This window comes from Ciconia boyciana, chromosome 10 (genome assembly GCF_034638445.1).
Source record: "Ciconia boyciana chromosome 10, ASM3463844v1, whole genome shotgun sequence".
In the NCBI taxonomy this organism is placed as follows: domain Eukaryota; kingdom Metazoa; phylum Chordata; class Aves; order Ciconiiformes; family Ciconiidae; genus Ciconia; species Ciconia boyciana.
The window spans coordinates 21867659-21983072 of NC_132943.1; the positions used below are offsets into that span (position 1 = coordinate 21867659).

The following is a 115414-nucleotide window of genomic DNA, read 5'->3' on the forward strand; positions in this document are numbered from 1 at the left end:
GGAATACAATTACCCATAAAACCTAAAAGACTTCACCTTGTCTCTACTTTATTTTTCTAAATAACGATGTCTTCTTTCTTCATTCTTTCACATTTATTCTAATTGCTGCTGAAGTCTATTTGCTAATAAGGTTACCTACCACCATTTGCTGGTGCTGTCATATGTGAAATAACTGCTACAGCTCATCCAATTACTCTTCAGCTCCACTGTTTGAACGATCCGCTGCAATAAATTGATTTGTGGTCTTCCTGCTTGAAAGGCAACTCTTCTCTCTTCCAGACTGGGAATAGAGCAGGAAGGAGAAGGGAAAGAGTTGGAGACTGCATTATACTCTACTAGAGCTGCCTTAAAGTCAGAAGGGAAAATAACCTATATCTGGAGGAACAGGTGTAGGCTTTTACATGTGGCATTAAAGGTAAATGTATTGACCCCATCGTATGAAATGGGTGCTACATGAATTTTGAAACTGTTAAAATTTTTTTCAACTGTTAGACATGCATCTCAAAAATTCAGTAATTCTTTACCTGTGGAGTAGTATCAGAATTGAGGAAGATAGAGAACTTATATTAAATAATTTAACCCATTTTTTGGTTCAATTACAGTTGGTCTTCTAATATAACTTTTCACTGGACTAGATATCCTAACACCAAAACTTAGGGACTAAGAAAGAATTTGGGCATCAGAAACAGGATTTGAGATGCAGCACACTATGGTGTACCAACTCCCACTTTCTCCAAAAACAGACTACTCATTGAGCATTTGAACAAAAAGTGCTATACCTTGTTTGAATTCCTTGTTCAACCAAAGGGACATGCATTTCAAATGCATCTCACCTACACAAATAGAAACTTAGAGCAGAAGTCTTTGCGAAAATTCATACTGAGAATGACACATTTCAGATTAAATTATTACACAGCACCCTGATGACTGTTTTTGATTTCTGGTTTTGGGTGTTAAAATACTTTTAAAAATATTTCCTTTATTAGTCTTTTGAACCTTACACCACCTATGCACATCTGCTACTCTTGCCTTTATAGATAAAGCACTTCCATAAGAGTGAGTAGGAATTTCTGAACCCTTAACTTTTAAACTTTGTTATATGAGTAGACCTGAGCCTCATGAGAAGTTCTAATATTCACTTGTGTTCAAGCATCTCCATTTCTCCTGGGCTTTAATCCTCTGAAAAATTCTACTACTCTGAGATAAGGGAGAGAAATAAGAAGTCAACAGGTTGTATTTTAACATTTTTCCAGTTTTTACTTTTCTTCCTTTTTAGCAAAAAACCAAGTTTTTACATATTCTTTCTCTAGATTTGTTATGAATGCACAGACATCAGGTCCTCAAAAATATCTCAATATAGTTGCTCTTTTTGAGCTCCCTAACTAATCATATCTCAAACCTGGCTTCCCAGGCTTCAGGGGAATCTTTTTTAAACATTCAGACATTTGCAGTACATATGAAGTCACCATCAACGATAAAAGGTAAAAGTCAGGAAACTGGGCAAGACAGTAGAACCAGGCTTTATGCATAATCCGGTATCTAACTAACGTGATGACAACACACAAATTGTCTTAGTCTTGACCATCATGGATAGCACAGTGTCAAAATCAATTGTTGGTGCAAGCCAATATACTTTAATATTAAAGAAACATTATAAAATAAATATTAGCAAAATCAGAATAATATCTAAAAGCAATTAACACCTCTTTCCAGTATGCGGCACATAATTCTATCCTCTGAAAAGTTACAGGCAAAGATTTTGAAAAGTGCCATTGATAAAAAAATGAAATCCCTTATCTAAGAAATCTTACTTTTGAAAGAGTCCTAATCATCGGTTGTTGACAGAATAACAGTGACAACTGCAGATATTAGAAAAAGCACAGTACAGCTTCTGTACACCTTAACTGTCTATTTATTTTAGTAAGAGGCAGTTCTAAAATATTGCCTTGGAAAGATGGGTCTCATGTACTTGAAGTAATCGCTTTCATTTCTCCTCTTATATTGTCAGAGAACTGACAATAAATCAAGAGAGTACATTGAAATCAAGCTATTAGAGATGCTATATTTTATGCAGCAAACCTATGGATTTTAATGATTTAATTAAATCATTAATGAAATCATATTTAATCATAAATCATTAATGAAATCCACATTTTATATACAAGAACAGGAAGTCTGAATACAAGAAAAGCTTTAAAGGGGTTTTTTGTTGTTGTTTTACAATAATGTTGGTAAGGTAAAAACAAATTCTCCCAATATTTGGCAGTTATCAATGAAATTTGTTTTTAAATTTCTATATAGTTACTCACAGAATAAGCATAGTATTATTGTTAATTAAACTGAGTTATCATACCAATAACATGGTGATCTAACCTTGGTAGTCCAGGTGGAGGCTAATTTTTTCTTGACTAATTGCCAATGGACTTGATAGCAGTTAGAAGGGCTTATTTATATTCTTTTCATACAGAAAGATCCACTAAATATCATTAATGCTTGTCCTATTTAACTAAAATTATGCCATTTCCAATAGCTGGCTTTTCCAATATGCCAATCGTTGTCTTCCAACAATTACAGCTATGAACAGAAAAAGCAATATCTTGATATGCTATAAACATTAATCATCACACATAATACTAAACAAATTAATTACGGTGACTTATGTTTAACCTTAGGTGCAGAAAAGAATGCCACAAAAAGGTTTGAGATTAACATTTTGTAACTAGAGAAACATTTATATTCATTATTGGACTCGGAAATCCTTCCTGTCCATTCCTCTACATGCATGGCTTCCTTCCAGTGCCTTGAACCCCAGGGGTTATACAATACGATATTATCATTCTTGTTACACTTTTATATATAAATAACATTTCAGAGACTTGGCTTTTGGATACACATCTAATGTAAAATTCTTCTTAAATTAATTTTTTAAAGTCTTCTCCCTGCATGGTTTACCTTGAGATTATAAATCTTACTTATCTTTAGTGAAATAATAATGCTAAATGTGTAACCTCTTTCACATGTTTTACATCAGCAGTAATGGCATATGTTGCCAGTCTTTGTTTGGCAAAGTCATCTTGAGAAAAATTAATGTCCTTCCCAATATTGTACTTTTGAAGGCATGTCTTGTACTCTTCCTTAGACAAGGCAGTAAGAAAGCAACCCTTTTACCATAAGGTAAAGACTAACAGTAATTTTAAATTTTATTTAGACTACAGAACTAGAAAAGAAAGTAGAAATATTTCTCTTTTAGGAAATCCGTAACTGGAAAACAGTTAAGTCAGTATGGATTTGATTTAAATTCTATGGAAAGCTGTTGTACAAGACCTATTATTTTCAGTAGTTTTCAATCTGGATCTAATGTTTGAAGTGGATATACTGAGCAATTAGTTTTCTTTTTTAGGTATAATTGAAAACATATGGCCACTGCTGCCGACATGGCATACTATGGACACTACTGACCTGTTCTTCCTTGAGACTTCCACAAATATACTTCCATAAGAACAATGGCAAAAATTAAGTCACAGCCTGTAGACTTAATGCAGCTCTGAAGAACATATATATATATTTTTTTTTACACTGTCTGTATGGGGGAATACTGAGGAAACCTTTCAGATTCAGTTCCTTTGACTTAACAACCCAGATATTTTTAAAAGCTAAGAAATTTCACAAGAGAGTGTTTTTTGGACAGTATCTTATTGACTAGGTTAGGAAGGCCTGCAAACTCAACCTTTCCCTGTCCTTCAAAGGGGAAAAAATATTTTATTTTACTTCAAAATATATTTTTAAAAGGAGCTCGTTCACACCACTTCAGTCTGAACTGTCATGTGAAATCTTCATGTCATGCAAAGGAATTGATAGTGGAACAGGGAAAGAGAAGCTGGAGTGTGAGTAGGTACCAAGTAATACGGAAAAGTTGAGCCTGCATGCCCTCCGGTTACACTTTTTCCCCCTTTTCTTTTTCTTAAGAAAATTGAGGAGATTTTTACACTTAAAATTATTAAAGAAGTTTATATAATAATAGACATGAATAAATAGGGTACATACACATAGATACGTTTTGGATATTAACAGATACGTAAAGCATTTTTTGATCCTAGGTTTTAGTATGAGGTTTGTCTGTGTCTTCTGTGTCTTGTGCCAAGAAAGCCATTTCTAATCGTACTCTGCTGCAGACTTTTCTCGCTACCATGTTCTTTGGTACAATCTTTTAGTTTTAGAGTTCACCAACTTCCAATTAACTTCTGCAAAAGATTTTATATTAATAACCTTTCAGTAATATCTACACTGTAATTTCCTTTCCTGTCATCAGTTCTTCTATGTACCTTTTGAAATTTCCTGTGGTTGAAGCTCTCCTTATATGGGGTAGAATTCAATCGTGAAATAAAAGTTTTAATCCTAAAATACAAGTAGAAAAATCATGTTAACATTTTATTATGTTTTCTCCATATCTGCCATTGGTTACTATCCTTTCAACACAAACATTCTCACTTCCTTGTTCTTTTAATTGTCATATGAAAGTAACAAAATTCTAAAAGATTGTTGCAACATGGCAGATAAATGAAATTTCAAGTAAATGCATTTCAAATAAATGAGAAAGCAAGAGCAGTAAAGCTGGTGAGTTCACAGTGCTCTTGAGCATCACTCCCAAAATATTTCTTGGATGTACATGCAGCTCCAGATAGAGGCTATCAGGAGCCTGCATTTATCTGCCCATCTATTCATCACCACATCAATCACATCCAATTTCCAATCTTACACAGTTAGAGCATGAGCAGCTGCTTTCCATCTATATAAATAAATATACTAGTATTTGCAGCAATCCTGCATGAACATTTATACATCACATCTGACAGCCATCAAGGCCATCAAGAAGTTAAGACAAGAGAAAGTTTACAGGGATTCACAATGCCTTTTACTGGAGAGAGTATTTTAACTTTTTGTCTGCCTGAGACCGTGAACATGATCATCACTGCCATAGTCCAATTTGCCTTATGGGGTGGATGCAGATGCAGTATTTACTAAACATTATAACAGATATTAATGCAAGTATTGATGCAGAATATGGGCATAAAGCTACTGTATAGTTTGGCAATCAAAAAGTACCACATGACAGGGGTTACTATGGTATCTGCAAGCATGACATTTTTACAACACAATACTGCAAATAGGAATACAGCATGTAATTCTCTGACCATTTTTGAAGATGAATGTTACAGATACTTACTACTTTGAAAATGAAAACAGCTTATTACATTCTGTTTCAGATATACATTTTCTGAAAAACGTACTGTGGGTTTTTTTAATCAGCTGTCAGATTCTACAAAGATTATTATCAAGATTGCTGTAGAAAATGCAAGTGCAGAGCATGTCTGGCACTGCTGGTTTTGATTGTTATAAAGTGTTTATGAAGTGTCATTCCTTATTTTCATCAAAAGCTTTTCTTGCAGCAGAGATCATGTGTGCTTCAGCATGCAATTTTCCCTCTCCAGAGGGATGAGAATGTGCCGCAGTTTAGTTTGCTTGGGTTACACTGCGGTATGATTTTTTTTTTTTTTTTTTTTAAGGCAAGCACTAGGTTATGTCTCTTTCACTGTGCAACAGCTCCCACTGATCAGCAAGAAAAAATAAAATACGTTAAGTAACAGAGACTGCATTCTGTATCACATCAACAAAACCTAGCTGTGCTCGGAGAATAAGAGAGATAGGTACCATCCCCCACTGAAAATGATGTTGCTAATGCAGTGGTTTGTGAGCCATTAAATATTCCTACACTGCAGATATTTCAGATTATTTCTTCTAATGTATTATAAAGCTAGATAAGCCTTTCTGAATATATACTATAGAATGAGTATCGTAGGAATTTTCTACATCCAAAAAAAATTGTATTTTTAACAATACTTCATGTTATTTATGACTGTTTGCCATGAAAAGGAGACAGATACTTTCCTACGTGATTCTTTCAGAAGGTTGGGGCTGTTTCACAGGTGCATTGTGGAATTAAATTCATAATGCCTATTAATAAAAGTAAAGCTAAAGCTAAATCTACCTGTGGAATTCCCCAGTGCATCAACACCCTTCAGCTATATTTTAGTAAACTCAGATAAGTGTGGCAGTTCTTAACCAATGTGGTGTCAGCTCTGGATATAGGGCCACATGCCCTACTGGGTACAGAACCTAAATCCAAAAATGGCTGGTCCAGTCACAAAAGTATTACCAACCAAGCTATCTTTACACAACCGGAATTATCATGTTGTAGCTTCATTAGTTCAGTAGAACAAAAGAAGTATAAAATCTATACATTCTCTAGAAAGCTATAAGCTACCCCCTGTGCCTCTGATCGCAATTTGTATTTCTTGATGCTTTGTGGCTGAAGACACCAGGCCCAGTACCATGATCATCTGGTAGGTGTTTGTGCCCTCTACTGGATGCAGTCAGGCTTAACTATTTATTAGAAATCCTATGCTGCTAACAGCTAGAGCAAAGATGCTCTTTTACTGAATCTGATGTACTTCTGGTACTCAGCAACATACATTTCTGCTTAAAAATAATACGAACAACCCCCCGAACATATTTCAGCCCTCTTTACAAAGAAAGCGAATGAGCAATATTCTATCTCTTCCCCCTGCCATCTTTCCCTTCTATATTTTTACAATACAAGTAATTTTGTATGCTGAATGCAGGAGAAGTCTTGTCCTTAGAAGTGAAACAGAGTTTTTTTTATGGAGTTGAGCAAGGCCACGATTTTTAAAAAACAGAACTTTTCTCCTTTTATGTCCTAATATAGGTTGAGGGGGGTTGGGGGGGGTGGGGAGGGGTGTTGATGGCACTTTCACAAAATAAAATACACTTACATTCCTGGATGGGTAAGAGAGAGTAAAGAAAGCTCATTTCTGAGAAAATTTTAAGTGAGCCTTTCTTATTAATTTTTCATTCTCTGTGAACTAGGACAGTCAGAGAGTGCAGTGTCCTCCTGTTCTAGGAATTTTGCTTAATGCTTTGCATACCGATATATGACTGACTCATTATGCTGAAACATCTGTCTTATGTCAACATTAAAACATGAATATATTTTATACCTGCAGGTTAAGGAGGAAGACTGCAAGTCAACTGTGTCTTCCATAAAGACAAATAACTTCCAGGTATACTGGAATAATTTCAAATAAATATAAAAGGATACAAGTTTATTCAAATATATACACTTGAAATCTGCAAATATATTACTCTTTTTGCAAAGGACCAGAAAGTTTAGAATTTGAGTCAACAAAAATGGAGAGTGACTTCAGTGGGATTATGGTTTCCATAAACATATATTTTACAATGATAGAAATTTTATAGGGTAAAATGATTTTATAAATTACCTCATATACTTGCACACACTACCAAATTTGTAGAAAAATTATTACAAACACATTTCATGCTTATTCCACATAGAATTTTAAAGTTAACTACGGACCTATCCAGCACTGACGTAAAACAATTTTGTTCTTTAAACAGCAATTCAAGAGTATGACCAAGATTTTTTAAAGCATTTACATTATTGCTTTGTGTAATTATTGTTAACAACTAAGATATTAAAAAAATAACTATTCTGGATTAAAAAAAAAAAAGAAGTTTTAATTCAAATTAGATACAGTTACCAAACCCATACACATTGTCCTTCAAAGCACAGCATACTTGAGGTTTTTTGTCCTGTTAGCTATATTGGCCCAAGTATACAGCAGCTACTCTTCACAACAGAAATGAGAATGAAAAAAATGCATTAATTACTCCATGCACAGGTCCACCTGCCTACACGCTGCTCCATATCCTGCCACCTGTATGCAGTAACCTCTTGCCAGGGACCATGCCTGTTAGACTCTGTAAAGCCATCAGTCACCTGAAGACAGCTGTGGGGTGGCCATTAACACCTCTAACAGGTCTTTTTCCTTTCTCTTGGCAAGCATGGGTTTCTTGAGCAGGAATGGGATTAAAGTGACTCTGTTATCCTCCTGTAAGGCTATTTTGGTGACAGATCCCAGAACACCCATGCCAGGGTGAGCAGTGTCTGCTGGATCTGCTGCTCAGCAAAGAATCTGGAGACAGCCTCCAGACTGTGGCTGGAGAATTGTGGCTGGAGAATCTGGAGACTTGGCCACCAGAGGACACTACTGGAGCTCTTCCTGTGCAACTCGTAAAAATCTGACAGAAAACCACATAGTTGGAATGCGATTCTTTTCTGAATTCTAGAAAATCTTCTCTGGTCAGGACAACATAAGCATTTCATTTCATCTGGATGGTGACAAGTTGATATTGATCTAAGTCATAAAGCAACATGTGATCTAGATGTCTAAAACACATTGCCTCATTGCTAAAGTGGTTCCCCCTTAATTTTACCAACCATTACTTGTTAATCTGTAGAAACTTCATACAATAAAAACACAAAGACTAAAACAAGTACATAAAAAGGTTACCTTTATTCTTTTGGGTTGTTAGCAATGTAGTTATTTTCGGTAAAACAACCTCCTGCATGCAGTTCACCAGTACACTATGAGCCAATAGTTTCTATAAAAGCAGGAGCCCATCTATATTCCAGTTCTTTTGTAAGAAATGCAAGGTATTCCACTGTCCATTGCACAAGTTCACTATCTATTCTCATGAAGAAAGATTTTGAATAATAAATTATATTTAAAGCGCTTCTACTGCAGTATGAAACAACAAGAAAAGCAGACATTGTGAGATTAACACCGGGGAAAAGCAATGTTTGTATTACTAAGATTACCCTGAAAACTGACAGACAGGATTATAATTTTAAAAGAAACCCTCCTATCTTGTTTCACATACAAAGACCTACCTACTGATCAGACAAATAACTGTACTGTCCATTTCTTTTAAAATTATTCCTTATTAAAATATGTTTAATATAATTAGCAGAAACTTGCAATTACAAATTCTCACTGTATCTTAGGTTTCCCAACAGTAAAGTGTCACAGATAGACAGCAATAAAAATTACTAACAACATGAAGATATGTGTAGTTTCTTATAATAAGTATAAAATGTTCTAAAATAAAACTATTTTCAAAATAACAAGAATAGATCAATAGATATATACTATAAAAGTTTTTTTCTAGCCCCACATTTTAAGCAATATATTTGTCCTGTGTAGTCTGGTTATTTCCTGCATATTTGCTGATTACAAAACTCAAACAAAATAAAATCTATATTAGCAGCAAACTATTGCTTACTGGTATGAGGACTGATGGTCTCGTCGAACAGTTTTTTTCTTTTTACTACTCACATGTCTTCCCATCTTAGACTTTAATAGCTGTAGGATAATAGCAGCAAGCATGCATCAGTTAAAGCTTCCCAATTATTTGGAGTATTACAGAATCTATCATATTATCTATTGAAATGTTATAAGCTACACTTACTAGGGTACATATTTGATACAATAAATACAGTACTTAGGTCATTGTCTCTTTGTTCAAACAGGTACCACTGTGTAAAACAAGTGATTAAATAACAGAGGATATTTTACTTACATATATAGTGTCAGCCTTGATGATACAAAAGTCATCTAAACCACAATGCAGGACAAAGCTGATTTAAGTAGATCTTTTTGGTCATCTCACCTTTCTACAGAAGATTGCATTACATACAGTGGAAACCTGACTAAAGTGCCATGGGGGGTCAAAACCACCTCTGATGTACATATTTTGTGTCTCTGGCATGACCCATCCTTCCAAAGTATGGAAATTTAAGCCTGAGGTATACATTAAAGTAGTATTTGTCCCAAAAGGTACTTTGTTATCAATTTATACACATAGCTTTGATTATTGTCCTAAGTGGGATATATTCATGTGAAATAAGGAGTGTAGAAACAGACTTTGCAATGAAATATGGAAGCTACTCATGAAATTACAGGGTCTACAGTTAAAAAAAGAAAAGAGACTACCACTTTTTTTATTTCAGTAATTATCTGTAGGCACAATTTGGCATTCATAGGTTTTCTGTGAAAAGAACTGTTTAAATCTCTCAGAAATTATGAGATAACTTAGACTCTGAAAGTAACCATGTTTTTTTCATAGTTTCACATTTTTCAAAACAGGAGTTGTGTGTGTAACACCATTTATTTAAATCACTGTACCTGAAATTGACTGTATCATAAATTAAGAATTACTAAAAAGTATTAAACGTAAGTATATTAAAACCAAGAGACTAAACTACCAACCTCTTTTCTGTGAAAATTATTCCCTTGTTTTGTTTTCTGATAAATTTTCTATCTATATTCTGTTCTTTTTTAACATTTGCTGTTGATTTGATCTAGATCTTGAGGCTCATAATCTGGAATCTTGTTTTCCTGCTTTTAGAATTGGCTTGAAGAGAACTATCTTCACACTATGATGCCATAATTATGTATTCCTGACATTTGTGTTCCTCTGCAAGAGTATTTAGTTTTTTTCTCAGCACAACAGAATTACAAATAGCAGTATGTGAATTAAAGCAAATGAGATCACGAAAAAATTGACACACATAGAAGATACACAGGAGATTAAATGTACAGAGTGGATACACTTATTCCACAAAAATACAGACTTATTAGGACTGGTAATTTTGCATTCCATTAAGGGTTCCTACAGTCCAAGTAGAACTTTTGTGTCTCCTCTCCATTAGTGCCAGCTGATAATAAAAACTATTCTTCTGGCAAAGCTGTTTCCCTGTTACACACTGAGAGTTTGCTAGTGAAGGGTCATTGTCGTGGTACAGGCACCGACTGTAGCAGTGGGTAAATATGTAAAAACTTGTAATTTTGGCATAATCCTCCAATAAGAGTGCTATTGATAAAAATGTCATCTTCTCGGGCTTGTGAACATTTGTCATGGACAACCTCTTTATGTCTTTTACTTTTTATTTCCTTTTCTGTCTTTCCCCTTGTCTTCTTTTTCTGATTTGTCATCTTCATATTTTTCTTCTTCTGCTTTTGTTACACTATCATAAGAAGGTGGAGATGTGGTGGATGCAGACATATCCATTTTCTCTGGAGGTGAGTTTTCACTTAGCTTACCAATAATTGTATCTTTTTTGATAAGCAGATCAACTCCATCTTTCTGATACATAAATGAAAGTTTCTTTACTGACTGTCTTAAAAGATAACGTCTGTAAGCACGCTGAATGATAGTAGCAGACACCTCCTCCTGTTTTCGTTTTAATGTAGTTGTAATTGGTTCATAGGAGACTTTTGAAGGATTGGCTGCCATAAACCGATCTTCCATCTGTATTCTGAGGGCATCCACCTCATCACTTTCTCCCAAAACACGCTTTGTGAAAGCAAACAAGATGTCAAGGCAGTGAATTCTGTCACCACTTACCATGGGCAGATCCATTGCAATAAGTTGCATGGTGTTTGGTTTTGGTATAAGAAGAGGAGGATCCAGAGAAGCTACAAAATCAGACAATTTGCTATATTCTATGAATTGTGTTGCATCTGGATCATATTTTTCCCAAACCTCATAGAACATCTCAAAGTCATCCTCACTCAAGGGTTCAGCGCTTTCTTCAGTAGCAACACCAAAGTTCTCCAAAATCACAGCGATGTACATGTTCACCACTACCAGAAATGATATGATAATGTAGCTGACAAAGAAGAAAATCCCAACGGAAGGGTTGCCACAGTCACCTTTCACGGAGCTCCCCGGATGAGCTTTGTTAGGGTCACAGTCAGGCTCCCCACTGTTAAGAACTGGGGCTAGCAAACCATTCCAGCCAGCAGATGTGGTAATTTGGAATAGGCAGATCATGCTGTTGCCAAACGTTTCAAAGTTGAACATGTCATCTATACCAGCTTCCCTCTTAACATAGGCAAAGTTGGACATGCCAAATATCGCATAGATAAACATGACCAGGAACAGCAGCAGACCAATGTTGAACAAAGCAGGGAGAGACATCATCAAAGCAAAAAGCAGAGTGCGGATTCCCTTAGCGCCTTTAATGAGACGCAGGATTCGACCGATTCTGGCAAGTCGTACAACTCTGAACAAAGTGGGGGACACAAAGTACTTCTCAATCACGTCAGCTAGAAACATACCTGTGAAACATAAAAATAAAATTAAAAGGGTAACATTTTATCACAGATTACATTTTCCACAACAAAGTATGAATAAAGAACAACTCTATGTGTGGAATTAGTGGAAATTATAATTGGAAATAAATTTTATCTGCTATGGGTAATTTTAGCTTTTTTCCCAGCACTCTGAGGAAAAAAAAAAAAGGGAGTATTAAAATTGATATAGAATTATTAAGAAAGTTACTACTCTGAAGTATGCTTTTCTTTTCCTAAATAATCAGGGGAAATTAAAATTAAGTATTTCCTCTAATCTGCCAAACTTGATGGATATGAAGCATTTAATACATGTCTTACTATATTTCATTTTGAATATAAGAATTTCTTACCTACTATTGAAAGAATAACAACTACAAAATCAAAAATATTCCAGCCAATGGTGAAGTAATAATAACGGAGTGAGAACAGTTTGAAGACACATTCACCAGTGAAAAGGACAACAAAGACCAAGTTAATCCAGTATAAAATTTTTTGCATCAGTTCACTCTGGTCATCTGTTTCTATCATCATGGTGACCATGTTAAGACAGATGAGAACCATAATGGTGATGTCAAATGCTTGCTTTGTTACAATATCAAACACCAGACCTTGCAATTTGTTCTGAGGGGAGAAAAAAGAAAAGGTGATAGTATCTTGTATGTAATGAACATCCTTTTCCTCCCTCCCATTTCCTTTTTCCTCCCCCAAAATATACAACCAAGCAAAAGGCTGAAAAATCTAAGAAAAGCACTGTCCAGTAACTTCTTTATTTTCCAGCTCTAAATTTTCCCCTCAAAACCCAACTGGTTTCTATTTCTTCAGATTCTTTGATTCTCTACTTCCTCAGGCATAACAAATATGAGAGAATTTTCCTGCAGAACAGAAATACATACATGTTTCCATTCCGAATGAAGGGCTAACTTGAATTAGGCCTAAACCATTTTAGAGTTAAGGGAGAAATTTTTTGATAGTTAATGCACTGCTGCAATTTCTTCCCAAATGTAGATGATACAAGAACAGCACACATTCTTACCGCTGGTCTAGGTATAGGTTTTTGTGGTTTCTTGGAGCCTAGCTTCTTCATTGCATTGTAGTATTTCTTTTGTTCTTCTGTCATGAAAATGTCTTGACCTCCAAGGTAAAATAATAAAAGTAGAACTGATTACAGCCAAGCCTTTAACTCCATTAATTCACGGTGTTGCAGAACATGGTTTTTATGAACCATGTATCCATTCTTATATATTGTTACCCCACCCAAAATATAGTAATTATATCAAAGATTGTTAAAATATCTGACAAGTCTTGATGGAAAAATAAAACAAATTAAGGAACAGAGAAAAACCCCAGAACTTCTGTCTATTTGTTATTAAAAAAAATTACATACCCGATTAATTTAATACGTACAAAAAAACCTTGTAAAAATATACATTCCATACTTACTTATAAATCTAACTGTAAGTCAATCAACCAGAAACAAAAAAAGCTTCAAAGGTAGAAAGATTCACTGAGAGCTGATATGCCTTCAGGGAAACCATATGAGGAAAAAGAAACTACTGATGTTACTTTTCAGGATGCACGTTTTATCATGAGTACAGGTATCTCAGTTCAGATAGGGTTTTGCCACAATAATACTTCCACAGTGTATATGAGCCTTGACCATGCCCCTACATTGTACAGAGATCATCAGAAACATGGGCTTACTCTGGGGTTTCTTGCCTGAATAAGAGGACAGGAGTCTGAGTAAAAGGGTATCTAGACTGGTATGTGTAATACACATATGAAAACACTTGGAAGAAATACAATTTATGTTGACAGGTAACTTCTTTTTTTCTTTCATGCATTTGTTTGTAAGTACATTCCAGGTATGCATGATGCCAAAGCAGTGGCATTTGGAAATGAATTTCAGAGTCACAGGTGATTCTGTGACTTTGTCACACTGCCTTTGTCAAATACAGTGTCAATCTTATTGAGAAAGTAATGATGAATCTGGATGAAGATGTGTTTGAGTCTTTCAGCTGTGGCTACATATAGGCATGAAGATTTAGAAGTCAAAAGGGATCTTGTTTAGCGTGCTCTCCTCATAAGCTAAATATTCAAGTAAAATTCAGTTCTTGGAGAGTAAGGGTCTTCGAAGAAAAACAAGAAATTAATTTGCTGATTATGGTGGAAATGTGATGTGACTCTGTCAGGAGATTTTACCCCATGGGAAATAAAAAAAAAAAAAAGCTATAAAAGAACTGGCATTGAACCGGGCATTTTTTCTGCTGCCTCACTGATGTAATGGCTACCAAGAGTGAACAAATCATCACCATCTCAGTGTGCTGTCCATAGGGAGAATAGCAGTCTCAGGATGAGATACACTTTATATGCCTTTGAGGACTGTAATGGTTAGGAATTTGACAGTTAGTGGAACATTTTTTTCCCCATGGGAACTAATGTAATAAAAGAAGGATGCACACAGGGACCAAAGAAATGCACACAGTTTAACTACACAGGGACAGTATATTGCAACATGAGGTCTTTCCCATTCATATCCCAACAATATTACCCAAAATGGAGAGATCTCAGTGATGCGAAGGCAGAACTAAGACAAAAAAAATACTGCTTCATAGCCATGCACCATGTGATCTGCACATTTCTATGATCATGGATGCATCTATAAATTCAAAAGACAGGCAACTAATGTTTGCTAATTTTCTACATGATACTGAAGAATAGCATGTAGATAGAATTTTCCCCAGCCTAATTGTTGTCCTTTGTGATATCTGCAGTATTTGGCTTTCTTGGTGACAGTTACAACAGCTACAAATGTACAAGGGGTGTATACCACACTGCCAGAAAAAGCCCTTTAGCAGGAACCGTTCTCTGCCTTCCGAGTCATAATGACTACAGTAGACAGTGTCTGCCAAGTGAACTTATAGAATTTATAATCACCTCGTTACTGAGTAAGGTCGCCTTGTTACATACAGACTGCCAAAAATGTCAATAGCATGGATATAACCTTAGTTTTCCTCTCCAAGGATAAGAAAGTGAACCACCTTCCTCTCAAGTACTGTAAGCCCCTGATGTTTATTCCAAGGGATGTGCAAACATCTTGGAGGATGAAGATGTCATCAGGTTTGGAACCACAAACTCATCCTTTCTATTATGTGGGTCTGCAGATAAGAGACTAAAAGGATCTGAAGAAGCCACATATGAAGCTGCATACTCCAATCTCTAGTGGAAAGATTTACTGGAAGTTTCCACTGCAGTAAGTCTAGCAATATCTTTTTTCAGTACAATGACTCAAACTTGACAAACCATCTAGAATCACAAATGAAGAAGTTATGTACTGCCTTGCTATTGCTTAGCTCACTTTTTTAAAAAAATCAATATTCCAGTATGATTCTGTTCCAAATGTGTACAGAAAAATAAGACTATTGTAGACCTTAGACAGCATTTATAGTTTAAATAGCAAGTAGAATTTAATTCACCATCATAGTCTGCATTTTAATCTATTTATATGCTCCTGGAGTTCTTGACACAATCCTATGTTCATTTGAATACTAGAAACAATTTCAGTTGAAAAGAAAAACTACACATTTTCAAACGTCAACAGTTTTCTTTCTCTTGCAAATTCACTACTAACTCATGAGACAGTTTCCCAACCCTCTCTAATCTTACAATACAGAGCAGTACTTCCAGCATTCAGCTTGTCTGTATTAATCTCCTTGTAATTGAGAAGGCCTTCACAACACTGCTATACATTATCTGTTTATCAATTTTGATATTTGTAGTTTTGCATATTCTCTTCTTCCCTGTCATCTATTTGCTTGAATTAAGTCATCTACATTTTCACATAGCTTTGTCACAGCACTGTAAGGGTAAGCGAAAAACAATACATAACTTTCTGATGTACAACGTATCATTGGGCTGTACAGGGATGTGGAGAACACTCAGACACTCGGTGTAAGTTTAAATTACTTCAAATGCCTAAAAAAGCAAATATTATTATTGCATTATTTTGAATAGAATAAAAGGAAACCTTAATAGCTGATTTCTTTTTATTCTTTCTATTACTATGAGACGTTTCAGACACTCATATTTATCCTTGCATACATTTGCTGAATGCTCAATAACAATGAAGTGTTGTGAAAATGAAACATATGATACTTATCTTCTTTTTTTGTTGGTTGAAGTTATCTATGATGACACCAATGAATAAGTTTAGGGTGAAAAACGATCCAAAGATGATAAAGGCAACAAAGTAAATATACATGTACAGGTTGTCCTCATACTTGGGCTGTTTCCCTATCTATGTAACACAGAAAAACAGCAATACATTACAAATAACAGTTAAGACAAGTTACAGAATACCGAGTAGAAACAGAAGTTGCATCCAGCTGGACAGCAACTCCTTGACAAGGGGGGAAAAACAGCTGTTTTGGACCATAACCTACACTTGCCTTATCTTTGAACTCGAAAATCTATTCAGTACAGGTGTCTGTAATTGCACACACAGACCTGCCATTCCTTCCCTTTCTGTCTGCCAGTTCCTCTCTAATGACATATGATGTTTCATGTAATTTCTAATAAATTTGACAGAAGTGTGCAAATTTCAAAAGCAATTCAGTTCTTATTGACTTTATGTAAATCAGGAGCTGGATAGAGGAGAGATGCAAACAAATACCAGCATTAACAGAAAAATAGGCAAAATGCAGCCATTTCATTTTTTGAGATCACCAGGGTCTGCAGCTCTGGATTAGCTATTGCAGGTGATGCCACTTGATTATTTGGGTCATTTTTGGAGACACGTGAAAAACTTGTTTCCTAATCTGTACGACCTCAGTGACATAAATTAATAGGAAACTAGATTTCATTATTTTTTTATTTACAAATTACTTGTTAAATTAGGAATACTTTATGTAGTTCTACTGCTATAATTTTTTTTACCTATTAAAAGTATAGGCACTTAACTACTTTATAGTGCATAGATTTATATAGAAAATTTATCAAGGTTTTACATTTTTATTCTTTATATTTTACTTGATTTCAACTTCCATTCAAGAAGCATTACATCAATCTTATATTTAACTCAGTAAATTTTATATTGCACTCACTTCTCTAGAATCAACCGCAGCATACATGATCTCCATCCATCCTTTAAATGTTGCCTAAAAACAAAGCTTGTTAATATTTTCTATCAAAGCTCAATTTTTGTAAATATTCTAAATAAGACACTGTCTTCCGCAATGTATTTGCACCCACAAAAATAAAGAGGAATATTAAAAGTCCGGTAAGACACAAGCAAAGTATTCACAGGAAGTAATTTACTTATACTTCTCCCTGATACTTAAACACTGAATAAAATCTAATCTTCATGCAAATTCATATAAATTCTATATGGGATGAGTTGCAATCAATATCTGAGCATAACAGAAAGACTGCAATTTATAACAAGGCTCTCAGTTCTAACTTTCTGACTATCAAAAAACTGGAGGAGGACTGCAAAAATCAGCCACCATGGGTTGGCATTTTTCAGACAGAATATGCACATAGTCCTAGAAGAAACTCCAGAAGGTAAGTAGTCCCAAGAAATCTTAAGAAAATAATAGAATCATAGAATGGTTTGGCTTGAAAGGGACCTTTAGAGATTATCTAGTCCAACCCCTCTGCCATGGGCAGGGACATCTTTCACTACATCACTTCCAGTGATGGGGCATCCACAACTTCTTTGGGCAACCTGTTCCAGTGTCTCACCACCTTATCATTAAAAAAAAAAAAAAAATCTACCTTATATCCAATGTAAATCTACCCTCTTTCAGTTTAAAACTGTTGCTCCTTGTCCTGTCACTACAGGCCTTGGGAAAAATTTTCTCTCCATCTTTATTATAAGCCCCCTTTATATATTGAAAGGCCACAATAAGGTCCCCCTGGAGCCTTCTCTTGTCCAGGCTCAACAACCCCAACTCTCTCAGCCTTTCTTCATAGGAGAGGTGTTCCAGCCCTCTGATCTTTTTCTTGGCCCTCCTCTGGACCCGCTCTAAGACATCCATGTCTGTCCTGTACTGGTGGGGTCTCATGAGAGTGGAGGGGATGGGGAGAATCACCTCCCTCGATCTGTTGGCCACACTTCTTGTTATTGCAGCCCAGGGTATGATTGGCTTTCTGGGCTGCAAGTGGACATTGCCGGCTCATGTCCAAATTTTTGTCCACCAGTATCCTCAAGTCCTTCTCTGCAGGGCTGTTCTCAATCCATTCATCCTCCAGTCTGTACTGATAACTGGGGATTGCTCTGACCCAGGTGCAGGACCTTGCACGTGGCCTTGTTGAACTTCATGAGGTTCACATGGGCCAACTCCTCAAGCCTGCCAAGGTCCCTCAGGATGGCATCCCATCCCTCTAAGAGCATCAATTGCACCGCTCAGCTTGGCATCATCCGCAGACTGCTGAGGGTGCACTCAATCCCACTATCTATGTCATTGATTAAGCTATTAAATAGTATTAGTGCCAGTGCAGATCCTTGGGAGACATCACTTGTTGCTGGTTTCCACTTGGACATTAAGCCACTGACTATAAGTCTTTGAACACAGCCATCCAGCCAATTCCTAATCCATCTAGTGGGCCTTCCATCAAACCTACTCCTGTGGACTATGATATTAAGTAAAAACAAGGTAGGAATGGTATGTTTACTGGAAACATTAGATAGCTGAACCATTCTATGGAAGACATGTTACAAAAGCTAAAAGCACTGCTGTCCTCTACGCTGGTAATTTATGCAATTGCCTAGTGCTATTTAGCAATAGCTACTGTTACTTCCTGGAGCAGCCAGATGGTAGCCTGCTAGCACAATACTAACTACTAAATACTACCAGTTAGAGATTTTTAAAGACAGAATAATTACCAAATGCTTATGAGCACAAATATTTTCCCAGAAGCAGTTTGTCAAGCGAGCCCAATTAGGAATATATGTTTCTGTCCTATTGTCTCCAATTTACAGATGCTGCCTCAAAAAAAGGCTTGTGCTTAGAAACCTAGCACTAGTAAGTTCTGCAACTGCTCATCTAGAGTTTAAAAACAAGCTAAAAACTATCTCCAAAAAACCCACTTGACAATAATAAATAATGACTGGAGTGGGACTAGTAGGAATAATAAAAAGGGAAAGAAAAGAAAGGAAAAAGTGAATTTAAAAACTTTTTCTGAATCAATAGTTGGCGCTCTTGTTTGAAGATCAGATGAGCCCTAGAATGTATCTATTTGACTACCATGGTAAAAATCTAAGTCAACATGCCCTATAAGATCAAGTAAATAAAAGAAAATTAATCCTAGCTGCATTTTTTTTTTTACTAGATACTGTATTTCCGTAGAACTTGAAAAGATACTAGCGATTGGGTGCAGAGCAAAAGGAACTTTATATCCATCTGGTAGATATTAGATATTCCTCCTCTTGCAAAATGGCCATAGAACGTATCAGACTTTTTCCATAAGCAATATTAATTAGCTTCATAGAACATAATTATAAAATTGAATCCCATATCCATTCATATATTGTGAAATAACACTGAAAATTATGGAATTAAATGTTACTGCTAAAAATTAAAGCTGGAAAATTAATTTATCAAAATTTATACACTTACTACTTGAAGCAGAGAAAGATAACCAGCTCCAACATTATCGAAGTTTACTTTCACATTTTTCCACCGAACATCCGCAGCAGTGCGTGTGAGATTTTTACACGCAGATACATCACTGACTTCATCTGGTGAGAATGGCTCACCAGTTGTGGTGTTAACACAGTGATAGAACTTGCCAGCAAACAAATTTACTCCCATGATACTGAAAATTAGCCAGAATGTAAGACAAACCAGAAGTACATTCATAATGGATGGGATTGCTCCAGTAAGAGCATTCACAACCACCTAGTAAATAAACACAGAAAAAAAACTTTTAAAAAATAGTATGTAGAGCAGTAAAAAGATTACTTTTTTTTCAAATACAGCAAAAGATTTAATGTAAAACATTAAAATACACTGAAGTTATGCCAACAGAAAAGGAATAACACATGTAATACAATCAAACACACTACTGTTGGCCTTGAAAAGAGACATGCAGTTTAGTGTTCCTCCATTATTTTATAATTAGGCATATTTTTATGGATTTGCTTTACAGACTTTCTTTTTTTCTTACCCTCATGCCTTCAAAGCGTGACAAAGCTCTTAGAGGTCTCAAAGCTCTTAATGTTCGGAGGGACTTAACTGCACTCAGGTGTGAGAAACCAAGGGCATTAGCTACTAAGCTAACCAAGGAGACCTAGAGGAAACAAAACAAAACAAAACAACTTTTTTTTTTTTCTTTTATAATAGCCTCACAATACAAATGTAATCCCTAGAAGAAGAAAACTTTGATCTGGATATCACAAAAAAGTTCATAAGGACCCTAAGCTTCTAGCAAGAACAAATAAAAAAGAAGAAAAAAATTAAAAAATGAATAGAATGTTGCATGTAAATTTCAGAACAGTTTAAACAAAAAGAGACCTTCATTCTCTGGAATTTTCATCACAGAGTGCTAGTTAGAAGAATACACATCATATCTGTGCAAAATGAAGGGCAATTTGGATGAAAAGAATTTGAATAAAAGCTCATCTTCCCAATAAACTTAGCCAAAGCCTGAAATGTACTCAAAACCTAATCCCATTCTACATGACATTTTACAATACTAAACAGCTCTACGACAGACACTTTATTATAGTCATGACAAAATGTGAGCCAGCAGCATTTGCTTCTGCTAATTTGCACTTAGAATAATTCACATAATAGCAGATATATGAATAACTAGTAATTCATATTGCCTGCAGATGATGACACACTTGGAAATGGTATATACTCAGTCAGACAGGACTCAGATGCGCGACTCCTAACTGTAGTACGACAGACACAAAGAAATACCAATGTCAATACAATTACCTAAAAGCAATGCACTTAAATGCATAGAACAGTAGACAGCACTTTCCCAGGAAGTGGAGTTATGACAGAGTTAATAATTTAATTGTGAGATATGGCTTGTTGTCTCTTCAGACTACTGCAATATGGATATTTAAAAATTGTAATATCGAGTACCAGAAGAAAATTTATGTTTACCTCCATTTAGCAAAGAGTACTGTTTCCGGTGTTTGAAGTTCAAAACTGAAGTTAAAAATTCTAAGTCCAAGAATGATCAAGAAGCTGGCAGATATGTTTTAGAGTTATCTGCCTTAGAGTATTGAAATGGGTTAAACAATGGCACATTGTAAAATACAGAGACAATGAGGAAAAACTGGTTAATTTTTTATGTCTTTTAAATGTAGCATACAATGTTTTAATAAAATCAGGGGTGATTTTAAAAAATCAAGATGCAATGTTTTTTGTAAATAACACAAACTAGATAAAAACAAATTAACTCGGGGAACGCAACATCTGTGCAACAGATGAAATACAAGTCAGTGATCACTACAATGCCTTATCATGGATGACTATATACCTGTATTTATGAAATAACTCACCTAAAACTTTAGATAATTCAGCTGCTGAAGTAACTATAATTAGGCCACATAGTTCAAGAGAAGAAAATTTCATTAAAAAATGGAAAAAAGAAAACTAGGAGAAGATCCAGAAAAATAACACTTTCACTGAGCGGAATGACCTTCGTTTATGCCACCAATCTGATTTCCTATGCAAACTCAACTATAATACTCAGTTTCAGAAGACTGTTCTTTCTTTAAATTCAAATGCTAGACAAACATTTAGCACAGAAAGCATTAATCCATATGAATCCATCAAGACCTTAAGATCATTACGCCTCTAATTCTAGAGAAGATATAGAGAAAATCTGTTTCAAGTATTCCTGTCAGATAACCATATTTTCTTAGATAGTGCAGTTATTATATTTGCATATTTGCATTGCAAGAAATCCTCTTCCTGCAAGATTAGCACATCTCTACTTAATGATGCTGTAATTCTATCTTTCTTTGGAAACTAAAATGCAATTTAACAGATTGCTTTTTTCTGCTTTATTTTTTGGAGGGGAGAAAGGAGAGGGAGGATAGTTCATCTCACCACATAGTGCTGATGGCAATTAAAGCTTAATTTTTTGGGTACCTTTTGTGGATGTGTGTGCATGTGTATGCAAGCACTTTTTTTTTTTTTTTTTTTTAAATAATTTCCTCCTCTTCCTTATGTATGATCATGGTTTGGACAACTCCTGATACCAGCTCTGAACTTTCTTCCACATATAAATGTGCTAACTGTAACATTTCTGTGATGTAAAATTAGAAAATAATATTATATACTTTCACCAATACAGTAAATTAAAAAGGTGTATTGTAACAAAAAGAAGGGGAAACATAAAAAACACACTGTAATGATAGATGTAAGACAGAATCCATCCTCAGCTTCATTTCAACTTTCTGTTCTTGTAACTACCAAATAGGGCATTTGCAGAAAAGCACATTGTTAACGTAAGGTGGAAACACCTTACTTTGGATTTGTTAAACTGCTTGTGTTTTGGACAATTAATGTGCCTTGAGATTTATTTCCTCTTTTAACATTATTACTCTTGTGGAAGTCAGGGTCTAATCCACAAGAATTTTTGAAACCTTCAGTACAGCTGGATTAACAGTTCAAAAGCTGATTGTCCTACTGTTTTCTGGTGACAGTCAATGAGTTGTGTCCTCACCGAGTCTTTCACTCCAGATGGCTGTCCTCCTGTTGCATTTACACATGAGGAAGCCTTATGCAATTTCTTACTTCTAAGGGTAGTTCAAGCAAGCTGTTAAACACTACACGATCCCATGTTTGTTCTTTTTCATTCTACCCTTTGAACTTGCACGTGGAAGGCTGAGCAAAACCAGCATTTGTACTTGTTTTGGGGCTAATTATCCTTTTCTGGAAACACTGTGAACATCACAATGGGTAAGAATTTCTGTTTGTATGCTGTGAGTTCTTACCCAAAAGGGGACAGCTGGAGCCTTTAGATCAATAGGTATAGAACAGTTTGCCTAAAAAGATCCTCTAAAATGTTGCCTCACTGTGAAACACTTAATTAGACTGGTACTGGTATGACAAATTTGTTCAATGTTTAGGTGGATAGAGGCATTGGACAGGAAGATAAAGCAAAAATAGATTCAAACTATCAGCAGCACACTGCCTGTTACCTAAACCAACAGGTAAAATGCCAGCAGTAAGACAAAGAGTTAAAGTGGCTTGCTACTAGCTGAAAACAATAACAAGTAAATCTGGCAATAAAGTCAGAAAAAGCTAAGCAGACCACCACTGACTTTTTCAGGGGGATGGGCAGGGGAGGGAGGAGCAGGTTTACAACACAGGTGGTCAAACACTGGAAACAGATTGCCAAGTAAGGTGACAGAATCTCCGTTCAAAACTGGGTATCACCCTGAGCAACGTAATCTAATCTTGACGTTAGAGCTAATTTCTAAGATGGCCCTGCTTTCAGCAAGGAGCTAGAACAGAAAACCTCCAAAGGTGCCTTCCAACCTAAATTATTCTATGATCTACTGCTACAGGGTCCTAAGATGTAGGCATTCTAAGCAAGAGATGAAGATGGCTACATACAAGCACTGAAATCACTGAAAAAAAGGAATAGCCCATACCTATCCACATGGAAATACAGTATGCTTTACTAAGAATTTATCTTAAACACAATTCAAGATCAACCTTTCACAATACAGGCTCGTACAAAAATACTAATTCTGAGTACTTCTTAAATGGTAATACATTTATTTATTTATTTGTAATTTTATTTCATTTTCACAAATGACAGCTCTAATTGACAAATTGAAATGCAAATTTAAGTATCACAAGGCTCTGGAAACATACTGTCTTGGAATCCTAACAGGAAATGAGACTAAAGCATGACATCAACAATTCTATGCAAAGACAAAATCCTTCTGGATGATTGCTGCTCATTTCCCTTTAATTATAAAATTGTCACACTTTTTCATTTAACATTTGAGTTACAATTAAAAAAACCACCAGAAGTCTATGGCATCCATAAAGAAAGTGAATATATAAAAAAAAAATAATATATTCAGCCTCACTCAAAGACAGTCTTAACTTTTTTTCCCTTGCCTTGTTGAGGGTATCTGGTTTTGCAGAATTTAATCTTAAGGAAAGGGAAGAACTTCTTACACTAAGTTTCTTAGAGATCCATACATCTGTTCTGGGCATACATGTTGACTTTATATTTTGTATAAGTATATATTGGGTGTTCACAACAGAAGGAATGGCAAGGACATGAAAGGAGAAAGCTAAATATTGCATTTCCCAGAGAAAACGTATGTTCTATCTCATTTCATTCAGTTAGCCCGTCTGCTCAGAATGGGGATTCTGTGCCCCTGACCCATAACTGATGCTAAAAAAAGACTACTTGTGCCTTTCCCTCCAAAAAAGTATTTTAAAAAGAGCATTACACAGGTTTCAATTCTATTGGTAGGGGACAAAATTTCTGTCCAAGATTCCAGATTCCATCTGAATAATAGACTCCTGTCCATTTGTTGAATTTCCACTCAAATGTATATGCAAAGAGAAAGAACTCCTTTATAAGAACATATCATGCAATGTCACTAATTTCATTCATTTCTTTGGAGTGCAATTTCAACACTACTTTTTATTGTGATTGTTGATAAACATTAGTTCTGTCACCTAAAACCTGGCTTTTTTTCTTTTATAAGAATTCAGAGAGGCAAGAAGAGGCATTCTCTATGATCAGAGACAGAGCCAAACAAAACCAAAATAATTTCAGCTTCCAAAAAATAATCTTTAGAAAGTCATGTGTCAATGAAAAGTGGAAGAAGTTGCACTGAAATTAGCCTTGCAGCCTAGTACACAGTGAGCACCATAACAATCAAAATGAGGATTGTGAATGAATGATTCCCACCTTTTTATATTGATCCATAGGACATCACTTGTCGTTTTCCTCAGTCCTTCTCTTTACTCCAATTGCTGCCTCCTTGCCCTCACCCCTCTCTTTTTGCTGTCTTCTTGATTTCCTGATACCATTCTCCCATGCAGTTCTTTGCCAGTGACTCATTAAGCCCAGGATCAACTGTCCTACCCCAACCCCATGTGCTCACTTAAATCTCCCTTTCCTTTCTGTGTCTGCTTCCTCCTTGTTCTCTGTCACCAAATCCAGAAGACTGAAGTCCAATCAGCTGATCGTCCTCACTCACTGGTTGGGAACCAGTGCAGTAAAACATAGACAGAACACATGGACTCAATGACAACATAAATATAAAGGCAGATTTAATTACTCACTGAATAATTACAATGGAATCTTATTCACCAATATGTCATTTTCTGTTCTTTTAAACCCAATTTATATTCTTCACTGTATATATATGCATCAGATTGGAGTCACATAAAAGGACCTGCCTAAACAGGAATAGGCTACTTAGAAAGTATAGTACCTACATCAACAATCAGGAAGTCCAGCCAGCACCAAGCATTAGTGAAATAAGTTTGAAAACCATAGGCCACCCATTTTAGCACCATTTCCAGAATAAAGACATAGGTGAAGATTTTATCAGCATAATCCAGCATGATTTTTATAGTCTTGCGCTGTTCAATATATATATCTTCGAAAGCCTGTGAAGAATGGGTTGCATGTAAGTCAGATATTCATAGGTCTTTGCAAACTACAAATTAAGCCAAAAGAACTGAATTAAAAGTGGCAAAGTAAAATCACTTTCAACTTCAGATGTTTTACCTTGAAAAGCCATCATGAGCAGAGATTACAATTGCATTCTTTCTGAGTTTTAGATTTTATCATTGCCTGATAATGGAATTACGATATAATTACTGAAGTTGCCAAAAAGGTTTTTAGAAATTTCAGTAATAGTCAACACAGAATTACAATTTGTCACCCTGAAAAGCCCAGTCAGGCTCAGTGAGAAGGCAGCCTCCTGATTATAATTAATTCAACTAAAAAAAGAGAATAATGAGCTACAGTGACTGAATATTATGTTGCTGCTGATCTTGGCTGAATTCCAATATTGGGTGTTGGTGACAAGGTTTTGGTAGCAGGAGGCTTGCAGGGGTGGCCACTCTGAGAAGAGGTCAAGGGCTGCCCTGTGCTGGCTCCACAATGAACCCACCACAGGAAGCAGCTGAGCCCGTCAGCGAAGCTGGTGGTACCTCTGGGAAAACATATTTAAGAAAGGGCAAAACACCACATGGCAGTATGAGGACTGAAGAAAAAAGTGAGAGAAACTACCCTGCAAACACCAAGGTCAGAGAAGGAGGAAGGGACTTGGTGCTTCAGGTGCCAGAGCAGAGATAATGGCAGTATATATCAAATCCTATGTCAATCAACAACCAAAAAGAACCCAATACTTAGTAGCTGAGTGAAGGACTAAATGTCACTAAGAATAGTATAAAGGAATTCAAGGATTCCTATGTAACAGTCTAGAAATACTGAAACTAAAACTAAAGCAAAAAATTGCCTGAGAACATGATGAATTCAGTATCTGTACTGCTTTTGGGGATGACTTTAATTTGAAGTATAATAATTGTTCCAGTCATTGCATACAATTAGTTTGTCTGATTCTTATAATTTCTTAAACAAGATTTTTAGTGTAATCCTTTTCATAAGCACCCTCACAACCACATATCACCTTGTATTCACCGAAAATGCATCTGCAGAATGTTATTTGACAGCAGAATTTTAATGACTTATTTTATATGCACTACCCAAAATATTCTGGGAATTTAGTTCTAAGCTCTCTTTCAAGCCAACTTTGCATTTTTTTCTTAATGAACACAGATGTGTTATAATACTCTCTTTGATAAAAAATTTTTTATAGGTACTGTTTCTATGGGTGCAAGCTCTACTCACCAGAGCACCACTGCTGAGAAGAATCATGAAAACAATGAATGTTTCAAACCAGTTGTGTTCTACTATCTTGTAGCAGGTTTTTCGAAGGTTCCACCAGATTCTTCCTTTTGTGCTTTCCATACTGCCTTTACAGCATTTAAACTTCCTTATACAGCCTAATAATACAAACAACAACAAATTGTTATACGGTAGAATTTTCATTATCCTGAAAAAGCAAAATCACTCTTAACTAGCTCCTGTTTCATGAGGTAGTGAGCACTTCAAATTACTGCATGCTACTTAAAGCATCCTTATCTTCTCAATTTGATACTTTGTAAGTAGGTAAACTTGCATGTACACAATTTTTCTACTAACCTTGATGCTACATCAAGCTTAGAATCAAAAAGAGTCATCTAATTGAGCTGATTTTCATTTATAAACACATTTTTAAAAATTATTTTTCATTTCTATACACATAATCAAAGAACATATGAGAATTGTCATGGAGTAGAAACAAAGAGCATAAACACATAGCAACTTTCACATGAACTAGTTCAAGAGTACAGCAGCTTCTTTAAAAGTCCTTTTTGTCTCTCACCTAAGGTTCAAATAAATCATACAGATGTAAACACCCTTTATTTTATTATACTGAGGAATGACCTCTGCTTCAAGGGCTGACTAAGGATACCTCTTTCATGACATAAACATGTGATTTAACTGGAGACTGTGAGAGCTTTTCCATGTGGTACAGATTTGTGGCAACCATCCATGGAATGCTGCCTCACCTTGGAGAGCTCCCTACCTTATCATGGGGCCTCAAGGCACAGCTTTAAATGAACCTCAGTATCTGCCTGGCTAATAGTAGTCTCCTTATTTCTTTAAAAACAATTAATCACATGGAAACATAACCAAGTTTAAACGATTTTAATGGGTCCCAAAGGCAGTATTCTAGTTTTCCTGTGAGTGTCATTAAGTTCATATGTTACAAGTAAGTTACATTGTATTTCATCAGCTCAGATAAAACAGCTACCACTGTGAAGAGCATGATTTACCTTACCTTCAACTACTCAAAATGCCTACATTATGGAAAAATTAATCTTATGCCCAAGGATTGATAGACATCACATAATATAAGGATAAGGAAGAACTGTAATATTATGTGAAATTATTTGAGTATTTTTTTTTTATCAAGAGCTTGATATATTCAAATAGCCCCACATTCCAAAACAATTTTGTTTTTTTAAAGATGAGTGAAATAATATTTCAAAGGCCAAGAGTCCTAGCTCAAATCAAAGGTGTCTTCATAACAGTAAATCAAAAAGCATGGATAGGACAGGAGAGTTAATCCTGGAACATATTTTGTTTTGAATGATTTTAATAATGACTTAAAAGGAAAGTAAAATCTGTAATATCACAAAAATGTGAAATACATTCCTATACAGTAAATTTCAGTAGTCCCCTAAAGGATATAGCTATACAGAACTAAAACAAATGGAAAAATCTAAGGACACACAAGTATGCTGTTAAGACTTCTTTACTTGAATAAAAACATAGGATCTCATTCACCTGTTGCATCCCACATTATATTCATGCACCCCTTGCCCCCATTAATGGTGTAATGTCAAGATAATAACTCTACTGTTTGAGTAAAATTTTCCAAGATCTGAATCATCCACTGGATTGCTTTCTAGTGCTATGAAAGGACCATGGGTAATCACATGATTCTGGTTTAAATTTCTCAGTGAAGTGAACCTGGTGTAGGGTTTGGTCTTGCAGATTTCACTACTGAGAATGTAATTTAAATCAACAGGATTACTGATTGCTGAGAATCAGTTTACAGAATTGTGCCTAGTTTTTATTTAAAAATACTATAAATTATCACATACACACATATTTAACTTTGCATCACACAAATGGCTCCATGGACTTCAGTACAACTGTCTACAACAGGCAAAATTAATCATACTGTAAGACTTGACACACTAGGATCCAGGACTGCTGTAGCAAATAGCTTCCTTGTACTGCCAATGCTTTTTGCAAACCACCAAAATGTAATTGCTAACCCTAAATTTTATTTCTATACCTTCTGTAAAACATACCTTCTGTAAAGCATGCCTGTAGCTCTGATGCTTTTTCTGGTTCAGTTTCAGCTTTTTCTTCTCCAAAGAGAGCTAAATTAACTGTACTTCCTTCCGATGAGCTGGAAGAATTTAGCTTCTGAAAATAAAATTCGGTAACAGTTATACTTTACTAATATTTACATTTTTAGAACTGTAATTAACTTAAGCATGCAACATTGTGTGCAAGTAATAATAAGAACAATATTTGTCACCAGAAATACACACAAACATCCACATATAGCAGTCAATGCTGTTGAAATGTGTATAAATCATCCACTTTCTACCTAGAGACTGCAAGGCGTATCATGTAATCTTTAATGGAATTTCAGAATTTCTGGTCTAAATATAGTACAGTGTCATCATTCATCAAAGTTTACTACTACCAAGTAGATTTTCTGATACATACTCTATTTATTTTGTTTTCTACTATTATTTTCTTACTATAATTTCTCTTGCTACATTTTAAACCAATACCAGTTATATTATATACTTTAAGATTATATATGTTGGTAGCTACTTTCATTAGAGCAGTCTCCTCAACCTGAAGACAGTAAATCCTGACAGCAAAAAACTTTAAATTGTGTCAGAGTAAACTGTCTGAAGGAGAAAATGTAGCAGACTTTTAAGGACTGATTTTATTTCAGTGCCCATTATTGATAATATAAAAATAAAGGAAATTAATTATCAGTTATTTTTGACTGGCATCTTAAACATCAGTATGATGCAAGCTAACCACTTCTGGCATATGTGACAATTTATAATAAAATATGGTTACCTTTGACCACAGATAAATTTAGTTATTTTTTGTTTTAAGATCATTCTTATGATCTAGATTGGAAAATGCTAAAGTAAAATCAGGATTAATATGAAACCTTGTTTCAGATGTGAATTTGAACATTACCCTCAACACATTCATAAAACAAATTGAGCCTGCCCTATCTTAACCCATAATTATCACTACCATATGAACACTCTTTATGTTTTTTCATATATACTGATAAATTTCAAAATGGAAAAGTATGATAAATACATTTCAACTGGCATTAATTTGCATTCTTTTTAGCCCATGCACATATGTATTACATTGTGCATTCTGAAACTACCCATTACTCTGGTACACATACCTGTACAGTTAACACCCAGAAAGAAAGGAATTTTTCTGTTTCGTTTTAATAATTAAAATTACATAAGTCACATTAGTACAAAAAAAAATACAAATAAAAGAAGAAGCCTTAATTTTTTTTTTTTTTTGTAATCTGCATGTGTATTGCAAAAGTCCATAGTCTGGAGATTTTAAAGGAAGATGCGGTGTCCTGTACACTTGATCTGAGTATGAGTACCAAACTAAGTCAAAGTAGTTCTGGTCACAGCATTCTCTGACATTTTACAATGTTATTATCAAGAAGTATGTAACATCAGTAATGAATTCACACAACTAAATGTCTGTAGGGAATGATGTAAGCACACTTTGTAAAACAGCCTCGGTTTTGTAGAATTAACACCATTTTCATTAATTTAGCTAGACTTGCATGATCAAGAGACATTTAAGATATAAAAGCAGACAAGTTACAGGCACTATCCAATCAAGCTATATTTAAACCTCAATAGCAAAATGTGAAAGAACAAAATTATTTTAGGAATTAAATAAATTTTTTTGCTATGTTTGCGAAAGAAGACAGAGAAAATTTAATAAGAAGAAGTAACCCAGTGTTCTGCATTAACTTTTATTAAAAATGATTCAGTAATATTGCCTACTTTGCTGCTACTTTAGAAACTGATTACCTGGAATAGAACCCCCAAATTACTTATATTTAATGTAAACATCTCTTTTCATTTTTAGTAGCATTGATTTTAAAATATCAATATTCACAGCAAACATCTTTTCTTATCGCTAATTCTGCTGAACCTGAGGATAGCACTATATACCTCCATCATTTTATTAATATGCTGCTTTCATCATTCCATGATATAGCATATACATTGCAAAATGTTGCAGCAGTGGTGGGTAAACTGAAATAATGAACTGAATTATAAAGGAAATTACTAATTTAAAATTTTTTTTTTTTTTTTAAGACTAAGGAAGTTTTGTGTCATATTGCTAATAAAAATTAAAACCAACATGAAGTACCCTGGGTCATTTGAACTGTAAGCTACTTAGTACACCGTTTGAGCAGATGACATGAATTCAACTGAAAGAATACAGCTTTTTATGAATTAACAACATTAAAGGATGAACAACCATAAATGGAAAAGAAACTTAAAAGAATCAAGGCATTTAGAATGTGAAGTTATATGTCTCACTTAATACATGGCAGAAGAATCAGAGATGAGAGAAATTTTTTATTTTTAGTTAAGAAAGGCAATTTTCTTGACTCTAGAAATCAAATTAGAGGCTCAATGAACTATTTTGATATAAAGGACAGGTAGCCTGGTTCCCTCTTTCTTCTCAGGACAGTGTAGGATATAATCCTGTGCTTGAAGAGTTACAGATTTAATTAAACATGGGTTATCTTTTTCATGTAGGGTGCTCATATTTTTCACTAAGATGAAGGTAACAAACAACAAAAAAACCAGACAGTAAAAAGCAATATGCATAGAAGAGTTTCCTGTTCTAATTAAAAATTCAGTTAGTTACTTTGCTATGTACAAAGTTCACAGAGATCTAATTTTGTGAACCACTCCAGGAACAGGACTTTTAGGAAAGACAGAAATGTTCCTCCTTCACCTTCCAGAGCACTTAGCTGCTGTTCAAAGTTTACCAAACTAAGGTAAGAAGGCCTCATTGTATACACGCTAAGCACTGGACCAAATGGGTCAACTCATGTACTGAAAAGCTGCCTTTACATTTGCAAATCATCAGCTAAAACACTTTTGTTAGAGAAAATTCCCTCAATAGAATACCTTTGTTCTTTTTCACTGTTAGCAGTGGAAAGCTATTCAGATTTTGAATACATTAATTTCTTCAATACAAATATCTACTGTACTGTTATAAGGTCAAAATTTGGAGCTCATGATCTTTCTTTTTTCCTGAAGGAGTCAAGGTATGATGGCACAAATACTTCCAATAATGATGTTACTACTACAAACTGTCCCACTGAAGCCTCTTAGGATTGCTTGAGGTAATTAGTAAAGAGTCAATCTTTAGTGAGCATCATCTTAAAAATAATAAAAGAAAGTGTACACAAAATTGCAGATAAAGACTTTAAAGAAAACTCCATAATAAAAGCCAATAACAAGTAGGCCACTGATTATTCACATGGTGCAACCTACTGTGCACTGAACTTACAAGTCATTCACATTTTGATATTCAAATAGTAAAGGAAAATCTGATATGTTTCTCAACCTCCAAAGCAAAGAACAAATGTACCAGCAATACAGCTGTTAATATGCGGAATAAAAGGGAAGCAATGTCTTGTGTAATTTAAAAAAACCCAAAACAAACCCACAGGAAGACTGTGCTGTGTATTCTTATCTTCTCATTTATTAAGGATCTCTCTCTCTCTTTTTTCTTTTTGATTTAAGTAGACTGAGTCTCTTTTTGTTGGAGAAGGAGGTAAAGAACTGCAGTAAAATGTGAAAGACCATTGTCGATAACAGCGCTTTGGAGAGTATATTCAGGAACCTCTTAGAAAAGAGGATCCAAAAATATTACTATGTAGAAATGCAACAGAAAATCTTAGCTTACACTGTTACACTGCTTATATTCTATCAGTTGAATATTTTCCTGCTTAATCAGATCTATTTTCAGCAGGAAATACTTCTTCAATAAAAACAATCTCATTTTTCCATTTAGTCTCAACTATTAATTAAACAACAAAAAGGACACAAAGCATGTTTTTTGTAATCATAATCTTTACTACATCAGCTTGACTTATCACTGAGTGTGGTACTCTTTAGTGTAAGCACAGTTGGTAAAGTCACTTTTATTGGGATCTTTTTATTTAGCTTTTTCTGAAAGAATAAAAGTAAGTATGTCTATAAATAAGGTTTGCAAATTATTTACCTTTTAAAGAAACCAACAGTATTGTCCATAGAAAATACTTAGTTTTTTTCACCAAACTGAAACCAAAACCTACGTCTCCTATTCTACGTTACTTAGAAAAAAGAAAAAGGCATGCATATCTATTTAAAAAAAAAAAAAAAGCATCACCTCATTATGCAAGGAAGGTTACAGTAAGACAATGTGACATCCAAATGAAAAAGATTCAGGTATTTTTCAGTCAAATGATTACAAGCCCCTGGTTTACTATTTTGCATGCTGTTCTACACCTGTCCAGATTCATGACAGCAGAAGCTGGAAGCAGGAGCAACGTCACATAAACAATATCCATCAAATCATCCCCCCATACTTAGCCCCAGTAGGATGGGATACTACCCCATTCTACTCTCCCCTACCTAAGTGCCTTTTCTAAAATGGTTTGGAAAAATCCCCAGAAAGTTATTTCTCCATTCCATCTTTCTGAATAGCTTACAGGCCCCCTGAGCACAAAAGTGAGACCTGAAATATTTCCAATATATAATACAGTGCAAAAGAATACATGAAAGATAATGCAGGATCCACAACAAAACAACGTGAACAAAATTTGTACTTGGAAAAGGAATACCTCAATGACCCCTAAATGGCAAGGAGCAGAACTGCCCAACTATTCAGAAGAGATCATCAGGAATAAGAAACATAACTTGGTAAAATTAAGGTTTGTTTTACAGTTCTGGAGTTCCTCAGTTTAGAGGTTTGGGAGTGTACTACTTCCTATTTTGTCTTTTTAACAATTGTCTTAATTTTAGCCTTATCTTGGATGTTCCTAATTTTTATATTTCTTTCTTGGTTGAACTTCCTTATTTATATCATTTTAAACCACACAGATTTATTTAGACACCTACATAGAATCCTACATAGAATTTTGGCTTGAAATTATGTTTTATGTCTTTCTAAAAATAAAGCAACTGGATTAAGTTCACAAAGAAACAATTATCATGATTAAGAGAAAAACTGATATAAATGATTCCCTAACTTTCAATCTAACAGACATACACAAAATTCATGAGTAGAATATAACTAAATTATTACATCCATATTCAGAAGGACTATGCATATGTATAAAAAAATATATTGATTGTTCCCAGGAGTGTATCTTTCATCCTATATTTTAACTTCTCTTATATGAGAAAACTGGAATGTAAATTATAAAAACATTGTGAACAAACATGAAACAATTTATATCAAAAGATATAAACATTTTAGCATACAAGTAATTGTTTATATGTAATATTACAAAGGCATTGGTCAACTGAACATGATCAGAAAGTGTTCATAATTACATGACAGCTTAAAAACATGGTTCAACAGATGAACAGAAAAATTCAAGTGAAGATTACCTTTCCATTTTCATAAAATCATAGGCTGTTAACCTCTTTTAAACTTGAACAGTCTTGATGCTTAATTGTTCAGTTAACAATAATAAAAACCTACAAAGCATGCAGGTTATGCCACGGAAGTAGTACAGAAAATACCAAAGATGTAACAAGGAGAGAGGAACATGTTGGAGTTGCCCTCAATCATGCTGTGACGTGAGTCATGGGACTCAGTTTACAGAGCGGCTGTGCATGTTTCCACTAACATTGCAATGGATGGGGAAAAATATATTGTAGCTGAGTAGCATGCAGGCCAATCAATCTCAAAAGTGATCATATATGTATGATTTGTTTAGGTAACCTGTGTAAACATGCTGACACGTTGCTCTGCCTGGTTAAAAAGCACCAGATCTGCATTCTTGACTGATCCAGCTTGATTTTACTCCTGTGAGAAGTAAGAATGGTACGCAATGAAGTTAAAACACGGTACCCTTTAGGTTGTTTGAGTTCTGGAAACAGCAGAAGTATGGATTCCTACTTATTTAAAAACATGTTTTCTAGATATGTCACACATTTGCAAAACATAGCATTTATAGCTGTTGATTAGAGCTTTAAGCATATCCAAAGACATACTGAAAGAGGTAAAATTAGCAGAATATCTGAAGCTCATAGATGTATATTGGACTTGGGCCTGAACTTAAAAAAACCCCACAAACAAACAAACAAAAAAACCCCAAAACCCCCTCCACCCCTACCCCCTACCCCCCAGAAAAAAACTCCAAACCAAAAAGACAGATAGATACACCCACACTATATTACAGCTTTAAGCATCCTCTAAATGGTAGTAATTAGACCTTTAAAATAAGAGAAATATATTTTTCCTTGCATTTCATTTTCAAGGCTATTCTTGGTCTTCACCAGATGCTAAATATGTATCTAGGATACACTTTCAGAAACTTCAGGCAAAACAAAAAATCAATCATACCAGGTCAAACACGAAAACTTCTGGGTAAGCAATTTTTCCCAGCATCATTAGCTTTATTAACTGCATGACTTTAAAAAAAAAAAGTTTCAAATAGTTTAAGGTGCATTATGGATGGTAACAGATATATAGCAATGTAAAAATGAAAACCCATGCCTAGCAATAAACCTGTAATTTCCTCAAGTACCTCACATCTATCTTTCGCTAGTCTTCTGGTATAAATCTAACCTCACTTCTCACCAATGACTTCTCAAAGGCTCATCACATGATGTAGCTATCTAACAACTCCAATATAAACTGTTCCCATTTAAAGGGAAAGTCTGAAAGAAAGAGCTGAAAAAAGTCTACAAAATGAAAGACAATTTCCTTACTGACTATGAACTAGTATACATGAAATGTTTTTTTGTTGTTAATTTATGTATCTCCTATGGTTGTCTTTCACCTATCCCAATCCTTAGCCACTTTTCCAAATTTGAGTGGGTTAAAATTAATACTAGATAATAGTATCTTATAAACAGCTAATGCTGATGTTTAATCTTGAATATCAGAGGTGAGAAGGCATAGATTTTGTTACCCAATTCTTAAATGTAAAATAGTGAAGAACCAGGTGTCTTCAATTGCTGGATAATTTCCAGGTAAGTGTTAGATTTAACACAGTTATCAGAGCAAGAGTAAATTACCTGGATTCATCAGATATTCCTTCCACAAAACCAAGTTTTTATTAGAACACACTAAGAAGGCCTGTATCCTTTATTCAGATTAATAAGATGTAGCAGCTGTTCAGCAGACATTATAGCTTCCTTACAAAGAGCAGTTAATACTTTAAAACAAGTTATGGATATTGTTTGCTTTGCTTTTAAAAGGCCTCTTAGTAATCGAAGGTCTTCTCAACTGAGAAGTCAACATAATATATGGTGTAACAGAACCTCCAAAAAGTAGACGGAACAAATCAAGTGTCAGGAAACAAGCTGCTAAAATAACAAATGAGTGTAATACTATTGAACACTGCACTCTACAATAAAAGAAACACCTAAAGTGTCATCTTATTACACCTTTCAAATTTAAGTTTAATTTAACTACACTTTGCTAGAACAAACTTATTTTCTAAAATTTGGAAAGAACATGGGCAAATTAATTGCCAGTTCAAAACAAAATAACCAAAAACCTAAAAAGCCCACAACCAATCAAATAAAAAAAAACCCAAATGCCAGAAGAAAACAAAACAGTCCAGATAAAGCAATCCAGGCTGGAGTACGGCTGTCTGCACAAAGCAGTGATACTCCATTAATGTCCTTGTGTCTTCAGGTGCCAGGGGAGTTGATACCAGACACAGTCTGCACTGGAGCTACAGCATAGAAATCTGAATTTTCAAAGTGTCTCTCAGGATCCTGATGAAATCCATGATTTTGCTTCCTCCCTCAGTCTGCAGCTGCTGACAAATGACTGCTTTCCTAAAGCTGACCCAGTTTAAGGTCAGACAGTTGTCTTTGAAGTGACTGGTTCAAAACTCCCCAAAACAAGCAAGAAATTAATATTTTTTCATTCAGTAATTCTATTTTTTCTCATAATTTTTACTTGACATATTCACCTTATAATACTGACATTGTTCCCTTGCTTTCCCCCATCATTTTAACTTCAGAACTCAAAAACTGTTGTTGTTGTTCTCATTAGCCTGAGTTAGCACCTCTGTTAGATTATCCAGTACAAATAAGGCTGATTTCTGTAGAATTCAGTGAGTTTTAAAAATCAGATGCAAAGGGTATTAATAATCTTTATTAATACCTCCTCTAATCTTTTTAAATAGCAGTTTACTTTCATCCTTACTTCATGAAAATATTAGGATTGTATAAAAAAACCCCATGTCTTTTGTCTCTGTTTATTCTGTACTATATACTAGTTTGTCTATCCAACTAAAAATTTGGAAAAACTTGTTTTTCAAAACCCTTTTATAAATGGGTTCGTATATGTTTATACAGTTCTGCCTGGATTTCCTACTCTCTTTAGCTCCACTATCCCACTTCAGTTTATTCACTCTCAGTACAGTCCAACAATCTCAAATCACAATCACTTCCTATTTCTAAGGAGGAAGAGCCATACCATGAAAGAATACAATGGGTATAATTAATTCATACAAAATATAAAATATTTAAATCTTACCTCCTTGCTTTCCTCCAAATCTGAGTCACTGCTAAACTCTTCTGTATTTAGATGTTCAAAATCAGATTCTCCAACAGCTATTGGTACTGTCACAGTAAGGCTTGGGTTGTTTATGAATGATGTATAATCACTGCCACCTATAACAGTGGCCATTCCATTATCATTTTTGTGATAATTCGTATCTATCCTTATTTCAGCTATGGTACAGTTGGAAATGCAATGGTCTCTCTCATCAGTCAACTGATCTGTTGCTGTTCTTTGATTTATAACAGCTTTTTTCCCCCAACAAGACTTTTGGACACATTCACCTGCTTTTTTCTTCACATAATCTATTCCCTTTTGAATTCTTGCAACAGCAATCTGTAAGTTGTTCATTTCATTATCGTCCTCTGCAGGAGAAAGGCTGTCTGAACTAAATGAACTCAGCAGCAAGGCCAGAAAGAGGTTCAATACCTAAAAAAAAAAAAATAAATATATATATATATATAGCTGAATTTTCTCACTTAATTTATAATTCATTCACAAGTTTCTTCTACCTTCTGCCACCCATTATGAACTTAGGCTTCATGTTTTCCTTTGCTGTATACAATTCTGGAAATTACACAGTAAATAAAATGTAAATGTAATTTAAGCACAGCACCTGCCCTATACCACACTGCAGGTTTTTTTGTGGTTTTGAATTGCTGTATGACTATGAAGACACTTGTGAATTCTTTTTCTGCTTGTTTGTAGAAGGTCAGAATGAATGATTCTTTGGTACTGACCGAACAGATCCAAAATGTTTACTTCTCTGGCATAGGGAAGCACTCTGCAACAGAAGATATAGCTGATCTGTGCAGAAAACAGCTTGCTTAAATGCTGGTCCGAACTCACACAAATATTTTGCTGTATGTGACTGAAAGAATGTGAAGCACACCATGCCTCCCATCCCCCAAGTCATCCTCTCCCCACAGCAAGACTAAACATAGAATAGATATCACTTATACAAGCCCAGAGTTTACCAGGACCTCAAATGGTACTAGGAGAGCCAAAGAAGCAGAGTACCAGCTCTTAAAGCCTTCAGATCAACTCTTCTATGCACCTTGGAAGACAACAGGGTAAAGCTATGTGTTGGGAACACAGAAAGACAACTGGATATACATATCCCTGAACATACAGCACGGATTGTCTACTCATGTAAGAAATTCTACTAGAGCTATGGTATAAAATGAGAATACAGCAAATACTGTGGAAAAATTCAGAGATGGATACTTCATTCCACAAAGTTCTATCTTCTGGTGTAGAAAACTATTTAAGGAGGATATTTTGTTTGGTCAACCAATTTCACAGTTATAAGACATTAAGTTCATTATAAGACAATAGATTTTTGTAGAAAACCCTGAAGCAAGTGGCTGTGTTACTAGTAGTAATGCATGACTAGTTTAAAGATAATTAGCTTATTCCTGTTGTTAGGTATTTTATTCCTAAAGAATGCCTCCAGGATGGCTACTTTAAAATCTCTTTTGCTATTGACAGTTGCCTAAAGAAAAGATGTAGAATAATAGAGGAAGACTCAGTAGGCAATGAGAAAAGCAGAGCAAAAGGCAAAGCAATGAAGGCCTCAAATACCGGTGAGTGAATAAATATAAAACATATTTTTAAAGCCAAATTTATACACAGTAATGTACAAACTGGTACAGATCCGATGCTCTCCTCTGAAAGAGAAAAAGAAGATATAATACAGACTGCTTTAAAAGTGTCTGTAAAAAGCACTTAAGAAATAGGAAGCAAAAAGGTGAAGAGGTGAAAGAAAACATGAAGTATTTGAATCTGTTTTTCCTGCAGAACTGCTGCCTTCCAATTCAAGTTTCCTTACTCCGTTTGTGTAAAAAGTTGGCTGTGCAGCAAGCAGGGCTCAAAATGACTTAAATTTCAGAGTCTAAGAATGTTAAAGCAGTCTTTTAGACAGGAGAGAGCAGAAAAAGTAAAAAAAAAAAAAACAACCAAACTTGGCTATGTGTGATAGGAATTGATGCCTCAATCAGTTAAGGAGAAAAGACCCTGCTAGGACTTCTTTTGCAAACAGCAAACTCCCATCCTGGGAACATAACACTTGGGGTGCCTTTGCTCTTCTCTCTCTCTCTCTAGGTAACCAGGAGCAGTCCACAGAAACCTGAACACATGATGCTTCTCTCTCTCACCCATATCCTCTGAATTGCACTCCAGACCCCTGAGGGGGCCCATCCTCCAAGCTGAGGATTCTATATAGGATCAGAAGCCTAACAAACAGACAACTCTATTTCAGAACCCATACTCATAACAAATTCAAAATCATAAAAAACATATTTAAATAACACATTTAATAATGCTTTAAAACTTTATTACTGGTTCTGTTACCATTCTTTCTCAAAATGAATTCTCAAATTATTTTGTCTACATACCACTAGGTTTCCAATCACCATGACCATCATGAAGACAGTGAGGCACATGGGTTGGCCTGCAACTTCCATGCAGTCCCACATCGTTTCTATCCATTCGCCACACAGCACTCGGAATACGATCAGGAAGGAGTGGAAAAAATCATGCATGTGCCAGCGTGGAAGTATACAGTTCTTAGAAATCTTGCAGACACATTCCTTGTAGCTTTTCCCAAACAGCTGCATCCCAACCACAGCAAAAATGAACACAATGATGGCCAGCACCAGGGTCAAATTCCCCAGAGCCCCCACTGAGTTGCCAATAATTTTTATTAGCATATTTAGAGTTGGCCAAGATTTTGCCAATTTGAAAACTCGCAACTGAAAAACAAAAATACAGAGACATTACCTGCAGTAGTTACAAAAACGCTATAGAACTAAACAACAGATTATGAACTAGTGACTCTCAGCAATAACAAAAAGAAGAAACTTCAACATGATTCCAACAACCTAACTTACACAGAAACAGGAGTTTCATAAAAGCCACACTTTTAAAGCTTAATAAATTTTAGACTTCGCTCTTTTTTTGTGTAGTATATCTGTATTCTTTTCTACATGAAAGAAAGAGCACACTGGTTTAATTTGTTCAGATAGTGAATTCTGAACATGGCACACATCTCAACCATTATGTGCAGAAACAAATTAAAAAAACCAATAAAGCTCAACAGGATTCTACTGAAGGAAAATAAAGGATTCTGAAATCTTTGAAGAATGGGGTCTTCTAAAAGAATACTGCCTGCAACAAATTTAAAACGGATCAGACAGACCCACAGTCTGGAAATAAAAGCTAAACACAAGCCATAAGTCAAACATTTCAACTTATGAAGGGGAAAAAGTATAATTCATACTATTTCTTACCCATAACCCACCCAAAATAAAAAAGGTATTAAATATTTTTTGTTTTCAGGTAAACGCAAAATGGAAATGCAAAATGGAAAGAGACCACAGGGAAAGAATGTCTCATAGTTCATTCCTCATTTTTAAAATAAAAATATTTTTCTAATAAAATAAAGCATTCCATTTTGCCAAGGGGAAGAAGAAAAATTAATCTTTTTTAAATTGAAAAAAATTTTAATTTTATAATTCTTACATTTTAAAAGAACACTTCTAGTCTTTTTGCTATTTCCACATATGGAAATAGACAGAAGACTACAAATGTTTTATTTATTTGTATCTCTCAATATGCACTAAATAAATTATACACTTCACTGTGCTTTACCCATCTGTGTTAAAACAATTACAATAAAACTACAGCTCTTTCTCTTGAAAAAATACTTAGTTGCTTCTGAACCATAAAATGTCACACACTATTCAGTGATAACATAAATAATTTTGCAAAACATTCTTGCAGAGATATCCTGTGACACTTAGCAAAAAATATACATAATATTACTAAAAAGTGTCTTATTTACATGTGTACAGTTAAAATACAAATATACTCAACTCATTTATTAATGCAGATATATTATTATCACTAATTTATTTACCAATCTGAATGATCGGAGAACAGATAATCCATCCAAATTTGACAGAAAAAGCTCCACCACACTAAGGGTAACTATAAAACTATCGAAAATATTCCAGCCAACTTGGAAATAATAAAAAGGATGCATGGCGATTATCTTGAGAACCATTTCTGCTGCAAAAATTCCAGTAAAAACCTGAAGGAAGAATGTTTATTGTTACTTTATAGATGAGTATAAATAAGTTGAACCAGCAGATAAAGAACAACTTAAGTAAGAAGTAACAACCCTCTTACACCAGAACATCAGTAAGGAAAATTATCACAAGCTGAACATCACAGAGAAGGTAAGTGGCAACATCAAAATGAGCTGTAGCATAACTGTTAACTTTAGTTAAACCTGAGATACATTTAGTGACTAGTGAAGAATAAACAATAACAGGCCTCCTGTTTGCTCCTCATATCTGCCATCCATCTAATTAAAGGAACTTTCCTCAGCAAGATAGTAACAGTTGCTCTTGCCACAGCGGAAGCTGCTTTAACAAAGGTGTGTGGTAAAATATGAATTGGTCATAAATCAGAGAGTGATGTGCTATTAAATGAAGTCGTCATGAGAACTCACAGATACAGTAAGCACATCGTCTCTTTCTAGCTGCCAAAAAAAAGGCCAATTGAGCCAAGGTTAATGTTTGAAGTAAAACTCCTGTCTGCCTCTGAAGTAAAACTCCTGTCTGCCTCTGAATGCCTCTGATGCCTTCTGAAGCAGAAGGCAAACAATGCCTCTGAAAAGGGAGTAAATTTATTGTATTTACTGTAGATGGATGACCACCAGTATCTACAGAACTACAGGAACTATCTTTTACTAGAAAGATGAACAAACTTTAAAAAAATCAGGAGCATTTGACAGTCTTTAAAAGACAGTGCTACACAGTTCAAAAAGCAAGAAATCAACTGCTGAAACTACACCTGTATTATAGTGGCATTTTAGCTGACTGGGAGTAAACACAAATTCTTATCAGCACGAAGGAACTTATACTCACACAGCTCAAAATTAGATTAATATTAAGTTACTTCATTACATAGGAAAACAAAAAACGGTTGTGTTTCCTGGGTAAAACACGCAGGGAGGATCACGAGACAACCCTCTGCAACAGCTATTGATCCTCACCTATTTGTCTTCCCTGTCTTTCTCCTCAAATACATCCTGAATCTATTTTAAACAGCAACATGGCATGATTATCTTCCACAGACAGTGATGTCTGACTCCAGGTTAAGGTGAAAACATTGAACTATGTCTGTATTGGCTAAAAATATCAGCATGCAATTTAAATGTTGACACATTAACAACTCTGGACTTAAACCTGAATACATTCCCAACATGTACTAGAATTTCATATATTCTAATAACTGAATTGTTTTATCATTTTGCTACATCATAATCACCAGAATTACCACTTACAATAAGCATGGGTTAAGAAGTATAGCGGATATAATTGCAGTGATACAGATAATGTTAAAACAAACCAACCAACCACCCCAAACCCGACCTACAGACTGTGTCCACTAGGGAACAAACCCCAACTTTTATCAATAGACACTCTTGGAATAAGTCACACTCTCTTTGCCTTTCAAATTGTTATCGACCAATCAAAGCAACATTATTCATGGAAATACAAAAATAACACCAAAAATAGCAGTGCAAAACAAGAATCCAAAATAACATCCAGCTCTTCTTGTGTTATCAAATGATACTTACAGCAGAAAGGATCTAATTTGGCTCCTACTTTTTTTGTAATACCAAATAAAACCAAGTCAGATTTCTTTTGGTTTCATGTCATTCAGACTCTGGTTGTTGAAAACTCTATTTGCAGAAATTTTAATATAGAAATGAAACTTTTAAATACAACATATCTCAAATGGTATTTTTAGCCTATTTTTAGTACAATTAAACCTTTAACATTTATTTATGGGATGATAATAAAACTAATAAAAGTAATTCTATTTCAAAGATAAACTAGGTTCCAACTGTATCAAATTATATAGTTTGATGGACTTACCTGATTTCCTATTTTAAGTACATTACTGAAATCATCAGTCATTGGGTGATGTTCCATGGCCATAAACACTGTGTTTAAAATTATGCAAACAGTGATAGCCAGATCAACAAGTGGATCCATTACAATAAATTCAACTATATTCTTTACTTTTAACCAGGGCTCCCAACAATTCCAAATTAAGAAAGTGCGGGCAAACTTATACCAGCAAGGTGGACATTTTTGCCTGGATTCTTCAAGTTCTGGGGAAAAAAAAGAAATGTATAGTGAACAAGTACTGGAGAAAGTGAAGATAAATTTGTGTTTATCTGCTTTTTCGGTTTTTAATCTTTATCCCTGGAACCATTAAGGATGTTTGGAGGAACCTCCTCAGATTTCCAGGAACTTAACTTATTGTTGCTGACTGAAAAGGTTTTAGAAGAAAAACCTCAAGAGTTTTGAGATAATAATTGAAAAAGTTGTCTATTTTTAATATCATATGACCTTGTTTAAAAAAAAAAATATTTATGCTTACATTTAGGGATAGTTTTCTCAGTAAAACTTCCAACTTCACAGTCCTCTCAAATGTGTAATTATTTATTTTCAGGAAAAGTAAGATTAATTTCACCATGAATAAGTTTTTGAAAACTATTCAAGCTTTTTCAAGAATTTCACTAGTAATAATTTTGCTGTTCCAAAGAATCCTACTACAAATTTCCTTCTCCTTATTAACTGAGGCCTGGCCTTTAATTTTCTGTAACATTTTTACAGTATAGTTAGTGGAAAATTTATCACAAGTCATTTCTTCCAATAACTCTATTGCTAAACATGAATAACTAGTATAAAACATATACACATTATCTATTTTAATTAGAATGTGTTTCTTAGTTTAGCCTGCTTATCAGATTCCTTCATTTCTTTTTTCACTATGTACATGCACTTTTGTTTTATTACTCACTTTATGTATTTGCAATGGCTACTTATTTTTTGTCTTCCGTATTTGCACTGTGACATAATACCTTCAAGCAAGTCTAAGACTATGTCAAGAAAGTTCACGCATCTGCAGTTAAAACACACCTTCCATTGTACTTGTGATAATACCAGCTATACTCATAGCTCTTTGCCTTAAATTGGGATCCTCCAACAACTCCACTGGTATTTGATATGAACTTGTACGCCTCTTTTTTATTTCTATTTCTGTAGTAGTGGTCTATTAAAAGAAAAAGAAAAAAGAGGGGCATAAATTAAATTCAACTTTAGAAATACTGCAAAACAGGTATCAGAAAGACTCTTCAGTTTCAATGAATACATAATCTATAAAGCTTTGTATTTAAGTGCTGTTATATCAGATTTTTTTTTCCATTATACATATAACATAAGCCTAGTATTTTTTGAAATGGCTATTTTCATGTTATGCTTCTGAATACTGTTAATACTTATAAATTACTAAAAAAAGATTTTGATATTTAGGTCCCAGATTACCATTGCATTATAGTTCACTACTAATAACGCCACATTAGACACAAAGAAACTCCGGAGGAGGCCATAGCCAAGGAAACAAGCCAAGACTGTTGCAGCAATGGAATCAGAAAAATTCCCAGTTCCCAGTTCCATACTTTCTCTACCAATATTTCACTTCTAAACTAGTTCGATCACAAGATACTTATAAGAAGTGATTTATGGTAGGAAGTTTTCTGCAATAACAATTATTCTCTAAGAGTAATTTTTATAGATCAGTCTTGATCTCTATACCCATTCAAAACTAATTTAAAGGATACCTTTTACACTGAATAGCTATCATCTCTGATTTATTTTATGAATTTCAACTGAAGAAAGAAAAGAAGTCTGACTTGACCAAAAAAATGAATAATTTTTAAAAAATATTTTATTAAAGAAATTGAAAGCTGTGTTATAGTTATATCATTGAACAGACCTCAATTATAAAGAAGTTTTGAATGTATGAACATGGGTAGATTTTTTTTCCGTAAATTAAATAAATGCATGAAAATGAAAGTATAATAAACTGCAAGAAGATTATAACTGTAAGGAATCTGGCTGATGTACTTTCAGATGCTGTGACCTGTGTAAAAATTTTTGTTTCAATAAAAGAAAGTTTCTAGGAAAAAACACGCAACAGATCCCTCTGCTCTATTCCTAAAGCAGACCAAGGGAAACGGGAAAACTGACGAGAGGGACAGATGGATGAATTTGCATGTACTTTTTTTTTTTTAATTGTACCCTGATCCTAGGCAGTGAGAAACTCAGATCATCTCTGAGACCCAGGAGGAAAAAAGCTTTCAGAGCTTCTAAAATATCAACATAATCTTAAAGGCTATGCTACATTTGCACAATACCAAATATACGGACAGGGGAAAAAGTAGAACCAGCAAATTACTGATAGAGAATTAGGAAATACATTTAAAAGGAGGCTAAAACCATAAGGAAAGAAAAAAATCAAAATAACATAATAATATGCAGAATGTTTAGAAGGATGAGCACCCTATTTTGGGTTCTAAAACAGATTTAGCAATGGAATATTACTAATTTGATTCACTATGCAGGTGCATGCATACCCTTGCTCTGCAAGTATATAAAAATGTGCTACTTTTGTTCTCATTCATTTCCATGCTTCAGCGTCTCACTTTTGAGTGAATCACCATAAACCCATTTCATTCCAGTAAGATATGCAAAAGCATTCACAACTTCCCAACCATTTTCAAAGCCATTTCAAAATCCATTAAAACATTGCCTGGTGCAATAAAGAAAGGTCATGAAACCTGAAGTAATTTAAAACTTTCTTACATTATCATCAGTTGTCGGTTTATCTACTATCACCTCTGGCAGAAGCTGTCCAGTAGGCGACAACAGACCTGGTGGTCCATCCACTAAGGAAACCACCCCATTGCAATCCACAGTGCTGTGCATCTTCCCATTCACTGGAAACAGTGTCAGCCTTCTTGATGATCTACTAGCCTGACTAATGTTACTACTGCGCCGTTCGCCATGTCTGCGCGGCAAAAAGAGAGAACCTCTTCTGCTCCCATTATCCTCAAATGTGCTGTGCTCATCATCAGCAAAGTCATTTTCAGATCCTATCTCTCTTCTGTATTCTCTAAAACTGAAAAGACTTGTTCTGCTACTACGTCTGGGAGAAAACAGGGAGCCACGAACACTCAGTAAAGACTGCAAAGAAAACATAAACAAAATGACTGGCTGAAGATTTTAAATATACAAAATGCATGTCTATGTATTAAAAAAATAATAATTTATATTCCCCGGGAATCCGTCAGTGTTATTTTTAATACAGTGCCTTAGGTAGATTTCAGACACGTGCACTAGAGATGAGAGTCATCTGAATGGGTAAATTTACAGTATACCTAAAACAATTATTGGAGATAGTAGTTTCCATAAGGCCATAAGTAGTTTCCATATCTGTATTAAAGAGAAAAATCAAGACTTCTGTAAATTCTAATCAACTACGTAGATCATGCATTATGTTAAAAGATATCAATACCCTTAGTCTTCCACATTGATACATTACACTTACATTTTCCTTTCATGAATTAAAAAGGGATTTCTATTTCAAATTAACTAGGAAAATGCAATGCTGCTGTGCATGTTAAGACCCACCAGATGCTAAACAATAAAATGAGAGATCAAAACACTTGTTTAGGTACACTCTAGAAAATAATTCCAACAGTAAGTCAATATTTGCAATAATGCAACTTTTTTTTTTCCTTGGTTGTATTACTTTGCAAAGTTGCAGTGAAGTTTGTTGGATATTACAGTTATCTCACAAACCCCAAAAATGACAACTGCACTATTCACAGTACCTGGTGGGGTGATGTGAACGGCTTCCCATAAGCAAGTCTGTTCCCATCGAAAGAAAAACGGAAACCTTTCCTTCTGATACTGCCATCTGATTCAGATTTTGGAAGCTTTTCATCCTTTGTGTCATCCTCTTCTCCAGAGAGCTCCCTCTGCTGCCTTTTCTTCCTTCTATTTCTCCTTTCTTTGGCACTTTTTGAGCTAAGCTTAGATGCTTCTGAAGAACTATCTGAGGGTCCACCAATCCCACTTTCACCGCTGTACTCAGTCATCTCTGCTGCAGCTGCTGCTATTGCCTGCCACAACAATTATTTAATGTGATGCTTTACAAATCACACCATTTTTTAAAGAAAGCTATAGTCCTTGTTCCTAAGATTTCTATCAAATTACTTCTAGATGTGTGACAAAAGCCTAGATGGATTTGTGCAAAACTTCAAACTGAATTCTGTAATATGAGTTACAATAAAAGGGCAGTTATGAAAGCTGCCGTTCAAATGGAGTTGTACTTTGCATCTATATCATGGACTCTGCCTGCATTGTGTACAGCATTGTGCCACAAAGTTCATCAGAAAATACTTGAAAATTACTAAATTTAATATTAATTAGAGTGAATGCAATTGCAAACAAAAGAGCTAAACAGAGTCATACTTCAGTTTGTATTAATTTAGTAAACTAATTTTAACTGTAAGTAGCAGCTTCCTTAAGCTGCTCTTAGGAAAAAACTCTGGGGTACTAATTCCAGTCTTTGATTCACTGGTGATAACACAAGTAGCAAAAATTAGTCAGAAATTTATGGATAAAAATATTTTAACCTCTAATCAAGGTTTGACAAGTATTTCACAAGTATTGCAATTATTTCTAAGCTGAGAATCTGGAAAATCATCATGACAGGTTACTAGATACTACCCCTAGATAAGAAATATTTATTTAAAAACTATTATTCTGATTTGGGGAGTACTTTTTGTTCTCAATTCAGAAATTCATTAACGGTTTAGTCATTATACATTTAAAAAGCAATAAAAAGCCATAAAGAAAGCAGTCTAAAGTACTTGTGAGGTATGTAAAAGAATGACCTTTTTTTAATATGTTAATTTAATTATTGGTTTTGTTTTGAATTAATAGTATGCAAAGCAATATATTAAAGCTCAAACTCTTGTTAGAAAATACCTGAGCTGCTTCTTGCTGCTTCCTCAGCTGTTCAAGCATCTGCTGCAAGTCTGCCTCCCTCTGTTCAGCTTCAACCAAAGTTGCTTGATTTTGTTCTTCGTAGGCCATGGCAACCACAGCCAAAATCAAGTTAATCAAATAGAAGGAACCCAGAAAAATGACCAGAACAAAAAATATCATGTATGTTTTGCCAACAGCTCGTAGAGTCTATAGGAGAAGAAGACAAATGATCCATTTGATGAAGACATGCATCAGTTCTGCAGTTCATAAGCATTTACTGAATTTGAAAAGTGCAAAACTATTATTGAGTTGTTCTTCCTTCTGTAATAAGATCATACAAGCTTTCTAAATTACAAAGCAATCAAAATAAAGGGAGCATTCATATATGTGAAAAACATGTTTAAGGATCATGCTGCTTTGAGAAAAACCTCTTTTAATGCCTAATAAACTTGAAAAGGATGTAGGATCAGAGTAATTAATGTAAATCACACATCACAGGTTGGATGCTTAGTGTGCTTACCATGTGCTAGCATGCCTTCCCCTTGAAATAACCAAAAGAATTAAAGACGGCACAATTGATTAAATAATTAAAAGATAATATTTATTATAATTAACAGATTTTCACATACCATATAATGAAAAGCTATGGTAAGAAAAGTAATTTATATCAAGACATGCATTCTTAGTTATCTAAAACAGGATTCAAAGTACAGAAATTAAGATACAGATTTTGCTGTCAGAGAGTGTTTTTACAATTTAAACTCAATATTAAAGTTTTTGAAAATAAGATCTTATCATGAGGCACAAAACGAAGCATACACTGTAAAAATTAAATAAAGGATCAAAAAACCCTCATTTGCCTCTTCAGAAATCATGTGAGATTCTGCAGCAAGCGCCCATGTCTAATTCTACAACTGAATTTGCTTCCTTTCATAAATACTGTTCATTTTCAATTGCTAACAATAGCAATGGTATGTAATATAAATATGAATGGCTTTTCCATGTTTGATTTGGGGCCACTAAGACACTAACCACAATTTTTACCATACACTCACCAGCTGATAAAGATTTTCCCAGTAGTCCTGTGTCATCAGTCGAAACAGTGACAAGAAAGCCCAGCTGAATGTGTCAAAGCTAGTATATCCATAGTTGGGGTTTCTACCCGCTTTCACACAGATAAACTCTTCTGGACATTTACTAGGAGGAAAAAATGAAAAAGAAAAAAAAAGTAAAGCAACGCATATAAAATAATCACGTAACACTAAAATTGTTTTTAAATTATTGTACCTTGAGCTTCTAAGGAAGGTTCATTAGATATAATCTGTGAAGGGGGCTGCTATTCGTGGCTTACAACATTTTAAAAATTAGTGAGGAAATTAAAAGAGTGTTCTTTAAAAGAACCCAGAAAAGAGCAAACAAGTAAATGAAAATCTTTCTTCCTACCTTCTTTCACCATTATACACAAAATAGAACTTATTCCCAACAGTTTGGTATTACCTCTGTAGATACCTCTTCAATGGAAACAACATATCCACTTAACACAGATTCCATAAGGTGAATACTTCCATGCAAAAAAAAGAGAAAGTCAGTACACATAGTGTATGCTGAATTTTGTCTGTCAGCAGGGTTGGCATTCCAGATTTCTTGGTTTCTTCAGGTTTTTTAATTAGTCAAGTGAAATTAACAAATTCTACCAATTCTTCAACAGCAAATAACCATCATAGTGATACTTTTATCTCCTGAAACCGTACATATCAGTTTTGATAGCAGGTGATCTAATCTTGGTATCAACTGAGGGCACACTGTTTCAGTTATGATTCCATTCTTGAAGGGTAGAAGAGGTTCTTGCCTCCAAAACCTCCATATAAATACACTATAAAGATTTCTTTTCATATATGTGTGTATATTAGATGCATATTTACACACACACACACAAAATTATCTGATAGTTACTTACATATACACACGAAATGTTTACCAAAAAAAAAAAAGATTTAAAAGACATAACCAACCAAAACCAAGGGAGGGACTGATATAACATTAGAATATAGAATTATGTGATTTTGTTACAAAGAATTGTCACAAAGAAAGAGCAAGACAGTGCCATGCATGCAGTCCACAGACAGAAGAATCCTGAAGATGTCTTCCCAAAAGTTGGTCACAAGTCCCAGTGCCCCATGCTTATTTTAGAGATGAGAAATGGCATGAAACCCATGATAAAGCAGTATGTTCTTAAGTCATTGATAACACAGTATCTACCTGCTGAAATGGAATTTTCTAGTTACATAAGTTTTGAAAAGAAATTTACAGCAAAGTATTTTCTCATTTAACATTTTTACTCATTCAAATGTTTACTTACCATGACCACATATTATTGACTGTGAAGTTAGGTAGCTAAATTAGCTTTTTAAGTTTAGAGTGATATTTTTTACATTTTGTTTAGACAGGTAGTATGTAATTTTCAGTGTACCTTACCCTGCATCTGAGCTATTGCCACAAAGCAGATAATCCTTTTGTCCTTCTACGTGATAGAAATGACCTAAAGAAAAAATAGGAAGCAACATGATTATAAATGGAAGGAGTATTTATTTATTTTTTTGAGGATGAACCTATGTTCAAGTTATCATGGTTTGAATGTTCATAATCTCCCATTCATGTTTTCCAAATACTGGCACATCCATACTGGTAAGTAAAGTTGCAAAATTAAAGAATAAAATAAAAACACAATGTAAAAATAATATCCTAGAACTATGATTAGAACAATATGAATTGTGTATTCTCTTCTTGAGTCATAGCAAACACTGAATATGCTTCCAATATCTGTTGTTCAATAAATGACAGAAAGAAAGCACAAAGCTTAAAACTCCTTCTCTTATTCAGCAGGTAGATTGTAATCAGACAATTAAAGCCTATCTTATTTAAAATGGAACTCTTTACAATGGCTGGCTAACAGTTTTGAAGTCAGAGCAACATTAACTAGCGCATCCTGTGACTGACAATATGAAGGTAGCATTCAAAAGGAAGATGGATGTTCCAGTGACAATGTTATAACAGTTGCTGTACTATAAACAACTTTACAGAATTTTTCTTTTAATTATAAGGTGGTAGCCTTCAGAAATAAAGGAATATATTTTGTTATCAATGATTACCAACTGTGCTGTCCTTAAAAAAAAAAAAAGAAAAAAGAAAAAAGAATACAGATAGAAAGATGATAACAAATTGGGGAAGAAGTTGATATGAGTGAGGGCAGACCCCATTCAGAGGGACCTAGGCAGGCTGGAGGAATGGGCTGACAGGCAACACAGAAAATCTGGCAAAGACAGAGGCTGAGTTGTGTACCTGGGAAGAGCCCCTTGCAATGAAACAGGTTGGGAGCTGACCAGCTGGGGAGCAGCTCTGCAGAAAAGACACTGGGGATCTTGGCAGACAGGCAGTAAGGTGCAGGTGAGCCAGCAGTGTGCCCTGTCAGCCAAGAAGGGCAACAGCCTCCTGGGCTGCATGAACAGAGTGAGCTGCACAGCTAGCAGAGCAAGGGAAGGGACTATCCCCCTCAGCTCAGCACTCATCACACTGTACCTAGAATACTGTGTCCAGGTTTGCCCCCCTAAAGCAAGAAAGACATTGATAAAGTGGAGCAAGTTCAGCAGGGGGTCACCAAGGTCATGAGGGGGCTGGAACATTCACCGTGTGAGGAGAGGCTGAGGGACCTGACCTTGTGCAGCCTGGGGAAGGGAAGGCTGTGGGGGGAGTTGGTAGAAAGCATCCAGCAACTACAAGAAGGTTATCAAGGGGCAGAGCCAGGTTCTTTTCTCTGGTGGGTGGCAGGAGAATGACAGACAATGGGCATAATTTGAAACAAGAGAGGTTCCGACTAGTTTTAAGGAGAAACTTTGCACCATGAGGATAGCCAGGCACTGAGATCTGGAAAAGAGACAGAGATCTGGAAAAAACTCTTATCCCAACTAAACTAATCTTCTGCCATCCTCAATTAATATTCTCAATGTACCTTTCAAGCTGACAAAAGGCTTTGGTTTTCATAGGGTAAAACACTATTGTAGTATTTAAATAGTCAGAAACAGCCCACGGGATGAAGAATATATGAAGACAGGAGGATTCTAAACTGAACACTTAAATCAAATCTAGTGATGCCAAAATCCTACCATTCAAGAACAGTACTTATACAATGTTGGAAAAATTATAATCCTATTACTTCCATAGTATCTTCAGAGCTGGCCAAAACTCTGAATGTTCACATATTGATCTAAATTCCAGGTGCCAATACTTTGACGTGTGGATCCAAGATCTGTGCATATCTTTTCAAAAAGTGAATCTGGCCTTGTTCCTTAACAAATGAAAACGCACAGATGTTAAGAAAAGCCACTAGAGGGTATCACACTCAGTCACAGCTGACTGGCCTATGAAATGCTGGAAGAAGTATTAGGAGGACCCACAACTGAGCCCAGTGAAATTATAATGCAACTGACACATACAAAAGATTAAGAACAGGTTATATGAGAAAGGAGGAATACAAACACAACTAGATGGAACTGCCTTGCCTGCATCAGCACTCTGTAGTCTCCCAGCAAAGTCAATGGTTGTAGCATAGGAAGCAACTGACATTGTGGAAGATTTTAGTTCTGTCTTTTAGTTTTAGATTGCTACTTAGTGGGAAATGGAAGCAGAGAATCTATATACTGTATTTGAAGAGAGAATTCACAAGTGTTTTACAGTATATAAGCTATCAGCCAAAATTGCCCACAAAGCTGATAAATAGCACTATCACCACTCCATTTTTGCATCCCTACTTAGGCAAATAAACTAGCTAAAATGATACATTGCACAGAAAATGTAAATATAGTCACAGAATTTCCAGAACTTTAACAATTCAGAAGTATAGAAAGAAAATCTGAAAATACAGAAAACAGCAGAGAGCTTTAATATCCATTTTTAAGTAAGTAAGGAAATACGGCTCATCAAAACTCAGCCTGTAACAACTGTATTTTCTTTTACTTTTGGGTCAATGAGGAGGAAAGCTAGCATCCACTATTCTACTGATTTCTTTTTACTTAAATACACTACTTTTACAATTAATTACTGAGCAATACCCTGTAAATCCACTTCCAGCACAAACACAAACATAAAAATGAATCAAATTTTTGGCAATTAAAAGTTGTTATAAGACAGCTCATGGTTGATTGTGTATTACAACTTTACTGGTGCTATCACTTAAAATGACAAATAAAAAAAATAAATATCTGTGTGTATCTGAACCAGCCTGAACATTATCACTTCAGTCTACAGAGATTAAGACTATTGAAAAATATCTGGATAAAGATGTCTTTGTCAACCCCCTTAGTAACAACAATACGTCCTACAGACAAATACCATTTACTTCCCCAACATCTCTACTTGCCTAGTGAGTTCTTTATTTCACAGAGAGCAATAGGTTTCTTACCCCTACCTAATAATAAAAGTACATCTTAACTAGGAAATCTCTGATATTTATCTAGTGCTTCTCTGTCTTATTTTTAACCTAAAGATACAAGGAGAGGGTAAGAGAATTGTTTTTGTTCAGCCTTGAGAAGGCTAAGGTGTGTGTGGGGGGGATCTTCATGCTACCTACAAGTATCACATGAAAGACTGTAATGAAGATGGAGCCTGACTCTTCTCAGAGGTGCACACTGGAAGGATAAGAGGCAACTAGCAAAAGTTTGAGCACGGGAAACTCTGAATTGATATTAAAAAAAGTTACCGTGAGACTGGCCAAACACTGGAACAGGCTGCTCAGAGAGGCTGTGGTATCTCAGTCCTTGGAGATATTAAAAACTTGACTGGACATGGCACTGAGCCGTCTGCTCTAACTTGACCTGCAGCTGAGCAGCAGTTGCTCTGGACTGTGGAGATCCGTCCAACCTGCATGATTCCGTGATTCTAAAACCACCCTAACCCTATAAATACGTTTCTAAGTGCAGTTAATGGAAAGAACAATCATGTCAGCGTGAGTTTGGGAGGCAATACATAAAAATCCCTACTCTTTGTCATGCTATTTAATTGATTTTTATCTTTAGCCTATACTATGAAACAGTAATCTTTTGTGTGTGTTTATACACAAAAATTTTAGCAAGTTACAACAGTATTTCTTACTTTCATTCTCAATGTATGCCGTCCAATCAAACACTGTACCATTAAAGTACGGAGCTACGTATTTTTCAAAAGATGTTGAATTTTCTGATGGCCATAACAAGCATTTATTCTTCAAATTGCCCATGAACAGCTGCAGTCCTATTAGTGCAAATACACTCAGGCAAAACACAGTCAAAATCATTACATCCGAGAGCTTCTTCACAGACTGAATTAAGGCTCCAACAATAGTTTTCAAGCCTGCAAACAGAGTCAGATTTTTATTATAATATTAAATATTTACCTAAGCTAAAATGCAATGTGAACTACTCCAACACACTATTAAATATCATGCACAGCTTCACAAAAATACTCTTAAAATTTTTTCCAAAGGAAAAAGGTACCAGTAAGTCTCACCGTGCCTGACAAATTAATTTGAAAATATGAATGGGAATGAATGGTACACATTCCAAAGCACCTGCTCTTCAAATGAAGAAGTAACTTTTTATTCATGATCTCTATACATGTAGTTTACATGTAAAGACAATTGTTCATTTTATTTTCTTCTTGATACCTCTTGCTCCAAACCTTTTGCCAGTGTTCCATTCCAATACACAATATATTGGTTGTATAACAGCAAACAAAAACAGAACACAATTGCATTGTAGTAGATATTTTAATGATTGCATTCTATTGCATCCTATTCAACTGGAGATGGGGTTTGGTGAAGATAGGCATCTTAAGGTAGTAAACACATCATGCAATTCCCATGCTACTCTTTATTATCTTATTCCTTTGTCTTTGTCAGGGATTCAACTTTTACAACAGACTTTGTTGTGACAGAAATTTTCAATCTCAAATGTCTTTGATAAATAGTAACATTCACATTAGTAAGAGAAAAATGAAAAGAATTAATTTTGATCCTTAATGTGGGACAGAAAATTTGACATCATGAAATGGAAATATACACAGGCTATGTAATTCCATTTCTCATGCAAGAATGTATTAAACTCTGAGGCCGAGTGTTTTAGAGAATCAGAAAAGGGAATCAAATTGAAATTAAGACTAAAACCTGGATGCTTCTGTTAAAAATATGAGTTCAGCTTCTATAGAATTCCAGTCAGCCTCAGTGTTTAACCTAGCTCTCACCTGAAATGACCGATATTGTTTTCAAAGCTCGGAGAACTCTGAATGTTCTCAACACTGAGACATTGCCCAGGTCCACAAACTCTGTCACATATCTGTAATAGGGGAGTTCACACACAAACACAATGACAGCACACACAAAATTAAACAGAGGTGATGGAGAGGGCCTACCATTTTACACAGTTACTTCTTACCTGGGATTACAGAAATAGTTTTCAAAGCTCTCAATACTCTGAAAGTTCGAAGAGCTGAAACACTGCCTAGGTTTACAAATTCTGTTACATACCTGTAGGATTAAATCACAGTTATTCAGAATTAAGGTAGAGTGTATACTACTTACCTGGACCTGTAATCCAGACTATTTTTTTTGGAAGGGACAGCTTTAAATGAAAGACTTGCATTCATATTTTCCTGTTTCAATTAAGTTTCCCCCAAGAAACACACCCTTAAGTATTTCTATTTAATTAAAATTAAAAATGAAATTGATTTCCCTGATTTTATTGTTTAAATACCATTTAAAATTGATTGTTCAGTAGTAACTTCTCTTTTGTACTGTGGGATAGTCCACTAATTCTGCTGTGTGCTACATTAGTGTAAAATATTAAAATGGAAGAAGTTGAAACACAATTCAACTACAATTCATTTTAAATGAGCTAAGATAACCTAAACAATTACAGGTTCAAAAAAGTTCTAACTGATATTGTACTTAAAAAAAATTGTATACTTACGCAAAGGAAATGACAACAAAATCAAGCCAGTTCCAGGGGTCACGAAGGCAAGTAAAATCGTTTATACAGAAGCCTCTTGCAAGGATTTTTACCAGAAATTCAAAAGTATAAATTCCAGTGAAAGTGTACCTATGATAAAACATCCAAGCAAAAGTTAAAGATTGTCATTCAGTGATACGTCACAGGCATAAAGGAAAATCACCCCAAACCAGTGGTTAGTACACACACTGTAATAGCAGCTACAAACTCACATAAACTATGACTGTTTTCCCACCATTCTTCTGTAAGATAATTGGATGTATTTATTTATTTATCTGAAACATATTTTTGCAGTTTCTGGCATATAAGATTTTGCAATTTCAGCACAATAATAATCATGACTAACATGAAGAAAATATTTTTGCTCAAATAAACATTTCAGCATGGTTGCCATGTCAGAAATAAAATCCATGGGTAAGTGAAATCTAGTGTTTATTAAAGTTATTTGATGGCTGACCAGGTAGACTTGAGAATGTCAAACAACAATCCTCAGCAGAGGTATTTTCTTTAAAGAGAGTGTGTGTCCCATTTTTAGATGTTGTTACACAAAAGGAAAGTGCTTCATAGGGCCTACAGAAAGCATCTTCCACACTGAAAAGCAGTAGTTTCAGGTTGAATGGCTATTTTCTTCCTTTTTTTTTCTTTTTTAATAAAAATGCTAAAGGAACAGTTCAAGAGGGAGAATGCATAAAAACGTTACTTGTACAAACATTCTGAACAAGAGTATTAATCAGAGTTTTGTTCAGAGAAAAAGGTTAACAATATCACAGCTTCTTTCCTTCCTAGAGCTTGCAGGCCTATGCTGCTTTGAGTCACAGCTAGGCTCAAACTCCAGGCTAGAAAAAGGAGAATACTGGTATTACACACAAGGGTAAGTAAAACTACATGGTCTAGCTCTTAATTTAGCTTTTCATTTTTAAATAACTTGAAAAATTATTAGCTAATTTAAGTATACTTACTCTACATTCTTTGTCCAGTCTGGAAGGTTACTCCATGTCATAAATACACAGTTTGTCAAAATAGTGAGCATAATGAGCATGCTGAAGAACGTTGACTGTAGTTAAGGAACATACTTTTTTAATGTTGAATTTGCATCACACAAAACATGAGGAATTGACCAGGCTATAGAATACTGACAACATATATGATACAAATCAGTTTACTATCACTAGAAATGTCATAAATAATGAAAAGATGTTTCACAATAATGACGGCTTTACCACTAACTCTGTAATCTAGGTATACATGCTGTGCATCTCTTCCTCTTGAATTTAATCAGAGGGTCAAAGCGACAAATCTTAGCTCTGATTCCTTTTGAGAGAAAGAATTAAGGGCAGGAACACATTTAAACACTAAACCAAAAAACCCAATATTATTAAATATTTAAAAAGACCGGTAATAATTTTTAACAAACCACTTGAAAAGGATATGAATGCACCAAAATCTTAATGGCTATTCTTCTAATAATATTGAAAGGAGATAAAAGGTACAAGGCAGGTGTGGCACTGAACCTGAAGATTGTCTTCCCTTTATTCAATACTATAAATGTCTTTAAAAAAAACAAAAGGGGGGGGGGATAGGAAATAGGAAATTAAGGACACGTTAGCAACCTTGCCATAAATAGAGGCTGCACTTACACAGATGTAAGTAGCCAAATTTATTTTCAGTAGAATTATACAAGCAAATATCAGATTCTAAATTTTCACATGAGCAATGAAAACTGAACACCATAACGTCTTTGTCTCTGTGCTCTTAAACAAAATCTGCATTTCAGCATTTTCCAGGATTATGTAATTACATTAAAAATAGAATTAAAAAATTGTCATTTTTAATATTCAAAATTAATTGAGCTATATTACTTGCACTTCAGATCAAAGCTGGCAATGCAAAACAAAGCACCTAATTAATCATTTTTGGACACTTCAAGCAACTATTTAACCATTTCAGCACTTTAAAACTGCTTTTGAGGTGAGACATCCTTGGCTTTTAAAGGCTTTACTGCATTTATTGCCTGTGCAGTCATCACTAGTACCGTTTATGCAACCATTTTTTATTTTGACTAGGAGCACAATGAAAATGTCATCTAATGAAATCTTAATTCAATCTACATATGATTATTCTCCCAAAAGGCTAATATCTGGAAATAAGCAGGTTTTAACATTGAATCTTTCTGTTTTCTAATGATACTCTATTGTAAAACAAACAGATCATTTGACAGTAGTGTTCGTGAAGTTGAAACAACAAAAACTAAAATAACTAAAACAACTACATCTGATTATTAGTCTTCAACATTCTGTACCAGAAAAAGCACTGCTTTAACTTGGTTGTTTCTTACAGAGGTAATATAGCTCTCTGGTCACTTACTTACATGCAAGATACTAATCTGTTGATTATCCAGTACTTCATTTCAAGAACCTGTTCTGTGTTTTTAATTCAACAAGCATTTTATTGATTTACACAATAAAATAACCACTCGCTGCTTATTTTGTATTGCCTTTTTAATGTAAACTCAATTTTGCTTTCATTCTGAACATCATTCCACTTCTTATGCCTACATAAAACCATCTTCTCTTCATCTGTACTTGCCAAAGTCATCACCCTTGCTCTTTTTTCCAGTTGTTATCATTATATCTATAAAAGAAACTGAGCTGCATTACAGTACATATATATAAATTTAATTTTTGTCTTCAGGCCTATATTGGGCCTATTACCCAGACCCAATATTGAAACTCAAAGTACACAGTTTTAGTCTTTACACTCAGTCCCACGTGAGAAGTGAATGTGGGGCTACTAACATGAATGTTATTTTTATACTGTTTCGCTGAACTGATACTGAGCCACAAATCCTCTTTTACATTAAAAAAACCCACAGCATTTATATAAAATTTCTGGGAAAACTTTTCATCCACGCAGATGTAAAGTGATTCTAAGAAGAATGATGCAGAAACTTTCAATAACTTCCTTGCTGTGTAACATATTATTGAGGGCATATGACCTCAAATTTTTCTACCAGTTAACTGTCTTCACGTTCCTCACAGGCCAGTGTGGGGAGGGATTACTTGCTGGGAAATTGGTATTGAAATCATCAGGAAAAACGTAACTGGCTGGAAAAATCAAATCCTCCCCATGAGACTCAAAACAGTTGCAATGGTCCTGAAGCAAACTCTAGCATAACGAACTCGCATCTGTAAGTGACTGTCATGGTTTAACCCCAGCCAGCACTAAGCACCACACAGCCACTCGCTCATCCTCCCGCCCCAGTGGGATGGGGAAGAGAATCTGAAGAGCAAAAGTAAGAAAACTTGTGAGTTGAGATGAGAACAGTTTAATAATTGAAATAAAATCTAATAATAACAACAACAATAACAACAAGAATAATATTAATAATAAAAATAAATGGTAATGAAAAGGAAAACAACGAGAGAGAGAGAGAGAAACAAAACCCAGGGAAAAAAACCCAAGTGCTGCAACTGCTCGCCGCCCGCCGACCAACACCCGGCTGGTCCCCGAGCAGCAATCCCTGCCCCCGGGCCAACTCCCCCAGTTTATATACTGAGCATGACGTCATACGGTATGGAATAGCCCTTTGGCCAGTTTGGGTCAGCTGTCCTGGCTGTGCTCCCTCCCAGCTTCTTGTGCACCTCCTCACTGGCAGAGCATGGGAAGCTGAAAAGTCCTTGACTTAGTATAAACACTGCTTAGCAACAAACATCAGTGTGTTATCACATTATTCTCATGCTAAATCTGAAACACAGCACTATACCAGCTACTAGGAAGAAGATTAACTCTATCCCAGCCGAAACCAGGACAGTGACACAAGCTGTTACCAATCCACAGAAATCACATCACATGAAGCTGGCAATATGGGATAATAATCTTTTTTTTTTTTTATGTCCCTCCCTAGTCAAATAGAGTTTAACATTTAACTTTTTGTAAAACAAATATTTATATGAGATTTCAATGAATGTTTGACAGTCAATCGTTCTGGCAGATGACTGAACGAGCACTTTATCCAAAAACTACTCTACTGAACTAGAACCCAGGTACCATCTATGTTTCCTAGAAACCCCAGGAACAGAGTAGCCAGATAGAGAGGAAGTTTTCAAATGCTTCAGCATTCAATCAGATTTAAAGAGATTAAAGGGCATCTAATGCAAAATCCACTAACTCAAAATATCCTCAGACATTAAAATAAAAGCTTTTTTTTAAAAAAGGCAACTTAAGCAGAAGAGTTACAGTCATATTTATAGTGTATTCAAAATAATTAACATGATATCACATACTGCATAATACTTTCAACCAGGGCTTCTGGCTATGTCCACATCAGAGCATTTATCACTTTATAGTTCAACAGGAGTGTTCTAATTACACTCTTAACATAAAACACTTACTTTTTTATTGATATAATATGGATCCAAGTCCTCCAGGGGCTCAGACACCATTCCTGGAGGAATATCACCATAAATAAATGGCAGTGTCTTTCCTGCCTCCAAGTCATTACTTGGCTTTGGGTGATTTTCTTCATGACCACCATCATCTTTATGCTCGTCTTTGTTACGAGATGTTTCATCAGCAATACGTTTTTCAATAGCTGCAAGAGATTCTTTGGTGAAATAGAAGAAGCTGTCAGATCCTGGTGGTACCAGCATTGCCTGTGCCATCTTTTCATTCTGCAAACTTTAAATGCTTTTAGGCTCTCGTGCAAGAAGATCCTAGGAGAACATAAGAAAAAAAAGAAACAGAAAATAGAGGGCAACAGCAACAAAAATCCCCAAATAAAAGTTTTTGGCATCGTCATCATCTGCCTCCTTTCTAATTCTAAAGGACTCTAGCAAGAAGTATTTGAATTAATTGTCAGATACTTAATAGAAAATTAGCTACCTTAGCTTGCCTAACGTAATGACATGGCAAACAGATACAAGTTATGATGCAAGGAAAAAAAAAAAGGATCAAATTGCATACAGTTTGTCCACTCAGGTTAATACAAACCTCACAACAAGAAAAAAGGAAAAACATTCTCGCATTCCTAGCCTAAAAATTAAGTTAAAACACACCTTATTGTGAAAAAATAAGAAATGTGTTAACACAGCTATGTACTGCAGTCAATGGTTACAAGTTCTAACATACAGATTTATACACCAAGTTGGCACAGTACCTTAAAAAAACCTTGCAACTTATATTACAAAAGTAGAAAGAAAAACCATGTCCTTTCTATTACACTTTTAATTTCTGATGGCAACACTACTCCATCTGGTGGCTTATACTATGCTTGCTAAACTAATGACAGGTACTACATAAACGCATTCTATATTTAAAGCCATATGCACAAGCAGAAAGGAATTGGGCTGATAAGTTTCCCTTTTTGGGTTTCCTGACTTGCATCTTCCTGATTTTTAATTGTAACTGGTGGTGCTATGCTCCATAATTAAGGAAGTTTTGATGAAGGGTTCTAGATTTACATAAAAAACACAGCATACTCTCCCCAAAGTTACAGTACTCTCTCTGAAGCCAGAGATACAAAAGACCTAAAAATAATAAACTGATTAAATTACAACAAACAATAAGTTTTCAATAGATCACTTCTTTCTAGGTTTCTATTTTCTACAGTGAGAGCGCAGTTAACACCCATGGGCGCAATATCTTCAGAATACACCAATTTTATGAACAGAGACAAAATGGAATCCAGCCCTGCTTGCTGACATTGGTAAGCGTTGAGCCTTTGTCAACACAACACTGTGGTGGGCTGACCTTGGCTGGCTGCCAGACTCCCAGCCAGCTGCTCTCTCACTCCTGCTCCTCAAAAGGAAGCAGGGTGGTGGAGAATAAAGTGAAAAAGCACGTGCGTCAAGATAAAGACAGGGAGATCACTTACCAATTACTGTAATGGGCAAAACAGACTCGACTTGGGGCAAAATAATTTTTTGCCAATTAAAATAGATTTGGATGGTGAGAAACACAGACAAAACCTAAAAGACCTTCCCCCCCCTTGTCCCTTTTTTCCAGGCTCAACTTCAGTCCTTCATTCTCAACTCCTATACCTCCTCCCTCTCCGAGTGGCATGGGGAGGATGGGGAATGGGGGGCTGGGGTCAGACCACTGCAGTTCCTCTCTGCCACTCCTTCCTCCTCACATTTTTCTCCAGCGTGGGTCCTTCCTACAGGCTGCAGGGCTTCAGGATAAGACTGCTCCAACGTGGGCTCTCCACGTGTCACAGTTCCTTCAAGGAATATCCACTTGCTCCAGCGCAGGCTGCAGTATGGATATCTGCTCTGGCATGCTCCTCCATGGGCTGCAGAGAAACACCTGCTTCACCATGGCCTGTCCCACAGGCTTCAGGGGAATCTGCTCCAGCGCCTGGAGCCCCTCCTCCTTCACTGACCTTGGTGTTCACAGGGCTGTTTCTCACACTTTTTTCCTCACACTACGTGTCACATGTAGCATTTTGCCCTTTCTTGGATGTTTTTTCCCACAGGCGCCACCATCTTGGCTGGAGGGCTCAGCTGTGCCCTGCAGTGGGTCCACTGGAACTGGCTAGAACCGGCTGTGGCTGGCACAGGGCAGCCCCAGCCTCTCCTCACAGAAGCTGGCCCTGTAGCCCCCCCTACCAAAGCCGGTGGTGCCACAGCCAGCCAGTACAGAAATATTGTGAATACTGGTCAGGGTGCTGTGAGGCCTAATTCCCAAGAGAAAAAACCTGAAGCGGATTTAGATGAGTTGCTTCATTTGCTATAGGCTTCTGTCACCAAAAATGTCACAGACCAATCCTGTTCTACCCAGGAGCTAAGAGTTGGCTAAAGACATAACTTTTTCTGATGACAGCGTGAGCGCAATAGTAGGGGTGTGCTGGAAAGGAAAAAAAATGATGACATACTTTCTCATGAAGTGTAACAGCTCCGAAGTCAATTAACACATGACACCATGACTCCCAGAAATCTGCCTCTTCTAGGTCAACTTTTAGGTAACCTTTACGTCAACTTAACGTTAGTTGAGGAAATTTTCTATTTTTTACCAATTTTCCAGCAGAAACTAAGTTCTGGAACTTAACTATGGACACGCAACCTAATGTTACACAAGCCATCTCTTCCTCAAAATTAGCTACTCAAGGGTACGCACAGACTTCAAATCCCTGCTCTTCAGCTGAGCTACAATAGCTTCTGAGTCCTTAGCAAATACTCTTTACCACGATAAAGGACACAAAAAAGGGGTCTTTGTACAGGCTAGTAAAGACATGATAAATTTCCTAATAAATAGCTATAGAAATCGGACATTTTTCATGTCAGCCACAAAGCACTTTAGGAAAACACAGAAATGTTTTTTCTCTGGAACAGAAAGCCCAAGAATGCCAAGTCTTCCCTTATTTATTTAAAAATGAATAATTTCATCCGTGCCATCTTAAAGTGATTTCACCATTCTCAGATGAAAGGTTTGACTCTTGTTTAGCCTTCTCTGGTGAACCCTTCTCAAATCCATAGCACCAGTGACTCTGAAGATCTGCCCAGCCACGCTTGGACTGACAACCAGCTGTCCCAAAAGGTACTTTTCCTTCAGAAGCTGGATGTCATCTGTGGCTCTAAATACCCAAGGAACATGCACCAGCAAAAAGGGAGAGAGATTTCTCTTACAAGGAAGGACACCAGGATCCTTTTCCATAACTTCATTTTTACCTAAGAGCTAAAGTAAGTAATGCAAGTATTATCTGGTGCCCTTAGGTCACTTATTTAGCTTACAACTCTGTTTTTCAGAAAGGAAGGGGGGGTGTGTATGTGTTATCTGCTTCTTTATTTGTAAGCTGAAAATTCACAAGGATTTCCTTAGTGCAAGCAGCCATGTCTATTTAATATTTTTTTTAAGTCAAGGAAAAGTTCTTACTAGCAGGGGCTTTTTCCTACACCAAGGTGGTAGCAGTATTAAGTTAAATAGCAGGTTTTCCCAAAAAACCCATTCCTATATGGTATATTAACCAATACTGTATGTGTTGTACCAGATTGTGAGGACTGCACTTATATAAAATTTGCCTTTTCTATATTGAGTGATGCAAACTACAGTTAATATACATGCAGCTGTAATCAGTCTACACACACTCAGTTATTATCTAATATGGTTAGATGGTTGCACAAACTCTTTTAGAGTCTGAAGAGACAAGAGAGCAAGATCTACAGCCATTAGAACAACTTCTATCTTAAAACCAAATAAAACAGGAGCTGTACACATGATGCTGCCCTGTTACAGCCATGCTGCCCTTTATGGGCTAAATATGATGGAGGTTTGTCAGCACATCTACACACCACTGACCAGTCCACCATGCCTACGAACAAGTAGGGGCATACTTGGCAGTCTAAGAAATACTTATGCAACTTTGTGTTTTGATGACTATCTTCAGAAACAAAACAGGCAGAAACAAACGTCAACAAAAAGAAAGAGGAGACACCCTCGCAGAATAAGACAAATATATACCAGAACATTCAGATAGTCTTTTGGAGGATGTTATCATTACCTGGAGAAAGACTTTACAAAACTTTAAAAATCGTTTTCTAGTTGACTTTATGAATGTAGACTCAGAAGGTGATGAATGAGATGCCTGCAGAAACTACTTGTTATCAAACATGCACTTGAAAAATGTCACTAACTTATGTCTGTCTATGCATTTAGGCTAAATTTACTGTTTAGAAGTTTATAATATGTAAAACTAACAGTTCATGACTGTTCATTTTACCAAATACCACTATGGCCTTATGGCAGTTTTTTTGAGTTGTTACAGATGTTGTCAGAATGAAAACCAATCTTTCCACTTGCATGTTCATATTCCACTGGTTTACTCAGCAAGGCTTAAGTGGTATCCTTAGGGCTGAGATGAACTCCAGTATTTCTTTCTAGAGACACCATAGCCAATGACTGCAGCACATCTCTCTGTTTATATAAAACAGAAAAAGGTTCTTTTCCAACACATAACAGGAATCTCTTCTATTAATGATTTACCCTAGCAGCCTAATCACAACCCATGCTTGGAAAAAACCCCACACCTATTAAACACATCTTAAGTTACAGTTCAGTGACCATATTTTATTGTCACGATTTTTTTAAAGTACTGCAAATATATAAACTCTGTAGCATTGTGGAGCAAACTGATGCCACTTGTATCATTACCTCATGGAAATTAGTTTATCCAAGAAAGAAATGGAGTGAAAAAAAATTATGAAGATGAATGGATTGGTTTAATGACTTAAATGTTCCCCCTCTCTTTTCTGCAGTCTTGATGGCTTCTGTATTACGAACTAAGAGGTAATAATAAATCAAATCAGAAAACAAGAAAGAATGTGAATCCTGAAGAAACTAAAACTGACACCACCACCACCATCCCCTCCCCCCCAAAAACCCCACAAAGGTCCTTCTGAAAGCTTCCACCCCCCAGAAAAACCCCCAACATTAAAAAAATCCACCAACAGTAAAAAAACAAAAACCAACACATAAAACCCCCTGTTTTCTCAGCTTACTATTAAGAAATAGGCTTCTAATCCAACATGGCTATATTGTGCATGTAAGCCTCAATGGAGACACTCTCCATAAAGCAGGACAGAAAAAGCAAGTTATAAATGAAAGATTACAACAACTGCTGCATACCACTAACTATCTAGTAGCACAGCACTAGAAGGAAACTCCTGGGTCCAGTAACGAGCCAAAATCAATGTAAGCCAATACTAATGTAAACATTAATATATGCTTATGGAATGTGGTTGAATGAGCAAGAATAATTTTAAATGATCTTTTAAAATATATTTTTAATATGTATACAAAGAAAAGCATCAGGGTCATATTTACGTCATTTTAGAAACAGTACATCTCTCTTATTACTCCATTTTCTACATTTGACATGTAAGCAGATTGCCGCTCCAAGACATTCTCCACCAAGTTGTATTAAATCTAGTCCTATATTATTTTACAGGTAGAAGTTTGAGGTTTTGAGCTTGAGTCCACTGGGCTAAAAAAGAAAAGCACGAACACATTGTTTATATTTTCTATAGGAAACTACAAAATGTTTATTTTAACATTTACAAAAATAATGGTCAAACTTGCACCCAAACCATACAGCAACAAACCCTCAGTACTGAGAAAATGTGTTTCCCATATAGACATAGTATATTTATCTTCATATTTTTCAGAGTTAAAAACAACACATCTGTTCTTTCTACTCTATATTCCATAAGATAACAATGAATCTTTACAATATTATTTTCAATGTTCTTTGTACTATGGTACATTTCATAGTCCTATTTGAAAAACTTGAATAAAGTTTTCAGCATACTAAAGAAGCCAGGTAAAATTACTGAGTCTCAATAACCATATAAGTCTCACATGTATGAAAATTAATTAAAAATAAGAAGCTACTACCATGACAGGTGGGTGAAGATGTACAGTGAAATTCAATTAAGCAAATGATCAAATTTGATGAGTCATAAGCAAACCTACATATATTTTCTTTGCTATGCTCTTTTTTGTGCATGTGTGTATATAAAAGAATATGGCTTTTTTTCAGGGATCTTGAATGTTACTATATAAAGTAAGATTTACATTATTACTACTATATTGTCACTATTCAATGATGCAGCCTTCTGAGTGTTACAGTTTCTACAGAAAATAAGCTGGTTTTATCCCTGCTACTTCAGTATTACTATTCTGTGATTGTTTGCAAAACAAGAAGCAGGCTATAATACAAATCCAGAAAGTTCTTAGGAAAACAGGTTAATCTAGAAAGCATCTGCTCTAATCAACAACTTTAAAATCTAGTATTCTTCCTTCTCCTCTCAAATAATTTCCTGCGCAGATGCTAACAGTACACACACTATTTGTCCACTTATAATGCTAAACATCAATAACATTATGACCTTTACCTTTGTAAGTTTGGATAATTTTTCTGTATAAATTCATAAAAAGACAACCGTCTAAGCTTTTAAACACTATTTCTATCTGTGGATTTAAATAAGCATGCATCTAACTCCTTGTTTTGATGCTTAAAAGATAAATAGAAAAATTAAATATCTCTATGGATACCACATAATAACATACTGTAGCTGCTTAGAGATTAAGCTATGAAACAATACTCTCTATATGTATTTTCAAATAATCATGGTACTTGCACAGTATTTAGTCTCCTTGTATTCATTAGCTGAAAGAGAGTATGAAGGAAGGGCAAACATCATACAGGATAAATTTGTTTTTTTCACACAGAGTACTTATTACCCAATAATTGTGTTCAGTTACAAAACTGAATACACCAATCATTTCGCTTTAGCTATATGAAGTCTTTAGGCTGTAACTGCCAGATTCCCCAAACGATAATCCAAAATGTATTTTATCCAGAAATTGTACAGACTTGATCTTGTATCATTTAAATCCTGTAAGTTTTTGCACCAAGAGAAGTTAGTGAAAACACAGTGAAAAAGAAATTTTATTCTTTTATTTTTCTTGTATTCTTTTATACAAGAATACAATTATTCTTGTATTCTTTATTCTATTTCTCTCAACAGAGAAAATAAAGTTTTAGAAAAGGCAGGTTTAGCAGGATATTTAAAAGGAAATTAAAAACTTCTCCAGGAGGGTGTCTGTTTCCTTAAGCATTCAAATTTAAAGGAAGGAATAAAAATGTTCTAAAAAACCACAAAACTCCAATTAAAAAAAAAAAAGATTTTTTGGAACTACTTACTTTGGCCTTACTTACAGAATAAGAGCTCAAAGGTACAAGAAAAACAAGAATGGCAATGACAACATTGCAAGTTGCTTTTCAGAGTTAGATTTCTCTTACATTACAGATTTGCTGCAGTGATTCTAAGAAGTCAATAAATAACACTTTCAGAAAATAAGAAAGTACTACAGTACTTCTAGATTAAATTTTCAGAAGCTCTCTGGCTCAGATTTCGCCTTCACTGAATGAATGCCAGCTGAAAAAGACAAGCACATATCCTTGAAATGAAATTGTGAAGAAAAGAATTGCCACAATAGGCAGAAGTATTGCTTTAAAATGTTCTGCCTACATAAAATGCAGACATTTATGAAATCCTTACAGATTGCAGTCATGGCATCATCACCAGCACATGTGCTCACTTCACATTTTCTTGGATAATGCAATGTTTAAAATGAGTAAAAAAAGAAAAAATCTTTTTGCTTGAAAAGAATATTTTTCCAGGAATAATCTTTCTCTTTTTTGTGAAGCAGAAAGAAGTAAATAAAAATGAGTTGGGTTTTTTTTTTTTCCAAATGGGATTCTGACAAAGCTGTGTGGTCCTTAGCAGGACTCTGATCCACAGAATAAGAGCCTAATATTCACACACATGTACAAAGAAATCCAGAAATTGCACTATTAGCAATTGGAAAATGTTTCTTTCAAGTTCACAAGTTCATTTATTATCTGTCAAATGCTACATTACAACAAACTTAAGACCCAGAATTTGGTCCAAGTTTTTAAGTCAAGAATTCTTATTTGATTTAGCATATATATCAGAACTGAAGCTTTTAACATAATATCTAAAACTGATTATGCAGATCCTCCTTGCATAATGAACCATTTATTGGAAGGCGCTCAGCTACTCTGCTTTCTCGCACAGCAGAAGAATAAGCGTAATTGTATACAGCATTATGTTACATGACTAATGTGAAATTAGTTTTATCCAAAGCCACTCCCAACTGCCATTAACATATGAAGGAGATTTAAAAAACCCCTCAACTATGTTTAAAGTGGTTAAGGTCTCCACAACAGTCTTTGTTATCAAGAGCGAACATTTACAAAGAAACTACATTTAGAAATTATAAACTTGGAGACAATAAGCAACATTTCTTTTCTGAATTAATGGGAGAATGACAATTTTCACAAGAAGTGAATTTGCTTTGTATTACAGTTGCATATAAACCCAGGATAATATATTTTAACATATTAAATGACGTACTTGGAGAAGGACTTGTTCAATGAAAAGCGGAGGCATTTTTCCCTGCATAAAATGCAAACTTCCCACAAAATAAAATGGACAGGGAGACAAGATATGTAACATTTGGCCTAACATCTAATTCTGTTGCAAGAAGCCTCACTGCAAAACCACATAAATATATTCATGTCGAGTTCAAAATCAACGGTAGTTTTAAGCTTGTGTGTAAACTGTAGTATTGTCAGAGATCTTTTTCACTATTGTTTTGTAAAATGAAAATCAAAGGGGAAAAAAAAAAGCCCCACAGCTACTCTACCAGTCCAATGCCCAGCACTACATTATTGGAGAAAGTTTAAGTTAAGTCTCCCAAAAATCAGGGCTGTGAATAAAAGCGATGGATTGAAAACACTCTGTTTAAGACTGAAACATTTATGAGTAAGTCAGAAGCTCTTCCCAAAAACTGTCTGAAAAAAGCTGAGCATCAGAAATCTCTAGGCATCAGTCAACCTTACAGTAAATTACCACCTTTATTAAAGTCACACAGAGAAGGCCAGTGTTACTCTACAACCAAAGGCAACCAGTCAGTCAAACCAAAGAAGTTCTGAAATATCTCCACTTCATTGAGAGCTTTAATTCTGGGGAAGTGTATCTACAAACAATGGCAAGCAGATTATTTTAAACAGCTTAGACAAGAGGAACATGCATTTCTTCTTGCATATAGAAATTTCTATACATTTCTACAGGTAAGAATTTTCTGGTCTAATAGTAAAAAGCAGCAGTATCTGAAATAACAAATCTAATGATCTCTGCATCCAAACAATTATTATTATACAAGAGGTTTATGTCTTCCCACTTAAGGATATTATTTCCCCTGAAACAGGTCACTGCTTTAAATTACCCATGTTCTGCTTTTCTTCAGAGAGACAAATGCAGAATTTCTTGCCTCCAGCAGTTGGAACTTCATATCTATATAATGCAAGCAAGCAATGAATTAATTATTTTTCTAAACAAATATATGATCTACCTGAAATTTTAAATGACTCGCACTTCTAAATGAGTCTCTCCTGAGAGAGAAGAACTCAACATTAAGTAAATTTAGGAGGAAGAGTTAGGTCATACTGCACACCATGCCAGCAAACATGTTGCAGTGAATGAAAGAAGGTGAGCCTATCTCAACTCTCTGAATTCACTCCTTAAACAAAAGGGCGTTTCAAGTTAATCCATATGATACGCTAGTCTAACTAAAGCCTGGCAAGACCACTACATCGAACATAGTATGAGTTTTGAATAACCTATTTTGTTGATTAGCTATTTTTTTCTTCCTTGTTATACAGTGGTACTGCTAATGGCCAAGTTCTTTTACAATCAAATACATTTTTCCATTAATCATCACAAATTTATTGGGGTCCACAGAGCTGACTAAAACAACAATATAGCTTTTCTTGGTTTGGTTTATAGAAGACGCATGTTCCTCACATTGTTAGCAATGTATTATCATCATACTAATATCTACAGAGCTCTGCCTGTGACCCTGGAAGACAATCTACATTTATGGATTGGTTGTTCTTACCAATCATTAGATAAAAAGACATTACACAGGAGGAGCTGGACATACCAAATAGAAGCAAAATGCCTCAGATAAATTAGTTATTCCATTAAGGGTGCTATCTGAGAAAGAATTCTTGAAGGCATATGGCTGAGCCTCTGCATTGGTGCCTGGGGGAACCCCCACATCCGACAGAACTGCTTTCAGTAGTTACTAAGATACACCACAATGAACCTCTGTTTTTTTGAAGGCAACTCACAGGATTTTGTGAAATTTATCTGTTTTTAGGAAGGAGGATAATTCTTGGAATCAGTCATAGCTACAAAAGACACAAAACATTTACGAGAGAAATAACTTATACCAAGCTTTTGATAGAAAAATTAGACAACCCAACAACAATTTCAAATTGAGTTCTCTCTCTCATAAAAATAAATAGATAATCCTCCCTTTAAAGATCTTTTTCACTGCAAATTAAAGGATTCAGGGCTAGGAGGAAGGAAAGAAGTTGAGTGTTTCTTTCGCCTTTTTATACCTAGGTGCTGGAATTTTCACAGTGAATCCATTGCTGACCCATTAAAATACATCCTCTCAAAGTTCATTTACTATCCAGAGAGACTGCCTCAGCAGCAAATCAGAACTGCTCCACAATTTGTTCAGACCTCATAATTTAGTATTAATGAATTATTAATACAGTAATAAATAAATTACATGCACACAATATTACAAAGTACATAAGCACTGTCCACAGCAAAGAAACTGCACACATACACGTACATGGGATTTTTCATTAGTTTGGCTCTTATAAGCACAGAATAGAGACTCATCTGTTAAGCCATGTACATCAGAATGCTCCACGTAAATTACTCAAAGTTTGTACATGGTACTCACACATTGCAAAAACATCTCCAAGTGATTTATTCCCATTCATGCAGGTGTAGCACTTGCTATAAATTTTTTAGATTTTAGACTGTTACATGGTTCAAAGTTTTGTTATCATCATTCCAATAACTTCACTGTAAAACTGATTGAAAAATAAAGTTATCTTGAATGCCTTACCTCTATCAGATTAAAGTCAATGTATTGGGATCCCTCTGACTGACCATACAAACACTGTCTTTACATCAATGAAGCTTTCATTAATGCAGAAAGTATTATTGTGAATTACAACCCATTTCATGAAAGTTAGAAGAAAACATTGGATTTGTTTTTTCCACACAGGGAACATGTATGCCATGTCTGAAGCAGAAGATTTAGTTTATTTCAACTGCAGCTAGAGAAGAAAAAAATGTGTCAATTTCCAATACAATTTTTGGTATTGTATTTATAATCAGTTATGTAAAATAAGATTACAGAAATCAGAGGAAAAAAATAGTTTGGGAGGCACCTTTGGAAGTCAGATAGTCCAAACTCCAGCTCAAAACGAGGCTAAGGTTACTTACCTTCTACTGCCTACACTAAGAACTCAGTAGGTTCAAGGGGTCTGTTCCAGGTTGCTTTCCCATGCCCCTCCACTGGGTGTCTCCAGGATGTCCCAAGGTGCCTTAGTAAATCCTCCACCCACCATAGTCCAACCTGCTCCTTGTGCAAGCCCGGGCTGCTTTTACCAGCTCCCTATTAGCCCTCAGCACCATCTGCCCCTCCAGCTTTCTGGCTTCTACCAGTGTTCTACCAGGTGGAACTCTGGAATATTTACTGCAGGTTTTTGCAAGATTTTTATTGGATGTTTCTACTGACTATTTTAAAAATTAGTAATTTTGTTGTGCTTTGACTTTCCATGTAGTAAATGAGGAGTTCTGTAGAACAGTCAGAGAGCATAACTGAACAGACATTATCATTTCAAAGATTTTAGAAAGCAAATGTGCTTTGTTAGTGCTTTGTCATGAACTTTATAGCCTGCAAACACCAATTGTGTCAGGTTTTCTCCCTCAAATGTTGGAAAAGAATAAGATATTTTTTTCTTTTTGCAAATAAGAGAATACAGGAGAGAAGGAGGGGGAGAAAAAAGCAACTACCCTCCTCCCCCCACCCCGTAAATATACAGAAGGTGAAAATTGGCTACAGAATGTAAAAGACATAAAGCAAGGAGTACAGCCAGATCTCTTTCAGTTCCTCATTCTGGCCAGACAGGCTCCTTATACCTCACTTAATGGGCTCATTAGTGTAATCTGAGTCTACTTTTTGTGCCTGTCTAATTTCCTAGCGAGGCTCAGCTGCTGTTCTGCAAATGGATACAGGCTGGGGGTGATCAGTAAAACCTGGCTTGGGTTATAGTGATATGGAGGCAAAATTCCCAAATCCATTCTATATCTTTATGCAAACACCCTGAAAATGGAAAATTGCATCAGCATACATCATCGCAGAGATGTACGGCAGGATGTTCTTCTTGAAAAGGTTCACCTCCCAGGTTCAAAAAGGATTTAGCACCTCCACTATATTATTGAATTTTTATATGTATCAGAAAAAACCTGTTTACTCATGACATCCATTAAAAAGCCACAGAAGCAGAATAAGCCTGTAAAATTGAGATGAGAGTTCAATACCAATTATTCCTCTCAGTTCAATAGCCTAAAATGCAGTGCTGTGTTCCTACAAGAGATTTTGAGGCTGTCAACCACATTGGCAAAGTTCACTATCTGCTTTCCCAATGAACCTGAGAGGATGAGAGGGAAAGAGAAAATTCTTGACACCACGATAGGAAATCTCAGCAGATAAAGACCAAAGCAGACATGTAAGAGAAACTTCATTCTCAGGACAAAGCCTTGCTAACCTACTTCCCGCTAAAAGTTCTGTCCACAGTAATGAGACATTTTGGAGTGACACTAATGCCACTGTTTATACTACATCCAATCCATACATAGAAAGCTTTACTTTCTAAATATTTGAATCTGCACTAAAAAAACTCCAACAAACTGCAGAACAAATGCAGATTTTAATGCCATTTTTTAATAAATCAGCAGCAAGAGAATACTAGCATACTTTAAGAGTTTCATATTCAGTTCTTCACAGAGGAGTGCCATAAGAATAGCTGTGTCCCCTAAGTAAAGCCAGAACACAGGAGCTGGATGGAGCTCTATCAATGATGCTGGTTTTCCCAACATCCTGCCTGGAGCTAACTGAGTTATGGGAACAGAACAGCGATTGCCACCAAAACCTGCAGAATCTTGACAACGTGGGGTCTTAGAAAGGACTGGAATGAAAGAAAAGCTCGGTTATGTGGCAATCTCTTTTTCTTTCCCCTCACCCAAGGTAGTATAAAGTCTGTTTATATAAACTGCACCCCTAAATAAATATGCATGAGTAGATGTATTTATGAAGTAAGGAAATACAAGTATTACTAATTTCCTAAGCTTGTAAAGCAGTTCATACGAAAACTGCCAAATAGTAAGAGTATTAGACAAACACAGAAGTGCTTGCTCATCTGTTAGTAAAAAGATCTTGTTTTGGTCACAGTTAAAATATTTGAATTCGCATTTAAGCCTTAACATGACCTAGACTTTGAAGTTTCTGGGATTTTGGTAACATCTGGAAATAACATTATTTGACATTTAGTCCTGGGTGATCTATTTAGATAGTTCATTCCAAGATAAAAATGATAGCTAGCTTTCTCTCCAGAAACTGCAACCTGGCCTCAGTTATAATTTAGTAATTAATCAATTATATAATTTTTGAAACAGAAGATGAAAGCGCTTCCATAGTTGAACAAGAAAACAGATATTCACATATGTATAGGAACATGAATTGATATACAAGAAGCAGGAATTTGCAGAAGACCAAGCCTGGAAACTAATTACCAACTCTGAATTAGCATGCTGGTCTATAAGCCAAGCAACTTTTTTAAAAGCCTAAAATATAAGACAAAATGGAATACATGGAATGACTATTTGTATATATTGTAACATTATTTTTTTAGTTTGAATTTAAATCAGTATTTTGAATCAAAACCTATTGAACACAGCCTTTGACTTTACTAAAATTTTATATCAAGCTGGAACTGTTGATTAAACTCAGATTTAGATTATTTCCTCCCTTTCTACAGTATTTTGCTATTATTGATGATATACATATTAAAAAAAAATCACCATTACATTCAACTCCAGCTTTACTGTCAAAAAGCAATATGATCTACAAACAAAAATATAGTAAATATAAGGGAACGAATCCTGTCATCTGCATATTCTGTCCTGACCAATTCAATTAATACAGCACAGGAATATTAAAGATTCACCTACATTTGCATACATTTCTGTGAGTTTACAAAAACCACTACTTTTTATAAATACAAACACTAATGTAAGATTGTGCCTTCTCTTTGACACTGTAGCTATGGAATAACCACAAGAATGCCCATCAAGCAAAGGTGCCAGGAGTGTATAGACAAATCAAAATGTGTTAGAGATTCAAAGAAACTCCTCTGGCTGAAGCAGAAAATATATACAGGAAATACACACGTTAGCTAAACAGCAATGTACAAACATGCAGAACATGGTAACAGCTTACAAACAGCATAGCCGTTAGAGTGGACATAATGGCATGAGAGGAAGCATCGATGGCCTTTTTCCTCATGCCAAATTTATCACAAAAAAGAAAAACAGGCACCCCCATCATCATTGCTTTTAACCCAAATGTTAAGCAAACTATTTCCACTATTATGCCAGTAGCTGAAGTAAAGAGATAGGAAGCATTTCCTTTGGATTTCCTACACTTTCTAACAGTCAGACCTATTTCACTACAGAATTGCTTTCTATCAGAAGTAAAAGACAAGGGGAAAAAAGATTGTGAAAGAAACCCGGAAAACAGTTTGCTTGAATTTCAAGTGTTAGAAAATGTTATGGTGAGACTAGGATGATAACCACAGGTCTCTTTCACAATCAAATAAGCCCTGCATTTGTTACACTCCGTCTGTTTTGCTCAGTTTTGTTCAGGGTTGTAATTCTTTTTAAAATAATTTTTTTCCCTACGACCACCGAGTCTTTTCTGTAAACAATGTTAATTCACTTAGTCTTTATCAGTCATTTTCAGACATTCATGTGATCGTAAACCAGAACAACGGAACTTCAAGGCAGCTTTGGCAGTAGTTTTCTCTGGGGCTTGAATCCAAAAGCCTTTATATTTTCTCAAGTATTTGTCCTCCCTCATCCCTTTTTCTTCTTGGCTTTCTATTTTACTTGACTCTATATTGTGAGACAGATCTGCATTAAAATTTATCTGACAGTACATCCAGTTGGCAAGAATACAACAGGAAACCTTGCTCTACTTGCACAAAACAATACAAAACCCACACCACTGAAGACTCTGAAGGACAGTTGGAAACACATCTCTCATGTTTTAATTTACTTTTCTTATTTACTTGCTTTTGAAAAATTACTCCTGTTCTAGATTGTGTAAACAACAATTATGGACAACAAAAATTTAACTGGATTAGAGTAAGTTATTCTAAAACAAAACTCCAAAGTTAATTCTACCCTTGCACCTGCAAGGGAAATTATGAACAAATAAACAGATATGACAGCATCCTCTAAAAGAAAACAAAATCTGCTGAATGAAAAAGGAAATGCAAATCTGAAGTAGTAATTTAATTTCATAATTATTTTCTTTCCACTGAAAAGGTTTTGTCCTCCATATTTAAATTTAGAGTTTCAAAATCAAGGTTGCACTGGCTGATATCGATTGTCCACTGATACATGAATAAGAGGCAGCAGTAAAACACTATACCACATTGAATTGTTGAAAAATATTGAAATATTGATAGTTATTAATGAAGCATTACTGTTGATAATACTAGAATCAAACCAGGGAAATACATTCTGATACAATTTACCTGATTCAGAGTCCGACTTAAAGGATGTCACTGCTATGTGCAATGAGAAACAACTTTCAGCAATTAAGTATAAAAGATTCTTGAAGATCAGCAAGAAAAGGATCAATTTCTATGAGCTATTTCATGATAATCTGTAGACAAAGATAAATGTATTGTTCTCGTGCAATCCACTCTTCTGGTCATTGACAACACAAAAAGAATTCAAAAGAATTTTTTTTTTTTCACCTCATACTAGTATGAGAGATATCCATGCTAGTGGAGCTATTTGAGTCAAATATGCTCAAAAATTCAATGATTAAGACTAAGGAGACAAAGTTGATACGTTTATTGACCTAGCTCTTGATAAATTCTGAAATATTCAAAATGTTTGCAATCATTGTATCAGCTGCATGACTACATTAAAAAAATCTGCCAAGTTCACACTGTATTATCAGGGTGTGCCATCTGGTAGAAGAAAAAACCATAGAAACGTGTCTGCCAATAATACCTATTCAGAATTCACAGAACCATCTACTGGCTTGGAATCACCAATTTCCCCTGCCTTGAACCCAGCGATTCACAACCCTTCTGAAGAAGCCCACCTGGCACTTGGCGTGGTGCAACAACTCAGGTTGGATGGGGCTTTGAGCAACCTGATCCAGTGAAAGATGTCCCTGCCTGTCTATGATGAGAGGCCTATCTGCCTGTCCCTGCCTGAAAGATGTCCCTGTCTCCAACACAGAGAGGTAAATACCCTTTTGATCATTACAGGCCCCACCTCACACACATGAAAGCACTTCACAAAGTCCCACTTTTATTAATATAGCGTCATCAGCAAAGGAAATATCCAACTTGATTTCCCTGACAGTTATCAGTGATTGTTCATTATCAAATCTAGAGCCATTAGGAATACTTCTGGAAATAACACCTGTTAACCATTTACTTTGCAGCACAAAGCACCAGATGAATATGGGCAACCTACAGGCTGATTTTTGAAAATATACCTACAGCAACGGTAACCAAAAGTAGTCATAAACATATAGGGGACAGACATTCCTCCAATTCTTCCAACTCAGATTTGCAACTGATCACAACGTGCCTTTAAAAAACTGATGATTTAGAAGAACATAAAATGATAATCCAGGTAAAGGATTACTGGTAAAATGACAAGTAGCTCACTCCATAATACTGGATCAAATTCATTCTTCATGCAATTTTGTCAGTTTAAGGGAGGCTCTGGAATCACCTTAAGGCAAATATGCAATTGAATGAAAGGGTCTCGCTATAAAATCTGGAGTAATTGTGGAGTAAAACAAGCAATTTGAGGGCTTTTTTTGCAACATTTGAAGGAATGAGAAGGGCTTGAGAGGCCGTATCTCCTCCCCAACCCCTACATCAAAACTGAGAGAGCAGAGGGCAAACTGCATATACACAAAAGCTCTTGGGTGGATTCAAACACAAAATTTGAAGGAAACTATTAGATATCATCATAATATGCTTTCTTCATATGAAAATATTTTTTAAATTAAATACTTGTATTATAAACAGCTTTTAAAAACTCATTCATCTGTGAAGATTTCAAACATACACTTCAGAAGGTTCAGCAACATAGCATTTGCCATCATGCATCTGGACATCAAAGTATTGTATTATTGGCTAAAGTTTCCTGTGTTGACTACCATTGCTTAACTTGTATGCACATTTATAAATTTTGTATGCAGAAGAAAATAAACAGTGTCAAATTCAGAATGAGAAGTGCCAAAACTCAACCCCACGTTTCTCTGCTGCCCCGGTGGATTGAAGACACCTTTTTAAATGGCCATGTAAAAAAAAAAAAACCCAAACCAACCAAAAACCAAAGTGTTATTTGGTACATGGACTATTCTATTATTCCTTGATGGAGGCACACAACTTTCCTTAATACGCATGCAGTAGTACATAGCTCCCTAGAAACAAGGGAGTCTTTGCCCTGAAGTGCTACCTTGCTGCAGAAAGCAGTGATTACGTTGCACAACTGCAATATAATTAAAACAGAACTGCAAGACATTCACAGAAAACGTTTATTAAAAAAGCACTATATAAAGTGCAGCAGTTGGTTTGAAAAAGTAATTTCCTTTTTTTACTTAATTCACCACCATTTTCTTTTTCAGGCAAAAAGAAAGCAGCTGCTTCAGACCAGACCACCAGAGCCACTGTACTTTATCAGCACTGTGGAATGACACTCAGCTTCAAAACCTTCCGTGTTCCTTCCTTCCCAGTCATACAGTAGGAATAAATAATTTAATCAAGTACTCATCAGGAGAGGGGAATAGCCCATTAGTCTGTGCCTGCATTTCTTTCCCCCTCACTTCCTTGCATCTCTTAGAACCCCAGATGAGGTGGAAGTGTACATGTTTCTTTTTATCTGTGTATTTTATAGCTTAGCCAAAAAACAGCTCTATGAGCTTAAGAAAAAAAGAAACTTCTGAGTATCTTCAAATTCACACACAGCTTTCTACAATTAAAAGTGAGTAAAGAACCAGTATAAAGAGAATGATACAATTTTTTTAAAAGATCCAGAAAATTCACACTGCATAAGAAACTAGAAGAATAGCACTAAAACAATACCACCACTTTTAGAAAATCAGTTGCCAGAGACTTCTTCAACTCCCAAAATTAAACACCCATCTCCTTCTAAAAGATACCTAGGAGCACACGTACCCGTAATGCAAAACCATGAAAAAGGCAGTGGGTTTTGTGGCTAGCTCATTTGCTGGTAAACACACTTACATTTCTTAAATTACTTACAAAGTACCAAGCTCCTGTCATTTGACACATTCGTCCAAAGATTGGAGGAACATTGTCCTCAATCTGACTGAACAGGGGCAGATTCTAAACAGAAAAACTTAAAGATCGTCCTTATTTATTATGTCCATTTGAGCTGGACTAGAATCCTCACAAACAACAAACACAAATGGAGTAGCAACTAGTGTCCTTGTCGGACACCCTTGTCCCGCTTCTAGAGTTTTAATATAAATGTTTTAACAATGTAAAAGCTTGAGAAAAATAAAAATATATCAGTACTGCTCTCAAACATACAATACACCTGTGTTTGGCCCTAGAAATGATGGCATTTGCTTAAAAGAATAGGAATTGCTGTTCTGAGGCTTATAAATGCTTCATGCCATTTGCCTCCTGTTTTATCTGCCTCTGTGATTCAGTTGCCACACCGTCAACCATTCCTCTAAAAAACAAAAACAGTCATCACTCTCCAAAGAACTACAAATTTACTTATTTACTTTTCTCTTACAGTGAAAGCTAATGGTATGGTACGGAGGCTGTTTAAAAAAAAAACCCAAACAAAACACCAACCAACCAAACAACCACAAAAAACCCACACCCCAAAACACAAACCCTAAAAAACACTTTACAATATAAGAACTTGAGATTTATTTCTAGAATAGAGTGACTTTGGTTTCAGTGCAGAACACCCTACTTCTATATCTATGTTCCTCAGCAAAATTATGAGATAATTGTTCAGCATATCCATGCAGTACTATTTAATTTTAAAGTAATTCCTATGATTTGTCATCTTAGAGTTGTAAAAGCAATTTTTTTAGATTAATAGAAACACTCTCTCACCCTCTGCATGCCTTTAAATTATTAGGTAATTATTTGAATCTTGTGGGCCACTGGTCCATTTGGCCCTGTGTCCAACTCAAAGAAATCCATAAAAAGTAAGTAAAGCATTATGCAGCAGAAACTGCATAATTTACAACAATCTAGAAAAGCAGTATTTCTGAAAGGCTCTGGAAAATTTTTGGAATCCACAAAACAAAAGGTGGAAAAGCACAAGGCTACGATAACTTCTGTACTCGCTTTTCATGATAGATAAAACTTCTCGGAAAGCAAGTGTCTGAAGACTTTGTCAAGAACTGAATCAACTTTCTACAGTAGAAAACAAGAGACATTCTTAGTTTTGTAGAGCCTCACCAAAGTCCATTTCAAGCTTCTGAACTTCTCTAAATTATCATCACAGATAGATTGGTGCACGTTTCATGAGAACAGTATGTGTCTTACCCCTGAACAGAAAACCACTGTGATTATTTAGAAACAAAATAAACGCAGATACTTTTGCTAGTAAGTGTAGATCATCACAAATCCAATCTCTGTTTACTTAGTGCAGCAAAGCCTCTGGAAGTCATTATTTTATTCCTTTTCATCATCCGTGAAGTAATACATCATCACTACATGGAAGGAAAAAAACTCTGCTTGAATTCAGTGAAAGGACAAAGACGCAGCCAGATGAAAATAAAATGTGCCTCTAGGGACTGGGAGACGGAAGGAGAGTGAAGGAAACAAATTCAAAATAAGTGATCATGGCTATTTGGTGCTCCAGACAAATGGACTCTTCTTTCATTCAATTTATTAAATCTAATTAACAAAATAATCTTTTTTAAGCCACAGAAACTGCTACAAAATATCATTAAATATCATCTCTGAAACATCATTAAGTATTAACCACAAGTATCTACACCCTGAAAGCTTTAAATCACGTCTTCTCTATGACAGTCTTCGTCTTACAAAAAAGAACTGAAAATTGATACATCACTTGAAGGACATACAATAGATTTAAGTCTTTAAGATTATAAAGGTAAAAAACCATAACAATTCTTGTTGGTTTTACTTACATATTCTTTAAAAGTCCTCCAAGGCATCACTCTAATTCTGAAATACCTTTTCCCACCTAAAACTGAGGGTCATGTTATTAATGAAGTGAATAACTTGAAAGTAAGTTGAGGTCTCTTTTTGTAAAAAGAGGTGTATACTCTTTTTAACATGGGAAAATATAGTAAACCCTTCTTAAAAATATATCAGTTAGCCTGCAAACAGCAGAATAAGCTTCCAAGAATTAGGATCTATAATTGAATCCAAATGTAAGTTAATTATCATATTTTTCTTAATAAATGTGGTATAAAATATAGAGCTCAAAATTATCTAACACAATGGACCACTATGTCCTGTAGTTATGTCCTTTGAAATCTCATGCACAGGCTACAGAGGAAATACAGGCTGTGTTAATCAAGAATTTTGAATCCAACAGTGACAGGACTGACTGCAGGCAGAGGTCAAGCAAGCTACTATCTTATATCCTCTAAGACAGACGGTGAGATCAACACAAGTTCAACACAAGCCATCACCACCACTGCTCTACACAAAAGCTGGAGTCCAGGTCCCAAGACAGAAGTACTGTACAGAAAAGAAATTGTATTTTTACTAGGATAGGAGAGAAGAAAAAATAGATTACACCATGAAAATCAGTGTCTCCTACCCAATAAGTGGCTCTATTCCTGGACAAGATCCCCCTGACTGTGCTGAACCGGAGGGCTCTATTTTAAATAAAGATCTCTCAGGTTTTGATGGATTGGTAAGGAAGGCAGTCACCTTCGTGGCACCCTTAACATGAGATGACTCCAAATATGAAGTTCCTTCATCCCCACTGCTCTTTCTATAGCGATGTTTACCTAAGCAGTGCCTCCACGTATTATTTTCCTCAGTAAGTAGCACCTCACTGTGACTGTTTTTAGAGCCCCACTCTCTCCTTTCTCTTTCCTCAGTTGGCCTATATGTATTCAAAGACAAGCAAACCTAGAAGTACTCTAACCAGTAAATTCAGCTCCTGAATAATGACCCTCCCCTTCCTCCACCAGCTATCCAGTTAGGAAAAAAAATAATTTTAAAACACCTTGTGCACCGGATAAATAAATCCAGTAAAACTTATAGCAAATCAGAAGTTTTTTCAACAAAACGCTGCAAAGCCTTTACAAACACATTGTAGCTACACAATATATTGTAACTGCTTTCCTCTGCCTCTGACTGTACCGATTAATCTGGCTATACATGTTAAAAACTCTGAAGATACTGCACATCTTCAAATAATCAAATTTATTTCAATTCCTTTGAGGTTTTCTGCCTGAATATAAACCTTGCTGTAAGAGAAGGGTTCCCAGATAGAATCACGATGGAGATGCAAGAGCTGAGCAAGCACAGAAAAACACATCACTTGCTGGCCAACCACAACCTCAATGCTGAGGAAATGTGCAGCTCCCAGGCAGCAGGTACCAGAGAAGCCACTGATGGGTTTAGGGCAAAGAAGCACAAGTCCCTGCTAGGTGGCAGACCTCCAAAACAAACATTTCCTCGCTGGCTGGCCAGCTGCTCAGAAGGCACATTTCTCATTATTATAAAGTATTTGCATGCTAGTCGATCAAGCCAGATGGCCAAGAAGTATACACACATTAATTAAGCATTTGGGTACTAGAAACAAAAAGCTCCCTCCTGGCTGCTATCCGATCAAATATCAAACATTTCCTCTACACCTGCATTTAAACTGCCAGCAGGAGAGCTGCACAACTGTGTCTAACCCAGAGGGCAATCATCACAATGGGTGGAGGCAGCAGCGTGAGAATAAGTCAGAAAGAAAGGGTGGAGACACCAGGGTGACTATGGTAAGAAAGATGAGGTGTGAAACAGCGAACAATTACTAACGGAAAGAAGAGAAATGTAGCAAAAGCAGTAGGGAGGGGAGGATGCAGCCTTTATACAATCTGTTATAGCCTAACCACTGATCTAGAAGTTATTTATACCCAGTAAAAATATTTGGGCAATATTTCTCAGGGATGTTGTAAATAGTCCAAGACATACTTTATACATTCAGGAAACCTGGAGATATATTAATGAACACAGTAGGATTTCAAATTGCATACTTAAGGCACAAAAAACCCCTTGTCAATGACATTGTAGCAAGGTAAATCAGTACCTATAAAAGTATTGTAAAGTTATATGCACCTTAAAATGAGATCAAAGTGGGTTTCAAGATTGTGTTTGCTATTGGTTATTTTTCTTCCATATCTTCTCACTGTATTATCTACTCATGTTCATACCAGGGTAATCTGTACAGTAAATCATAGTTGTCCAGATACAAAGCCAAACAGTGAGTCAAATGCAAAAGGCTTGCCTAGGTTTTTCCAGGAATTCAGGCAGCAAGACTTGGCGGTCTCTCAGGAATACCCACAAGACAGACCAAAACTAGAGACAACCTGCCAACTGCTGTTTTGGGGTGCAGCATAAATGGTATCAGATCTCTATACTCTGGCAAGTACACTGGGCATAGTACCAGTCCCTCTGGCACCCCAGCACTGCTGGCCCCTGGATGCAAGGAACAGCCGCTAGAGAATATGTGCTCCAACCCATCTGCAGAAGCAGGTAATGCTGCAAGGGCACAGAGGGACACTTTACGTCTCTTGGCTACTCAGGCCACTCTGTCTATATGGGAATTTTAAACAAGAAATTTATGTCCAAAAGTTCAGGATAACATTGGATAATGATTCTGCAAATGCATCATCGGAGAAAGACACTATTTCAGGTTAAAAGGAAAATAAACTAGATCTATACGCCAATAATCTCGTCAACAGAATAACCCAAGAGGATCAACTAAATGTGTAGATACAGGAGCAACTCCCATTTAATATCTGTCACAAATATGTCACAAAAGTGCATATTCTCAAAGAGGCTTGCTGGAGCATTGTTGTTGTTTTCCCTTACTTAACTTGTTGAACTCCAGGGAAGAAAATTTCATGGTGTGACTTTCAAAGAAAGACAATCTTGACAAAGAACTTGAAGGAACTCATGTGGACATAACTATATTAAACTTACCTGCTCACATATAAAAATATATTCAAATTTCTGTTGTGGTTTTTTTTCCAAAATGCAACAATTGCATGCAAGATGGCTTCATTTTTCTTTTAAACTTCTGCTTTACTACTGAATTTCTACGGTGGATTTCTTCCAAGACTTTAAGAAAATTACTTATACTGAATTTATTACATTGCATGGGAAAATGCAACCTGTATTTAGAAATGTGAGAAAGGGTTTATCTCTCATCTGGAAATGAACTAGTTAGTGGTGACAAAAACCTTAACAAGAGGAACAAGACAATTAATGGGAAGTATTCCCTGGCAACAGACCAATGTGCTTTGGACACAAGTGCTTCAACCAGCACAACCACTCAACGTTGAGAATGACTCAACTCTCTCTAAGGAGCGTGACATCTGTGATTATTATTGATAAATACATCCTTGTCTTGGGCTGAGTTCACAATTTATTTCAACAGGAGGGAAAAATCTTTTTGAAGATTAAATTATACCAGTTTTCTCTCCATGTGTTCTGGATTGTATGCACATATGCAGTCCCAAAGGACATGCTGCAGAAGGCATCCAACTTAGTGTCCCTATAAAAAAATTAAATGAGGACATATGTGCTTAAAAGATTGTATCCAGGGATAGTCTGTTTCCTTGGACTGCAATAAGGTGGAATGTCTTCTACATGCTATCACTGCTTATTAGTAGTAAGTATGTATTAACAATAAATTAGATTTGCTTATACAAAGAAAAACAAAGTATTTATATTTTCAGCATTACCTCAAAGCTTCATCTTTGCCTCAAACGAGAGAAACGAGTTTTAAAATAAAATACTGAAGGCAAAAACTGTCTATATCAATACCATACTGCTGGTAACAAAACCTTAGATTAAACAAAATCTATTTAAAAGCCTGAGAATTTGTTCATGTGTCACACTATTTATCTGCACTTTGCATTTCTTTTAATGTGTGTAATTTTAAAATCAACATCTGTTTCACTCATTTCCATTTCTCTCTGTTGAACTTCATCTGCAAATACTGAATAATGTTTTAAATATGAAAGGGGCAATGCTTGCTTTTGTGTCTCTTAGGAATAATATAAAAAATATAAAAGTATCTATCAATGCCTAAGATTTACGCAAATCTTGTCTTTTCAATCAGTCTGTGTTGATGTAAACTTCAGCTAAATACACCTTTAGAAGACCACTTAAAAACATAGTATTTTTAAAAATATGTAAGAAAGAAAAAAAACCCCAAGAGCCCGGATGAAACTATCCTCTTGAATCCCTAACACAGACAGGTAACAGGGATGGAGCATGGCTGAAGATGACATTAAACCCCTTGGACTGGCTGATAACCAAGCTGGCCCTTGGCAAATCTCGCAGCAGCCGGTGCACACCTCTGACCGCCCCGACCCCCAGCGTGGGATGCACACAACAGAGCTCTGCCTTCCCACCCTGACACACCCTTTTCGATCAGGACTGGCCAAGGAGCCGCTGTGTTTCCCACAGAGAGATCAGAGCCAACATACAGGATGGATTCTTCCTATTTGCTGCCACAGCTGCGTTTGGCAAACAACAACAACGATGCAGCGACTGATCAGATTCTAATAAAAAGTAGATTTTCAGTCCACTTAGAAGCTAGAAGACATTTCCCCACACACACACTATTGACATGAAAATGGCAGTGTCAGAACTGCCTTTCATTCCATATGAAAATTCACACCTTAATAGTGCTGTGGTGCATCAAATGGTAAACATGTCATTACAGTAATTCATCTTACGAAATACTAAGGTTTTGGGGGGGTTTTGTTGCTAACTCCCATGCATATATTTGCTCTAAAACAAGTTCAACTGGGGGAAAAAAAAAATCAAATCTTCCCTTCCACTACTTCATTTTGCTTTTTGCATCCCACTCAGATGAGAAGTGTTTTTAATATATTCCAGAAACAATGAGAGATTTTGGTAACAAAGAAAGAAACTATATAGATTGGAGTCCTCAAGTTAAACAGAAAAATCTGAATGTACATAAGTAGGGGAAAAGTGTACTGAAATTCATTTTCTTGATGAAAAACTTCCCACTGCATGGCTTTTCATAAATCAACCATGTACTTTTGTGTAAGGGTTGCTCCCATCAGTCATTTTCCTACCAAGATTTTTTGAGGTTGAAGCAGTACCACTCACGTGGAAAGCACCACGAAGCGTGCTTTTCTAAATTACGACTCTTTGTATAAAAGTCAAGACAAACCAATTTGGATAAACAAAATAACTTTGCTCTACCCGGAGTGCAAGATGGGATGTGAGTTTAGCGTTAAGGTAACAAGGCGCATAAGAACAATTAATGCATCGAGTTTTTATTTTCTACACCAATACCCAGCAGGTAAGGCTGCCCAAGATGAGAACGTGCTGTTCTTCCTAGCTTTTCCTGTTGCTCGCTCTTGTCTGTGCGCTTCTTCCATCTTTCTACAGATGTGGTCACCACTGCTTAGCAACCAAGGGGACATGATGGCACAGAGGAAAATCCTCCATCTAGAGCTCACCCTGCTCCACCTCCACAGCTGCAAACTATCTTTCACGGCAAATTAAGAATACGCTTTCTTTGTTGTCTCAGAGGTACCAAGTGGGACTTCAGACGTAGCTTGGTGTGAGCTGAATTTTCTTTCCTCGGTGGGCATACAGGGGAGAATTTAACAAGCTGGAGCCAGAAGAACCTGAGACTTGCGGTAAACAGCTCCCCAAATGCTAATGCCAGTTTAAAAAAAAAAAAAAAGAAAGAAAGGAAAAAAAAAAGAAAAAGCCAGATGCCACGGTGATGGGTAAGAGAAAAGCAATAGAAAGACAAGGGAATCAACCGAATACACTACCTACTTTTACTCAGCCGTCCTCCAGGGCGAGGCCAGGCGAGGAGGGGGCAGAGGGACTCGCGAGCGGCAGCTAAGAGCAAAGTCCGGGCAAACCCCGCGAACAAGACGGAGGAAGGGAAATACTCACTTCTCCCATGCCGCAGGTAGGTGGTGTCTCCGCGCTGCAGGGCGGCCGCCGCCTCCCAGCCGCCGGGGCCGTCTCCCCTCCCCGTCCCCTCCGCTCCCCGTCCCCTCCGCTCCGCGCTGCAGCCGCCGCCCCCCGGGAGCCTCGCCCGGCCCCGCCAGCCCAGCGGCCGCGCCCGCCGCCGCCGCAGCGCCCCCTCGCGGAGGCCGCGGGCCGGGCGGGGCCGGGCGGGGCCGGAGGGCGCGGCCGGGCCGCGGCGGCGCCCGGCGGGGAGGGGGCCGGCGCCCTGGGGCGGGGGGCTGCCCGGCCGTGAGCGCGGCGCGGAGGCGGGCGCCCGGCGGCGCCGCGGGGGATGCCGCTGCCGGGAGGCGGCCGCCTGGAAGCTTCCCGGCTGGCCAGCGCCTTTCCCCCGGGCAGCCGCCCCGCTGCCGCCTGCCCGTGAGCGCCAGGGCCGCGGCGGCGGCGGCGGCTGCGGCTGCTCCTGGGAGTCCCGCGGGGAGCCGGAGCGGGGCCCCGGCCGCCGCGGGGCGCTGCGGGATGGGGGCCGCCGGCCGGGGCTGGTGGCCCCGAGGGGCGCAGGCAGCGGGGAGCCGGGGCGCGGGGCGGAGGGCGAGGGGCGCGCCTCTGCCCCGCAGCTCGGCTGGCGGAGGGTGCGGGCAGCGCCTCCCGCAGCTCACGCCGCTGCTTGTGCGGCGGCGTGGGCTTTGCGGGCGTAGGCCGGTTCTCTTCCCTTCGCCTGCGGGGCTCGTTTCTTGTAAACGCAAAGCCAAAGTAGTTCTTCATAGCCGTTCTCTTTTGCTCTTCCTCGTTTATGTTCAGTGCTGAAGGGTGGAAGTCATTCCTCGGTGTCCGTGGGCTGTAACATTATACATTTGCCTAATGAGCTTTTAAAAATATTTAGGTGCGTTTTTTCTGCTGGTGGCTAATTGTAATGCCTTTTGAAAATCTCCTGGAAAGCAAGCAATGAAAAATAAGCGGGTCTGCAGCTCAGTGCGAGGAGAGGTGTTTTATGTGTTAAAGGCACTAAAGGAAGTGCCTCAGAGCTGTTACGCCTTGCTTGGACAATGAAGATGTCCTCCGTGCTTTCGAGTGTGGACAACAGACAATAGTTCTGTGCAGATTTTAGGGGAAAATAAGGCACCTGTGGTGCACTAAGCACTCAGGCTCTACAGCTCTATTTCTTACAACGTGTATCTAAAACTATTATGGATAGCTAGCGGCAACCAAAACCACAGCTAAGCGTAAGTTAAAACGCCAGCCCACCTAGGCTCCTCCTAGACTTTCACCATCAGTGCTTCGTATTGCTGAAGGCCTCCTGCCGTGGCCTGGGTGCGTTGCCTGCACCAATTCCCCAGTCTGATGTGGACTGGGGAACCTCAGTGGATCTGGAAGGCTGCATAAATCAGTCATGTCTGTAGTTTCTGTCTGTGGTCATAGCACAACATAAGACCATGAAAAGTCACTGGAAATATCTTGACTTCCCTGCTGCTTCAGAGCAGGGAAGGCCAACACAGGATAGTTTTGATGTCAGAGTATGAAAATTCAGCATATACCTGTAACAACAGAAGAATAATCTAAGTAACAGTAATTGTTTTCTTCATCTTCAGGAATAAATCTTTACCTTCCTTAGAACTAAGAAAAACACATTCACAAAATCCACAAGCATAAATTTGAAAATGTTCTTATGTGATCTGTCTTCTGTGCTCATATTTGCTTGCCCAAAATCTGACACTTTTCCTGATGCAGCACCAGTATAACGACAGCAGGGAGGAAGAGGTGCTAAGAGGGCATTTTCCTCTTCACTTTTTAGCACAGATCGTGGGTCACAGGTTTCTGTAGCATACTTAGTCCTTCCCCAAGTTGTGTCAGATTTGATAGAAGCCCCCAGCCACCTGGTGCCTGCATGAAATGGTATCCATATTGTCCTGTCTGACTGCCAGAAACCAGCTTCTTGACTGTGTCTAGTTTTCATTTTAAATAAATAAAATTAAAAATAACACTTATTCCATGCAGTATTGTAACAGTACTTGATAGCTTCGGTCTGGTTGCTCCTAACACCTTATATTCTAAGAAGCTGTAATCTAGCACAGGAGACAGTTTTACCTGACTTTGGTGACTACAAATGAAACCCTTTAGATTTCTGTATGCATTAAAAGTTCAATGTTAAACTGGAAGAGATCACATGCAGAGGGAGAATTTTGTTTTTATTTTTTCTCCTCTCTCAGAAGGCAACCCAAATAAATATTTTTTTCCCCTTTTTACTATGTTCTTTTAAGTTGTTTCCAATTTTTTTTCTTTTCCTTATGATTTTGACATTTTAGTGCTGATGTACGTTTGCTTTCGGAATGCCTTGGCTATGTTGAAATCTGTAATATTTCAGTATCCAATTTTACTGGAATGGTCATGTTTGTCTTCAGGACAAGACAGGCCTGTCATATTCCAGATAATGATGATTATGTAGTTGGCTAACAATGACAGTGCTTTTAAAAATTACTGTGCATTATACAACCAATAGATTTCCTTATGACACAGAATGCTAAATTAATATTAAATAGGTAATTTGTTAACATTACATTGAAATGGGTAATTCAAAAGCATCCCCACACAGCTGTGGCTTTTTTCATCTGTTTATATAACAACATCTACTGCAATGGGATCTGGATTCACTACTAGGCTGCGATTACTCAGTGCTAGAGTCGCACAGACAATGAGTACAGAGTACAGCTAATTTACTTATTTGGTCCCCGTTTTCACACAAAGTCTTAGTCACACCCCATAATCATAATAAAGCCATTATTACTATTTAATACAAGTAATAGGATCATAACTGTAACAGCTAATTAATAAGTGAAAAGTGATGGGGTTTATCAGATGGTGCAACCTGTTTCCAAGGGAGAAGATAGAGTGCATTGCAATAGTTAATATTGTAGCACCACTCAGTGTTCAAAGTGGATATAGCTTCATAATCAGTCCATTTTTTGACAGCTGCATTGCCACCTGAAGAAACAGAGTGATCATACTATTTGTAATCTCATTAATCCTATACATATGGCAATGTATGTTTACATATGGCAGCTTACTTTAGGTATACCATGAGAGAAGTAAAGTGTGGATACAAACGTGTGCTGAACATAAACATATTGGATGAAAAATGTCTAGTACCTATCTTGATATAAATAGCCAAATGGAAGTATTAACAGAATGGAAATCACTACAGTTTGTTACCAGCATCTTTCCTCCAAAAGCTAAGAAATAATTTTTGACCCATTTAGTCCTTTAGTTCCTTATCTACTATCCTACTTACAATAGATCATCCTGAAGAACAGAACGGCCTTACCCTCTGCCTGTGCTTCCTGCCAAATAACATTATACCATATAATGCATTACTGGGCTAACTTTTCATTCATGGACGTGATTAGCAAGGAGACAGTCGATAATTGGCTTCAGAAAGTCTAGCCTCTTGCATCATATTTCCAGGCCATGTTAAAGTCACAATGCTTGTATTAATGTGACGGTTTCCTCACAAGGATTGGATCTGTGTGAAATTAAAATGATCCTATTTCCTCCTCCCGCAATCCTTGTTTCCGTCAGTCATGAAATATTGCTGTCTCAGGAGCTGCTTCACTGGTGTCTCTGCAGTGAGCCAAGATCAGCAACTTCCTCAATGCCTGTCAACAGTCAGAAACAATTAATTTTTCATTGGATTTTTTAAAATGTGTACTTATATTAATCTTCCCTTCCTCTTAGTCAACAGTTGTAATTTGTTCTTTAAAAATTGTACTATCAGACTTGACTACTTACACTGTCTAGTTAGGTGTTTCTTTCCGGCATTATATTGTCTACCTTGTCCTGGCTTTTCTTTACCGTAGCTCCTCCTGTATTTTAAGATAAGCCATTTAGATGGCACCCTACAGGAGAATTGTCATGTGTGTGAACTCATTCTGCCATGACAGTGATCTAAGAATTCGACATCAAATTCAATGCAAGATGGTTTTTGATGGTATGAGTCAATATTAGCATAGAAAATATACATGCCAAAATACGCAGTATGTAGAAGCACCGTGTCATGAGACACTGCTGCAGCAGCCCCACCACTGAACTACAGGTCTAGCTTCAGCTGGTTCTGAAGTGCTGCTGCATCAAACTGCTTACTAATTGTAGAAGGTAATGTGTTGCTGGCTCTGTGATTCCTCTGCTCTTCCACAGTGTATCTGCTATTGGCTTGTGCCGCAGAACTAGTGGACTATTATCATTGAGATATTAAGACCTTTCAAAATCTGGTAATGAACTAGAAGATGGCTATGAAATTATCTAACTTTAAAAAATACTGGAAAAGTAAACAACGGTCAAAATTTCCAGTTAAAACTTTTCCTATAGCACATCCATTTCAGTTTAAGCAAAAATGAATTGCTGTGCAAAGCAACCTAGGAGCAGTATCTGAAAGGCCAGTGAGCTGCAGCGTCACTGGGCTCAGAGGCTATACAGAAAACACTGCTTCAAGACAGTGAGTTGAATTAAGAGAATTCATGTACTGCTTTTACTCTTTCACACTCTTCAACAGCTCACCAACAGTGGTCTCCTACTTCTTGCTGAAGCCTTGCATATCAGTTTTTTTCTCTCATTTTAGTGGAATTGTTATCCACAAATACAACTCGTTTACGGAAGGTTGAATTCAATTTCTTGTTGACTATAAGAAGTTCTAAAGAAAATGAGTATTTCTAAAACACCTTTTGTATTGCTTTTTTTGTCTCAATACCAGTGATTGAGCCAACACTGTAGAGAGATCAGACTAATGATTTAGTGCACAATCTCATTGGATTTGCTCGACTCTTGCAACATTTGATTATCAGTTTTACATTGCAAACACATTCTTTTGCCACTTCATTATAAGTATCAGAACAGGTGAAGTGGATGGAAAAATGTATTTTGTAGCAGTGTCGTGACTTGCACTTCACAGGTATTTGAAGACTGGATGCCATTCTGTCTGTTTGAAGTAGAGCCATTACCATCAGTAATCTTAAATACCTACAGACAGCCAGTTCTTATAGACAAGCTCAACAGACAGTTCTTTAGCCATTTACTATCAGATGTATTTTCCAGATTTCAAATTATTTGTTCTATTATTTTCTTATCCCCTTCCAGTTTAACTCGTTCAGCCGTGGGGGCAGTAGAACCATTTTCCACAAATGGTCTCACTAAAACTGCATTTGTTTGTTAGAGTAACTCCAACTGCAGCTTGCTATTTCCCTTCTTACAAAGCAAAAGATAAAATGTGCTACACAGTGCACAAGCAACAAAAAATACATCAGGGATTTAAAGAGCTCCTCAGGCAATTCCTTTTACTCTTGAACACAAGATTTAGATCTTTAGATATTCAAAAGAGATAAGCTTACTTTCAATGTTACCAGTGAATACAGATGTTGAAAGATGTTTAAGCCTCGGTTAAGCAATTCATAAGCACACTAGCATCTAAACTACTCTGCTTAATTTTGAATAATAATAGAAATATTAATACAGTATTTCTGTATCATAACTGATTAGTTTGGCCTGCATTATATATATAGTGTCAGATCTCACCTGCATATGGCTTGGATTTTGCATGTATCTTTCCAGTCACATTATATTGACACGTCCCCATGAAAAAACTTCTGCCTTGCTGCATATGCCATTATACCTGTGAGGATGGAATATGAAAGACTGGAAAGTTTTGGATAGCTGAAAAATATTAATACTATTTTAATTGCCATTAAAAAGCACTTTTACGTAGAAAGAAAACAAAGATATGTATTTTTAACAATAAATAAGTTTTCTGTAGGAAATGAAGAAAATATTTCTACTCATAAAATGGTTTTCCTAAATCTCCCTTTTGCAACCACATGAATGTAAGCATTTATCTCCGTTTCCAACATGAAAACACACACAGTAATACAGATAAAGTTGGATCTACTTTACATATATTAAATGTATACCTGTATTCTGACTTAAACCCTAAATAATTGTTATTAAATTGATACTGAAAATGAATGTGGGCAGAGATTAGGTGTTTTTTTTTAAATTATTTATTTAAATCAAGTCTTTCCCCAGCTATTCACATTTCTTAAGGTTTTTTCTCCCCACAGGTTGACTAATTTTTCTCTCCATCAGTTTTAATTGTACTTGCATAATTTCTATCTGTGATTAAAAGAGAAATCAAATTGTTGTTGAAGTCAAAGGCAAAACTGCCCTAAAGAGAAAGATTTTCATAGAACCATACTATGAAGAAACTAAGTGCTTATTTCAAAGAAAGTCCCTACTTTCTAAATTACATGTTTGAAAGTCCCTACTTTCTAAATTACATGTTTTATTACTTGTCCACCTACTGTAGTTTATTGACTGTCCACTATGTTGATTTGTAAAGAAAACCATGTCTACTAATCACATTAAAAAAATCTTGGAAACTTTAACAAGACTTTGTGCCCACAGTCTCCAGAAGAGGGCACCCTTATCTAACAGCCGAATTTTATTTAAAAAAAAAAAAAAAAATTAAAAGGCCTTTCTAAAAGCTTTAGGAGGGGAGAAAACCCTATGGAGAGTTTAGTGAGAGACAAAGCTATTGAATTATCTTAATTGTCATTTTAGTGCTGATAAGGCGAGTCTAACTTAAAGCATGCATTAACTCTATATTGATGTTTTCGTAAAACAACTCTCTTGAAATTTCCTCATAGTCTAAAAGTTAAAATAATGTAATTAGGGCACCAGAATTACAAAGCTTTTTTAGCATTGTCTAGTAAAATAGGTTTATTTAACCAAGACAGTCTTGCTAGGAGGAGCAATGGAGTCTAGCTAACACATCCTCAAGCAAGAAGAACATTCCCCCACCCCCTTTGTTTTATCTTCTATCTTAACACAGTAAGGTCAAGTTTTCTAATTTTGTTGATAGGGAGCAAATATTGACAAGAGTGTTAGATACTATGTCTAGTTCAATTACTACTGATAACTCTGTGATGCTGTCAGTGATAACATTTACATGGTAAAAAGTCTGTAAATAGTGGATAAAATTATTTCATTTATTAATTGTCATCTTTAAATTGCCATGAAGATGTCTATCCATTTGCTAGGGTGTCCAGAAGGAAGGAATGCCATTTAAAAGTGTCAGAAATGTACTTACAATAAATGTATATCTGTTGCAAAAAACAATTGCTCTGCCAAGAAATTGTAACATTTTCACTCATGTGCTCCCCTACTACTGACAACAAAACAATTTCCATTTACAAAAAATTTGCACTGGTTCTAACTTCCTCTGTTGACCTTTACATATTCTAGGTTTCTCTTTTGTTACCAGGATACTTAAGATAGAGTTTGGGTACAGTGGATTGGACTGGTAGTAGGATAATTGTTTTAAAAGCATTTTTAATATCCCACTTTTGACTGCGTCTTAGGCAGGAGGAAGACTGTTGGTGTTTTTAAATGTTAAAGTGGTCTGGCTGAGTCTCTTTTCTGGAAAACCATGGTTTGGAAGAGGAAATTGAAATTTAGGCAGGGCAGACTGTCTCTGAAGATCCACTCAAATCAGATGAACAGCACCTTTTTTAAGCAGCAGCTTTGCATACTTTGTATATGGCCACTGAAAATTTGTAGCTGTAACTGCTCTGCATTTTTTCAAAGCAGACTGTAGGTCTCATTTCATCCACTCAGAAACTGAAAAAAGAAGCAAAGCAAGCTGCTCTCTGAAAGTGGGAGTTTTAGCAATTAGCCAGGCATCGCACTGGAAATTTGTGCCAGCAGCAGACAGAAAAATCCAGTTCCCCAGTGTAGCATTCAACTACTCTCTGCAGAAGACCTCTCTCTTTCTGCAATACCTGGCATCATCCACTCTACATTACCAGCTTCTACAGTACTTTTCACTGCTTTAATGTAACTTAGTTATACATTCTATATTAAAATTTTGTACACAAAGTCTTGGAAAAAAGTACAAGTTCTGTTATCTTTTTTACATGTTTTGTTCTGTTATTTTAAAACCTGAGGTAATGAAACAATGGCTGTTAATCATACATTGAATCAGAGAACTAGGAGTATCTAAATATAGTGGTAGGGATCTAACTTGTGGTCACGCAGAGCTACTTAACAGCTGCTTTTGAAAAGTATTGCTGAAGTTTTGCTTTTGGTGGATGAACCATACAGATTGATATAATGATCAGAGGAGTTGCAGAAAATCTTTGTTCTCCATTTCACACATACCTCTACAGCCTTTCTGTCAACCTATTGGAACCTAAACACAAATAAATTACATTATCACTCATCATCCCCATAACATTTTTACTTGCAATAATGGTTGAAAGAAGATTGAGGAACACTGGTCATATAGAAAATGTACTTTGGTTAAAAAGATAGGGCTACTGAATCTTTAACAAAGAAAGATGGTTATTATTTAAATTTTAACCCACCGTTAAATTGCACTATATACCAAAAAATAGAAGTTATCTTTTAAAGAATATGTTTTTTAAAACTGCTTTGCTGGATTCACTTCAATTTCTCATTTTACTAGTTCTGAAGACATCACACACTTTCAAAAGGCAAAATATGTGCGAAATATGGTTATGTTTGGAATGGGGAACCTAATGCAGCAGTAAGATGGTCATATCTAAGACACATGTTTAACAAGATGAAGAGGATTCTAAAGTACATCTTTCATGAGTCACTGATTTGGTCTTTATGCAGAGTACTATAAGGGGAATGGCAACATAACCCAAATAGGGGCCAGTAAATTTCGGTTTGTGCAGTTGTCAGGAAAAAAATACTGGTGGCCATCATATTTATGCAGAAGGGAAATAATCACTGGAAGAACTTCACCATCAGACCTTAAGCTATCTACACACTGGTTTTGCACCCTTAGAAAGAGATTTGCCTCCTCTTAACTCCTAAAGAAATATTTTTAATAATAATTTTCAAATACTGACCTGTTAGAGTATTTCATGGAGCCAGTGACACTCTTCTGCAGCTGACCTTCTTGGGATGATTCTGGGGCACAGAGAGCGGTCTGACAGCTGCATGAGTTGCTGGCATTTACATCGGTTTGTTCCTCAGCATTGTGGAAAGCATTGTGCCTGCTGTGGCACTGTGCACGCTCAGCATGAGCAAGAGCTGTGCACCCCACAGAAAAGATAGCAGTTACGTATGGTATGCTGCTGTGCATTTTGTGTCTGCATGTTCTGCCTGTTACGTACGTCTCCCTAGGAAGTACCACGTTTGCTGGGAAAACTCAACACAGCAAACCTGTTCAGACCAATGGGACTGGGCTGCTGCAGTGGGCACAGCTGTAAGGGACAGGCTGCAGCAATCGTACAGTCTTCCCAGGATACTGGCAGAAGCTGAAGTGCTCTTCCCTGAAAGGTTGAGCACTGTTAGGTTCCAGCAACAGATTTGTATATACGAAGGAGGCAGGGGGCTTTCGTTGATTTCCCCCCCCTCCCCCGTGGACCTTTAGTTTGACTAAGTACGTTTTTTCCCACTCGGGTGTGGTCTTAGCAGAGGCAGTTTGAACAGACCTTCTAAACAGGCATTTCAGACTGTTCCAGAACAAAAGTTTCTTCATGTGCTTGCAAACTCTGTCTTTTGCATTGTCTGGCTTTCTTTTGTAGTTAGCTTTGACTGCATGTAACGAGGGACTAACTTTCCCTGTCCCCAAATTTAATGTCTTTAAGATCAGACATCATTTGTTGTTATTGTCTCCTGAGTACAGTAACACAAATGGGCAGAATCCCTGGAATAATGAGACAGGCACAAGCTTAGCACCAAGATAGCATGAATTGCTAATAGGAGAAGATTAGCTACAGCTCCCTTCTGACTAGTGCTGTTCCTTCTAGCCAGATGGTTTTTTCTTCCACTTTCCCCAGGTTATGATCTCAGGATTACTCCTTGAGCCTGAAGTTGTCCTGCTCTGAGGAGACCTACTCCTTGTTTGGGACCCGTCTATGTCATGTGCAGAAACACACAAAGCAAACAACTCTGATGCAGTGTTTTGGCTCACTACACTGGTAAAACATCTCTCCCCTCTCATCTGTTTTTAGAGGATGAAAACCATTAGAGAAAGGACATATGTTGGCTACCCTTTCAGAAAGAAGGGTAGGAGGCTAGGCAGAAATGTCCCCAACGTCCATCCCAAGGGCATAAGACATGCCCTGTTCTGACATGGGAAATTGTCACAAGTTTCTACTGATTGGTGAAAAGTATTTACCAGCGTTTCCTATACATAACACTGAAGGCAAGACAAGTTGTACCGTTCCTTTGTTACCAAACCAGTAACCACATTGCCAAACCCACTATATATTAGGTCATATCCAGTATTATGTACGTACACTTTTTTTTTTCTGATTTTGCAAATCTGTAGTTACATATGCTTTGCTCTGTGCCCATTGCATTTCTGTTTCTTTCCTTAAAATGAAGTCTGATCTGTAGCCATTGTCTTGTCTATCTCCCTGTACACTCAGATTCTGATCTTAGTTACAGGTGTAGCTGCACTGAAGAGTACATTATTACTCCTGATTTATGTAGTGTAGCTAACTTTTAAGAAGAGACTTCAGCCATTCCTATGAAATACCAAGGGGAACCTCTGAATCTGAATTACTCCCTGAACAACTTTTGTTGAATAGCAGTAGTTCAAAGAAAAACATCACTGATTTAAGAAGAATAAAGTGAAGAAAAATGACAGTCATTTCCACGCCTTAAGTCACAGACATAATTCACAAGAGAGGAAAGTTTCAACATCCTATGTAAATAGAATGGTAAATGTATTGAAAATTGTTCTTAAATGAGAATGAAGGTATAGTTGGATGACTTGACCTTGAATTGCAAATTAATTGGTTTTAATCATAATTTTTAGTGTCACAGATTATTTTTTATTTATTTTCAGAAGATGCAAGTTGTCTCTGCTGAATTTTAGGAATAAAATTACTGATTTCCAAAGGAAAACTGTTTTCATTCAAGCTAATATCTTACTTAAGGATTATTAATTCCAATGGCTGCAATTTACTGCCAGAAAATCTGTCAGATGACAGGAACTTCATGTCCCTGCTGTGTTGAGCTGAGCAACAGTTTCTTTAGATGCCTGTTTTACCTTTTCTCACTACTGTTTGGTTGTTTTTTTTTTAAGCAGAGTACTCTTAACTACTTTTTTCTGCCTCAGACTTTACTTGGCCTGATTTCTTTTTCACATTCTGGTCTCATTAGACCAAGATGCACATCAGTTATTTTAAATGGCCCAAATCCAATGGAAGTGCAAATTGGAACCATTCAACTCGCAGCTCTATTTGGTAGAGAAAACTGGCACTAATATTTACGCATGTGTATTTGTTCCCTTAATTCTGAGACTATCACCTTTTCTAGACTGGTTGACAAGTTTTCCCTCTTTGCCATATGCATACATAATATACAAGTTAGGGCTGTCCTTTCAGCATCAAAACCAAGTAAGTTTTAGGGAACTTTGAGTTTTTAGGGAGTATTTAAACTATGAAATAATATGTACAATGCAAGAATAAAGCCAGCAGCAATTGACGGCCGAGACTGGAGAATCAGTAGTAGCTGACATAATGTATTTTTTTCCCTTCTGTGTATGTTATTTCCATCATTTTCCTTGTTACACCTTTATGAAAAAATATGACTATTAACACCTGGTAGACAACCACTTGTGTAATGCAGTATTTACATTAGCAGGACATAAATACTAATACTCTAAGAAACTTACCGCTACTAGTACTATAAATATGAAACAAATTATTTGTTATACAGTTTTTTGTTTCACTTCCACTCAGAAGAGATAATTCAGAAGAACATGCACAACACTCAAGTTACCCACGATGCCAACAAACAGCAATTGATAATCCACTTCATTTACTTTTATCTCCACAGAGCTTTTAGTAGTCATGGAAGGCATTGAACTGATTTTCTTGGAGATAGAAAACTCTGATTTACAGCAAAGCAAGCTTTCTTTATCTCCAGGATAAGGGGGGACCTTGGGGAAGCATATAGTTCAGTCTCAGTACTCACTCATTCTAACCAGAGATCAAAGATATAAATGGTGATGGTGCTTTTTGTGTCCACTGAAAGCTGACCCACATTGCAAAAGTAGTGGCACTACATCTCTCAATGCAGCAGCAGGTTGCAGTGATTATCCCATCTGTCTTTAATGTTACCTTGAGTGCTTCCACATATGCATTACAGCTGACAAGATTACAACAGCAGGGCCATAAGGAGAATGTCAATAATCTTAAAAAGCCAAATTTGACCTGCTTACCCAGAGATGAGTAGCATCCTATTTTCAAGCAGCAAAAATGGATGACAGGCCTTATCTACATAAGCAAAACAGATAAAAATAACAGGAACTTGATAGGTGAGCTGAAAGGACTGCTATAAAATTTGAATTTGGAGGAAGGTGAGAGAATGAAGACAGTGAAGAGGTAGCCCCTCCCTTGGCTTATGACTTTCCTCTCTCCAGCACTGAACATTCAGAAGTCTCCCTTTGTTCCACTCTATTCAGGCAGTAGGACAGGAAGCCATATGGCAGGGTGATTGCCTAAATAGTGCCCCTGAGGCTTTACTGACCAATAGCATCTGCGAAGCATGAACTTTACCTTCCCTTATGTGCCTGTCAGGTATACTATATTACATATTGACAAGACTAATTATTCTTATCACACCACTAGATACACACATTGATGGCACAACCATTCTGGTTCTAATAAGGTTAAAGTACAACGGTGATATTTTTGTTTGTTTGTTTGTTGCACTAATGATTCCAGCCCATTCAATATTATCAAGATAGAGTATTCACCTTCATATAACAGATACAGGCTTTCATCTGCACAGCAGCCCTCCTTGCTTTTAGGGATTCTCAGCAACTGGAAATCCTGACAAGTACACTCATTTACTATTAACCTGGTCTTACACTTTCAGAGAGGAGCATACAAATAGATGAAGAGCAGACTCGCAGGCCATGAGACAAAGAGAGTTCCCACATTAAAAGAACCAAGAGCAATCAAGTCTGTTTCATAAAAGGATTATGCTTTTAAAGGCCTAAGTGTAGGAGAGTTGTGAGCTGTTTTGAGTTTTCTGCTAGTAACTGCAAGATGAAAGTCTTGAGGAAACTTAAACGAGACACTATTTCTTAGCAGTCATTCTCCAGTAGGAATTTTCTTTTCAGCAAGGGCTTTCTAGTCTAGCTTTTGTTTCAGAGGCTGAAACCAAACAGGAACAACGGAGCATTTGCATTATGAATATAAGGACAATTAGATCTTCGAAGGGGATTGCTGTATTGCTGGAGAGCCTATCTTTTACCTGACCACCCAGATTAATATCAAAGGATTATGATTGCTGAGATAGTTAACTGAAACCAGATCTTTTTTTTTGTTTTCTTGTGCAGAAAGTTGCATTCAAGCATTCTGAACAGAACAGTAGTAATCTTGGATCTGTTTTGTGGACTTCTGTCACACACAAATCAGAGAGTTCCCTTACTGGTACTAGATGATAAATTCCTCTGATCAGTGAAACTGTATTATTTTTGCAGAGAGAACTATACACATTTATAAGAACATAAAACTAAACAATATAACTTATCATGCTTTCAATCCAGTATGAAAATTTGATTACATCATGAAAGAAAGAACAAGTTGCAGTACTTTGGCAGAAGGCAAACTGTATGGAGTGAGTTTCAGGGGACAAACCAGGAGGAAGACTGGAAGGAAAAGGAAAGAGTAATACACAAGAATTTTTTTTGTAGGAAATAGAAAAGATAATAAATAAAAAAAATCCATGTGATTGGGAGCCTTTTCGAGAGCACACTTGAAGAAGAGTTCAAAATAGATCTGGTCAGACTTTCAAATTTCATTCTGCTGGGAAAGTTTTCCTTCTGAATCAAAGGGAAAACCCAGAAACTGTGAAGCTTCCCATGGGTAGGAAATTTAGGCTGCCTCATTTCATTTCATTTCATTTAATTTCATTTCATCCCATCCCATCTTTGGAGCTCCTTCTACTGATTTGATTCTTGGCACCCATGAAAATCTACTAGCAGAGTTTCTGATCCTGGAAAAAATGCACTATTGAGCTCTTACAGAATCACAGAATCATATAAGTTGGAAAAGACCTTTAAGATCATCAAGTGCAACCGTAAACCTAACACTACCAAGACCACCACCATACCATGTCCCTAAGCACCTCATCCAAATGTCTTTTAAATACCCCCAGGGATGGCGACTCAACCACTTCCCTGGGCAGCCTGTTCCAATGCTTGACAACCCTTTCGGTGAAGTAAAATTTCCTAATATCCAGGCTAAACCTCCCCTGGCACAACTTGAGGCCATTTCCTCTTGTCCTATCACTAGTTACCTGGGAGAAGAGACCGACCCCCACCTCGCTACACCCTCCTTTCAGGTAGTTGTAGAGAGCGATAAGGTCTCCCCTGAGGCTCCTTTTCTCTGGGCTAAACAACCCCAGTTCCCTCAGCCGCTCCTCATCAGACTTCTGCTCTAGACCCTTCACCAGCTTCGTTGCCCTTCTCTGGACACGCTCCAGCACCTCGATGTCTCTCTTGCAGTGAGGGGCCCAAAACTGAACACAGTACTTGAGGTGTGGCCTCACCAGTGCCGAGTACAGGGGCACGATCACTTCCCTAGTCCTGCTGGCCACACTATTTTTGATACAAGCCAGGATGCCATTGGCTTTCTTGGCCACCTGGGCACACTGCTGGCTCATATTCAGACGGCTGTCAACCAACACTCCCAGGTCCTTCTCTGCTGGGCAGCTTTCCAGCCACTCTTCCCCAAGCCTGTAGCATTGCATGGGGTTGCTGTGGCCTAAGTGCAGGACCTGGCACTTGGCCTTGTTGAACCTCATACAGTTGGCCTCGGCCTATCAATCCAGCCTGTCTAGGTCCCTCTGTAGAGCCTTCCTCCCCTCAAGCAGATCAACACTCCCGCACAACTTAGTGTCATCTGCAAACTTACTGAGGGTGCACTCGATCCCCTAATCCAGATCATTGATAAAGATATTAAACAGAACTGTCCCCAGTACTGAGCCCTGGGGAACACCACTTGTGACCAGCCACCAAATGCAGTAAACTCCATTCACCACCACTCTCTGGGCCCAGCCATCCAGACAGTTCTTTACGCAGCGAAGACTACACCCGACCAAGCCATGAGCAGCCAGTTTCTCCAGGAGAATGCTGTGGGAAACCGTGTCAAAGGCTTTACTGAAGTCTAGATAGACAACATCCACAGCCTTTCCCTCATCCACTAGGTGGGTCACCTTGTCATAGGAGGAGATCAGGTTGGTCAAGCAGGACCTGCCTTTCCTAAACCCATGCTGGCTGGGCTTGATGCCTTGGTTATCCTCTACATGCCGTGTGATGGCACTCAGGATGATCTGCTCCATCAGCTTCCCCGGTACCAAGGTCAGGCTGACAGGCCTGTAGTTCCCCAGGTCCTCCTTCCGGCCCTTCTTGTACATGGGTGTCACATTTGCTAATCTCCAGTCAACTGGGACCTCCCCAGTTAGCCAGGACTGCTGGTAAATGATGGAAAGGGGCTTGGTGAGCACTTCTGCCACTTCCTTCAGTACTCTCGGGTGGATCTCATCAGGCCCCATAGACTTGTGAATGTCTAAGTGGTGTAGCAGGTCACTAACCATTTCCCCCTGGATTATGGGGGCTCCATTCTGGACCCCGTCCCTATCTTCCAACTCAGGGGGCTGGGTACCCAGAGAACAATTGGCCCTACTATTAAAGACTGAGGCAAAGAAGGCATTAAGTACCTCAGCCTTTTCCTCATCCTTGGTCACTGTGTTCCCTCCCCCGTCTACTAGGGGCTGGAGATTCTCCTTAGCTCTCCTTTTGCTGCTAATGTATTTGAAGAAGTATTTTTTGTTGTCTTTTACAGCAGCAGCCAGATTGAGCTCTAGCTCAGCTTCGGCCATTCTAATTTTCTCCCTGCACAACCTCGCTACACCTTTGTAGTCCTCCTGACTTGCCTGCCCCTTCTTCCAGAGGCCATAGACTCTCCTCTTTTTCCTGATTTCTAGCCAGAGCTCTCTATTCAGCCAGGCCGGTCTTCTTCCCTGCTGGCTCGTCTTTCGACACCTGGGGACAGCCTGCTCTTGTGCCTTTCGGACTTCCTCCTTAAAGAATGTCCAGCCTTCCTGGACTCCTTTGCCCTTTAGGGCTGCCTCCCAGGGGACTCGGTCAACCAGTCTCCTAAACAGGCTGAAGTCCACCCTCCGGAAGCCTAAGGTGGCAGTTCTGCTGACTCCCCTCCTCGCTTCTCCAAGTATCAAAAACTATCATTTCGTGATCACTCTGCCCAAGACGGCCTCCAACCATCACATCACCCACGAGTCCTTCTCTGTTCACAAACAACAGGTCCAGCGGGGCACCTTCCCTCGTTGGCTTACTCACCAGCTGTGTCAGGAAGTTATCTGCCACACACTCCAGGAACCTCCTAGGCTGTTTCCTCTCTGCTGTATTGTATTTCCAGCACACATCTGGTAGGCTGAAGTCCCCCACAAGACCAAGGGCTAGCAATCGTGATGCTTCTCCCAGCTGCTTATAGTTGTCCCAGCTGCTTATATAGAGCAGCTTCTCCCAGCTGCTCTTAGTATGGCTGTGATCCCTAATCTGCAGAACACTGCATCTACAACTACAACCACATCACAAGCAAGAGTGCTAAGACACCTACTGTGAAGAAGGCAGCCTAGAAATGCAGAACAAAAGATTAAGACAAGCCTAAGGATGCAAGAGTCTTCACTCTAAGATCATGGCAACAGGAATCCTCCAAGCACTAAAAGTTCTAGTTCAAGTTTCTATGCTGGAAAAGTTCTTCTTGAGTTTTTGCAGTAACTTTAAGTAGTGGTACATGCAGAATCTACTGAGCAGACAGAATGCAAATCTACCTACAGATTTACCAAATAAGACCTGGAACAAAGGAAAAGCCCCTATTGTCTGCAGAAAATAGAACAACTTAATTCATTCTCAATGGCTCAGATAAACAGAATATAATCATCAGTTTTGTTACAATGGTCTCAGAAGATAGGATTAACCAGTTTCTTAAGAGCCATATTATTTAGCATCACATTTTGATTATGAGATTTCCTCCCTCCCCAGCAATCCAGGCTGCATAACATCCACTGTCCGTTTAACCAAAATGGACTATCTGATGATGGATACCTGCAAACTGAGTTCAGTTGACTGTGCAGCTGTTTAAACACTGAAGCAACGGCTTAAGCTATTAATTGCTACAGGTCCTGCATTCTGAATCAAACTCTAACTAGGAAAGAAGTTGTGTATTTCACATGATTTTCAGGAAACATACATACCGAGACAGAGTTACAGGGTGGGTATCCCTATAAATATGGTTTGTAGAAAAATTATTTTAAAATTATACATTTTAGGTCTCTTTTGGATAACATTTTCCCCAGGGTTTCCAGGCCTCTGTTGTGAATTTTTGATAATGCCTATATTGGAAATTTAAGGAACATGATCTACTTGGAAAGAAGGAAAAGTAAATTAAGCAACAACAAAGCCACTAGATTTTACCCTGCTTATGATGTGACATTCTTCTAAAACAGTAATGGGCAAGGTACTTTGCCAATTTCATTGTGTTATTTGCAGAAAGTAGAACTATGTTGAAGCAAAACCAGTCTTCACTGAAAAGCATTCATGTTGATTGATATTTCTCATGCAAAAAATTGAAGTTAAAAACTCTGTTTAATTTGCTTAGAGCATAAAGAACAGAATTATGAAAAATTTCAGCACAAACTTCTCAGCATTTCTAATGTTTTGAACTTCACCTTGGAAATTCTAGATGTCATTTCTGATCTTTCCTTTTTCTTGTTCTTTTTTTTTTTTTTTTTTAAGCCAACTCCTGGCTTCAGATTGCATTACCTGGTGATTAAGTTCAAATATCTTGTGGAGGAAGGCTGCTAAAGTAGCTTTTACACTCCTTTCTCCCACAATAATTCTTCCATTATGCCTTACATAGCAGGGCCGCTTCTGTCATGTCACTTGACATGTAGTAAAATAACACACGGGAATCTTGCAAGAGAAGGAAGAAACTAGGAAGACCAGTCTTCTCCTTTGAGATCAGGAGTAAATTCACAGCCAGCTAAGAAAACAGCCTGTGTATTAAGTTTAGCAATACTATTAACGGCACATATTCTTGAAAACAACTCAGAATAAATGCTGGTTTTGTTCCCTTCATATTCCTCACCGGCATATAATGATACAGAATTCATTCCCCTACTCTCTGATAGAAATGATGACCCTCCATTAATCACTCAGTTTTACAAGTGTTTTTGCATATGGGTAAACTGCACAATGCTGTTTCTCTGGGAAAATTATAGTTTAAATAATAATGAAACAGCATTTTATAAAAGATATACTCTCTTGATTTGTTTTACTGTCATGAAATGTCTGACTACATGGAAAATATATGCACAGTTTGTCAAATTGTTTTCCTATTTCAAAAAATGTAACTGTTATTCTTTCTGATTATTGCAATAACAAATATCTTTGCTTTTAATCAGCAGGGGTTATCTAGGGTTTAGCTATGAGGACAATAAATGGGCATGTAGAACTCAACTTTCTGGAGCAGCTTTGTAAATGTTCAGTATTTGAATAACACCTCTTTTAGATTAAATAGTTTGGAACATAAATGAAAATCTGATACGTTATCTGCATAAAAACTAGTATTCTTGCCAACAAAATACATATCCTAATTTTTTATTTTTTTAAGACTTGAATTCACTAAAATACAGTACAATTATAAGGAACAAATATTAAAGATAATATTGACCATTTCAAGTTTGAAATTGGCAAATTTCAAAATTTGTCAAATTGTCAAATTATCAACTTGTCTAATTCAAAATTGTCAAATTGTTTCTTTTGGGTGGCATGGTCAAATGGATGTGAAATGAGATATACGAAGTACTGTGTATTCATCCTGTACCTGGTTATGCACCATAACTTCAAATGGACAAAATGGCACCTCAGGAAGACTGAAATATTAAGATCTGCAATGAAAATGGAATATATTTATAAAACTTACAGTGCCAGTCTCATCATATTATGAGAAAAGAATAAATTGATAGTGTGCCATTTCTTTCTCCCCTTACAATCTTTGTCATAATAATGAGGTGTAGTATGAGGCGTAGTAATAAGGTGTATTAAGACTATTACACAGTCTTTAATATACAGAATTAGTAGGATGCTAGTCAGTCCCAGTTCAGTCTCAGAGGCTTTTATGAAAAATGAGGTAAGAAAAAGCCCATCATACGCTTTGGCATGAATTAGCATTTTGAGATCTCACATAGTATGTTGGAATATGGTGGTACCTTGTCACAATAGTAGTTGTGAGAATGACAGATATCACAGACAACACTGATTTGGTTTGTCTTGCATTCTGTAAAGATGATAATAATGGCATTGTTTTGGGGGGCAAAGAAAAAAGAACCTGTTTATAGATGTCAAACCTTTCAGCCTTGCAATCTGCTTTCCCATAAAGAGCCAAAGCAGATCAAGAGAAACTGCTTTGAAATGAGGTAAATAGTACAGCAGAAGTCTTAACAGCTTTTCAGAGACACACAAACCAGCTGCAATTTGATACATAAAACTAATGGTGCACTACTGACTCCCAGCTGCAGAGCAGACAGATGGCAGCATACGGCCATACATTTGTGAAATGAAGTAGGATTTCAACACTGACCTTCTCAACAGGATCCCAGGGGCTCACAGAAATTCCATACAAGTTTGACAAGGTGTCTCACCATGGCTTCATGGCCTACTTACAGGTAAAAAAAAAAAAAATTTAAAAAAGCTGTTCACTGTCTTTACTGGTACCTTTTGGGAATAAAAATATAGGTGACTGGATAACAGATTGCAAGAATGAATGATAAACCTGACATCAACCAAAAATGCTGTTTATAATACCCCAGATATATTACCACAGAGATATATTTGTTATTATATTTTTTAAAGTGGCATATCTGTCTGCATATGGTCTTACAAAAAACAGTTACAAATGTAGAGTAACATATGGTTTCAGTTTGAATTCATACATTTAAAGGGTTGTTTTATTTTAAAACTTTTGAGTGTTGATACTCATACACATGCAGATTTCCAGTAACTTCAGTGCATCACACATCTAAACCAGGTATTATATTCATGCTGGTGACTTTCCAAACGGGCAGGACGTGTGCAAACATGTTTAGGAATATCACACGAGCCTGTCGGTGTCCAGTAGAATTTTGCCAAGAACTTGCTGCAGAAACTATTGATAACTCCTATATGAGCAGAAACAGTACTTCGTGGCAAAAAAATTAACTTTCATTCTGAGAGCAGAACCCACATTGTTTAGAAATTACTTGAATAGACGAGGTTCATAGTGTAAAGCAGATGAATAGTAAAAATGAAAATGACAAAATTTAGGTCACTGTTCATCTACCAAAGAAATACATCACTTGAAGAAATACGTCACCACTTACTGGAAGATTCCTCACTTCATGGCCTACCTAAGAAGAAAGTTCATGCTGGTATAACTAGACAGGAAGGATCTCTGCAGCAAGGATTTCCCAGCAGAAGCTGTAAGGTATAGGAGGGATAAGGAGGGGGCTGTAGTTCTAAAAATCTACAGGTTGAAGTGAAAATAGTCATCCTGTGTTGTCAAAAGACTATCATCTGGCTGGAGAAGTAGCAGAGCATTGCTGGGTTGTCCTCTCTGTGTTACTACCCAAGTCCAGTCACACAAAATCCGTGCAGGAAGATAGAAGAAAAGGATAAAATTAAGTTCTTTATGCAAGTTTCGCTTACTTTGCACAGAAAGTTTCCTTCATATGCCCAGATTACTTTGGTTCAAAATGACTGAGTTTCAGAGACCCAAGGGTGTTATTTCTATCTAGTATAGGAAAGCATCCTGTAAACTGCAGACCAATGTAACATTTGCTTCAGTGAACATGTATGCAGAAGTTGTTCCTCTAAGATCATTTGTTATCAAGGAGTTTTCGTATTGTAGTCCCCTTTTTTGTCACCATCTAACCCAGCACTCAGTCTCTTCTCCAATTTAGTCTGGGAATAGCTGGAAAAATGAATTCCATCTCCCTTCTTCAAGGGAGTCCTTGTCTTCAGAGGGACATCTAGCATGGGGAATTTGCTCAACTTGAGCTCAAGACCACCATGTAGATCAGATAGTTTCTCTTCATAGCAGTCAACAACAAGTATTTAAAGGCATCACTTCCGTTCTCCGGCAGCTGTTAGCAAGATTAGCAGGGCCTCCAACAGCATAAGACATAGGGCATTAACCTCCAAGTTAGAGTGTATTGATGCAAGAAACTTGTACTGCATAAAGGCTGTGTCACCCAGAGAACACAAGCTAAAAAAATTAAGATGCATAATATTTTAAATGCATAGCATTATTTTTAAAAACAAAAAACCTTAAAAAAGAAAACCTTTTAAACCTTCAAGCTTTAAAAAAAAGGCCTGAAAAAAAGACAGAGACACAAGCTCCCCCAAAAGCATCCTTCTCAAAGAGTAGTCCTTTCCCTACTGGGGAAGAGATGGGGTGGCGGGGAAAGGAATTCTCAAACCTGCATTTTCAAGTCTTGGACGCACAGCTTCATAGGTTAGATGGAATTCAGTGCTTGCTGAGCAAGCAAGCAAGCCAATAAGAAAAGATTCCTATGATCACCAGCAGATGAAAACGTGAAAAGTTTTGAAAGACACCAAGAAAAAAGTTTCCACAGAGAAGGGAGTCCATGAGTCAATCATCATATGTAAGGGATAGGCTATGGAAATATGGGTGAAAGCATATTGCTAGCACCTTTGGTTTCAGGCTTATTTCTTAGGGATATTAAGAAATACTATTCACTAGAGTTTTTGCTTCTCTGCCCTCCTGCCAGTGATTTTTTAAACCCATTGACTAATCTCAGCCAGATTCGATAAAAGTAAACCTGTTCGCTATTAAGAGTCTAAAAGTTTCAGGCAACTAACAGGTATGCAGAAGGGATAGATGTTATTAGTGCCCCCAGTGAGAATCACAGGATCATAGAATGATTTAGGTTGGAAAAGACCTTTAAGATCATCAAGTCCAACCGTTAACCTAGCACTGCCAAGTCCACCACTAAACCATGTCCCTAAGTACCACATCTACACGTCTTTAAATACCTCCAGTGATGGTGATTCAACCACTTCCCTTGGGCAGCCTGTTCTAATGCTTGTCAACCCTTTCGGTGAATAAATTTTTCCTAATATCCAATCTAAACCTCCCCTGGTGCTACTTGAGGCCATTTCCTCTTGCCCTATCGCTTGTTACTTGGTAGTAGAGACCGACCCCCACCTCTCTACACCCTCCTTTCAGGTGGTTGTAGAGAGTAGTAAGGTCACCCCTCAGCCTCCTTTTCTCCAGGCTAAACAAGCCCAATTCCCTCAGCTGCTCCTCATAGGACTTGTTCTCTAGGCCCTTGACCAGCTTTGTTGCCCTTCTCTGGACACGCTCCAGCACCTCAATGTCTTTCTTGTAGTGAGGGGCCCAAAACTGAACACAGTACTCGAGGTGTGGCCTCACCAATGCCGAGTATGGGGGGACAATCACTTCCCTACTCTTGTGGTTTAGCCCCAGCCAGCAGCTAAGCACCACGCAGCCGCTTGCTCACTCCCCCCTGGTTGGGAGGGGGGAGAGAATCGGAAGAGTAAAAGTGAGAAAACTCGTGGGTTGAGAAAAAGACAGTTTAATGGGGAAAGCAAAAGCCACACACACAAGCAAAGCAAGGAATTCATTCACTCCTTCCCATGGGCAGGCAGGTGTTCAGCCATCTCCAGGAAAGCAGGGCTCCATCATGCGTAACGGTTACTTGGGAAGACAAACGCCATCACTCCGAATGGCCCCCACTTCCTTCTTCTTTCCCAGCTTTATATACTGAGCATGGCATCATATGGTATGGAATAGCCCTTTGGCCAGTTTGGATCAACTATCCTGGCTGTGCCCCCTCCCAACTTCTTCTGCACCTGGCAGAGCATGGGAAGCCGAAAAGTCCTTGACTAGTGCAGCAACAACTAAAACATCTCTGTATTATCAACACTGTTTTCAGCACAAATCCAAAACATAGCCCCATACTAGCTACTATAAAGAAAATTAACTCTACCTCAGCTGAAACCAGGACACCCACTCCTGCTGGCCACACTATTCCTGATACAAGCCAGGCCATGCTATTGGCCTTCTTGGCTACCTGGGCACACTGCTGGCTCATATTCAGTTGGCTGTTGACCAACACCCCCAGGTTCTTTGCCACCGGGCAGCTTTCCAGCCACTCTTCCTCAAGCCTGTAGCGTTGCATGGGGTTGTTGTGACCCAAATGCAGGACCCGGCACTTGGCCTTGTTGAACCTCATACAGTTGGCCTTGGCCCATTGATCCAGCCTGTTCAGATCCCTCTATAGAGCATTCCTCCCCTCAAGCAGATCAACACTCCTGCCCAACTTGGTGTCATCTGCAAACTTACTGAGGGTGCACTCGATCCCCTCATCCAGATCATTGATAAAGATATTAAACAGAACTGTCCCCAGTACTGAGCCCTGGGGAACACCGCTTGTGACCGGCTGCCAACTGGAGTAATCTCCATTCACCACCACTCTCTGGGCCCAGCCATCCAACCAGTTTTTTACCCAGTGAAGCGTACACCTGTCCAAGCCATGAGCAGCCAGTTTCTCCAGGAGAATGCTGTGGGAAATGATGTCAAAGTCTAGGTAGACAACATCCACAGCCTTTCCCTCATCTACTAAGCAGGTCACCTTGTCATAGAAGGAGATCAGGTTAGTCAAGCAGGACCTGCCTTTCATAAACCCATGCTGACTGGGCCTGATCACCTGGTTGTCCTGTATGTGCCACGTGATGGTACTCAAGATGATCTGCTCCATAACCTTCCCTGGCACCGAGGTCAGACTGACAGGCCTGTAGTTCCCCGGATCCTCCTTCCAGCTCTTCTTCTAGATGGGTGTCACATTTGCTAACCTCCAGTCAACTGGGACCTCCCCAGTTAGCCAGCACTGCTGATAAAGGATTGAAAGCGGCTTGGTGAGCACTTCCTCCAGCTCCCTCAGTACTCTTGAATGGATTCCATCCGGCCAGATAGACTTCTATGTGTCAAGAAAGAGAGAAAGACTGGAGCCTGGGCACAAGAGTTATTAGACACCAGAGCATCCAGATGGGACAGAACTGTTACAAATATTTAGCTGAAGTTTGTATCTCATTCAAAGGCAAAAATAATATAGAAAGCCTTAATAAGTTAAGCTCCATTACTTCCACTATTCAGAAAAACTACTGGAAATGTCCTTTTGATGTTATATAGCTTTTTCATATACTAAACATTGTTTACATGGCAATAGGTATGTAAGTATTCACATAAAATAAACATATGATAATTTTTCAGATAATTCAGATTTGCACGCACGGAGTGCAACATGAAAAAGACAGCCTGAGATTCCTGTTCTGAGAGGAATCTTCACAAAAAGAAAGACAACTAGAAATATATTTTCTGTTCCATCTTCTATCAGTTCTGGTTTCAGCCCAGTGACCTGGCTGTCTCCTTAGGCACTTAAGTCATCACTGTAAATATATTCTGGTTTATTGTGCATGGAAGAAAAGAGAAGAAAGACTCTATATGACCTGTTGCTACAGCTGTGTAACAATTAAGAGGAAGAAAATTGGGTTTCAAATCCACAGACTACAGTGGTTTATAGCTACTGTGCTGTTTAGGAGATTGTCTTTGGGAATAGACCTGTTCCATGTTTTTGGATGTCAGGATTAAATTACTTTTATTGCTTTGGGAATCTTCATCCTTAGACATTGTGCAACTGTTTCACACTTGCATAAGTTTTGGAATGAGTCCTGAGCTAATTAATCATCGTGGTGTCATTTCAACTATCCAGTTGAATTTAATGCTAACTAAAGGCTTTGCCAATCTGTTTGCCAGAATGCAGGCCAAGCACAGCTAGCAATGTCAGCAGCTGGATTCCTGTATCTCGTTAGTTGATGGGTTGGTTATATTTTTAAGCTCTTTTTTTTAGCTCATTATTTACATTATAGGAATCAAATGACATTTCATCAAGTACTTTGCTTCCAAGTTCTGCTATTCAAGTTGCCCTTCCTAAGTCAGGTTTTTCAAAGGTAACTGCTGTTGCCTTCTGCTTCCCACAGACATGTAGCACAGCTAGTTTGCTTTTCAAAGCTTTTCCAGCTGAGCATGGGGTTCTGAAAGCTCTTCATAAACAGCAGTGTAGTGTTTCTCAGGCTCCACTCTCCTACTGACAGGAGCACGCTTGGAAGAAATCAGTCTTTGTGGCTACCCTGATTTCCAAATTGGACATGGGTGGCCAGTTCTATTCAAATACACCTCTGAAATCAATGTGACTCTTCTTTCCTTATCTTTTAAACAGACATAACTCTGAATTGCAGGATGGGCAATTCAATTGCACAGTGAAATGGGTTTAGATGGTAGGAAGAATTCAGCTGAGGCTCCTCCCGTATTACCTTAAATGCATAGGCATTTGTCTCATAGCAGCGTATACTCAAAACCTGTTACACAGATTGATGTCATCTATGTCCATTTCTACAGTAGTAGTAATTGCATCTTTGTGAATTCTTGCCTTTTACTAATGGCATGACTTCAGGGAGATAAAGCAGGCAAGGTAGAGAGGTAGGGAAGCTGCCTGTATCTCCAGAATTGCAGAGGAGATGGCATGGACATACACAGAGGTGAAATAATGTGACAGAACAAAAAGAAATCCAAAGCTATTACAGCATTAGTTGGATTAGTCATTAAAATTATTCATAGTCTGTCCTATTTCTATCAGCATATCTGTGTAAATGAGGGATAGAACAATGGTCAGATTTTCTACTAGAAAGCTTGTACATTCACTTCCCAAATATCCTTTCTTCAGGCTAGTTGCACCAACATAGCGAGGAGGGGAGGGACTTTGTTTTCCTTTGCAGTAAGTGGAATATGGAATTGGTCAAGGTGACACTTTGGGTAGAGCTGGAATTCTTTAGCCTACATCTGATAAAGTGCATAGTATAAGAAAACAATTTCAATGTCATTTCTCAGCTGGCTGCTAAATTATTTCTGCCAATCAGACTAATGAATGCACTGGGTTACATTTGTAGTCCTTATTTATATAGTTAGATTTAGAATCCTCCTCATAATCCTCCTTTAAATTAATCCCCATTATGTCCTCATTTTATTTGCATATCTCGCAGATGCCTACTTTGTATTTAAGAGAGCAATCCAAAAATGAACCATCAAGGAAGCAACAGCACAGAAGGAACATTTCACAACAGACTATTTTGAAACACAGTAGTGAAAAAACACAAAAGTGCATTTTTTCATGGTGTAGCTATCATGCTGTAATTTCTGCATGAATTGAAGATTGAAGCAGCCTCTATATGCTCTGTTATGTGAACTTCCCTAATTCTCTTAGGAGGGCAATTCTGAACTCTTAGGAGTTCAGAATGATAACACTGCAATATCTTTGCTTAACTTCTTACGGTCATCCATGAAAATGTTTAAATAATAAAGTATATTTTAAAGTAATTGTGCTGATGTTTCAGAGCAGGATAACATTACCTAAGAACTGTACCAAATCCCTGAAGCTGGTTCAGCACATAAGCCAGCAGACTTTCAAATCTCACAGGCCTTTTCCTTGAGTTTGATTGATGAGCGTGGCTGCAGTGGCAGTCATGCAGTGGCAGGGCACACAAGCTGTCTGAGCAGCATGACAAAGAGTTGAACTGGACTGGAGCAGAAGCACATCCTGGAGGGACTGGGTCACCTGCACAAAAACTAAAAGGGTGCTTTCTGCCTGATTTTTATCCCTGCGGCCATCATCATCATAACGTATTTTTTAAAGGAGAAACATTTTTGGAGAGAAGCAACATACATGTTTACATATATAGAAAAGAATTTTTGTCCCACAGGTTATTTTGGGTACTTTAATATACCTTATTTGCTTCTTGCTATTCCTACTTGATGGCATTTCATTATCTGTCTGGCCATAGTGAAAAACTGCTGCCACCTTTTGAAATTCTCTTAATTGTAGGCATCTTCCTCTATGGGTTCATGGCCAAAGCATTTTATACTCGAGATGGTAGTATGAGTCTTACATCTACATTCATGAGTGAAGGCATGATGGTATAATATCTGTGCAACCATTTTGTTTGTAGCAGAAATGCTAGTATGTAAACTACAGGACAAATTTAAAATGAAAACAAAGGACTAAATTATTTGGATAGCTACAGCACGTATTACTGCCCTAAGGAAGTGGGGTAGAATGAAGAAGACTGCTTTCCTTCCTTTGATGTTGGGAATTCTACATAATATCTTTTTAAAATGGTAGAATCACTCAGCAAGTTTCATTCCTCTGGCTGTGTCACCTTTTTCAGTGCTTCGGCCTAAAAGCTGTTTTTACAATGTACTTAAGTGAAGAGGCTGAGTGATGAAGACTGTAGATGAATCTGAAGACAGACTAACAGCCAAATGTATTTTTCCTGACTGAGTACTCACCTATAGTATTTGATTGTATTTTACTTTATATCCCCTTAAAGAGTTTCGTATAGCTAGACTGGATTAAATTTTTTTTCTGGCTGCCTTCTTAGAATAAGTTGACACAGTCACCTCATGTTTTTGGCAACAGTTCAAAAATGACCTAACATTTTAAAGATATATGAAAAAATACAATTCACATTTTGTGCATTACTTGAATATTTTTCCAGTGAATGAGATTATTATATATGAATGTTATAAAAAATGTTGAATGCTGTAAATAGTTACAACTGGGTTGAGAAGAACTTCCTTTTAAATTCCCATTATACTTTCCCCATCCCAGTTTAATAGGAGAAATCTTTTCTCTAGGATATAACTTTCTACCCTGCAAAGTATAACCGTATTTGAGATTTTATCTTATTTTATGTTTGGAAACAAATAA

At 36.9% G+C, this 115414-nt stretch overlaps 1 protein-coding gene across 1 annotated transcript; it reads right to left on the reverse strand.

Annotated features, from left to right (window-relative positions):
* Positions 1-10142: 10142 nt before the first annotated feature.
* On the reverse strand, positions 10143-107201 carry LOC140657256 (sodium channel protein type 2 subunit alpha-like). Its single transcript, XM_072874004.1, has 28 exons — positions 107152-107201; positions 93008-93104; positions 60903-61223; positions 57942-58060; positions 57471-57560; positions 56473-56601; positions 55939-56030; positions 54623-54859; positions 50954-51017; positions 49534-49675; positions 48479-48685; positions 47317-47607; positions 46286-46666; positions 44561-44693; positions 43508-43746; positions 41476-41649; positions 39953-40309; positions 37533-37985; positions 29021-29138; positions 26943-27097; positions 25520-25693; positions 20244-20366; positions 19694-19975; positions 17177-17230; positions 16234-16371; positions 13111-13215; positions 12428-12698; positions 10143-12062 (listed from the first exon to the last, which is right to left on the reverse strand). Exons 3-28 carry the CDS (start codon positions 61170-61172, stop codon positions 10879-10881), a joined length of 5982 nt encoding a protein of 1993 aa, XP_072730105.1. The 5' UTR covers positions 61173-61223; positions 93008-93104; positions 107152-107201; the 3' UTR covers positions 10143-10878.
* Between the last annotated feature and the right edge of the window lie 8213 nt (positions 107202-115414).

Coding starts and splice junctions, on each gene's coding strand:
- LOC140657256 (XM_072874004.1), bottom strand. CDS start 61,172: ATGGCACAGGCAATGCTGGTACCACCAGGATCTGACAGCTTCTTCTAT. Junction 58,061..60,902: donor CATATTATATCAATAAAAAA/GTAAGTGTTTTA, acceptor TTTTTTTTAAAG/ACATTTATAGTATTGAATAA. Junction 13,216..16,233: donor TCAACCAACAAAAAAAGAAG/ATAAGTATCATA, acceptor TTATTATTTTAC/CTTGGAGGTCAAGACATTTT.